This window comes from Lissotriton helveticus, chromosome 1_2 (assembly GCF_964261635.1).
Source record: "Lissotriton helveticus chromosome 1_2, aLisHel1.1, whole genome shotgun sequence".
NCBI classification, from domain to species: domain Eukaryota; kingdom Metazoa; phylum Chordata; class Amphibia; order Caudata; family Salamandridae; genus Lissotriton; species Lissotriton helveticus.
In genome coordinates, this window is record NC_136058.1 from 430,291,828 (window position 1) to 430,436,006 (window position 144,179).

Here is a 144,179-nt window from a genome sequence, read left to right on the forward strand (position 1 = left end):
GCTTCAGTGTGCTGGTTTGACTGTTGCTGCTGATAAATGTAAGTTTGCCACGAGTAAAATCGAGTATCTTGGACATACCTTGTCAGCAGAAGGTGTTAGTCCTAAGAAAATCTTGTTAGATGCTATCAAGAATGCTCCATCGCCTTCTGCCAAAGAACAATTACGTTCTTTTCTAGGGTTAGCGGAGTATTACTCCAAATTTGTGTCCCATTTTGTCTCAAAGGTCTTTTGTTTAAGATTATTAATGAAAAAAGGGGCTAATTTTTCGTGGAGTGCTGAATGCCAATCAGTCTTTGAAAATATTAAGAAGGACATCATAAATGCTGTGACACTTAAACCTTTTGATCCCAACAAAAAATCAATCATTGTAGTGGATGCGAGTGCGTATGGACTGGGTGCTGTATTCATGCAAGGAAAAGACAATTTTGAATGGGCAATAGCATTTGCGTCTCGAACTCTGAAAGGCGCTGAACCATCATATTTGGTCATAGAAAAGGAGGCGTTAGCTTGTTTTTGGGGAGTAAATTATTTCAGGAATTATGTTTGGGGCACAAATTTTGAATTAAGAACCGACCATAAACCCCTTGTGGACATATTTTCAACCAAAGGGGCAGGCAGAGCTACTCCTAGAATTGCCAAGTGGATTTACAAACTGCAGGAATATGATTTCCAAATGATGTTTGTACCCGGCATTAAGAATGTTAATGCTGATTGTTTATCTCGTCTTCCAGTCAACGATGGTGACATTGTAATGGATCAAGATGAGGATTGGTCGGTAGCTACGGTGGATGAAGCTTATAATGGTGCTATTGGTTTGGAAGAGTGGAAACAAGCTGTACAAGATGATACTTTGTTAAAACAAGTGATTTCATGGTTAGCTTCAGAGTGCAATCGTCATTCATGGAGTGATTGTGAACTATCTGAGTATAAAACTGTATGGCCAGAACTTTCTTTTGATCCAGTTGTTGGAGTAGTCAGGAGAGCAGACAAACTTATCGTACCATCAAGCTTACGCAATAGGTTGTTGGATCTTATTCATGAAGGGCATTCAGGTATGTCTGGTATGAAGAGAAGGTGTAGGTGTTATTTCTGGTGGCCTGGCATGGACAAGGATGTTGAAAGGTGTGTTAGGAATTGCATAGCTACTGAAGGTGGGGATGAAAATTCTACTGATGAGGAGGTTGTGTTTGATAGTTCAAAAATAGAGCACTTTATGTCTGATGAATATCTTGACGCGTTAAGAGCGTTAGAAGAAAATTTGGGAAGAAAAACAAGCATTGTTGTTGAAAAGCACAAGTTCTTCTCAAGAGCTCAATTAGCGGGTGAAACAGTAGAACAATATGTTGCTGCTTTAAGAAGATTGACTGCCACATGTAAATTTAGAGAGTTGCATGAAGAAATTATAAGAGATCAATTTATCAACAGAACTAACATTGCTAAAATTCAAGAGAAGTTATTAGATTTAAAATATCCTTCCCTTCAAAAGACTATTAGTGTAGCTAGAAGAGTAGAGAATAATTCTTGTTATGTCAAGGAGTTAAGTGGAGAGCACAGCAAGGATCGTAATGATGTAAGTGGGAAGGATTGTGGTGATATGTGTGCTGTGGTTAACAACACATCGAAATGTTTTGACAACAAATTCACCTCAAAGCGTGATGTTGTCAAACCTAAACCCCGAACATTCCCTATAAACAACAAAAATAGTATACCGTAAAATAAGTAGTCTTCTAACAAAACACAAAGTTTTAATAAACGTTTTTGTTTTAGGTGTGGGAATAGCAGACATGTAGCTGAAAATTCTTGGTGTCCTGCGTCAAATGACACATGTTTCAAGTGTAACAAAACTGGGCATTTTGCCAAAATGTGTAGATCTGACAATACAGGTGCATGGAAAAATTCTGTTAATTTGGTTGATCAGTTTACTTACCAAAGTAGTGATAGTGAAGTTGAGGTTATGGCGATATGTAATAGTTCGGTGAATGAAATATCTGAAGATATCTAACCATCCAAATGTGAGACTTCTATTAACAATTGCAACATGTCCTTGTGGGTAGACTCTTGTTCGCCTTCTACCATAATTGACAAGAACATGTGGGAGTTGTGTGGGAAGTGTGATCTTGTTCATCCTGGAAAAACTCCTGTGGGATACTGTGGCGTCAAATTACCAATATTTGGGTGTTTCGTTGGTGATATTTTGTTTAAAGGCAGGAGTACACAAGGAACAGTTTACGTGGTTGAAAAGGGAAGAGCTTTGTTAGGTTGGAAGGAACAAAAGAATTTGGGAATAATTCTAGATCCAAATCATCCTGACCAAGTTCTTTTAACTCAGAGTGATGCAGAATCCAAATGGCACAAGAAAATTCCTGACCAAGTTTTCTTAACTCAAAGCGATGCAGGGTCCAAATGGCATGAAACATTTCCAGAGTTATTTAGTTCCAAATTGGGATGTCTTAAAAAAATTGAACATTGCATAATCCTCAAACCCGACTGCATACCTGTAGTTCACAAAGTGCACAATGTTCCTTTGGTGTTAAGGTCACAGTTAAAGATAGAACTGCATAGGTTATGTCAATAAAACATCATTGAGCCCATAGAGGCGTCAGATTGGCGTAGTCTGGTGGTTTTGGCGCGGAAATCCAACGGAAAATTACGCATGTGCGTTGATTTAAGAGACTTGAACAAAAACATTTGTATAGACCGTTATCCTTTACCCCTGATTAACGAAATGGTAGCATCAGTTAAGGACGCAAAGTATTTTTCGTCCATAGATTTATCAAATGCATACCACCAGATAAAATTGCACCCTGAATCTCGCCATTTAACATCTTTCATAACACCAGAGGGAGCATTCCAATTTTTGAGAATGCCTTTCGGTTTGTCTTCAGCATCAGCTGTTTTTCAAAGAGTTATATGCAGAGTCCTTGAAGGCACATCCAATATGTTGGTGTTCCAAGATGACGTGCTTGTGTGGGGGAAAAGTGAAACAGACCATGATAAAGTTCTAAATGAAGTTTTGTTCAAGCTTCAGTGTGCTGGTTTGACTGTTGCTGCTGATAAATGTAAGTTTGCCACGAGTAAAATCGAGTATCTTGGACATACCTTGTCAGCAGAAGGTGTTAGTCCTAAGAAAATCTTGTTAGATGCTATCAAGAATGCTCCATCGCCTTCTGCCAAAGAACAATTACGTTCTTTTCTAGGGTTAGCGGAGTATTACTCCAAATTTGTGTCCCATTTTGTCTCAAAGGTCTTTTGTTTAAGATTATTAATGAAAAAAGGGGCTAATTTTTCGTGGAGTGCTGAATGCCAATCAGTCTTTGAAAATATTAAGAAGGACATCATAAATGCTGTGACACTTAAACCTTTTGATCCCAACAAAAAATCAATCATTGTAGTGGATGCGAGTGCGTATGGACTGGGTGCTGTATTCATGCAAGGAAAAGACAATTTTGAATGGGCAATAGCATTTGCGTCTCGAACTCTGAAAGGTGCTGAACCATCATATTCAGTCATAGAAAAGGAGGCGTTAGCTTATTTTTGGGGAGTAAATTATTTCAGGAATTATGTTTGGGGCACAAATTTTGAACTAAACCGATCATAAACCCCTTTTGGACATATTTTCAACCAAAGGGGCAGGCAGAGCTACTCCTAGAATTGCCAAGTGGATTTACAAACTGCAGGAATATGATTTCCAAATGATGTTTGTACCCGGCATTAAGAATGTTAATGCTGATTGTTTATCTCGTCTTCCAGTCAACGATGGTGACATTGTAATGGATCAAGATGAGGATTGGTCGGTAGCTACGGTGGATGAAGCTTGTAATGGTGCTATTGGTTTGGAAGAGTGGAAACAAGCTGTACAAGATGATACTGTGTTAAAACAAGTGATTTCACGGTTAGCTTCAGAGTGCAATCGTCATTCATGGAGTGATTGTGAACTATCTGAGTATAAAACTGTATGGTCAGAACTTTCTTTTGATCCAGTTGTTGGAGTAGTCAGGAGAGCAGATAAACTTATCGTACCATCAAGCTTACGCAATAGGTTGCTGGATCTTATTCATGAAGGGCATTCAGGTATGTCTGGTATGAAGAGAAGGTGTAGGTGTTATTTCTGGTGGCCTGGCATGGACAAGGATGTTGAAAGGTGTGTTAGGAATTGCATAGCGTGCACTTGTAGTGACAAATCTCACTCTTCACAGTAATCCATCATCAGTTCTATTCCATTTCCAGAAAACCGGGGCAGAAATTGGCTATGGATATTTGTGGTCCTTTTAGTGTTGGTAATATTGCTGGCAAATTTGCTATAGTTTTAATGGATTATCATAGCAAATGGCCTGAGGTGGCATTTGTCAGGGAGATTAAAGCTTCTACTATGATTAGTTTTTGCGAGGAATTGTTCCATAGGGAGGGTTTTCCTGAGATAATTACTACGGATAATGGTCCACAATTTGTAGCTGACGAATTTCAAGATTACTTACCGTCATGTGGTGTAAAACATGTTACTACTGCGGTATATTGTCCTCGGGAAAATGGTATGGTAGAAAGATTCAACGGTGTATTGAAGGAGTGCATACAGTTGGCAGTGGTAGAAGGTGTAGATTGTAAAATTGCTGTTAAGAAAATGATTTGGAGCTAGCGCAATACTCCACACTCTGCCACATTGGTGACTCCATTCAATCTCCTTAAAGGTCGTTCTGTGTGTAGCAAGGTAACTCCGGCATTGATGCTTAAAACTTCTTCCAAACCTGTTTCCAAAGAATGTCTTAATGAAAGAGTGAATGTGTACCAAGATATGTGTGTCCGTAGAGACAATAGTAAAATCAAGAAGCGCATATATGAGTTTTGTGTTGGTGATTGGGTGAAATCGTTTCGTGTTGGTTTGTCAAAGGATGGTTCTTCTAAATGGTCCCAACCAAAAAAAAGTTTGAAAGTTTTTGGAAATTGTGTGTTGTTAGATGATGGGCGCAAATGGAATTTCAACAAGTTAACTTTGTGAAATGATTTAGAACGAAACATCTGGTTAAATAAGAGTAAAGATATTACTGTGTCCAAAGATATGTGTGAAGGTGTCCATGGAAGGGTTCAACCAAGTTCTGTAGTTCCTACAAGATCACCATCAACAGCGGAAATAACTATTTCTAATTCTTCAGGTGTTAGAATGTTATCTGGACGTATTGTAGTGAAACCAGTAAGGTTAAATTACTATGTCTTACATTCTTAAATGCATCATCATGAATCTTAGTTACCCTTAGTTTTTATGAATTTAGTTTTTTTTTGTTTTTATTTGTTTTTTTGTAGAAAAGGGGATGTGTTACATCTATGTATGTTGTATTGTTATGTACCTTTAATTGTATTAGAACACTGTTGTAGGAATGGGTTAGCTCGTGATAAGAATGTTGGAGGGAGTGAAGAGAGCAGTTACTAGTGACCGCATCTCGGGGTTTTTTATCTGCAATAAACTTTATCTTAAATCATCAATAGTGTGTCAATTCCACTTTGTAAAAGTCAGAACCTCGAGTCTGTCAGGTAGACAGACATCTCAAGGACTGAAGCGATGTCTCATCCACTGTAGCTTTTATGTACTATCCACATGACTGCCACCTGACACTACTGGCTGTCTCACAGTACTACGCTGCACTGGGTCTGGCCACACTACCATCTCATAGGCACCCGTACTATTCCAGTAACTGAACTCTCCAGAGGAGCCCCTGGCTGCCTGGTTCCCTCTGAAGTACCCAAATGTCTATAGTGGACCTGGTTACACTGCCTACCACTGCCCAGTGCATGCAATAGGTACCACGACCACTTTGTATTTGTTTTAATTTTATTTTTGTCTCGGATTTGGAGCCCCTTTTAAGTTGGCATCACAGCCTGCACTAACTAAATGAAGGGAACGCTGCTGCTGAGAGCAGGGATCCCTTAGCCTGCTGGTACTCTAGGTCTGTAGCATTGTGGGCATCACAGGCTGTAGTGGTTACATTAGTAAGTGGCAGCGAGGCCTGGCACAGCACGATAGCCTGATGCCAGCACTGGCACAGTCCCATTTATTCATGTATGAGCCGCTTTCACGTGCACTTCCTTCCTATTTTGGCACCAACATTAAAGTGGCCCCATTATCGAACCATAAACCTTAACAAGCATTGGTATAGCCAATAGGTCTCGCCTTTGGGACCTTATTAAGTGTTTATCCATGCGACAGTTGATGTTGTTGCACCAAGGATATTGTGCTGCATAACTAAATACTTCTAAGTTTCCAAAGGGGAGACCTATTGGCTATGCCAATGCTTGTTATTTGTTTTCTAGTACAATATATACTATATTGTACTAGAAAACTAATAAAATTGTCAATTTAAATAAATGTGGAAAAATACTAGCTGTAGCGTCGTCTTTTGCTTGTGGCAAAAATAAATGTGGATAAATATAGAAAAAATGGCAAAAAAATAAATACCATAAAACCGGGAACCCTAACTATGATAGAGGGGACTATGTGAAGGAGTAGAATATTTTCGAGTAGTGAAATGCCCCTCCCCTGTTCCTCAGACCAGTAACACCCACTCATCTTTATGATACAATGCAAACTGTGTAAGAAATTTCTGGTTCATACTTGATATCTCTATCTTAGGAATTAGTTGTTTCAAAGATAAATTGCTTTTTTTTTGTCAGTGAATCTTTGTTGAGAGAGGATGGTGGTTACTGTAAACAAAACACCAAAGCCTGAAAGAGGCCGCTATCTTAACCTCATAGCTGCTATGGAACGTCCAGCTCCAGTGCTGGACGTTCCATTGCGCAGGTGCAGTTCGAACGTTCAGCACTTAAGGGGTTAATATTAGAACCTACAATTCAGTCTTGTTCGAGGATATAAAACCGTATCAAATATAAGGAATAAGCCACAGTCACAGGAAAATTAGAAATAAGCTGTTCCTTCAATTGTCGCTTTGACACATGACCTATGCCTCATTGTACTTGATCTGGTGTTTAAAACTCCGTGGTATTTACCTCTGTTTACTTTGCTATCTAGCACGTTGTGGATTTGAAAAACTGCAAATAAATTATTTAAAAGAATAAATAAGCTGTCCAGTTTAATTGCAAAACTGACAGAAATACTCATATATTCATTAAAATACCGATATATTCATTGAAATACAGATATACTCATTGAAATTCAGATATGTTCTTTGAAATACAGACTGTCGCTTCCAGTTGTCACCTTTCTGTAAACACTCTCAAGTCCTTTACGTCAGTGTTTGGAAGATGCTCATCTGAAGTGAAGCTATAAATACTTTTTCACAGCGGCAGCCAAGTGTGAGGCCCTATACTTGAACTGTCTGACCCTTAAAAACATTCATGTCTGTGACATCTGAAATCCCAGGTCTTTACAGGTATAAGTGCTTGGTTGTGTGAAATGTATTCACTGCTGGAGCCTGGAGGCAGCAGTTCCGTCAGCGGCCACTAGAGGGTGCTCCTCGCCTGCTGATGAAACCCACTGAGCTGCACTTTGTATGAAAGGAAGATGGGTTTCCTCTTCCGGGTCAGCGGCGGCAGGGACAGCACGAGCAGCGGTGGTGACATCACTTCCTGCCTCTCCTGGTTTGTCCAGCCTGCTGCAGAGGAGGAAGGAGCCCTGTCTGGTGGGCAGTTACCTCCATCTACAGACCCTCACAGACCCCAGATCTTCCCTTGCCCCCCCTCAGACCCCAGATCTGCCCTTGCCCCCCTCAGACCCGCCCCCCCTCAGACTCCTGATCTGCCCCCAGGAGGAGGAGAGAGCCTTGACAGGTTTCTGCTCAGGTAGGAGAGCTGCTAACTCACTTACCTGCAATTTATGAAGATCCCCCCCCGCACACTCCCCCGGCATTCATGGTGACATCAGGAGAGCTCAGCTCCTCCTGCCGATGAGCCTGAGTGAGGAGCAGAGGAGGACAGGCCTCTCCAAGGGTGCAGAGGAGGTGAGGCCTGTCCAGGGGAGCAGTGTCTCTCTTCGGGGCCTGTGCATAGCTCCATGAGGCTCCGGGCGGAGTCAGAGGTGCTGTATGGGGGAATGAACTCTGGGCTCCTCTGTCCTTAATATGAATCCTTCACCGGGAGGTCTGTCCAGGGAGCAGAGGAGGTGAGGCCCGTCCAGGAGTGCAGAGGAGGAGAGGCCTGTACAGGGAGCAGAGCAAGAGAGGCCTGTCCAGGGAGCAGAGGAAGAGAGGCCTATCCAGGGGACAGAGGAGGTGAGGCCTGTCCAGGGGGGCAGAGGAAGAGAGGCCTGTCCAGGGGACAGAGGAGGTGAGGCCTGTCCAGGGGGGCAGAGGAGGAGAGGCCTGTCCAGGGGTACAGAGGAGGTGAGGCCTGTCCATGTGTGAACAGGAGGTGATGCTTTTCTGGTGGGGGGTTGCAGAAGAGGCCTGTTCTCTGGTGTGGTGCCGTGCAGAGGAGGTGAGGCCTGTACAGAGCTGGGGGGTGCATAATAGGTGAGGCCTGTACAGGGGGGTGCAGAGGAAGTGAGGCCTGTCTAGTGGGGTACAGAGGAGGTTAGGAATGTCCTGGGGTGCGGAGGAGGTGGGGCCTGTCCTGGGAGCTGCATTGTAGGTGAGACCTGTCCAGGGGGGTGCAGTGGAGGGGAAGCCTATCCAGGGGGTTGCAGTGGAGGGGAGGTCTGTCCAGGGGTGCAGAGGAGGTGAGGCCTGTCCAGGGGTGCAGAGGAGGTGAGGCCTGTCCAGGGGTGCAGCCTAGGTGAGACCTGTTTGGGTGGTACAGAGAAGTTGAGACCTGTGGAGAAGGGGTGAGGGGCAAAGGAGGTGAGACCTGTGGAGAGGGGGGAGGGGAAGAGGAGGTGAGACCTGTCCTGTCGGGGGGAGGTTAGAAGAGGTGAAGCCTGTCCAGGGGAGGCACAAAGAAGGTGAGGCCTGTCCAGCAGGTGCAGAGGAGGGGAGGACTGTCCATGGGATGTAGAGGGGGTGAAGCCTGTTTGGAGGTAGCTGCAGAGGAGGCGAGACCTGCCGCGGGATGCAGAGGAAGCAAGGCCTGTCCAGGGGGCTCAGAGGAGGTGAGTGAGGCCTGTTTAGGGGGGTGTAGAGGAGATGAGGCCTGTCCAGGGGTGCAGAGTGGGAGAGGCCTGTTCAGGAGGCTGTAGAGGAGGTGAGGCCTGTCCTGTGTTTGGGTGGTTCAAAGGAGGTGGGGCCACTCCAGGATGGATGCAGTGGAGATTAGGCCTGTTCATCCATGCGGGGTGGTCGAGAGCTGAGTTTAAGTTTGTTAATTGTTGTCCCAAGAGATTTATGGAATGAGTGTAAGTTGCTTGTAAACTGGCCAATTGAAGAGCCACAGAGTGAAGCGCCTCAAAATATTTTATTATATAGTACAAGAGATTAATGCAGAGTTACAGACAATATTGCAAAGGCGAAGACCGGGTAAAAGAGGGCGCATCTTTTAGCGTTGCATCCAGAGGTTAGTCCACATATCCAGCAAAATGTGAGGGGCTAACATTCCGGATGAGATTTTGTTTTACGCAAAGTTCTGTAGTGAGAATGTTGTTCCTAAGCAGAAAAAAAAAATAATGAGCGCTCAGACAAAAATGTTCCATACGGGTGACGATAGTGGTTCTCACGGATTGTATTCTTGTTTTGATTCTGGGTTTGTTGCTGGTGTGAATTTGGATATGCACGGCGTTGGGGTGCAGAGTAATGATGTTCAGTATGTGCAAGGAGGAAATGTTCCTCTGGGTCAGGGCCGGACTGGGAACCCAAACCAGGCCTGACAATTTTGACAGACCAGCCCCCTGCCTCTTTTGTTGCTGAGGGGGGCGATATAGCAGCACCACAGCAAAACCAGCCCCCAGTAACAAATACGTTTCCCAGCACTGAAGAATCAGCCCCCACTCTTCCAGCCCCTCGGGGAAACACCGGAAGCCCGTTACGGCCAGTGCGGCCCTGCTCAGGGTGTAGGTTTTACTGACAGTGGCAATTTAAATACCTCAAACACAAATAGTGTGCAGAATAAGACACGCTCCTTGCGATGTTTGCTGGAACCTGGGAACTGGAACATGAATCAGATGGCACAGAATGGGATGTCACAGTCAATGGTCCCAGCCCAACTGGCCTCTGTGCCGAGCATGCAGAATCAAAGGCAGATATATTGGAACATGCCTTCAGTCCCGATGGCCCCACAGCCCAGTGCAGAATAGAATGCCAAATTCTCAACAAATTCAGGATTTCAACAAAATCCTTCAGTGATTAATAAGGATTTTCCACAACTTGCATCTACACTAGGAGTTTCTACTGGACTGAATCAGACACAATGACTGTGCCTGAGACGGGAGAAGGATTGCATGCTTGGTGCCGTCCTAGAGGTCACCCAGAGGGGCCCTTTTGTAGAAGAAGTAAATGGGAATCCAGCATCACTTTTAATCAATAAATGTGCCTCCCGTTCCACAGTCAGACTGACGGGAGCTCCCAACCCACCCCTCTTGGGAAAGGAGTCCAAGTTGTAGGCATTTCTAATAAACAACTAGTAAGCTGTCAGCAAATGTTCTCGTACAAATTGGGTCAATGATGAATGGCCAGAAACGTATACTGTGATTAAGATCCAGTTAATATGTTAGGGAATTACCTTGTAAAATGACTTGTGGCTTTTTGGGGAAGAGTCACAATTAATTATTCAGTTTGTAGGTGTGGTTTATTAAATTACATTTTGGTGTGCCATGTTTTCATGACTATTCATTGATTGCTGTCATTTTTACCTCATCGTGAACCATGTCAATAATGTGTTCTCTCTGTCTAAAAACGTAAGAACTTTTCCTTGATTCCTAACTGAGCAGATTCTATATCAGTTTGCTATTTGATATTATAAAAAAAAATTCTCATATTTTAGCACACATTTGTTGTGTGTGGTCTGTCTATTGACTTTACAGCTGGAGTTATTTCTAATTCTGGCTTTTGATATACTTTAGAGGTTACCTTTATGTGATCCTCCTGCAAATATTATGATAATTATTTCTCTGACTGAGTAACCATGTTTATGCCTTCAGTAATTATTTGAAACCTTTAATATAGCTTTGAAGCTTGTTGTAGCTCCAAAGGCAAGGGTCTTTACCAGGGAGCGGTCCTTTAATGGGCAGTATCGCCAGCGACGGCTGACTATAAGGTCATTACACTGTTTGCCCCATGAGGGCAGAATGTGTTAATTAATAAAACAACGGTGTCCCAGAGACCGAGGGGCTTGAAACACCGCCGGTACTCTGAAACCTTTGTTTCAAAGCTGTTGCTGTGAAACTTGAACAGTTAACAGCCGCATGTGAGACCACGGTGGTTAATTGTTGAACATTCACAGCAATAGCTGTTAAAGGAGGCTGAAGTCCGCCCCTGGTTCTCCCTGGGCTCGGTTGTTTTGTAAATCCAAGACGGTTATTTGTAAAATGTGATGAAGTGTGATTGTCGCCTGATGCAAAATTATTTCTTTACTTCCTTTCAAGGTATTCTGGGATGACAGGCAGTGCAACGTGGCTGCCACTCTTGGGGGAACAAAAAAAATAATTGTCAGGTAAGGATTCCTATAACTTTATGTTTCCTTTTCCTCTGTTTCTTCTTTCTCTCTTCCTTTTCTTGATCTCTGTTTTTTTAGTCTCTTTAGTTCAACTTTTGACTCTCTCTGTGCACTATTCTTGTTGTTATCAAACTTCTGATAATAATATGATGGAGCCACATTCCACTCTTGGAACATGTTGGGGGTGCAGTGCAGGCCCAGTTCCTTTTTAGGTCAGTTTTGCCCAGCAGTTCCTTAACTATATCACATTTGTCTCCTCCTCTACACCACGTGATGGTGGTTCACCCTGATTAGAGGTGCCACGCTGTTGCGTTGCTACTGCGTTTAGACAGTGACTGTGATTTTAAAATTTTATTGAATCATTGTGTGCGTTCTAATTGGGGGAATGTTTTAAAAACTATTATAATTGCTTACTTGTGTGGGGTTACTGCATACTTTCCAGGTACTCTTCTGCTTTTTAGGTCGAAGCACGACCTCTGCTTCAATGCGAAGCATTGATAGCAGAGTCTGCTTCGACAACTATTGTGATCCGTTATTGGGAATGTGGACAGGAAAGGGTGCACGAGCGCAGAGTAGCTCAGTTTTCACCTCGTGAGCGCGCACGGCGCCGTGCCCCTCCCCTGTCCACATTCCCTTGCGCAAACACTCTACACTCATGCATGCGCACATACACAGGCATACACAGGCACACACACACTGCATACACACACGCAAACACACAGGCAAGCCCACGCGCACACACACAGACACACGCACAGACACATTCGAACACACGCGCGACCCCCACCCCCACCCCCACCCCCACCACTTACCGGGCTCTTTCGGCGTGTTCAGTGTGTCATCTATGGCAGCGCTGGTACCAGGGGGCAGGACTTCACTTCCGGGGCTCCCTCCAGCACCTGGGACCCCGGGATGCGGAGAGGCCATCAGTCGGCCGGCTCCACTTCTTCCTCGGCAGCGGCGGCTGTGGCGGCGGGCGGGACTTCCTGCCGGATTGCAGGCCCCGCCCCCGTCTCAGGCAAAAGTGCCTGACTTCCGTTTTTTTTTTATTGGCTATGAGTGTTCAAACTGAAACGGACATGAGACTGGCGAAAATGCAAGGTGAGGCTGCGCAAGAGCGAGGACACGGGCGGGCTGCAGGCGCAGTTGTTTTGGCCAGTGCTTTTTTATGGAAGGGTTGCTATACTATGCTGCTCAGCGCTGGGTTGCCGACGGGCTGCTGAATTGGAACAGAATCTGAAAAGTACGTGGGTTTTCTTTGTCACCCCTTATTTCAGCCGACCGGTTAACTGAGAAACATAAACCTATCTTTAATTGACCCTGGAAATAAGAACGGTATATTTATTGTCTATGCTATTGATAACATGAAATAATTTTAGGTAAAGCCAGGTTGCTTCTAGCGTACGAATTGTTTATCCCCTGTGCTCGTTTTGCAATACGAGGGCAAAGTCGTGTAAAGCGTCTAAATGCTGTCAGATGTGGGGTTTGAAGTGACCATGGAAAGTTTAAGAGGAACTGAGTGGGAGCGGCTGACTTTCCTCTGGCTGTGGAAATTGTTGCTCTTGCTTCGATGTGCTTTGTGAGCAAAAGATGACTTTGTTAAGTTTGCTCTTCTTCTGTTTGTCTTTTTCAGGGTTGGAGACGCTTTTGACTGAAAGGGAAAACCTGGAACAGCCTCCGCCGGTGTGTGCATGGTGACGGAGAAACCTCACGTGCTAGGGGGGAAACCCCGACATCTGACCCGGGCCGCTGACTCACCAGACTGACGTCATCTGTGTACAGTCCCGCGAGGAGGCTACGCTGGGGCTTCTCGCGCGCCGCTGGGACCGGGAGATGCGGCACCATGACTTCTGTCGTACAGCAGAATGAGCTGGTTTTTGAGTTCGCCAGTAACGTGATGGAAGATGAGCACCAGGTACTGTCTGAAAAGGCATCATGATACGCACATTTTCATCGGCCTGTGTTTTTTGTGGTAATTGTAAACGGTGGTTAAAATAGAATCACAGAAGTGTAGGTACTCGCTGTTCCAGCGTACCTGTGTGTTCTTGAGAAGTGCAGGTCCTTTCCCATTAAAAGTATTGAACTCCCGCTGATAAGTGCAGGTGCTCGACCTTTCAAATTAAAAAAAGTGCGAGCACCTGCCCATTGAAAGCACCGGTCATTGAAAGCACCGGTTATACAAGATGTCTGAGACCAATATTTACACCAAATGATTGGTGCAAAGTGATAAGCCGACCCAGTGCGTTCTTTGATCAGAACACAAATTTGACGAGGCTGGTTAATCATGACCAGGCCCACTGGAATTATGTGGCAGGGGATGACAAAGCTATACTGCAGGGTTGACTAAATTATGTAACAAGAAAAGGCAAATTAAGCTGTATGATGCGGCACATAGTATAACCTCAATATGTTGTTATCTTTACAATATCTGGTCAAAATTTCACCTCATTAGTACCAGTTTGACACTCGAATACAACAATAAGCAACACAAAGGTGACTAATCAACCTCTCCAAGTGCCTTCCACTGTGCAGCATCAGATACTGCTGCGTTTTTTGTAACTTTTTTTTTTTTCAAAACCAAGTTTTTTGTAACTTTTGATCCGTTTGAGCTACAAACAATTTTTTACGTCGAAATCTTCAGATTATGCAGCAGATGATGCATTATGTTGTAAATCTATAATTATGTGGAAAATGACACAGCTGCAAATCACATAATTCCAGTGTCCTTGACCATGACAAAAGTGTGCAGTGAGGGGGAAGAGACATTCAGAGACATTCAGGCCGGTGCTTCTGTCATCCTTCATTAGGCCAAGGATGACGACTTTTGTGGAGAGATACGCTGTACCATCTTTATTATAGAGACCAGCTTAACATGCTGTCATTAGCAGTGCTTAATTTACCAAAAAAACATAAGTGGCCGGTCCAAAGTTTTGCTTGTGAGTCCCGCTTGCTCTGTCCAGTACTTGGGTTGCGGTGAACAAAGGCTGCCTGATCTTGATTCCATCTCATGCCTATTTCTTCCACTCCCTAACCTAAGCTTCCTGTCTCTTTATCTCACTTTTTCAGGTTCTTTCTCCTTCTTTCACTGTTTTACTATCTTTTATCTTTCTAATTTTATCCCTTTTTTGCCTTTGTCTCTCTTGCTCTGGATCAAATTTTGATGATGAAACATGAATCCTGTTGGCACCTGCAACCACTGGCACAAATTAAGCACTGATGGATGGAAATGGGCACACAATACGAGTAACAAATACCAGAACACTAGATCTTTTCGCAGACCTGAATTTTATTTTAGGTTGGGCCCTGGTGTTTTCTATCTCAATATTATGTGCTTTGACTCCAGTCAGGAGCACCAGGGCTGGTCAGGGGATAACACTGTATTAACTGTTCAGTTGCATTCATTAGTGCACCCTGATACTAGAGTGCAAAGCATTAAACTAAGAAGGAGCAAAAGACGAAAGTATCAGCTGTGTAGGTATAGAAAAGTGATGACAGATAGCACTTGGGTTATCCAGACTACCCACAGCCCATTCTCTTGTTCTAAAGTAGACATCCTTTAATCTCCATCTTTGGATTCACCTGCCATTCCCTGTACCCTATTATGTTTACCACAAGCCCCTATATTTTTGAATTATGTTTGCCACAGGCCTTTACATTTTGGTAATTATTTTTTACATAACCTCTTCTTGCCAGACAGTCGTTTACTACATTAACACTCTTTTTGTCAACGAATAAATTGCTTTTCGCCTTCCCCTGAGATAGTCGAATCTCACGATGCCTAGTTCTTGGAACAGAAGTCCATTGGAATATGCTCTAGTCCTGTACTTTATTTATAACACAGAAGAAGGGGAGTATCTGTCACATTACCCCTCACCTTCCAGATTATACCTATTTAAGTCTTTAAATTGTTAATCATAGACCTGCTAGAGATGCGTGGATGGCTACATAATCTGAACCTGCGAAGTACCATTTTAGGACATGATCTGAGCACAGTTTGGGGTTCATTGGTATCCTGTGAGGTTGCAGAGTTGAAGTGGCTGTAATTTACAACTTTAGCAGTGGTTATTTGTTTGGCAATGGATTTCTAACGGAATGTGTAGCTTTTGGTGGAAAAGGAGCATCACTTTTTAAGGTTGATGAATTAAAACTATGTATCACAACAGTAATAGAGTACAAAACAATAATAACGCAACAGGATATAGGACGATTGTATCGTGGTTTTTGTGTTGAGTGTACTGTTCTGTTGTTTTGCATTATATTCTGCTATTTTGCTTCGTTACTGATTTGTGTTCGCACACTGTTGTGTCAAACTGTTTTGTTTCATTGTGTTTTGTTGTATTCTGTTAGCATGTTTTGTACTGGTATGTTAAGTTGTGTTCTGCTGTTTTATATTTTTGCATTTTTGTGTTATTCCCTTGCGTTTTCTTTCGTGTTGTATTGGTTTTTGTGCATTTTATTTAGTTGTTTTACTGTACATCAATTGCATTCTGAATGTTCAAGTATACCTAAACACGGTTATCGCACAATACAGCTGCCACAAGCCTACTTTCATTACACAAAGGCAAGAGAATATGCACATCACCCACCCTACAATGTTTTTACCAGTGAAGACATTTGATAGTGCCAACCAAAAATGTTCTGTGATGCAGACTGTGGCATCTGGAAGTGGACTGCGTGAGTCTTATAGTGGAAAGGAGACACTCTGTGCCACCCGACATTAATTTTGAATTCCACGTTAATAACTCCCAAATCTCTCACAGTTTAGTGCCAGCAGTACACTCCCCCCCCCCATCTCACTGCCTAGAGTCTTTCTGTCCACAAGGCATGTTTTTGGACGTCTTCAAATTTAGCTGAACTATGATGTTATTTCGTTTCTGTGTCACATACTTATCAATTATATGTCCCTGTAGCACTTTGAAACAAGAGCAAATCACGCAACCTCAATATTTTGAGTTTTCTAAAATAGCATATCAATATTTGTTTTACTTCCTCCTGAGTATCAACCCTGTTCAAGGTTTTAGTGTAACCAAAAAGAGGCACCTTTTTTAGGTCTCGCCTGGAATAGCTTCCGAAGGAAGCGTCCAGGTTGGAGACTTATAGTTATCTGTCTCGAGGGAAGGACGGACGAGAAGGTGTACGAGCTTTCCTTCTCCTGGATTTGACTGCGTGCACGCGCTTTGGCTGTGTAAGCGTGATGTCAGTTTCGTTTTCTCGAGCGCGATCGCTTTAATTGAATTCTTTCGTTTTTGTAGACTGAATGCTTTCGTTCGTTTTTGTCAGACACTCGCTCACACACACACACCCCCTACCCCACAGTCACACACACGCACTCCAAGACACATACACACACACACACGCACGCACACACACACACATACACAGGCCGCCCCCGCACGCGCGCGCGCGCACACACATGCTTCCCCGCCCCTTCGCCCGCCCGCAGCTCAGCAACGCACTCACCGGCTTCCTCTCCTCAGCTGCAAGGCCCGGCAGCAGGACTCTTCTTCCCTCCTTCGGCACCGGGGCGCAGGGTAGGCTCCTGCCTGCTCCGGTGCTCCCAACACGGCTCCAATCGCAGCTCTTCCGTGGGAGGCGGGGTAGGCTCCCGCCCTCCTACTTCCTGTTTCCGGTTGTCGCGCCGGCCTGCCTGACTTCCTGGTCGCAGGCCGGCAGAGTGACGAGGATGTTGGATTTGCGGTATTTATTTATTTAGTTATTTATGCATTTTTATATAGCGCGGACTTTACCCGAAGGCGGTATTTATTTATTCATGTATTTATGCATTTTTATATAGCGCGGACTTTACCCGAAGGCGGTATTTATTTATTCATATATTTACGCATTTTTATATAGCGCGGACTTTACCCGAAGGCGGTATTTATTTATTCATGTATTTATGCATTTTTATATAGCGCGGACTTTACCCGAAGGCGTCGGAGGCTTCACAACAGGAACAGAAATGAAACATAATGAGAAACATTACAAAAGAACAGGTTGCAAAAACATTCGTTACTTACATAAGGTAATAGTGACAATTGTGAGCAACCAAAATACATGAGGTAGTCAAAAGTGCACAAGAGGAAATGAAAGTGACAAGTGTGCAGTTATAAGCGAAAACAGAGTATGACTAGAGGTATAGTCCTGCAATAAGTGCTAGACACTCAGGCTCAGGAACAAGCGTTACATGGGCAAGGTGGCACTTGTGCAAGTATCAAAGGTAAAGACATGTGAGAGGTAGCAGCCGTGTGTTGCAAGGGCAGAGTGGTGTGTGCATGTTACAAAAGGGCACCGAACACCAGTACATGGAAAATACTGCAAAAAGGCAGACCCTCCAATCACAGGCATACACTGGGAAGGCACTTCCATGGTCATGGAAAGTAGAAATTATCAGTAGTGGAAAGTCTTCCTCACAATAGCAAGAGGACGTGAATTACTTTTGGAGGTGTCTCTGGAGGAGGAGAACTTTGAGGTCCCTTTTGAAGAACAGGTTATGCATGGAAATGTACACACCTCGGGGTGCACAATGCTTGTCTCAGGAAGTTCCCGGTGTCTCTGGAGAGCTCCCGTGCCCTGCAGTGTTGACTGGCAGCTATAACCTCTGACGAGTGTTCAGCTTCTCTTTCAATGCTGCCGGTTGGTTTGTGTTCCTGGATGTCTGGTTTCGGATGCGATTCTAGCGCCTCGGACCCGCTTCTAGCGCTTCGGACCCTCTGTCTCTGCTCCGAAACTCAGCAGCGCTTGGTTTTGCTGACAGCTCGTGACGTCATGCAGATGACGACTGAAAAGAGACACCTTCACTCTCTGTCTCCTCCCCTGTGTCTCTCTCTCTCTCCCCTCCCTTCCCTCTCTCCCCTCTCTCTCTCTCGCTCTCTCTCTCCTCCCCTCCCTTCCCTCTCTCTCTCTCTCCTCCCCTCCCCCCAGCCCGGAATACAGTACCACTGTGATCACAAAATTCTTAAGCACCCTGCAACACTGGGGATTTACAGGAATCCAAACACCAGCGTAAAGTACTCGAACAACAATAACGTTTGTCTTATAAATGTCGCAAAAAAATGTTAATATTTCACTTCTGTTCTTGGGTTTTCGTGAAAGTACAACACATATTGCATTACAAATGCTATAGGTGTTACATTTGTGAAAGTTAAAACTATTGGCATTGTAAATGACAAAGCTATTACTTTAGCTATTACTATAGCTATTTTCACAACCAACACATAAATAAAAAAAATGTAATTCACAATACCAATGGCTCAAACTTTCCTAATGCGAGACCTATTGCATTGCAAATGCTTGTTTTTCATCTCGGGGAGGGGGGTTGTGGGGGTCTTTTGCTCCTTCCCCGGTCCACCACGGCTCGCCAATTGTATGGAGGGAAGTGAGTGTTTCACTCTTGCTGCTCTATTCCACTTCCTGTCCCAGATCGATGGGCAGCGCTCTAGTTGTTCATGACTGGCCCAGCTATTTAATCTGAATGCCGGGCCGGACGCGCAGTGAACGCACGCAGCAGGCGCGCCAAAGGCACGCCTGTCTGTGTCAAGTTTATGCCTTGTGCCAGGGACGCTGTCCTTTTTGTTGTAGACCCTGGTAAGCCCCTTGTTTACCCGAGAGGACAGCTCTTGGAGCTTCAAGGATAGAAAGATAGAAGGATGTGCACTGCAGGTCGATGAACTGTGAGCATTGGGCTATATGAGTGTGTTAACTGTAAGACAGTCATTCCATTGGGGGTAGCTAAAAAAAAACAAGGGGATACGTGTCAGCCCTACCCTTACCCATGAATCAATCCTTTTTGTGCCTACTCCTGAACGCCAGATCTCTGATTAAACATAGAGCAGAATTTAATGATTTTGTCTCCTTCCGTAGGCCTGATTAGGTATTTATTACTGAAACCTGGTCTAGAGATTGCTCAGAGCCTGACCTGGTGGAGGCCATCCCCTCAGGGTATGCTCTGTCCAGACTTGATAGGGGGGTTTGGGAGTCCTTTAAAACGACACCTTCTCGTGCTTCACTGAGGCCCTCACCACTCCCTCAGATCCTTGTCAGGCCCTATATTTCTCCTTGAAGATCCTACCCACAGATAGTTTTGTGGGAGTGGTCAGCTACCGGCCTCCCGGACCCAGAGGAATGTTTAATCAGGACTTCAGCAATCGGATTGAGCCTTATTTGGCTAGATCCAATGTCACTCTTTTGGGTGATTTTATCTTCCATTTGGAGACAACTCTGTTCTCTGAAAGGCAGGTTTTCCTGGTAGCAATGGACTCCTGTGGCCTTCCTCAGCTGGTGAGGAGCCCCTCTCATACGGCAGGACACATTCTGGACGGGATATTCTCTAACGATCCGAGGATAGAGGTGAATGATCCCGTCCCACTCTCTTGGTCTCATCATTACGCCATTCCATTTTTTCTGAGAATTGCAGAATCCCACCCAGATCCCAATTTTAAGAACAGGGTGGAGATGAAGAGAAACCGTAGCTGCATAAATAAGGAGGGTCTTCTAATTAAGCTTAGTAATTATTGCTGTCTCCCCCACCTGGATGTGAACTCAATCTATGATGATTTTTCGAACTGGCTCTTGGTGGCTATGGAGCATTATGTGGCCAGAAAATGCCCTTCGGCGCTCTGGTTCACCGAAAGGTTGAGAAACCTAAGGCAGGTATGCGCGCCGTGAGCTTATCCCAGCCGAAAGGGACCTGCATAAACTCAGATTGAAGGAATATAGGCTAGCTATTAATGAGGAAAAGGTTATCTACTATTCCAAGATGACGGAATCCATTAAATCCCAGAGGGAACTCTTCACTGTGATTAATTCCCTCCTAGCCCCCTCGGCCTCTGCCAACACCGAGGTTTCCCAGGAGCTATGTGATAAAAAGGCATGCTTTTTTATGATAAAATCAACGATATATATTCCTCCACGCGGCAATATTTTTTTGGGGGGTGTGCAGGATGCTCAGGCCACATGGGTGGGCGGGGGCTGACGTGTGAAGGCGCCGGGAGGCGATCCAATGAAGTCTTTAAGTCACATTCAATTTTTTTCGTCTTTCCCCGGAAGGCGGCGGCAAGTTCTTCGCAGTTAGGCTGTAGATTAAACCCAGAAAGCAGGTTGGGGCTGCCTGTTAGATTGCAATTTAATGAGTTCAAACAGTTTTTTAGGTCGATTCCTGGCATTGTTTAGCTATTTCCTAAAGATGTTTGCTTTTGAGCTATGTATGTGTTTGTTGTAAATGATTCTTAGAGATCTCAGGTGCTGGAGGTGTTTGAGTGGGGAGGAGAATCTCCATGACCCTTCACTCAATCTTAGATTGCATCTTTCAGCGTTGAGACTACCATTGTACCAAGGCTCGGAGTCTTCGGTGGATACTCTTTTTAGTTGGAGGGGTGCCATAGTATAGAATGTTTGTCATTGAATTAGTGTAATGATCAGTAAGGTCATGGACATCTGACATGTCTTCAGGAGGGGGTAGGATGTAATTACTGTTAGATGTGAGTTCTTTAAGGTTTATGTTTCCAGGGCTCTTTTTCCAGTGTCTGTTTTTTTTATTTGAACCTGTTTTGAGGACAGCGATTCAGTGATGAGCAAAGTGATGCAGTGATGGTCTGTCCAATCAGATGGAATGATAGATTCCAGTTGAATCGAATTAGCTTTAGAGACAATTAGATCCAAGGTCGCTCCCACGTTGTTTGTAGGACTTTCGCATATTTGGATCAAGTTTAGATCAGCTAGGAAGGTTTTTAGGCTAATCACTGATTGGTCATCGGGTCATTCCAGTAGAGGTTGAAGTCACCAAGAAAGATTTGGGCGCAGTATACACTGGAGTTGGTTGTGATGATTTCCATAATTTGCTCAATAAATGGGAGGTTATCTCCTGGAGGTGGGTGTTAACACATACAGTTTGTATCGAGGCCAATCTGTACTCAGGATATCGATGCCTAGATATTGACACGAGATGAGAGTAACATTTTGTGCTTCTTTAATAGAGAGATTATTGCCGTGAGTACAGGGGTTAACTCCACCAGGTCTGTTTCGTCTATCTAATCTGATGATGTCGTAGCTGGGCGGTACTAGAATGTCGATCATTGGTGTGAAGGAGTCATTGAGCCAAGTTTCAGTCAGGACTGCGTGTTTAGATGCCGGTCTGCAGTTGAGTAGCGTACATTTCAAGTAGGGTATGGCTACAGCGGAGGCAGCCTGAGTGATGGGAATTTACTTGAAGTTGGAATTGTTAACTGCTTTGGGATTGGGCCAAGGATCTCAATGTCGATTTGACTGAAAGAGGAGGGAGTAAATATTGTTGTCCAATAGAGTATCTTTCATCCTGATGGGTCGGGTGGAGGCGTGGGGGTAGGGAATTGTCTTCCAGATCACATGAGGAGACATTGCGATTGCTGGGATCCCATTGGATGTGAGGGGTGACTTCTGTCTAACATGATTGTTATTGGATTGCTAAAGGGAGTGTCTATTCTTACCCATCAGCCTGGTGGGACACCAACAATTAGCGAGCTCAGAGGTGAGGGATATTAGGCTTTAAACCTCAACCTTAAGTTGATGAAGCTCTTGAGAAATCTCGGTCAGTTTGGCATCATTAGTAATGTGGGAACAGGAGCTCGTGATGTGGGCCAGGAGGCCAGGTAAGACTGCTCCGGTTTATGGTGTTAGGGAGAAGCTAAGAAGGGAGAACCAGGGGAGGGGGGAATAGAGATGGAGTCATGATTGAGGAGTTGGGGTGTGGGACTCATAAACTGATCGATGAGTAGATAGGCGCCATGTTATTGGTCATGTTAGGGGGTTCCGAGATAGCAAGTGTCAGGGTTTTTCCAGAAAGGGTGTCACAGATGCATCAGTGCTGACAGCGGGGGCTCAGCACTTTCACCCATTCTTTTTAATCTTCTCATGGAGACCCTGGCAAACGCATTGAACTCGGCGAACATTCTATACCACCTATATGCGGACGACGCCCAACTGTTGTTGGTTCGCAATCTGAAAAGCGCCATGAAACCGCGTGGTATAAGCGCGCTTAATAAATGTTTTTAAATTAAATTTTTTTTAAATTCAACTGTATATTAAAATCTCCTCACCAGAAGACTTTATCTCCCTCAACGCTATTCCACAGAATACTCAAAGTTAGCTCACTGGCAACCACCTCTTGCTTAACACCAAAAAAACTGAATTCCTCCTCATCTCCCCACCCAATCACACACCCAAGATAGACTTATGGTTGAAACATCTAACTTCCTTTGACTGTGCTCTACACATCATTGACTCCGGGAAATCCCTGGGAGTCACCACAGACAAACACCTGAACATGCAGGCACAAATCACTAATGCCACCAAGGGAGCTAATCACCAGATGAGTATACGAAGGAAACGTAAACCCTTCCTCCCACAGACCGACTTAAAAATGGCAGTACAAGCCATAGTGCTACCAAGATTAGACTATGTTATGTTATGAAAAAGGGTTAACCCAAACAAAGTCAAAGGGACCTGGGTAGCAAATTGTTATATCTAAAGGGGTCCCAGACTGAAAAGAGGGGACAGAATTAGAAGGAAATAGGTGTGAATAATCAAAAGAGGTAAAAGATAAGATTGTACGATGTTTTTATTCACAAGGTACACAGCAACCATAAACTAGGTTAAGCATAACAATTTTTTCAATATTTTTTGTAGCATTTGTGTGCCCACATGCACAACGCGAAGGGAAGGGAAGTGATAGTGCTGTGAAGGGATTTCGGTGAAAAAGTGAAAAAAAGTGTACTTGTTCTTAACAAACAATTAATTTAAATTCTTTAAGTTTAGTCAAAACATTATTCCACGTGGTTCCCCATCGCGGGGCCACAAAAGACAGCAATAAGTCAAGCAAATTCCAAGACCAGGCTCCTATTGTAGCTGTATTAATCTTGCTTGGGGGTAGAAGCTGGTACGGGTGGAATGAGTAGTCTACGTTTCGACCCTGGATTGGGTAGGGAAAGTTACCCTTACAGAACGGGTCTTCCTCAGGACGGAGGGATGTGGTGGGCAGACTACCTAAAGGGAAAAGTTAAAAAGCAAAATTATACTCCGGGTCTATTGAAAAGATCCCTACATTGCCCTGCGCAGGTAAACACCCGCTTGGGTATAAAATGGAGAAATTTGACATACAAAACCAGAGTGACTAACAATCATCGGACCAGGCGTGTGTCGCCCATCGTAGATAGAACTTGGCTTGTATTTGAAGGACATCATCATTGAGTGTGTGTTATGAACCCCATCATAGAGATGCAAATATTTGTAAAGCAAATTACTAGCACACACAGGGCGCGATATGGGTATTAAGTAAGGTCAAGGATATGCCATAATTAGCAGGTCTCTAGAAATGATCACCATTAGTGCCTCGGTAAAAAACCGCATTATCTTACCTCCAGGACCCCATGATCGGGTTTGCCTGGAACTTCGTGTGAACTCGCTTTCACAATGATCTGCAAGTCAAGTACTGGGGGGAAAAAACGAATTGTAAACAATCCTCGTTCAATAAGCGGGGAAACTAGCCTATTTTAAGTTCAGGACACTTAAAGGGGGGGGAGGAGGGAGGATTTACCTATACTGTGATCGGTGTCACGACTTGAGCAGTATTGGTTACGGACGGTAGAAATTCTCTGTGCTGAAATGATGAAAACTGGGCGTCATACGGTGCCTCTGGAAATTGTCATATTATTTATTTACAGTTGTGGCAAGAGAATCGTTGGCAGAAGCCACCACGCCGCCACTTACCTACGTATAAGTCTTAAAAATAGTAACCAAACGCGGGACTGGGCAGGTTGCTCAAAGTTCATGCGGACAGCAAGAATTCCCGTACGTTAACCACCGCGCCTTGCCTGTAACTAGGAAGTGTGGTTAGGGGGCATGTCCATCGCGGTTGGAATAATAGAAATCGTCGAAAGACTACGGTTTGCTAAAGAGAAAAGGTACTTTCTCGCAGTTCTCAAGCCTGGCTATTGTCTATCAATAAAACTCTGTTTGCATCTAAAGAGTTGTTTGTAAATTATAATGTGAGCATTTTGCACTTTTTCACCGAAATCCCTTCACAGCACTATCACTTCCCTTCCCTTCGCGTTGTGCATGTGGGCACACAAATGCTACTAAAAATATTGAAAAAATTGTTATGCTTAACCTAGTTTATGGTTGCTGAGTACCTTGTGAATAAAAACATCGTACGATCTTATCTTTTACCTCTTGATTATTCACACCTATTTCCTTCTAATTCTGTCCCCTCTTTTCAGTATGGGACCCCTTTAGATATAACAAGATTAGACTATGGACGCACCACTCTATGCGGTCTCCCCAAATACTGGCCGACCCGCTGAGGGCATCGTTAAACGCTGCGGCCAAACTGGTATTAGGAACTGAAAGAAATAACTACATCTCTCCGACCTTGAAAGTTCTGAACTGGCTGCCCTACGAGGCAAGAATACACCTAAATATCGCTTGCATGACCCATAAAGCTCTGCATAGCAATACCCCCAGTTACTTCGCTCTAAAGCTAGAGCGATCGGGAGGATGCAGACAACTGCGAAGTGCGACTTCACTACTACTGAAACCACAATCCTTCCATAAAAAGTGAACTGGCTGCAGAGCATTCTCATGGATTGCACCGAAGATTTGGAACTCCCTACCACCAGTAGTACGCGGAATCTCTTCCTTTACCTCCTTCAAAAAAGAAGTAAAAGTGCTTCTAATGAACAAATTCACATCCTAAGACTTTAAATCTATTGTGACCTCTAGACACCTGTGCAATCCATATATTATTGCCTACATCTTTTGTATTGAAGGCGAATACCGAATGTATGTTTACTACTCCAACCACCTAATGTTTAATAACTGTGTATTGTGAAGCGTTCTGATTCCCTCGTGGATCATTCTCTGTTGACTACTAGTCACCCATGCTATCCATACACTACTATCGACCTCTATTGTACTGAATGGCGAATACCGAATGTATGTTTACTACCTCAACCATCTAATGTTTAATAACTGTGTATTGTAAAGCGCTCTGATAGCCTTGTGGGTTCTGTTCGCGCTATATAAAACTTTATAAAAAAATGTTCAGTGGTCAGGGGCAGAGATGAGGTGAAGGTGTTAGTATCGAGTCAGTGTATTTCAGTGGTCGCTGCTCTAGGGGGTGTGATGAGGGCTCAGGCTATTATGACGAAAAATGTTGGTTGAAACAAGCTGCAAGAGTAATGGTAAATGAATGCTGTTGGGTAATCTGATGAAGGTGGATAGGGAGGAAGGGAAGGGGGTGGAGCAATACAAGTAGTGGGGAGAGGGGAGGATACAGAACGTGGTACCCTTGGGATGACTAAAGGGCTAGGATGAGCTCTTGGGTCAGGGAGGAAACGTATTCATCACTGAGAGTTTGATGAGTGAAGAAAATTTCATCAAGTAAATCTAGGCTGCGTTCAGATGCTTGGATGAGGATAATCCCATTATTATAAAGGGAGATGGTTGCCTCTGCTCGGAAAACAATAGAGGGAGTTACCGAGAGTCTGAGATTGTGGGGGGCGTTAGTGGATGCAGTGATCCGGAGCAGAGAGCCAAAGGGCTTTCCTTCATTGTGCTGGTCTTTTAATGAAAAAAATAGGGTCACTTATAATAGCTCCTTTATTCGTGCAGACATGGGGGTAAAAATAAGGGGTTCTTTGTAAAATTTGAGAAGCCTGTGTTTGAAGTTCTTGAACACGCTTTTAGATAGTTTATGGGGTATATGATAGTGTAGGAATTTCAGCCATCTGGAACAAGTTTGGAGTCCAGTGATCTTCGAGAAAGGTAATCCATGGCTAAGGGCACCAAATTTCCAGAGTGGAAAGAGGAGAGGGACCGGAGTACTACATGCTCACGTGGGGGGAAGCTTAGGGGAGTTGAGGAGAAGAGGGTATGGTCAGATGAAGGAAGAAAGGGATGGAGCAAATCATGGGGTGGCTGGAGGAAAGTTCCATGACTCTGTTCTACAAACACAGCCCATTAAACAGTAGCACAATGACAGAAGATGTCAAGAGAGAAGAAGGTACTTTTCTGTTTTGTCCTTCCCAGCATTATATGCATGCGATTACTAGGTGGAAAACAGCAAATCCTGAAGAGAGGCCCAGCTGCAAATATAACAAGCATTTGCAATGCAATAGGTCTCGCATTATTAAAGTTTGAGCTATTGGCATTGCTAAATAATGCAACACCAATAGCTCAAACTTTAATAATGCAAGACGTATTGTGTTACAAATGCTTGTTGAATCAGGAACGAAAACTTGTGGGTCTTGCACCTGCCATACAATTAATTTAAGGTCATTACTATCCTTTATTACGTATTATAAGTAAGTGTGGATACAGCGGTCAACAGATCATATGTTGTGGTTGCCATGGTGACAGTGGGGGTCATTTACCTGATTATTTATTTTAGGAGTTTTGTAGAGCGCTGGCATGTTGCCGCGTGACTACTTCGGAGCACTTGGTTCTAGGCGAACAAAAGTGGTGCTATGATAGGCAACAGGTGGATGAGTAATATGCACAAATAATTGATAGTGATTTTAATGATAAGAGGACTCTTGGGTGGCAGGTGCCAAGGTTGGCACTCCGCAGGATCAGTGCGCCGTGATAAAGCTCCACCTCCGGATCTCCCGAACACCCTGATATGTAACCACAGGGTGTTCAAGTGATACGGTGAGGGAAAAAATCCGGGAAAGGAAAGGAAGGGGGCTGCTGGGAAAGAGAAGCTGTAAAACAAAGTGCACACAGGTTAATACAATACCTCAAACCTACTCACATTGAATTCTCGCTAAATAGAAAGATATATCACCTGCCCTGTTTATGCTTCTGAGCTTCCAGCCAGCAATGCACTCCTTACACCTTCCTTCTTTAAACAACATAAAACCACATTTAGTTTATACTGTTTATCCTAACATGATTCGAAGTATGAAACACTAAGGAACTGTACATACCCCTGGGGGATTAACCACCCTGACATAAAGCAGCCATAGTTAGTTTCAGCACTAACGTGACAACAGATCCTCTCCTTTTTGGTAAGTAATTCAAATGTCATCAAAACAACTCCCAAGATGATTCCCAAGCAAACGGTATAGATTCCCTCATCCACACCGTTGGAAAAAACAAAAGTGCAAAGAAAAGTAACAAGCCACACCAAACACGGTAGGGCGTAGTTCCAGCACTACCGCCGCCCGCTTTGGTATTTGTAATCCAAGATAGAGCTTCCAGAAGTCATGAATTCATGACGGCAATGTGGAGGAGCCCCCCCTGCATTCCGCCACTGGACGGACCACTGATCCACTTAATACCCAGCGAACTCGCTGTCTACTCCTCCCTCACGGAGACTTGCTAACAAATGCCCAAACGAAAACGAGAACAGAATAAATAGCCAAGTCCAAGAGCTAACCGCTCTTCAACAAACTCAGCAACGCCCAACCAAAGAAACGCGGGACCGTTACCGGATCGAGTTCTTCTCAGCCTGCAGCAGTTCAAGGAAACACAGCCTCCAGGAATCCAACTGGGAACGCGGCCAGCGCTCCCGCAGGTACACGGATAAAAATCAAGTACACTCGCTCCCCCGCCCGGACTCAATATATCCCGCCGCAGCAAAGGATCATGGGAGATGTAGTCCGAGGCTCGGTCATCATGGGATATGTAGTTCGGTAGGCGTGAGTCTAAATCCTGACATCAGGTGGGGTGCTTAAGAAAGGGGACGTAAAGTTCATAGTAGAAGTGCAGTGGACTGCTGCGCTGTAACAGCGGGGCACCTCAGGCCAGGATAGAGGTGCACTGGTGGAGCAGTGTATGGACTGATGCGCTGTAACAGCGAGGCGCCGGAGGCCAGGATAGAGGTGCACTGGCGTAGCAGTGTATGGACTGCTGCGCTGTAACTGCAGGGTACCACGGTCAGGCTAGAGGTGCATTTGTTGATCTTTGGGGGAGTTCTATTACATGATGGACCACAGATCCGGATGGAGCACATTTGTAGAGGTCTTTGTGTGATATTATACAGAACTGTATCGGAGGCTCTGCCACAGATCAAGTGTGCGGTGGGTGGGGGTCTAGGTACTGTCACAGCAGGAGGTTCAACATGTCATTGTTGAGGTGCATTGGTGGAGCTGAGGTGGTCTTAGTACGGTAATGGTAGGAAGTACCATAGGTCGTGAGTGCGGTGCATTTTTCTGTGGCCGGGCATAGTGCTGTGATTGCATAATGCACGGCACGTGCAGACTGAGGTGTGCTGATAGAGTTGCGTGAGGTCCTTCAGCTCCAATTACAGAAGGTGCTGCCTTACAGAGTTGACATTCTTTGGCAGGACTCTGCTCCTGAGGGGGTCTAAGTGCCAAGCTGCAGTAGCACCAGCAGTCTTCCCATATCAGATGCAGGAGGCACTACAGGTCCGGGTTGAGGTGGAGTGGCAGTGCCGAGTATTTGTCTATAAGGAGTCTCTCTATTGAAAGACAGGCGACAATGCATGTCAAGATTGATGTGCATGATCCGAGCTGTAATTGGGAGTAACTGTAAATGCAGGAGGTGCTGCAGGTCAGGATTGGGTGCATTGGCAGAGCTGTCATGTGGTGTCGGCACCCCAAAATAAATGCCGGTGGGGCCCATCTGCAACCACCAGCACAAAATAAGCACTGGTTTGAGGGGAGAGGATGTGGCCTAAGGGCTAGAGCAGAGCTGGGAAATCCAGTTTGAGTCCCGGCAGGGCCACTCAACAAGCGATTCTGGCCAAATCACTTAATCTCCCCATGCCTAACACAAAAATGAACAGACTACAACCCCCAGAATGCAACAGGTTGTCAATAAATGTATGTTAGAAATAGGGATTTCTGGTTGGCTAAGGCTTGCGCCAAAGCAAGGCAGAAACCACCACTCTAGTCAGGGCAAGGAATTCCCCCGCCAAGATAACCCCTGCTCACCCCCTTGGTAGCTTGGCACAAGCAGTCAGGCTATGTGTAAAGCGTTTGCGCGGGCACCCAGCAACAACACCCAAGGCCCACCACAAAGAAAACTCCACACAAGGTTATATATAAAAATAGCCTTTGTATAATAGCAAACACATTAGATAATAAACACACAATTTACACTGTGCCACTGGCACAGTCAGAATTTACAGGGGGTTATATGTACAGGACAGGGCCACATGGACCACTGTCAGGAATAACCACTTGGTAGAACTATCACTTTGTAGAAATAACGCTTAGAACATAGAACATATAATAACTGTAGCATCAAATAGCAACTGTAGCACACAACCAGTAATCACTGGTAAAAGGTAAGTACACACTACCCAATCCTAAACACCTTAGGCAAATATCACGCAGGGAACCATGAACTCACTAGCATAACCTATACTATGAAAAACAACCTCCTAAGCGTAAACATACATTTAGAGGTGTAGGCAACAGCATCACATAAATAACATTAGGCAAGTAATCACGTTGGCGCCTAAAAGTACACAGAACTGACCCCAGGCCAACCTGGCCTCTCAGGGGCTCACAGGCCCAGTGTCCAGAATGTCTGGGCTGGCTGCGCAGGCAGCCAAAGAAGATTGCGCAAGGGCCTAAACAGTGTAGCTGCCCACTAAGTGCTGGGCAGCTGGGGAACTGAGCCTGGCACCAGCGTGCCTCCTGGCTCTCCTGTGGGGCTCAACAACACAACAGTGCCCCAAAATCACGTGAGAGCCTTGCAGGCTCTAAGAATAAAGCAACTGGGCCCTCACGAGCCTCGTGGTCCTAGACAACAATTCAACCACACTGGGGGAGCGGCCCGCTGCCAACCGGGCCGCTCTACCCTCTAAAATGCCCCCGGGATGTAGGAACCTCTCGGGCTCGAAATACAAGTGCCCCCGCACATTGGAGCCTCTCGGGCTCTAAATCAGCAACTGCCCCCACGTTGGAGCCACGGGGCTCTGAAGTACAACAAGTGTGCCCAAGCAACGTTGGAGCCTCGGGGGCTCTAAAACAAATATGCGGCCTTGGAGCCTCGTGGGCTCGAGATGTAAAAGGCCCTCTACCTTGGAGTCCCTCTCCGGGGACTCGAAAGACAATGGCCCCCGGAGCCCTCGGGGGCTCTAATTACCACTGGGCCTCTCTCAGGCACCACGAGCCCCCTTCGGAGCTTCCCTCCCGGCCCATCGGTACTCACCGGCTGCTTCCTCTCGGTGCCGGTGCTCTTCTCGCCGGTCCTCTGCTGCGGGGCTCTCCCTCACCGGGGACTGGCTGGCAGCTGCTGCATGAGAGCTCCCGCTCCTCGGGGCTCTCTCTCCGCCCTCCTCCGTTGCACTCCGGCGCTCTCCCTCACTCTTGGGAGTTCCGGGGGACAGACGCCAGCTTCCTGTGTGTGGCGCAGGAGCGCAGGGTAGGCTCCCGCCGCTTCGTGCTTTAGTCAGAGCACTTCCGGGTCGCTGCGGCAGCCAATGGCAGCGCGGCCCTCATCTCTAGCCCCTGGGACGGCGGCGGTGATTTTCTCGGGGAAATCCGGGGTAGGCTCCCGGGTTAAAGACATGGTCCCTGGCGGGGTGGGCACCGGCTAGGGCATAAAAGCTACGGTAATGAGCGGGGTGGGCACCCGTGCCGATTTACAAAGTACGGCACATAAACGGGGTGGGCACCCGTGCTGAAGATCAGCAAACAGGGGGCATCCCCACGCCGGTGAATCCCTCGAGAACGGGGATTGCAGCTCCGGGCTGTAGTCGACAACCACATCGCTCCCCTGAAGGACAAATCAGGTGCTGCCCAGGTGCCTCAGGAAACAGTCAAAAGTCCAGCAAGAGTTCCTAGGAAGGCAGGGGGGTAAAGGCTGGGCCCAGGGGCCAGCTCACAGGGCCCTCCAGGCAGAAAGGTAGTCCCCAGTGGCGGTTCCTCCTGGCGCCCAGCAGCAGCAGGCCCCCCTCGAGATAGGATCAGGAAACAGAACACTTTACATGAGGTCACAGCCTCTTTTTATACACAGAAATCCTTTGTTGTAGCAGTGCAGGCAAGGGGCGAACCAGATGCAACTGGTTCCTGAGCACTTTGTTTTGCTCAGCCCCTCTCCCTATTCACAGGACAGGTCAGGGTCATCAGTCGCACCACAGGGGGCGGAGCCTGTATTGTGTAGGGAAAGCCCACCCCTATTCAGGTGCACTCCTCCCTCACATCAACATGCAGATCTCCCATTCACCACCGGGGCAGACCCATCCTGATTCCTGGAGCCAGGCACACCAGCCAGCTCCAGCAAATCACAAGCCAGACAGGGATTTTACCTTTACTACACAGACATGCCAACTTCTAGAAGTGGCACTTCCACACAGGCCTGTCCAGAGGGGTGCAAAGGAGGTGTGGCCTTTCCAAGGGTGCAGAGGAGGAGAGTTCTGTCCAGAGGGGTGCAGAGGAGGTGTGGCCTGTCCAGAGCGGTGCCGAGGAGGTGTGGCCTATCCGGGGGAGCAGAGGAGGTGAGGCCTGTCCAGGGATGCAGAGGGGGTGAGGCCTGTCCAGGAGTGCAGAGGAGGTGATGCTTGTCCAGGGGGCAGAGGAGGAGAGGCCTGTCCAGGGGTGCAGCGGAGGTGAGGCCTGTCCAGGGGAGGTTAGGCCTGTCATGGTGAGAAGAGGAGGTGAGCCCATCCAAGGTGTTGCAGATTAGGTGAGGCCCGTCCAGGGGTGCAGAGAAGGTGAGGCCTGTCCAGGTGTGCAGAGGAGGTGAGGCCTGTCCATGGGGTGTAGAGGAGGCAATGCTTGTCCAGGGGGGCAGAGGAGGTGAGGACTGTCCAGGGGTGCAGAGGAGGTGAGGCCTGTCCAGGGGTGCAGAGGAGGAGAGGCCTGTCAAGAGGAGGGGCAGAGGAGGTGAGGCGTGTCCAGGGGTGCAGAGGAGGCGAGGCCTGTCCTGGGGCGCAGAGGAGGCGAGGCCTGTCCAGGGCCGCAGAGGAGGTGAGGCCTGTCCAGGGGTGCAGAGGAGGCGAGGCATGTCCAGGGGTGCAGAGGAGCTGAGGCCTGTCCAGAGGAGCAGTGTCTCTCTTCGGGGCCTTTGCATAGCACCCCAAGGCTCAGGGCAGAGTCAGAGGCGCTGGATGGGGTGGAATGAACTCTGGGCTCCTCTGTCCTTAATGAGAATCCTTCACCGAGAGGCGTGTCCAGGGGTGCAGAGGAGGTGAGGCCTGTCCAGGGGTTAGAGGAGGAGAGGCCTGTCCAGGGGTGCAGAAAAGGTGAGGCCTGTCCAGGGGTTAGAGGAGGAGAGGCCTGTCCAGGGGTGCAGAGGAGGTGAGGCATGTCCAGGGGTGCAGAGGAGGTGAGGCCTGTTCTGAGGGGTGCAAAGGAGGTGAGGCCTGTCCAGGGGTGCAGAGGAGGTGAGGCCTGTCCAGAGGGGTGCAGAGGAGGTGAGGCCTGTCCTGAGGGGTGCAAAGGAGGTGAGGCCTGTCCAGGGGTGCAGAGGAGGAGAGGCCTCTCCAGGGGTGCAGAGGAGAAGAGGCTTGTCCAGGAGTGCAGAGGAGGAGAGGCCTGTCCAGAGGTGCAGAGGAGGAGAGGTCTGTTCAGGGGTACAGAGGAGGAAAGGCCTGTCCAGGGTTGCAGAGGAGGTGAGGCCTGTCCAGGGATGCAAAGGAGCTGAGGCCTGTCCAGGGGGTGCAGAGGAGGAGAGGCCTGTCCAGGGGGTAGAGGAGTTAAGGACTGTCCAGGGGTGCAGAGGAGGTGAGTCATGTCCAAGGGGGTGCAGAGGAGGAGTGGCCTGTCCAGGGATGCAGAGGAGGAGAGGCCTGTCCAGAGGGGTGCAGAGGAGGTGTGGCCTGTCCAGGGGTGCAGAGGTGGAGATGCCTGTCCAGAGGGGTGCAGTGGAGGTGTGGCCTGTCCAGGGGTGCAGAGGAGGAGAGGACTGTCCAGAGGTGTGCAGAGGAGGTGTGGCCTGTCCAGGGGTGCAGAGGAGGTTACACCTGTCCAGTGGTTAGAGTAGGAGATGCCTGTCCAGGGGTGCAGAGGAGGTGAGGCCTGTCCAGGGGTGCAGAGGAGGTGAGGCCTGTCCTGAGGGGTGCTGAGGAGATGAGGCCTGTCCAGGGGTGCAGAGAAGGTGAGGTCTGTCCAGGGGGTGCAGAGGAGGTGAGGCCTGTCCAGGGGTGCAAAGGAGGAGAGGCCTCTCCAGGGGTGCAGAGGAGGAGAGGCCTGTCCAGGGGTGCAGAGGAGGTGAGGCCTGTCCAGGGGTACAAAGGAGCTGAGACCTGTCCAGGGGGTGCAGAGGTGGAGAGGCCTGTCCAGGGGGTAGAGGAGTTAAGGACTGTCCAGGGGTGCAGAGGAGGTGAGGCCTGTCCAGAGGAGGGGCAGAGGAGGTATGGCCTGTCCAGGGGTGCAGAGGAGGAGAGGCTTGTCCAGGGGTGCAGAGGAGGAGAGGCCTCACCAGAGGGGTGCAGAGGAGGAGAGGCCTCACCAGAGGGGTGCAGAGGAGGAGAGGCCTGTCCAGGGGTGCAGAGGAGGAGAGGCTTGTCCAGGGGTGCAGAGGAGGAGAGGCCTCACCAGAGGGGTGCAGAGGAGGTGTGGCCTGTCCAGGGATGCAGAGGAGGAGATGCCTGTCCAGAGGGGTGCAGAGGAGGAGAGGCCTGTCTAGAGGGGTGCAGAGGAGGTGTGGCCTGTCCAGGGGTGCAGAGGAGGTGTGGCCTTTCCAGGAGTGCAGAGGAGGAGAGGTCTGTCCTGAGGGGTGCAGAGGAGGTGTGGCCAGTCCAGGTCTATCCGCATCCTTTCTTCCATTTACACAAACCAGACCTATAGAACCCAACAATTGTCTAAGTGCCACTGGACAATTGCAGCCTGAACTCTTATAGCTGACCTTCAGGTGGTCTACAGCCTCCTGGATGTGTGGTGCCTCTTGCACCCCACGGACAACGGATATACATATATTTCCCCAGTGCATAGCACACAATCAAGTCTGGACTGCTTCCTCATGACCCAATTCATGCTTCTTCTTGTTAAAAACGCTTCCATCCAGGTAGGTGTGCTCTCGGACCACACCCTGATTTGCTTTTTGGCTTACCTGGGCATTGTGAGGCAAGTTTGCAAGCCCTGGTGCCTCAAACTTTCCCACTTCAACAAGCCAGTGGGTAAGGAATAACTAAAATCACATGTCCGCACCTCGCTATAGCACAAAAAAGGGCTGGTGGATTCAGCTCAGACTTGTGGGTGGCAGTGAAAGCGACTGTCAGGAATGAGCTGATGAGAGATGCAATTATATTCAACAAGTATAGGGAAGCACAGCATCAAACGGAGGGGGACATACCTAGCCTCATGCTCATCTACATGGCCCAACACTGCGATGCCACTAGGTGCAGCCTCAAGAAGGTGCATCTGGAGCCTCCAAGAGCTCAATACATGCTCCAGAGCTGAATACATGCTCCAGAAATTAAGTTACCGGCATTATGAGCATTGAGAAAAGGCTTGCAGGCTTTTGGAGGTACTCTTGCGGTAAAGGGACATGGGGGATAAGTCATCACCACCGAGTCTGGGGGCCTAGTCAGTCACCCATAACAAATTGCAAATGCATTTGCTTCCTATTACCAAGTTCTCTACTCCCCCCACTACTCGCTTCCTTCCTTGTGACGGTCTATTTACCCAGCCTAACTGAGAGGGGGAGGAATTTGCTCCAAGAAGAGATCACTAATGAGGAGATAGCACAATACATCTCTAACCTCGCATACCATAAAGTCTCCGGGGAGAATGGCTTCCCGGCCAAGTTTTACAAGTGGACTAAACACATGGCAATGATTTCCCTCCACGATGCTTTCAAGGAGGCTGATCAGACGGGTTACTTTGGCCTCTTCTCCAACAACGTCTTCATTGCGGTCCTCCGCAGGCCTTTGAAAGATTCCCTACTCTGTAGCAGTTACTGCTCCATTTCCCTTCTCAATGGTGACATCAAAAGCTTGGCCATCAGACTAACAGCCCATCTTAAACAGGTTATTCTCTCCTTGGTTCATTATACACAGGGGGGGTTTGTCCCGGGTCGATCATTGAGTAACCATATGCGTAAGTTGGCTCACACAGTCATGCTGGTTACGGAACTGCAGCTTCACGGTCTCGCCCTTTCACTGGATGTCAAGAAGGCATTTGACAAAATAAAGTGGGTTACCTGTTTCCCGCACACCACATATTCGGACTCTCCTTCGGCGCAGCTCAATTGCAGTAGCCTTTTCCAGTCTACTGGGGGACACAGCAGGGGTTCCCATTGTCCTCTTGGCTGATCCTCCGGGCCGTGGATCCCCTTCTAGCAGTGCTATGCCAGTCGAAGCAGATAGTGGGTATCCCTACCTCGGGGGGCCCACAACACTAGTTATCTGTGGACGATATCTTTCTCACACTTTCTGTGCTCTTCTCCTCATTCCCTGCACTTCTGGAGACTATCAATGATTTCTCGGTCATCTCTATGCACAAGATTAATTGGGCGAAGAGCAAAGCTATACCCCTCTCAAGGGTAACCACCACTGCCACCAGTGGATGGCCTCACGTCTTAAGTACTTTGGTATCTATGTCAATAGTGGTCTGGAACGCATGGTGGCTGACAACCTAGATTCTCTCCTGGAGCGGATACCGCTTGACTTCGACAAATGAACACACTTGAACCTGTCATAGTGGGGTACTTGCAAGAGGTGAAGATGGTGACCCTCCGGAGGTTTATTTATGTGATGGGCAGGCTCCCTCTCTCGACGCCCCTTAAGATTTGCAACAGTTTGACAAGGGCATTTGGTCTTTCATCTGAGGGGCAATAAGGCCCCACCTGGACACTGTGAAATGTATTGCCCATACATCTTCCAGAAGCCTTAGTCTCGCTAATGTTGAGCATTATTGTATGCCCTTGCACCTGGCTTAACCAGTATATATACAAACTAAGGTTTGAAATCTCCCACTGTGGACCCGATAGAAAATTGTATCATGGACAGCCCAGTATGGATGTGATCCCCATATATGCCAGTCAAACCAGAGCATGGCCAGTGAACCCATGATCCAGGTGATAGGCACTGGCTCACAGACTTCTCTCGGTGGATGTTTACCTCCATGATAAGGTGCCCATCTGGTACAATAATGGCATTCACCTAGGGTCTATGCTCAATTGAGGCCTCTGGCGGAAGGCAGGATTACAGACTGTTAGACCTGTCAGCCCTAGGGTGGTCTTTCCCTATTTTTTTCGCCCTTGCCTCATTTTTTCTCACCTTCTTTTTGTTGGCCTTAGGTCTCCGGGCACCTTCCCATTGCTAAACAATGCTAAGGTGCAGGTGCTCTCCCCTACCAATATGGCTGCCACAGGCCCCTGCTACTGGAGAGTGGACTTGGTAGTAGCACCCTAGTTGCCAGGAGCTGGCAGGAACCCTTAAACATTGTTGCCATACAGCCTGCCTTCCCTGCCCATAGCTAGAGTGAGGAAGCTCCTGGAACCTTCCGGAATAGGGGAGTGGTCACCAACTGCCATCTCAGAGAGTGGTCACCTGACCTGGGACTATATTAGAAAAAGGAGGGAAACTTTCCAGTCAGTTGGGGCATCACTGACCTGGGGGACCCCACGCAGGAGACTTAGGTGGTAGGGCCTAGTCAGAAACCTATACCACTAGGGGTGACAGGGTTTAGGCGCTGCCCACCAAGCTGTGTGAGGAACACTGAACTAGCCTACTGATCTGGCCCGGTGGGAGGGGAACCCAGGGACCACCTACAATGACCTGCTGAGGAAACCTGTCAGCAGCCTTCAACTCAACCCGTCCCCTCTTAAAGTAACCAAGAATCTGCTTCCACAAAAAGGGCCCAGAACCACCAAGCGCCAAGAAGAAACCTAACTGACCATGACTACTGGGGATCAACCAGGTACTGGGCTGTGCCATCTGTGCCCCCTCTGTTTGCACCTGTGGCCCCTGCGCTATCCTGCCTTCACTGCCTACCCAGCGCTCACCTACTGTGCCCCTTTGAGAAGCGCTGAGGTCCTGAAAGCTATTGTGCCTTGAAGCGCTGTACCTGAGAAGCGCTATTACTCAGACTGCCTGTCCTGCTAGAACTGCTGTGACTGCCCCCATAGCGCGTGTCACCCAAGCGCTGGGCCCCCAGGAGAAGCGCTGCAAAGCCTTGCTAGCTCTGTGCTTTGAAGCGCTGAGGAGAAGCACTGGTGGCCCCACTCACCGCCGCGGCCCTTGCCGTCCCGCTAGAGCCTCAGGTGCCATTCGCGGCCTCTTCCGGCCCAGAAGCGCCGACCTCATCACCCCACAGTGGCCCCGGGGGCCAGGAGAGGGAAGCCAAAAATCGTAGTCAGGCCGCGATCTGAGGAGAGGGCCGCGCTAGGCTCTGAAGCCTGCCTCCACCATGTTGGACACGGCCTCGTGGCGTGGTCCGACCCCTCCCGCATGGTGGGCCCAGGACGACCTTGGCCCTCCATCAACCTACTATCAACCCCCCTGATACGAACATTCACGAACCCTCGGCGAGAGCAGCCTCCCCGGCAACCTACGGCTCTCCCCCTTCCTGGTACCCCGGCGGTCCCCGCTCAACAACGCTGCCGGACGGTCGCCCATGCCAGGCCACCATGTCCGGCCCGACGCCATCTTGAGGCCATCACGTCCCGAGCACGTGGCCGCAGCCTTCCCTGGGCCCGGCCCAGCAAGCCCCAACATCGAGGCACCAAGGTCCTCCCAGGTGGTTGATTGGCCACTTGGCGGATCCCGGAGAAGGGAAGTTTCGATGGGCCTCCAGCCGTCCCCGGACGCCTGGTAGCAATCGCCCTCCAGCCTCCCTGGGCGCTGGCTCCACCCCCCTGCTGGGTGTCTGGACACCTTCATCCCGGCCCCTCTGACCCCCAGGCGCGAGGGTCCGGACATCAAAGGACTCCAGTCCTATATCTGGGCCAGCCCCGGATTAGGGCTTCAGTTGTATCTTGGAGTCGAAGCCCTGCTGACCTCGTCGCGGCTGATCCTGATCCGAACTCTTGCACCTGGAACCTTCGAGGCCCTGCTGACGCTGTCGCGGCCTGACCGAACTGAATCACCTTCGAGGCCCTGCTGACGCTGTCGCGACCTGACCAAGCTGAACCACCTTCGAGGCCCTGCTGACGCTGTCGCGGCCTGACCAAGCTGAACCACCTTCGAGGCCCTGCTGACGCTGTCGCGGCCTGACCAAACTGAACCACCTTCGAGGCCCTGCTGACGCTGTCGCAGCCTGACCAAGCTGAACCACCTTCGAGGCCCTGCTGACGCTGTCGCGGCCTGACCCCTTGAACTATCACGCACCAGTTGGTGCCGAGACTGTCCCGCTACCCCCTATCCCCGAAACCAAGACTTACGGATCCCTCGATCCCTGCCTGCTATCCTGCCAGGAACTTGCCTTAATTACTTATATAAAGATTCTTGTGAATACTCCTCCTGTGTGGTGTCCATCTGTAAGTAGTGTGATTGCTCTGCTGTTACGATTGTAGGAGAGGAGCCTCGCCAAGGAGGCCGAGCGCCGTAGGGAGAGAAAGGTGGGTCTCGGGGCAGGCAGTCCGACATCTTCTGTCTCCCCTGGGATCGCCTTTCCAACATTGGTGGCAAGCGACGGGATCCGAGCCCGCGCAAATCGTACAGCGAGTAACACGTCACTACTAACAGAGACCCACAACCACGATGACTACTAAGGAAGCCGGAACGACCACAGAATTCCAGAAGGAACGATTAGAGGAATACACCCATAAAGAACTTAAACAATTTTGCAAAGACTTGGGTATCGCTACCACCGGACTAAACACGAAAGACGATTTCAAAGGAGCGCTGCAAGCCTGGGTAGAGACCGGAGCGGCCACCCCCCAAACGAACAATGACATTGTCCTAGAAGTACCCGTGAGTACCGTCATAGCCCCCGTAGGAGAAAGAACCGACAACAGAGAACTGGGCCTCTCCCACGAAGACGCCCGGGAGCGAGAGAGGAGTCGGCTCCATGAACTAGAGCTCGCCCGACTTCGGCTGGACGGAGAACTCCAATTAGCAGAGAAAAAAATGGCCCTGAACAACTGCGGTTAGAGGGAGATCTGGAAGAAAGGCGAAGGCAAAGGGAATTGGAAGAAAAAAAGCTCAGGTACAAACACGAGCGTGGCCTCAAAGAACTAGAGATCAAAGCCAAGATCGAAGAGGCTGGCGCCGCGGTAGCCCGTAACCCTCCAATTCCTGCCGACCCGAAGGTCCACATCCCGAAGGATATCGTCAAGGAGTACTACAAGAATGACGATATCCAGCAATGGTTCAAGGCGTACGAAGTTGCCATGACCGCGCACCGCATCCCGCGAAAAGACTGGGGTGCCGGCTTATGGGGGAGATTCGTCAGTGAAGGAAGAGACACCCTGCTAGAGCTGGCCGAGGACGTGATGTCCTCCTATGACCACATGAAGGACGCCCTGCTCGTCCGGTATGGCCTCACCCCCGAGATGTACCGGCAGAGATTCAGAGACTGCAAGAAAATCCCCGGTACAACGTGGGTCGAGTATGTGAACTTTTATAGCAGGGCCCTGGAAGGATGGATAAAAGGCAGCAAAGTGTCCACCTACGAGCAGCTGTTCGACCTCATCGTTTGGGAGCACCTCTCCAACAACTGCTTCATCGAGCTCAGACAGCATCTACTCGACAGCAAGCTGACCGAGCCCCGAAAACTCGCCGTCGAGGCTGATCGATGGGTGAGCACCCGGGTCCCCTGGACCCCGATAGGAGAAACAGGACCGAACGGCCGGGGGCACCCCCGCCAGTGAGGCGGCGGAGGAGGCCAGAACCGGAGCCGAGACTTTCCACTGGCACCGGGCCGGAGTCCACCTCGGGGGTCCCCCCAGAATAACACTTCACCGTCCCTGATCAGTAGAGGGACCCCCCCAGCACGGCCGGGGCCCCGCCCGAACATTACTTGCCACAGATGCCAGCGGCCAGGTCACTATGCCAGTGACCCCCTCTGCCCCATGAACCAGCGTCCCGGCACCACTGGGCCTCCGACCCGCCAGTTCGCTGCTGCAGCCCTGGGAGAAGGGGGAGAAGAGGACGAAGAGGTCTATGGGGAAGATCAGATAGAATATGAACCGGCCGCCATGGCCCTAGCCTGCCTGGGCCAGCGAGACATGATCCCCCAGGCCCCGCTACCGAGCAACACTCGAAAGTACTGTCAGTGGGTCCACATCAATGGACGGCGGACCGAAGCCCTCCGAGACACGGGAGCCAGTGTGACGGCCGTCCGCTGCCACCTGGTGACCCCCGAACAGATCATACCAAATGTACGATGCCCTGTGAGGGCCGCCGACAACTCCGAAACTCTATGCCAGATGGCCCGAATCCCCTTCGAGTGGGGGGGAGTGTCGGGCACCCTCAAGGTAACCGTCCGGGACGACGCCCCCGTGGACTGCCTACTTGGAAACGACCTCGAGAGCTCTCCCTGGGCCCAAGTCGAGCGGATAGAGCACCTCGGGATAATGGGACTACCAGAGTGGGTCTGCGCAACGACCCGATCTATGGCGGCCCGAGCCCCGGCGGCGACCGAGGCCGCCCCAACCGAAGAGCCGGAGTGGCCCGAGCCACCACCACCCGCAGACGGCGAAGAATCCGACTCCGAGCCCCGACCATCGGAGCCCGACCGCGGAAACAGCCCCGAGCTCAGCGACATACCCGAACTAGCCCAATGGCGCCAAGAGGGTGGTCCCACCCGAGAACAGTTCCGGCAGGAACAGAAGACCTGCCCTTCCCTCGAGGGGACCCGGCAGCAAGCCACTGCCCAAGCTACCGGGGACACCTCGGGGACCCACTGGGTCTACTGGGACCACGGCCTCCTATACAGTGAACAGAAAATTGCCGAGCTGGGGGCCAGCCGAGTGTTAGTGGTCCCCCTATGATTCAGAGACTTCCTTTTGAACCTGGCACAAGATGTGCCCCTCGCCGGGCACCTGGGGCAGGACAAAACCTACAGTCGCCTGGTGACCCACTTCTATTGGCCCAAAATGCGCAACGATGTGCACAACCACTGCCGCACCTGCCCGACATGCCAAGCCAGCGGAAAGAGCGGGGGGAAGGTGAAGGCCCCGCTCCAACCCTTTCCAGTAGTGACCACCCCCTTCGAGCGAGTGGGGATTGACATTGTGGGGCCTCTGGACCCCCAAACATCGCAGGGGCATCGCTTCATCCTTGTCCTGGTGGACCACGCCACCCGCTATCAAGAAGCCATCCCCCTCCGAACCATCACGGCTCCCGTGGTGGGCCGAGCCCTGATGGGGATCTTCTCCAGAGTGGGGTTCCCCCGAGAGGTCGTGAGCGATCGGGGCACGAACTTTATCTCAAAATATATGCGGTCCCTGTGGCAACAATGCGGGGTCACATATTAGTTCACCACCCCGTATCACCCCCAGGGGAATGGACTTGTGGAGCGGTTTAACCGAACACTCAAGGGGATGATCCAGGGCCTAGAAGAGCCACTCCGCCGCAAATGGGACGTTCTGCTGCCGTGCCTCTTGTTTGCCTATCGGGAGGTACCGCAGAAGTCTCTGGGGTTCAGCCCCTTTGAGCTCTTGTACGGGCACCCTGTTCGAGGTCCTCTCAGCCTGGTCAAGGAAGGCTGGGAAACTACAGTCCAAGACGCACCGCCGGATGTCTACCGGTACCTCCTGACCCTCCAAAACCAAACTCGGAAGTTCCGGGCCCTTGCGGAGGCCAACCTGGAGGCCAGTCAGGAGGACATGAAATGCTGGTACGACCAGAACTCCTCATCCATCGAGTTCGAGCCGGGCCAGCAGGTCTGGGTCATGTCCCCGGTCGAACCTTGTGCCCTCCAGGACAAATGGTCGGGCCCCTTCAAAGTGATCGAGCGCAAGAGCCCCGTCACCTACCTCGTGGACCTGGAGTCTCCCCGGAACCCCCTCCGGGTTCTGCACGCCAACCGGCTCAAGCCTCACTTCGCCTGCACAGAACTAAGCCTGCTGCTAGCTACCGACGATGGGACCGAAGACGACTCCGAGCCCTTGCCCGACCTCCTAACGTGCGCGGAGAAAGACGGTTCCGTCGAGGGGATCTCTCTCTTCCCCGACCTAACCCCCGCACATCGCAGAGATTGCCAAGAACTGTTGGGACAATTCACGGACCTGTTCTCCCTCACCCCCGGGGTTACCCAGTGGTGTGTCCACGATGTCGACACCGGGGACAGTCAACCAGTGCGACACCGGGCCTACCGAGTCCCCGACCGAGTTCGGGCCTGCATCCAAACAGAAGTTACCAAGATGCTGGCCCTGGGGGTGGTGGAACCCTCAGACAGTCCCTGGGCCAGCCCAGTTGTCCTGGTCCCCAAGGCCGCCGCACCTGGCAACCCGCTAGAACTCCGGTTTTGCGTCGACTACCGGGGACTGAATGCTGTTACCAGAACCGACGTACATCCCATCCCCCGGGCCGATGAACTAATCGACCGCCTGGGAGCCGCCAAGTACCTCAGTACCTTCGACCTCACAGCCGGGTATTGGCAGATCGGCCTCACCCCTGGCGCCCAGAAGCGATCAGCCTTCTCCACACCTGATGGTCACTTTCAGTTCAAGTGATGCCCTTCGGCATGAAAAACGCCCCGGCCACCTTCCAGAGACTAGTAAACAAGGTGCTGGCGGGACTGGAAGAATTCAGTGCCGCCTACCTAGACGACATTGCGGTGTACAGCCTCCACTGGGCCGAGCACCTGAAGCACATCTGGGAGTTCCTGATGGCCCTCCGACGGGCCGGACTAACTGTGAAGGCAAGCAAATGCCAGATAGGCCAAGGGTCTGTTACCTATCTGGGACACCAAGTGGGGAGCGGCCAAGTGGCTCCCCTCCGACCTAAGATTGACGCCATCGTAGCCTGGGAGCCCCAGTCACCCAGACCGCCGTCTGAGCCTTCCTGGGGCTCACTGGATATTATCGGCGCTTCATCAAAAACTATGGGAGCATTGTGGGGCCCCTCACTGAACTGACCTCGAAGAACCGGCCACAGAAAGTACAATGGACACCCGCGTGTCAGGTGGCCTTCGAGACATTGAAAACAGCCATGTGCACCGCCCCTGTGCTCCAAGCCCCTGACTACAGCCGGGAGTTCGTAGTCCAGACCGACGCCTCGGAGCACGGCATCGGGGCGGTCCTATCTCAGATTGACCCCGAGGGGGTTGACCATCCTGTGGCCTTCATCAGCCGACGGCTGCTGGCCAGAGAACAACGATGGAGCACCATCGAGAGAGAGGCCTTCGCCGTCGTGTGGGCCCTCAAGAAACTCAGGCCCTACCTCTTCGGCACCCACTTCCGGGTGCAGACCGACCACCGGCCCCTACGGTGGCTGATGCACATGCGGGGCGAAAACCCGAAGCTGTTGCGATTGTCCTTCTCCCTCCAAGGGATGGATTTCACTGTGGAGCATCGCCCTGGCAACGACCACGCCAACGCTGATGGCCTGTCCCGGTTTTTCCGCCTCGACGAAGAGAGTCCCCAGGAAGATGGATGACTCTCCCCGCCTTCAGCTGGAGGGGACGTGTGTTGGACACGGCCTCGTGGCGTGGTCCGACCCCTCCCGCATGGTGGGCCCAGGACGACCTTGGCCCTCCATCAACCTACTATCAACCCCCCTGATACGAACATTCATGAACCCTCGGCGAGAGCAGCCTCCCCGGCAACCTACGGCTCTCCCCCTTCCTGGTACCCCGGCGGTCCCCGCTCAACAACGCTGCCGGACGGTCGCCCATGCCAGGCCACCATGTCCGGCCCGACGCCATCTTGGGGCCATCACGTCCCGAGCACGTGGCCGCAGCCTTCCCTGGGCCCGGCCCAGCAAGCCCCGACATCGAGGCACCAAGGTCCTCCCAGGTGGTTGATTGGCCACTTGGCGGATCCCGGAGAAGGGAAGTTTCGATGGGCCTCCAGCCGTCCCCGGACGCCTGGTAGCAATAGCCCTCCAGCCTCCCTGGGCGCTGGCTCCACCCCCCTGCTGGGTGTCTGGACACCTTCATCCCGGCCCCTCTGACCCCCAGGCGCGAGGGTCCGGACATCAAAGGACTCCAGGCCTATATCTGGGCCAGCCCCGGATTAGGGCTTCAGTTGTATCTTGGAGTCGAAGCCCTGCTGACCTCGTCGCGGCTGATCCTGATCCGAACTCTTGCACCTGGAACCTTCGAGGCCCTGCTGACGCTGTCGCGGCCTGACCGAACTGAACCACCTTTGAGGCCCTGCTGACGCTGTCGCGGCCTGACCAAGCTGAACCACCTTCGAGGCCCTGCTGACGCTGTCGCGGCCTGACCAAGCTGAACCACCTTCGAGGCCCTGCTGACGCTGTCGCGGCCTGACCAAGCTGAACCACCTTCGAGGCCCTGCTGACGCTGTCGCGGCCTGACCAAGCTGAACCACCTTCGAGGCCCTGCTGACGCTGTCGCGGCCTTACCGAACTGAACCACCTTCGAGGCCCTGCTGACGCTGTCGCGGCCTGACCAAGCTGAACCACCTTCGAGGCCCTGCTGACGCTGTCGCGGCCTGACCCCTTGAACTATCACGCACCAGTTGGTGCCAAGACTGTCCCGCTACCCCCTATCCCCGAAACCAACTCTTGCACCTGGAACCTTCGAGGCCCTGCTGACGCTGTCGCGGCCTGACCGAACTGAACCACCTTTGAGGCCCTGCTGACGCTGTCGCGGCCTGACCAAGCTGAACCACCTTCGAGGCCCTGCTGACGCTGTCGCGGCCTGACCAAGCTGAACCACCTTCGAGGCCCTGCTGACGCTGTCGCGGCCTGACCAAGCTGAACCACCTTCGAGGCCCTGCTGACGCTGTCGCGGCCTGACCAAGCTGAACCACCTTCGAGGCCCTGCTGACGCTGTCGCGGCCTGACCGAACTGAACCACCTTCGAGGCCCTGCTGACGCTGTCGCGGCCTGACCAAGCTGAACCACCTTCGAGGCCCTGCTGACGCTGTCGCGGCCTGACCCCTTGAACTATCACGCACCAGTTGGTGCCAAGACTGTCCCGCTACCCCCTATCCCCGAAACCAAGACTTACGGATCCCTCGATCCCTGCCTGCTATCCTGCCAGGAACTTGCCTTAATTACTTATATAAAGATTCTTGTGAATACTCCTCCTGTGTGGTGTCCATCTGTAAGTAGTGTGATTGCTCTGTTGTTACGATTGTAGGAGAGGAGCCTCGCCAAGGAGGCCTCCCTACGGCGCTCGGCCTCTTCCATAGAGAAAGGTGGGTCTCGGGGCGGGCAGTCCGACATCTTCTGTCTCCCCTGGGATCGCCTTTCCAACACACCATCACTTGATGGGGGCGTCGTCCTGGATCCCGCCCCCCGTCAAACGCCGCACAGCCATTGGTCCTGGCTGGTGCACCCCCATTTGCACCCCTATTCGCCGTGAGAGCCGGGTCCTTCCTTGTCAGCCTTCCCATTGGTCCCCCACACTGCTGACATCACGACAGGCCCGGGAACCAGCAGCTTCACCATCGGAGGGCTCCGGAAGAGCCTGAGAGCCCCTCCGAGCTGTGACGCCCTCAGGGCCGGCACTACCATCAGCGCGGGGCCCGTGCTGCCTTGCTGTGCCTGCAGCCGGCTCCTCTCACCTCCTCGGCCCGCAAGGGGCCGAGGGGGCCTGAACAGACCAGGTAACCCCCAGGGAGGAGGGAGGAAGGCTACAGGAGGCCCCGAGTTCGCCCCTCCCCGAATACTGTTGTTGGGCCCCGTTGGCCCTGTGAAATCCTTCCCAAGTACTGGAACTGGGCCGGAGCCCCAAGAGACACCTTTGGGGCCTAAGTTGGTCCAAGTTAACCCCTGCTTGGGGAAAGTAGTTGGTTACAGGCGACTGTTAGACCCTACTACCAGGAGTGTGGTGATTGCCTTACATAATGCTACTCCTGAGTAAGGAAATGTTTATACCCGCCGTAAGAGGAGGTTCACGCTGATTTAAGGATGTTGCCTAGTTTTTAATGGAAATGTCTATCCTGGCCTGATGTAATGTTCATACTGCTTATTTATTGAGAAGCTGATTGCGACCTCATGCACCAGATCTGCCCCTGCTAAATGCAATATTGATGGAGGTTCCCACTAGTGAATTCCTTGCAGGGGTGATACAATATCATTTTGACAAATAAGTTATTACCGTGTATTTTCTTACAGGTGCTGACTAGGAGCAAGGCTGATGCCAGGCCTACAGTTATTTACTATTTATTATTTATCTTTTTATGGCTGTGAAATTAAAAGTATACTCTTTCAAGGAAATGTGAATTGAGTTAATGCTATCTTGATTACCTGATCGCACCGAATGGTCTATCAGCTTAATCCAGATAAAGCACATTGTTTTAATCAATCTCACAGGTGTGGTCGCAGTCATTGTGTGTATCACCTGTCTAGGTGGATGTGTGTGCTGTGTGGTCACATTACACCTAAGCTTCAGGTGCCTACCTGCTCGAGCCAAGCTACCCCCCAAGGAACTGGTGACCCCAGTTACTACATTTTTGGTGGCAGCGGTGGGATCAGGATTTGTGACTATACAGCACCCTCCAGTAGGACAGAGTGCGCCGCAATTTGAATAGACACCTATCGTGCATGCAAGCCTATTCAATTGACCCCCCACTGTCTAACCTGAGTGTGTAGAGTCCTGTTTTGATCCAATCCTGTTACCTACGTCCTACATCTTTCCCTTGATTTATCTGGGTCCCCACCTGTCAAAATGGAGTTCCAGCTAGCCAACCTGGAAGAGTACACAGTGGTGCAGCTAACGGTATTTTGTCAGGGGATGTGGGTGCCGGTTGGGCGCAGAACCGCAAAGGAGGAGCTCCGTACTGCATTGAGGGCATGGGTAATGGCCCACCCAGAGGGGAGAGGGGATGGATGGGGAACAGGAGGGGCAGGTCACACAAGAGGAGGCGGGTGCTTCAGGAGAACTAGACCTACTAAACACTGATGTGTCTGAAAATGTGTTGCCAGGAAGACGTTCCAGGGCAAGTAGTAGTGGGTCTAGAAGGAGTACGGCGTCACAGGAATATGAGGACAGAAGGGAGGAGAGGCAATTGAAGTGGGAGCTTGCCAAGCTAGAGCACGAGAGGGAGAGAGAAAGGGAAGATAAAACGTTTGCATTGGAAGAGAAGAAGCTGGCGCACGAGCTTCAGCTTAAGGAGTTGGAGCTGAGAGCCTTGCAATTGAGTGCGCCAGGAAGTCCCAATGGTGGCTGCCTACCAGGGGCTCAACACGAGCCTAGGTTTTGGTTACCCAGAGGTGATAGCGAGTTACACTCAGGGGGATGACATCGCCAAGTGGTTGGAGGCGTATGAGGTGGCCTTGACAGCCCATGGGGTGCCTGAGAGCCACTGGGGAGGTGGCTTGTATCGATACATACCCCCAATGCCAGGGACACTCTCCTGTACCTTGATAACGCGGACCAGTTCAGGTATCCCCCCATGAAGGAGGCGCTACTTAAAAAGTTTGGCCTCAACCCCGAAAGGTATCGATAGAAGACTCCTCCCTCGGGAACGACAATGGAGTACCATTGAGCGAGAAGCCTTCGCTGTGGTCTGGGCCTTGAAGAAGTTGAGGCCATACCTGTTTGGCTCTCCCTTCCTGATTCAAACCGACCACCGACCCCTTTGCTGGCTCATGCAGATGAGCGGTGTAAATCCCAAGTTGCTAAGGTGGTCCATTTCCTTACAGGGGATGGACTTTAGGGTGGAACATCGGCCCGGAGTTGACCACGCCAATGCTGACGGTCTCTCCCGCTTTTTCCGCCTTAGTGACGAGAACTCCCTAGAGGTTGGGTAGCTCTCCCCACTTTCAGCTGGGGGGGACGCATGTTAGACCTGTCAGCCGTAGGGTGGTCTTTCCCTATTTTTTTCGCCCTTGCCTCATTTTTTCCCACCTTCTTTTTGTTGGCCTTAGGTCTCCGGGCACCTTCCCATTGCTAAACAAGGCTAAGGCGCAGGTGCTCTCCCCTACCAATATGGCTGCCACAGGCCCCTGCTACTGGAGAGTGGACTTGATAGTAGCACCCTAGTTGCCAGGAGCTGGCAGGAACCGTTAAACATTGTTGCCATACCAGCCTGCCTTCCCTGCCCATAGCTAGAGTAAGGAAGCTCCTGGAACCTTCTGGAATAGGGGAGTGGTCACCAACTGCCATCTCAGAGAGTGGTCACCTGACCTTGGACTATAATAGAAAAAGGAGGGAAACGTTCCAGTCAGTTGGGGCATCACTGACCTGGGGAACCCTACGCAGGAGACTTAGGTGGTAGGGCCTAATCAGAAACCTATACCACTTGGGGTGACATGGTTTAGGCGCTGCCCACCAAGCTGTGTGAGGAACACTGAACTAGCCTACTGATCTGGACCGGTGGGAGGGGAACCCAGGGACCACCTACAATGACCTGCTGAGGAAACCTGTCAGCAGCCTTCAACTCAACCCGCCCCTTCTTCAAGTAACCAAGAATCTGCTTCCACAAAAAGGGCGCCAGAACCACCAAGCGCCAAGAAGAAACCTAACTGACCATGACTACTGGGGATCAACCAGGTACTGGGCTGTGCCATCTGTGCCCCCTCTGTTTGCACCTGTGGCCCCTGCACTATCCTGCCTTCACTGCCTACCTAGCGCTCCCCTACTGTGCCCCTTTGAGAAGCGCAGAGGTCCTGGAAGCTATTTTGCCTTGAAACGCTGTACCTGAGAAGCGCTATTACTCAGACTGCCTGTCCTGCTAGAACTGCTGTGACTGCCCCCATAGCGCGTGTCACCCAAGCGCTGGGCCCCCTTGCTAGCTCTGTGCTTTGAAGCGCTGAGGAGAAGCGCTGGTGGCCCCACTCACCGCCGCGGCCCTTGCCGCACCGCCAGAGCCTCAGGCGCCGTTCACGGCCTCTGCCGGCCCAGAAGCGCCGACCTCATCACCCCCACTGTGGCTCCGGGGGCCAGGAGAGTGCGGCCGAAAGTCTTAGTCAGGCCGCGATCTGAGGAGAGGGCCGTGCTAGGCCCTGAAGCCTGCCTCCACCATCACATGATGGGGGCGTCGTCCTGGATCCCGCCCCGTCAAATGCCGCACAGCCATTGGTCCTGGCTGGCGCACCCCCATTACTGCGCCCCTATTGGCCGTGAGAGCCGGGTCCTTCCTTGTCAGCCTTCCCATTGGTCCCCCACACCGTTGACATCACGACAGGCCCGGGAACCAGCAGCTTCACCATCGGAGGGCTCCGGAAGAGCCTGAGAGCCCCCCCAAGCTGTGACGCCTCGGGCCGGCCCTACCAACAGCGCGGAGCCTCTGCCGCCCTGCTGTGCCTGCAGCCGGCCCCTCAAACCCCGAGGCCTGCTGACATCGCCGCGAGGGGCCGAGGAGGCCTGAAGAGACCAGGTAACCCCCGGGGAGGAGGGAGGAAGTCTACAGGAGGCCCCGAGTTTGCACCTCCCCTGGGGAATACTGTTATTGGGACCCGTTGGCCCTGTGAAATCCTTCCCAAGTACTGGAACTGGGCCGGAGCCCCAAGAGTCACCTTTGGGGCCTAAGTTGGTCGAAGTTAATCCCTGGTTGGGGAAAGTAGTTGGTTACAGGCGACTGTTAGACCCTACTACCAGGAGTGTGGTGATTGCCTTACATAATGCTACTCCTGAGTAAGGAAATGTTTATACCAGCCATAAGAGGAGGTTCACGCTGATTTAAGGATGTTGCCTAGTTTTTAATGGAAATGTCTATCCTGGTCTGATGTAATGTTGATACTGCTTATTTATTGAGAAGCTGATTGCGACCTCATGCACCAGATCTGCCCCTGCTAAATGCAATATTGATGGAGGTTCCAACTAGTGAATTCCTGGCAGGGGGTGATACGATATCATTTTGACAAAGAAGTTATTACCGTGTATTTTCTTACAGGTGCTGACTAGGAGCAAGGCTTGCAGTTATTTACTATTTATTATTTATCTTTTTATGGCTGAGAAATTAAAAGTATACTCTTTCAAGGAAATGTGAATTGAGTTAATGCTACCTTGATTACCTGAACGCCCCGAATGGTCTATCAGCCGTGACCTTAATCCAGATAAAAGTACATTGTTTTAATCAATCTCACTGGTGTGGTCTCAGACATTGTGTGTGTTACCTGTCTCAGTGGATGTGTGTGCTGTGTGGTCACTTTACACCTAAGCTTCGGGTGCCTACCTGCTCGAGCCAAGCTACCCCTCAAGGAACTGGTGACCCCAGTGCCTCCACAGACTCTGGGCCACCTGGCCCTCCAAGGCAAACTTGAATCCTTTGCGATGCCCCAAGACTAATTTTGCCTCCCCAAATCAGCAGTGTCTATGTACGCAATACCTCACACCTAGACTGGGCCCCTCCACCTTGGATCATACCCACCTCTCTTGTGCTCACTATTCTGAAAGCTTGGATCAGTTTAAATGTGTAATGTCCGGTATATGTAATCTTCTGATTCACTATCTGTACTAGCAGCAAGCGGCAAGACTGATGGTGATATGGATCGGCTCCAGTTGGAGTAAAAAGAGGAGGACTGAGTGGAGCTCCTAAAGAACCTTGGCCGGAGTGCATGGTGTGTCCGGATGATATCCTACATCTTTAACATCCCGCAGGAGTTGCACTTGACACCAGCAAAACTCAAGCCAGAAGGGCTACCACTACATTCTTTTTCCTGGAAGGTGGCTACGTACACTGTGACATTGTTCATATACTCTAAGATTGCCCAGACATCTGCACCTTCTGGGCCTTGGTGGGGTCAATGTTAGGGGAGATGATAGCAGGGCCCATTCTGTTGCTGAACCCTCTGGTTCTGCTCTAGGACCTGGTGGATTCTCCCCAGCTGACCCATCATGACTACAGATGTGCTCACTACGTTGCTGACAGGAGTTTTGGCATTCTCTGCAGTTGTAGATGCATGAGGAATGGCTCATACCTATGCAGATAACCAGCTCTTATGAGAGAATCATCTACAATTTGCAAGATAAGGTTGAAACCTCTTTTCTTATCTTTTCTCCCTTCTTGAGGGTGGGTTGATGTTATGTCCCTGCCGCAGAATCAGTGTCCCACGCCTGCCATGCCTCATTTCCTCCTTCCTACTCTCTGCCACTACGTCAGTTCCGTCCAACCTAGATGATGGGAATCCTACTTCCAGGGTCCACTCTCCCTCGGGGCTCACCTAGGTTTCTCCCTCTGCACACTCTATCACCCTCTTTTTTCCCTCTCATCCTCCTCCCTTACCATCCTGTTCCCTTCCCACCCTCACCCTCATGTGGTACCCTCTCCACATCTCTTCTTCCCATTCCTCCATTCCCACTCTTTCTCCTTAACCGCTCGGTCTACTTCCCATTGTTAAACTCGTTGGAACTTGGAAGTACACATATACTGCACTGTCATTTCCCATCTTAATTCAACCCTAATCTGATAGTTTTCTTTTTTGCATTTTGCTCCCTCACAGATTTGCAGTTATCGGCTTGTGTGATTGAGCTTTTCCCAATGGACTACTTGTATTATTATTGACTATCATTTTTGTACTTTGCATTTATGAATCCTTGGATTTCCATATCAATGTTTTGCATTATTGGTTTTGCTCTTTCCTGATGATTTAATAAAAAATTACAGCATAGAGACAATGGGCCAGATGTACAAAGTATTTTCAGATTGGGCCATTTACCACAGTAAAAAAATGCTTTTTCAAATGTACAAAATGCACAATGTGATTCAGTAGCGTGGTACTGAATTGCATTTTGCATTCGCATTCCAGTTTTTGGAAGGGAATTTGTTAGGACGTCCCTTTCAAATACCATATAAGTACGGTATGTATTACTGTTTTTTGACTGAATTCCAGTTGCAAAACAGCAAAATAGTAAAACTTTACCAATAGTATAAAACTAGTGGTAAGCAATACGTAAACGCAAACGAGTCCCCAAGGAACCCATTCCCCTCTGAGAATGTTTTTTTTTTTTTTTTTTTTGTATTTGTTATAATGCATGTTTATTTCGGGTACTATTAGCTTTTTTTTAATTTTTTTTTAAAAGTATTTATTGATAACAAAGTGTAGTCACACAGCGTCACGCCGACAACCCTGAGGCTGGCCGCTATCAAACCATAGAACGACATTAGAGATGTGATATAGTCCACATCATTCAAAGAACGAACAGCAGCAGCATCCCAGGCGCATCAACAGTGAGCATATGCAACAGCAGAAAAATCAATAGTGTTTACAATTTTCTGGTAAATAGACATGCAGCAATCTGTTGGCAAGGAGAGGAAACAGATTGACTGTACAAATACGAATGCCCTAGGAGCAGAAAGCAGAACATTTCAAATCAAGCAATGACTATCCACCCTTTTCTCCCTCCACCCCCCTCCCCTTCCCTCTCCCCAAACAAGAAAAACAGTAACAGAACCTAACTCTGGTGCAGAGAAGAAAAACCACGAACGGGCATAAGGTCGGTTGTAAGGAAGGAGCAATGTCTTTGGGCGGGGCGACAAAGAGCGAACGTATCGGCATAAGCAGAAGTACCTGTAGCAAACGGGACCATGTCAGCGCAAGGGAAGGAGAGGAGCTTACTCGTGTTGGGGGGGATAAGGTACAGATTTCGGGAGAGGCAGAACAGATCCCGGACATGCACAGGCGCAAAGCTACACGCAGGACCCCATCATATCTAGAGCGCTCGCTTAAAACGCAGCCATCCCCCAGGGCGCACTGTCGCAGCGGAGTACAGCTACAGTGAAAGTGGGATCATCCCATATCATCAGATATCGCGTCTGTTATCGATTGTGTAGAGTCAGGTGAGGATGCATGCTCACGCGTCCACAGCGTGAAGGGCTCCCAGATGTCTCTAGGCCTGGAAGCGGTAGGCATCATTTCCCAGTAGCGCTCAAGCTGCGTGTTGCCGTATGTCACATCCCGAACCCATGCAGCAAATGAAGGCAGCGCTCGCCTACCCCAGGGCACCGCCACCTGCCTCTTGGCATAAAGGAGCAGTAGCGCATGTAACTTTCTGTGTGTGGGCAATGTGTCATGAACCCAACCCAGTAGCCCCAGGAGCGGGGACGGTGTGTCTGACCTATGAAGTATCTGGTTAATAGCAGTGAAGATGTCCAGCCAGTACACCTCTAATTTAGGGCAGCTCCATGCCACATGTACAAATGAGGCGTTCTCGCGGCCGCATTTCCAACACCCAGAGTCCTCCCTAAGACCCATGCGGTGTAGTGAGATCGGCGTGCGGTAGTATCTGTGCAAAAACTTAAAATGTACTAATCTTAGCCTGTAATTGGGCGATAACATTGTAAGTTGCCCGCAGCAGAATTCCCACTGTTCCTCCGTCAGGGGCTCCTCCAGGCCCGCATTCCAAGCCTGCATTGAAGTAGGCACTATGACGGGGGACTGGTCCTGCATACAGTTGTACAGTCGGGACACAAGCTTTCTGGGGGAGGGTCTCGAAAGGAGATTCTGAAGAGCCATGAGCTGCGGCGGTTCGTCGGGGAACTGGGGCCACATCGCCTTACAGGACGCCTTCAGTGAGTGGTATAGCAGTAAGTCAGAAAATGACTCTGGGTGTCCCTCCTCGCACGTTTCTTGGGCCCGAAAGGTGCCACCGGGGTAAAGGTCAGCAAATGTATGTAGTGTCTTCCCTCGAAGCTTAATGGTGCCACCACCTTCACATAAGCAGGGTAACATAGGGTTGCCTCGTAGCGGGATTGCTGGCGCATATAGTAGGGGTAGTCCGGCTCTGTTTCGCAATTCGCGCCACGTCCAGCGAAGCATTGCCACCGTGTCTACGTCCGTCGAAGGGCGAGACACCTTGCCATATATCGCTACGTTCAGAGAGGATGGGGCCGCAGCTGCCATTTCCACCGCAACATGCGGCTGGTAGGGGGTGGGAAAAGCCCAGAAGTGCAAGAACTGCGCCTGCGCACATAATGAGTATAGTTTCATGTCAGGAGCCCCCAGGCCGCCATGTCGCAGCGGGAGCGTGAGCAGCGCCCAAGACGTTCTCGCCTGGCCACCAGCCCACACAAGTGTAAGTAGTAGTAATCGCACCCTTGCATGAAAATGCGCCGTCAGTGGTATTGGAATATTGACGAATAAGTAGAGAAATTTGGGGAGGACAACCATCTTTGTCAGAGCTATCCTCGCGACCAGCGACAAGGGCAGTTTGTTCCATATCTCCACCTTACCCTCCGGCCAGTCCACTGCTCTCCCAAAGTTGAGAGACCACAGCTCCTGCAAATCACGGCTTATCCAGACCCCCAGATATTTTACAGCATCAACTTCCCAGCGCAGTGGGTAATCAGAGGGCGTCTCTCGCGTGGCATCAGTGAGTGGAAAAACTACAGACTTCGACCAGTTAATGGCTATCCCAGCCAGGCCCTCAAAACGAACAAATTCTCGCAATAGGGGGTTTAGATTTACCGAGGGATTGAGGACATACAGCGTGACATCATCAGCATACAATGATATCAGCAGGCTCCGTGAACTGAATCCTATCCCCCTTGCTGTGTGGTGCTGTCGTATCCTAGCGGCAAGGGGCTCCATCGCTATCGCAAATAACAGCGGGGATAGAGGACAGCCCTGTCTGGTCCCGCGGGATATGGCAAACGACTCCGAGATAAGCCCATTTACGCTTACCCTGGCTCTAGGTGCGACGTACAACAACTTAATCAAATGTATGAAGAGGGGACTGAACCCCATTCTGCCCAAAATCCTAAAGAGTAAGGGCCACTCTAGTGAATCAAATGCTTTGGTAGCGTCCAAAAACACAACCGCAGCCTGTGTAGAAGGATGCAAGTAGTGAAGAACGGAAAAAATTGTCCTGAGGTTATGGGACGTCGCACGGCCAGGTATAAAGCCAGATTGATCTGGGAGTGCTATCATCGGCAGCAAAGGCTGGAGCCTGTCCGCAATGATCTTAGCATATATCTTTGCATCAACATTGATTAAGGAGAGGGGTCGGTATGAGTCGAGGACCTGGCTGTCCTTATCTGGTTTGAGCAGCGTTATAATTAAAGCTTTGCGCATTGACTCGGGTAGGGAACCTAACTCTAGGGCTTCAACAAAGACTGAATGAAGTTTAGGGGCCAATTCCTCGGCGTATGCCTTATAAAAGGCCTTAGTCAGGCCGTCTGGGCCTGGGGCCTTGCTTGCAGGCATGTTTTTAATCACCTGAGCTATATCCTGGACAGTGATGGGGACATCCATATACTGGCGGTGGAAGTCATTAAACCAAACAATGGCAATGGAGTCTAAGAAGTCTTCCAGTGATTCAGGAATCGTGGACTGCCTGGAGGTGTATAAGGACTTGTAGAATGCAGCAAATGTTTCCAGCACTTCTTCCTGGCCAACAACCATCCTCCCTTCACCATTTTTGACGGAGTGTATGTAGTGAGAGTGTGTGCGAGGAGCTATCATGCGCGCCAGTGTCCTGCTCGGCCTGTCTCCTTCACCGTATCTGCGGGCCTCAGCTTGCTTCCCCAGGAAGGCAACCTCCCGTTGAGCTTCCTCATTAAAGGCGAGCAATTTGGCTTTCATCTGACCTGCCGTTTCCGGAGATGGATCTCGGCAGAATGTCAGGTCCAGCTCACGTAGCTCAGATTCAAGTTGAGTCAGAGACAGACGTATAGCTCGTAGCACCCCGGCTTGCCTAGCAATACATTGGCCGCGGATAACCGCCTTAAAAGCGTCCCACACTGTAGCTACTGTGGACGCCGACCCCTCATTTTCTTCAAAGTAGTGCACAATATCGGCTCGGATTTCCTCTGTGAAAATAGTGTCAGTGAGGGCATGGGGGGGGCAGTCGCCAAGCAAATGCTCGTTTTGGGACCCCGGGTATCCTCAATTCCGGTAGGCAGACAAAATATCGAAATTAAAATATCGATATACAATAATATCGATGTTTTAATATCGATGGTATAGTATATCGATGTGCCATAATATCGACAGACAGAATATCGAGATTAAGGTATGTATGTTAGTAATATCGAAATTTTGTTGTTTAGTGTTATGTATTTTATTTTGTTGTTTATATGTTTGCTAAATATGTTTAGAAATGTATGTTTGAAAATTAGTAATTTTGTTAACATTTTGCGTTTTAGTATTAGAGCGGGTTTTGGGTTTATAGGGGAATAGGGTGGGAAGTAATTTAATAATAATTAATTAATTAATATATGTTTGTAAATATTTGTAATTAATAATTAATTGGTAATTAATTAATATTAATTAGTTAATTAATTAATATATGTTTGTAAAAAAATTTAAATAATAATTAATTGGTAATTAATTAATATTAATTAGTTAATTAATTAATATAATTTTGTACACATTTTTAATTAATAATTAATTGGTAATTAATTAATATTAATTAGTTAATTAATTAATATAATTTTGTACATATTTTTAATTAATAATTAATTGGTAATTCATTAATATTAATTAGTTAATTACATTAATTAGAGTAATTTTTTGATATATATAATTTTTTTATTGTTAATTAATTATTTGGGAAAAATTTATATTAATTAGTAAATTAAATTAATTATAGCTAATGTGCTAATATATTTACTTTATTGTTATTGTTAATTAATAATTAATTGGTAATTAAATAATGGTAATTAATTTTGGGTAAAGGAGTATTTTTAGGGTTCAGGGTCAGTTTTCAGTTCTTGGGTAAAGGGGTATTTTTTGGGTTCAGGGTCAGTTTTCAGTTTTTGGGTAAAGGGGTATTTTTAGGGTTCAGGGTCAGTTTTCAGTTTTTGGGTAAAGGGGTATTTTTAGGGTTCAGGGTCAGTTTTCAGTTTTTGGGTAAAGGGGTATTTTTAGGGTTCAGGGTCAGTTTTCAGTTTTTGGGTAAAGGGGTATTTTTAGGGTTCAGGGTCAGTTTTCAGTTTTTGGGTAAAGGGATATTTTTAGGGTTCAGGGTCAGTTTTCAGTTTTTGGGTAAAGGGGTATTTTTAGGGTTCATGGTCAGTTTTCAGTTTTTGGGTAAAGGGGTATTTTTAGGGTTCAGGGTCAGTTTTCAGTTCTTGGGTAAAGGGGTATTTTTAGGGTTCAGGGTCAGTTTTCAGTTTTTGGGTAAAGGGGTATTTTTAGGGTTCAGGGTCAGTTTTGGGTTTTTGGGGTACAGGCGTACAGGGTAAAAATAAAATAAATTTAAATTTATTTTAAATCAATTAAATGAAATAAAAAAAAAAAAATTACATTAAATTATTAAGTTTTTAATTTATTTTAAATGTATATGTATTACTTTTAATTTTTTAATTATGTTTTAATGTTTTTATTTAATATTTGTTAAATTATATGTATTTTAAAATTATTTTTACATTATTATTAATACATTTAAAAAAACGATATTTTTAATTTCGATATTTTTGTACTACGATATAATTTTTTCGATATTTTTGTACTTACCATTATGTAGATATAATTTCGATATTTTTGATTTCGATATTTTTGTGTCGATATTTTTGTATGTAGATATTCTGTCAGACATTCCTCAATTCCAGTAGGCAGGGGGCATGGTCAGAGAGAGATCTAGCTTGTATGGACATGTCAAGCGTCCACGATGCCACGGCCGGTGATACCAGCCAGTAGTCTAGGCGGGACCAGGCTGCATGATGGCTGGTTATGCATGTACCTACAGCGTCAAGTGGATGCCTAGCCCTCCACACGTCAGATAATAACCCCTCCTCCATCACATCAAGAATTACCTGTCGAGCCCCAGCTTGTGTAGGCCTGCCTGCACCTCTTCGGTCCAAAGTATCATTTAGTGGAACATTAAAATCACCCCCTAGGACAATTTGCGAGCAATCCATCATCATGATCCGGGCCCAGACATTTCTAAAAAACTCTGGGTCATCCACATTTGGGCCATAAATGGCAGCAAGTATTAGTGGTCTGCCATGTAGAGAACCATGTACAATTACATATCTGCCCTTCCCATCCAGTACAATTTCATGCTCCTGCCAGTCTAGGCCTGTGCGAATGAGAATCGCTACACCTCTAGCATAGTTGGAATAAATCGCAGAATACACCTGAGACCATCTAGAGTTCTTCAATCTAGACGAAGGAGTGGAATTTACAAGTGTCTCCTGCAGAAAACATATGTCAACATTATGCCTAGTGAGCATGCCATGCATCAGTCTGGCTTTTTTATGATCCCCCAGACCTCTAATGTTCCAGGTCCACAACTTAACACTTCCCATGTCGCTTTACATTCAGAACATCAATATTTGGTCCGATACCCGCCCACGCCCCACCAGACGCCCCAGCCCAATTCGAGTGTAGTAAGATTGCATGTGAATCATCAATCTGACCGTATCCACTAAAGCACCAACTTAGAACAATTAACAAACAATTCAACCCCCGCGCCACCCCCCACCCTCACCAACCCCCCAATCAGGTCGTGACAAAGCCCAATGATCTAAACCCATATCGTGTCCTCAAACTAGACACTCGAACAGTGGGAGACACCCTTTGGGGCGTGGTGCTCCAGGTTTACACCCCCGTTTTCACAGGGTGGCTACATTCAAGTCAGCGTCTCCATGTCCCAAATGGTCATCATTACATAGGGCCGCAACAGGATAGCACAGCAGAATACTAGAAAAAATGTATGCCCTAACAATCCCATCAATGCAACAGGGTAGTATTTCGGATCCCACCCTCCCCACCCGGCAAGGCACACATGGTAATAGAGTGAGCGATGGGGACTAGATCAGGTAAGTAAGACTTTAGAAATGGAGTAGAGAGCTCCACAGTACAACCAAAGCTAGCATATTAGTCATTATCACTTAGGTGGTCAGAGTCATTATCTAGTCTCGGCGACTTTCGCTTCGCCCCAGGCCCACTGATGTGTTTTGCAAACTTCAATGCTGATTTGGCGTCAGTAAAAAAGTGAGAGGTGTGTTCATGAATTACCCTCAGCTTAGCTGGATACAAGAGTGCGTATTTGACGTTAGCTTGCAGCAGTATTTTCTTAGCTGGCAGGAACTCCTTTCGGGCCGCTTGGACCAGGGGGGTAAAGTCAGGGTAAAAGGAGATGTTGTTACCTTTATGTGTGATCTTACCCTTCTCCCTAGCGAGGCGCAGTATGAGGTCTCTGTCCTGAAAGTTAAGCAGTTTAGCAAGAATGGGGCGGGGCGGCGTGCCCGGCGCCGGTATCTTCCCAAGCGATCTGTGCGCTCGTTCAACCGTGAATACCTGTGAGAGGTGTGGGTCGAAGAGTTCATGGAGGAGATCCGCCACAAATACCTCCATCTTGCCAGTGTTGTCCGTCTCAGGAATTCCCGTGATGCGGATATTCGACCTACTGGAGCGCGCCTCCAAATCATCTGTCTTGGCTCGCAGGGATTCCAGTTCCCTTTCAATATTAGTAATGTGCTGTTTAGTTTGTTGTTGAAATTCGCAGCACTCGGTTTGCCTGTTCTCCAAGCAGTCCAGCCGTGTTTCATGGGCATCCACTTTGGATTTAACCGATTCCAGTTGTGAGGACATTGCATCCAGTTTAGTGTCTATGCTTTTAAGGCTTGCCCGTACTTCCATCATCAGTGCCCCAAAGTCCATGTCCGCACCAGAACCCTGCGACACCGACGCGTCCACATCTTGGTCCGCCGATTTTTGTTTGTCCGGGCGTTTGTGTTCAAAAGTAATCTTGGGCTGCCTTGCGTCATTTTTCCCCATCTTGCAGTGTTGGGAATGGCGCGTGAGATGTTACACAGTGGAGAGGGTCACGCGGTGGCACGCACAGCAAAAAGCAGGGTAACTGTAGGCTACAGGTGTTCACAGGGACGTAGTGCACCCAGCTCCGCCAAGTCGTCCAGCCTATTCACGTCCGTCCGCAGATCAGCGCGGGCAGGCAAGGGGTGACAGAGCTACAGCCCGGACCTAGGCGGGTGCTCCAAGCCTCCAAAATGGGGGTCCAGCAGAGCCCCCACGCGCAATAGTAGACTCACGGCCCTTAGCAGTGTATCTTCACGTAGGGCCCTTCACAAGGCAACCAGCAGTCACAGGATATCGGGCACCACCTCATGGAGAAGGAGCTGGTGTGATAGGCTTGGGTCTAAGCCTCAGCAGGGGGAGTAGTGTGCAGGCTTAGAGGGTTATGTCCAGAGGGAACCCCCCTTCCACCAGGCAGTTCTCAGCAAAGCAGCCACTGAGCAGCGGGATCAGGCTCAGGCCCCTGCCACCGCGCGAAGCGCCACAGTCAAACCTCCATCAAAATGGCGGGCTCGCCTCAGACTCGACCTCTCTGTCCTCTCCCGGAATCACAGCAGCAGACCGCCCAGAGTACCGGGGATACGCCTAGGGCACGTCCGCGCCGCAGCCAAGCAGCGACTCACCGGTAGTGTGCGTGTGTGTCTGGTCAGAGGCCCTGTTGTCTGCGCATCGACTTCGCCGGGGCTCCGGAGGGCCCTCCAATCACCGGCCTGTAGTCGGAAGTGCCGCCCAGCGGCGGTGTCACAGCAGCGGGTCTCTCGCGCAGTGTGGTACGTCCCAGGCACGGGAGGCTGCTACTGCGTCTGACGGCGGTCAGCATACACCAAACTCGGGTCGGGGGAGGAGGTCAGCGTCCTCTACCAGTTTGCTGCAATGGTTAAGCACATCTGGGTCCAGGAGAAGGATTATACAAGGATTTCACTGTGTAGCCGGCAGAGCTCACTCACAGAGCGGCCATTTCGCTGCCTGGTTGGCCACGCCCCCCCCGGCTGAGAATGTTAATGAAAATATAGGCAGTGTTCTCAAACCTTTCTCAGTGTTTTCAGATTTGTCCATCCATTGTGGTAATTTTGTTCTTATGGCTCTCAAATAGCAAGGTGGCTGGACTTTCACCAGTTGAAGAGGGGCGTACATGTTTGCGAAACGCCGCCTAGCTGGGTGACACTTACTCTTGGGTTCGATCTATGCTCCAAACTCTGACTAAGCCACATTCTTTGATACTCTATCTAATAAGTATGGATTCCCATGGCTAGTGGGCGTTGACTTTAACTGAGTCATAGATTCAGCCCTAGATTTCTCCCAGGAGCAACCTCAATTCTTGCGAAATTGGCTGGAACATTGGCGGTTGGTGGATGCCTGGCGACACCGCAAGTCCACAAACAAAATCTACCCATGCTTTTTAGGCTCTCATCAGCTACATGTTTGACTGGACAAGATTGTTTGTACGTCTACCTTTGCCTTATCCGTGATATGGACTGACTATAAGAGTATGACCGCCTCCAATCACAACCCGCAATTCCTACAGATGTCCTGGGACACTGACACGCCTACCATCTCCACATGGCGATTACAACCAGAGGTGACGGAGGACCCTCCTTTCCAGGAAGCCCTGAGCTCTGCAATAGCTGAATACTTCCGGAGCAATGCCTGGACAGGGTCCTCACATCTAATAGAATAGGGATGCTTGTAAAGTAGCCACCTGGGGACACTGCTTGGGCACACTATGTAGTCTTCACAGATCCATCAAAGTAGATCTCTCTCATACTGAGGACGGGCACCTCCAAGAGGAAACCCCCAGTGGTGGGTACACCTGTTGAAAATATGCCGGCTGGAGTAGCAACAAGCACAACATGAATCTTTGCTGGAAAGACTTCAGTGCTTAAATTACACTGCACACTTATCTCGTGCAGATGGTACAGCTGGCTGAGCTGGACGATTAGTGGCTTGGATCATATGCCAAGGAGGTTCCCTTGTACACCCATCATGGCGATAAACTCCTCTTTTGGCATGTTACTTAATATTCAAAAGGATAGACAGCGAGCATACACAACACTACACAGATCTCAATCATTCATCCACAACTACCCAGGCCGAGATCTGCTTGTTTCTTTATAGGCTAGAACTACTGCGCATTACCCCTAGATAATGGGTGGAACTGGATGAGCCGCTCACTCAAGAGAAAATGCTATTCACTATCCAGGCACTTACCAGATGAGTTTTATAAAACCTTTTCTGCGTTGCTTGCCCGCAGTTGAAGCTGTTATATGAGGAAGCCCTTCTAGCTGCATGCCATTCTTACATCTGGAGCTAAGTTTGCCACCTGGGATGCGGCTGGACTACACACACTAGGAGACCTGTATAGCGAGGGTGTCTTGCTGGTTAACTGCCTTGTTGCTGACTTACACAATGCTCCCACTGGCACCCCTGCGAGCTCACTGGGAGGTGGATCTCGCTCGTCCCTGTACCGAAAAGGAGTGGACAAAGATATTGGCAGGGCCTACCCACATCCCGCGGAGTGTGAAATTCTGGTTAATACAATTTTACATCATGCATAGAGCACACCTTACCATAGTCAAAACAAATCTATATTTTTATCGGATGAACGCTGCCTACCCCGAATGAGGTATAGTTGGGGCTGATCTGATCTGCTCCACATGTTATGGCACTGTGTAGCCTTACACAATTATTAGCAAGATATCTCAACCCGACTATCCTCTTGTACAGAGCGTCCAGCATTACCATTACACACTTAGGAGGTGTGTGTGCTGGGTCTATTACCTAGGGCTATAAAACATAAGATTACTTTCTGATTCCTTGAGTTCAATCAATCAATCAATTAGTGTACTTGTAAAGCATACTACTTACCCGCTAGGGTCTCGAGGTGCTGAGGGAATGGGCTGCTGCTAGTACTCAAAGAGCCGGGTCTTGAGGAGTCTTCTGAAGGGAAGCAGGTCTTGGGTCTGCCATAGGTGGGTAGGGAGGGTGTTCCAGGTCTTGGCGGCGAGGAAGGAGAAGGCTCTGCCGCAGGTGGTCGTTCGTTGGATGCGGGGGACAGTGGCGAGGGCGAGGCTGGCAGAACAGAGCTGGCCGGTGGGGATGTAGAAGCTGTGTCTGGTATTGAGGTAGGCTGGTCCGGTGTTGTGGAGTGCTTTGTGTGCGTGGGTGGTCGTGGTGATGAAGGTGTCATGGATGTCAGCGATCTTGCGGTGGAAGAAATTGGCCAGTGCATCACACATTTCTTGTGAGAGTGGGATGTCGTTGGTGTTGGCGCTGGGGTTGGAGAGTGCCTTCATAATGCTGAAGAGCTCTTTGCTGTTGTGTGTCTTGTTATCCAGTCTGGCTTTGAAGGAAGCTCTCTTGGCTAGTCTGATGAGCTGGTGGTGTCTGCGGGTGGCGTCCTTGCGGGCAGTGTGGCTGTCCGGTGTACGTTCGTGGAGTCATTTCTTCTCCAGCTTCTGGCATGCGCGTTTGGAGGTCTGGAGCTCTTCAGTAAACCAGGTGGTTTTCTTGCTGGTGCGGTTATTGCAGGGTTTCTTGAGCGGGGCGAGGGTGTTGGTACAGTGGTTGATCCACTGTCTGAGATTGCAGGCAGCAGTGTCTGGGTCGGTGTTGTCGGTGGTTGTGTTCTGGGCGAGGGTGGTGGTCAGCTTGTAGTCGGTGACTTTGCTCAAGCAGCAGTGGGGCAGCTGTTGGGTGTGGTGGTGCGTGCTGGGTTTCTTGAAGGTAAAATGGATGTAGCGATGGTCAGTCCAGTGCAGTTCGGTGGTGTGGTCGAAGGCGACGTGAATGCCCGTAGAGAAGACGGGGTCGAGCGTGTGACCGGCGGAGTGGGTGGGTGTGGTGACAAGTTGTCTGAGGCCAAGGTTGGTGAGGTTGTCTATCAGCATTGCGGAGTTGTCATTGTTGTTGTTCTCGAGGTGAAAGTTCAGGTCCCCGAGGGGGATGTAGTCTGTGGATGTGAGTACTTGGGTGCTGGCGAGGTTGGCGATGGAGTCGCTGAACTGTACCCGGGGTCTGGGGGGTCTGTAGATAAGCGTTCCTCTGAGGTGGTTTTGGGGTCTGTGTGAATCCGGAAGTGCAGGTGTTTGGCGGTGTTGAGGGTGTCGTCTGCATGTGTAGAGACCTTGAGGGTGGACTTTTGGACCATAGCTATTCCTCCTCCGATTCCGTTGGCGCGGTCCCTGCGGGTGATCTTGTAGCCGTCCGGGATGGCTATGGCGATGTCGGGCGCCGATGAGTCGCTCCACCAGGTCTCGGTCAGGAAGCAGGTCCCAGAGCTCGATGGCATGTTTGCATGCGGAACGGGTGTTGAGGAGGATGCAGCGGAGGTTGTTGGGTCCGGTCTTTGGAGGATTGGTGGCTCTGTCACAGGTGAATCTACTGGTGCGGCAGGAGAAAGGTCCGTGGGTGCGTTTCGAGGAGGCCTAGATGCAGTTGTGGTCTCGTCCGGGTTTGAGTGTGAGGAGAGTGTTGGCGTTGTAGCAGGGTCTGGCATCGTGGCCGTTGCGGGGACCAGGGGTTCTGGCACTGGGCACGGTCTAGGCGCGGACGGGTGCAGACGGGCTTGCCTATGGCATGCCTCCGGAGCGCCCACGGCCACCATTTGAGGTGGGGAGGGAGGGAGGCGCAGCTGAGAGGCGGGAGCGGGGGCAAATCAGCTGGCATGGGTGCAGGGCTGCAGGGGAGCAGCAGCGGGAGCGGCATGGTACAGAAGAAAAAAAGGGGGAGGGCGGGTGAGGGTTACGGCACAAAGGGTACAGTTACAATGCCAAAAAAACAGCAATTACAGCAATAAGTCAAATGAACACAATTAGAGAAAGCCAAGCGCAGGCGAGAGCCCAGGAGCAACCGGGCTCAGAGGGACTGGAACTCACGACAGCAGCGGTGGTGTGGAGGGAGAGGGCACGGACAGACAGGTGGGGCTGTGCGGCGTGGGGAGCGACCTGGCCAGCAGGCAGGGACAAGGGTCGCTCTCACTGCCATGCAGCGGCTGCCATTTGAGGCGGGGAGGGAGGGAGGAGCAGCTGGGAAGCAGGACCAGAGGGGCGAATCAGCTGGCGAGGAGGTGGGGCTGCAGGGGAGCAGCGGCGGGAGCAGCAGGGATTTTTACCTTTCAAGCGGCTCATATCTCGCCGGTGGAAGTCCCCAGACCCTCCCCCAGTCAAGGCCTGGGTACAATCATTCCTTTTGCGGGCGCAAGCGGATCATAAGGCACTCCACAGCGAGGATGCCCTAGGGCTGCACAAATACCCAGTAGCTCAAAACTGGGATGCAATACTGGTGGAATTCCGATTATCAATACAGGTCCCGGAGGAGGGCACACGCAATTGATGGGAGGGTTAGAGTTGACTGGATTTAGTGCCCTCCCTGTGGTTGCTGGGACATTAGGGGACTGACTTACCTCTTCATGCAGGAGGGTGGCTCTGCTCCTACATTCAGGATCATTGACACGCACCAACGCGGCTGGCTATGTTGTGTATTACTCTACTTGTGGGCTCTAGATGGTCGCATCGGTCTAAGCATGAATCAGAATCTTGCAATGTGTGCTATTTCAGAACGTTATTTTGTTGATTGCACAATATATATGTACTCTGACATGCTTACAGTGGCGGGAAGGAGGCAACTGTCTTTGATAAACCCGACTCCATGTTGACACTGTGATTTGCTGAATTCGACATATCAGGTATGCCCTTGTTGTAACTGGAAGTGGGAGAAATGTCTCTTGCTGTATTATCCCGTGAGCAGTTAATGTACTATATTACTAACAAAAAATACAATGAAAAGATAAAAATAAAAAAATCGAGGTAGAGAAAATACCGAGTGCTGGAATCTCTCACTTTTATTGCAGAAATGTGTTATACAATTGTAATAGATCTGACTACAGTTGCATGTCCGAATAATAATATCAAAAAATATTCTCAAATATAAATGTAGTGGCCTAAATATCTTTTTTAAAAATGATACTGTATTGATTGTAGATTTTCTCTTATTAGGTCTGGAGTTGCCAAGAACTTTTTGATTGTGTTAAATGTTGTAATTATTACACTTATAGGTACTTCTAGTAAGCCCTCTTCATCCATTGGTCTGCTGATGTGTCATTCACAGTTCTCTTCCACCCACAACAGCATACAGCGTGGGTAATGTATGTATACTTGTAAAGCGCACTGTTACCTCGTTATGTGGCGTCCTGGCGCTGTATACCGCTAGGGAACCCGTCCTGGCTTTCCCTGTGAGGGGGCACCCCCAGGGTGAATCCAGGCATCCCCTAGGCCGATGGGGCCGTTGTGGAGATTAAGCAAGCTATTGCCCAGAGTTGCAGAGTGGGCCCCATGGTTAGCGTAGGCACCTCGGCGAGAATTATCGAGTCCACGGACATTGAGCCCAAGACCCTGCCGCGTCGGGAATTGAACCCTGGTCCCGGGCTAGACCTCTGCTTCAGGGTCTGCCGCTTCTAACCAGTGACCCACACTTCTCTGTCATGGAGACAGCCCAGTTCTGCCATTGGCTGGCTTCACTGTGAGTGACAGAATTCTGCTCTTCACAAGGAGTACACAAGCACACAAGGAAGTAATTTTCACAGCAAATAAAGAATATGTAATAAAATATATTTATAGCAAGTTATTTCCAGCGCATGATATTCTGGCATCAAACCCTCACTACATTGTGCCCTTGCCTTTATGTCACAGCAGGGAGCCATTCTCAAAAACAATTTTTCCTGGTTAAGGTGTGGTTCTCAAAATCCGGACCCTGTTGTTCTTCCGATATCGAGGTCCAATGCCCGTGTCACAAAATCTCAACGTACCGAGACGATTTTGGTGTCTACAAACCGATAATGATTAGGACATCATTCCTATGTATTTGCGTTACAATCGAGGGTTGCCAACACCCCTAAATCACAGTTTCCGTCCCATCCCTTAAACTCCATTTTGTGAACGGCATCCATCTTGCATCTTGCCCTCATGATAAGTCAATTAAAGGTCGAGCTTGATCCAAATAGACACGTCCACCTTACGTGACTTTCCCCTGACCTGTCCCAACTGACTCCACCGTCTTCGGCCAAACCTGTTTAGGCAGCTCCTCGCCCAGTGTCCGAATGCGATAGCATCTACGCATAACATTCCACGAACCATTCACTACATACAGACCATGCTTTCTGCAAACATGCACCTGTCCACGTTCCTTGTTTATGGCCAGTTTTATGACTGGGTTGTACCTTTCTTTATTGAGTTTCATCGATATCTGAGGGGAGTTCCAGGCCTAACTGGGTAATCTATCAACGAACTGGACATCTAAAATATGGGCTTGCTTACATGACTTCGCTCTTTGTATTATTGTAGAAATATGTATATTGCCATACCATAAACTCAAGAATTCTTGCTTGAAGCCATGTATCATGTATATAAGGAGAAGGCTGGTTCTGTAAAAACGAACAGTCTCCCAAGAACCTACTCCCCGTGTGGTGTACTTCTGGGACACGTGTTACTTGGTAGCTACCAATAAACCTTGATCTTTGACTGCGACTAGAAGACTCCGTGTTTCTGTGGTCCGGAACAAGGGAGAACTCAGAGGTCTTCGGGTGTTGTCCCCTGACGCCAGCGGGTTCCTAAAAACCCGTTACCTCAGTTGGCGCCCAACTCGGGGCGATATCAAGCGGTGACGGTCCAAGCCAGATGTTCGTGAGGAGCTTCGTGTGAAAATTCCGGAGGACGGCCAGCCACTTCAGCGACCCCTGTATGTCGACGTGGTTCCGAAGGTCTTTGCTGCGAGGTTCCCCGCGTCCCGACGGCTACGAAGGACTGGTGCCCTGACTATCGCCTTGTTTTGGACCCAGTGATCCTTGGTAGAGCAAAACGATAGACGAGTCTTCTAGCGACGTCATCGATCTTCAAATACTTCAGTTAAGTATAAGTGGAGCGTCTCCCAGTCCTTAGTTTGTCCTTAGTTTTTGGTATCCTTGAGATACGACTTGATTTGGTACTTGCAAGCCCCAAAGCCGAAGGACTCGTGTATTCACGAGAAATATCGTAACAGATAAACCTTTGAAGTTTGAAGCTAGACTAGTGAGCGAAGATGCCTGGTTTTAGCAGACTTGGAAACTTGTTTTGTCTTGGTTGTAGTAAGGACTCCCAATTGGAAGATTCTTGTCCGGTTCCTCCAAATGGAACTCCAACGTATGAACTCTATGTGAAGCACGGTGTAGGTCCTATAACATATAACGAGGTATGGATAAAATACACCCGCAAGGATGGTGTTTTAAAATGGCCCCAATATGGTAGTTTCGACTCAGAAGTTTTAGATAACTTAGAGGTCAAATTGTTCAAGAAGAAAGCCCGGCCGGCGATGTTTGACTCTTTCCGCTTATGGCGCAAAGAAGCCAAACAGAAAGAAATAAGATTAGCAAAAAAAGAATAAAAGAGGTATGTCAATGGTACAAGCTGCCGTTGCATACAGGGATAACGAGGAAGAGCAGGAAAGCGAACAGATGCTTAGGAGCAAGAAACTAGCGATAGATAAATGTTACCCGATGTTGCCAAATAAGGGACAAGGTCAAAAGGAAGGATCCGAGAAAGATCCATTAATGTCCCACCTATTAAATTCTCCGCCACCCTATGCACAAAATGCCACAGCACCTCCGCAACCTTTAGTTGCACCTTTGGTAGCTGTAATACAGGCTCCTTTACAGCACCCACCGGCTACTCTTCAGCTGGCTCCTGTTTCTTTGGCGCAGCCTCCTCAAGGCTCACCGATCACGTCTATTTCTCCTACCGTTCCTTCTAAAATTTCGCCTAGCGCACCTTCTAGTCTTTCTGACACTCGTTCTACGAACATTTCTGTTTCTGCTTTGCGTGACTCTGTTCTACTACCAGTTGTTCCTCCACTTTCACCTTCCGTCTGGCATAAAATGGCCAGCATTGTTACTAACTTTCCTTCACCACTTTTTCGGTCGCCTAAAACGACCCCTAACACGGAACGAAGACAATTACGAAGCCAAATGCCTGATTATCAGGAAAGGGAGTCATTGAATAAATTAGCACGAAATTGGGCTATGGATACAGCAAGATATGATGTAGAGTATGTCATGAACGTCTTCCGTCAATGGGATGAACCAACGCAAAGATACGTCTTTGAGCAGATGTGTGTTTTCCTGTGTGAGGATTTGGAAGATAATGGTCAGAAGAGCAACCAGCAAGAGTTGTGTAGGTTACGATTTAAATTTGGGGAGGGTATGATAGTTGGTCCCGATGTTGAAAAAGCAGTTGAGATATTATTATCACATCGAAGTACGGGTGGTAATTCTGGGTCATCATCTGACAGTGGTACGTCTGGTAGGAAAAGAGCGAGACAGTACCCCATGAGAGAGGTTCCTCCGGTTTGGAGGGAAGGTGATGCAACTGCAGTTCCACCGGTTCTGCCTCATTTCCAGCGTGTATGGGTACATGTCCCCTGGAAAAGATCCGAAGTTTTAGCACTCAAGCAGACACTACCCGATCCCCGTAAAAACCCGACTGGGTATTATAAGGAGTTGTCCCAAACTGCAAGCTCATGTATAATGAATTTAGCGGATATAGACATGTTGTTTGGGAACGTTGTTCCACATCCTTTATGGAGTAAGATACGTCATACGGATCATGACCAAGAATTAGGTGACTCATGGGCGAACATTGCGACTACAGATGCTAGACAAATCGGTGGTTTCAAGCCTGAGCCGTTAATAGCTGAACTTCCTGGTAGAATTATTGCGTACATGAAGACAATAATGCCTGAAGTACGTGTAAACTGGGACAAGCTATCCGCGTGCAAGCAGAAGAAAGACGAGAATGTGTCTGACTTCTTCACGAGATTTGAGGAAACTTTCACTGACCATAGTGGTCAGGATATGGCTACAGAGGGTGGCCAAAGACTGTTTGTAGACTAATTTGTACACAATTTGCTTCCTGAACTGTGTGCTAAACTAAAAGACTCAGAAAGTGCTTGGGCTGTCTCTACGTCAGCGCAGATTCTAGCAACAGCCCAGTACTATGAAAATAGGCGTAAAGACGAGTTAGACAAGGCAGACAAAAAGACGAAAGATTTGAAAACTAAAGTTCTTCTCCAACAGGCCTATCCGCCTCGTATGGCTAGCCAGCCCAATTATCAACAGAATCAGCAGTACTCTAGAGACGCGCAAGGAAACGAGCTTTCCCGTCAGCGTCCTACGTATGGCCCGAATCAATGTGCGTATTTCAAAGAAGAGGGCCATTTTAAAGGTAATTGTCCGGCTCTTGCATGACGTTTAAACGGTGCCCAAGGTGTAAGGGGAAGAGGTGTTCAGCATGCACCTAGAGGTAGAGGCCGTGGAAATCTCACTCAAAATATAACTTCTTTTCCGCCTCAGAAATCCATGAATACCTTTGATCAACAGAGTAATTCGTCGTCCAAGTCAGCTCAGTACTATGCTGACGACTATTACACCGAACACGACAATGAGGGTAACGATCGCTAGGACAGCCATGGACAAAGAGAGGGAGTTGTTTCAGTTCCAGTAGATCAGGATGGACCTTATGTCGAGGTAATTACCTCAGGTGTGTCAGAGCCATTTCTGCTGGATACTGGTGCTACAAAAAGTTCTATTATGCACTCAAAACTTCCTGGCGCACCTTTGTCTGGCGAAATGAATGTCTCAGTAGGCTTCTCTGGCGCCCCTGTTGGAAACCCGATCTCTAGTCCTGTTTCCCTTTCTGTTGGCCCCTGTGAATTAGAAGCACCCCTCATTCTTACAACAGGTTGCGGTGAAAATTTGTTAGGATTGGATTTGCTAAAGAGGTTGTACGCGACTTTGTACTGTTCTCCCTCGGGAGTACAGCTTACTTTAGGGAAAAAATCATTTCTCCAATGTACTTGTCAAAAGAAGGTATACCAACCGAATTGTCATCACTTCCGGATATACTGTGGGCAGATGGTTCCAACGATGTAGGTCGTTTAGAGATAGCACCGTATGTCATAACTTTGAAAGCCAACGTCAGATTGCCACGTATTCCCCAATACAAAATATCTAACGAATGCGAGAAGGCATTGTTAACGATCACTTATGATTTGATCGATAAAGATGTTATCGAACAAACAACAGGAAACATTTGTAACAGTCCAGTTTTACCGGTCTTAAAACGTACTGATCTTTCACAGCCCCCTAAGTATAGGTTTGTGATTGACCTCCGAGAAGTAAATAAGGTGGTTATACCGCAGTTTCCAGTCGTCCCCGACATTACTGCTTTATTGACAATGGTTCCAGCTTCAGCAGCTTGGTTCTCGGTGATTGACCTGAAGAACGCTTTCTTCAGCGTCCCGATCGCCGAAGAGAGTAGAGACCTTTTCGGCTTCAATTTAGGAGGATGAAGCTTCCGCTTCAAATGCGCTCCTCAAGGCTACTGCGAAAGCCCATCAATATTCAGTCAGGCTCTGAAAACACAACTAGACACAATTGTACTGCCAGATGGGTCAACATTGATTCAGTACGTAGACGATCTACTGATCGCTGCAGACACTGAAGAGATTTGCAAGGAAGCTACGTTGTCGCTATTACGTCACCTATGTGACATGAAGCACAAAGTCTCCCTTTCAAAACTGCAATTTTGTCGACAAGAAGTAACCTACCTAGGTCACATCTTATCGAAGGAGGGAAGGAGACTGACACCAGAAAGAATACAGGCAATCACAGAACTAAGTGCCCCAAGGACACAGAGAGGTGTTCGAGCTTTTTTGGGCATTACATCGTACTGTAGACAATGGATACCGAATTTCTCACTACTAGCCAAACCCTTACTGTCACTACTCCGCAAAGACACGCCTAAACCTATGCCTCGGTCTAAAGATTGTCAGACGAGTTTTCACGAGTTGCGCGATGCATTGTGTTCGGCGCCTGTGTTGGGAAACCCCAACTACAGTAAGCCTTTTACATTGTATGTCCACGAAAGAGAAGGTTGTGCATTATCAGTCTTAATGCAACTCTTTGGGGACAAACAGCGCCCATGCGCGTATTTTTCGGCAACTCTGGATCCAGTGGCTAAGGCACTGCCAAGTTGTCTAAGAGCAACAGCCGCAGCAGCTGTCTGCATTCGACAGTCTGCTGGATTAGTCATGAATAACACTTTGATCGTTATGGTTCCGCATGCAGTAGACATTTTGCTAAATAGGACAAAGACACAACACCTTACTAGCGCTCGACTATCCCGTTACGAACTTACCCTGCTAGCAAGTCACATCCATATAAAGAGGTGTGATACACTCAACCCCGCTACGTTATTACCCATCCCGACAGAGACAGACAAGATTGACAAACATGACTGCTGTTTCAGGACCGAGGAAGAGACAAAAGGGAGAGTAGACTTACAAGACACTCCCCTTCCCGAATGCAACGATACTCTATGGGTTGATGGTTCATGTTTCAAGCTGCCGAATGGTGATACGACTACAGCATATGCCGTAACGACGTTACACACCATTGTAGAGACTGCACGCATTTCCCACAGTTCTGCACAAGCTGCAGAGTTGATAGCGCTTACTAGAGCATGTGTGTTGGCGAAAGGAAAGCGAGTGAATGTGTACACTGACAGCCAATACGCCTTTGGTGTGGCTCACAGTTTTGGGAGATTATGGCGTGAACGTGGGTTCCTTACGTCCCATGGTGCAAAGATACAACATGGCCAGCTAGTCAATGAGCTCCTTGAGTCACTCACCTTGCCCCTACAAGTCGCCATTGTAAAATGCAGTGCACACAAAAAGATTCAGGATGATGTTGGCCGTGGGAATGCATTTGCAGATGAGGTCGCGAAAGAAACTGCATGGAACACAATGAGTCGGATGTATGTTATGGGTCCCGCTAGATGGATTGCTGATGTGGGAATGTGTGAGGACACCATTGAAAGCGTAAAATCGATACAAGCCGAGGCCACTGAGAACAAGATGAATGAATGGAGAGAAAGCACAGGTAGATTGGATGCGAATGGTTGTTGGGTCGAATTATCGGAACACCAGCGATGGCTATTACCTAATGCATACGTACTTGCAGTGGTAACGATGGCTCACGGAATGGCACACATCAGTTCGAGAGGAATATGTAAACTATTGGCCCCAGTATGGCAGAATAGCAATATCCCAAAATGTGCAAAGAATGTGGTCGAAAAGTGTATGGTATGTTTGAAGTACAATCCCGGTAGGGGAACGCCAACTCCAGCTGGTCATTTTGCGCCTTCAACGTACCCGTTCGAGGTTTTGCAGCTCGATTTCATCCACATGGAGAGGTGCAACAATCTGAAATTCGTTCTCGTTGTTGTTTGCGCCTTTTCAAGGTGGGTGGAAGCGTACCCCCTTAAGGACAATACCGCTTTATCAACTGCCAAAGCCCTTGTCAAAGAGTTCTTCCCTAGGTTCGGTATGCCTAGAATTGTCTGGAGTGATAACGGAAGTGAGTTCGTAGGATGCGTGATGAAGAGAGTGTGTGAGTGTTTAGGGATCCACCAAAAATTCCACTCTGCAAATCACCCCCAATCAGCTGGATTAGTAGAGTGCTACAATGGCACTCTAAAACTCAAACTAGCCAAGATCCAAGCCAGTACAGGTCTTAAATGGCCTGACGCCCTGCCTCTAGCACTTTTGTCAACCAGGACGACTGTCCACTCCAGGTTAGGACTTAGCCCCCACGAGATTGTGTTTGGCCGCCCAGCCAACGTCTGGGGCGTGCCAAGACCCAAGAAACTAAGCGAGATAGAACACCCCGTACTGCTTGACTATTTGTGCGAATTGACAACTAAATTGCGTGTTTTACACCAACAGGTTCACAGTTCTTCTCCACCAGCCTCTGACGATCCAGGTCACCTCATCGAACCCGGTTCGTGGGTTTTGTTGCGGAATTTTCAGCGCACCAACAACGGACAACCGAGGTGGACCGGACCGCACCTAGTACTACTTTCAACAAGATCTGCTGTGCGAGTGGAAGGCAAGAAGAACTGGGTACATGGGACCCACTGCAAACGGGTCCCTCTACCCCTTCCATACGACCGGTGGGTCAACAAAGGACTTGCCGACTCTGAGACAGAATCCGTACCTCGCTTCATCCCTTTCAGCGATGCCCGTTTGAAAGAAACTAGTACCGAAAAGGAGAGAGATCATATTTTGCAAGGACTTGTGTCACCATCTATGCAATTGGACACTACTGAACCTGAAACGCTGTTTGAAGATCACACCGTACCTGGGAAACGACGATACAACCTGCGATCTAAACAAAAGAACTAATAAAAGTGTGATCTAATGTAATTTCCTTTTTCCCCTAAGAACTATTTTTGAATTTTCAGCTCTCTCGTCCCAAGGGAACTAGCTCATTTTTGATTTTTCGAACCGCCATCCGGTTCTGCTGCTAGGGTCACGGTTGAAGTCTGGGGAGTGCAACTGGGAAGTTCTAGGTCCACGGTTCTGATTGGTCCACGGGAGTTACCCCGGACTGAGCAGAGCGCGCTCCCTGGGAGAATCAATCAACCACCGCGGGCAGCAACTAGAGGATGGAGTTTCCAAGGGTAGAGAGACCTGTCAGGCTCACGAACTTCAGAAAACAGTTATGCACGATACTGTCCAGAAGAAGATTCCTGATACTATGTGTTTTAATGTTATGTAGCATACTTGTGTTGTTTACTAGTTATACCCTATTCGTTTTTAAAGTTACCTTTTCGAATGACACCCAGTCACCACCTCCTCCCACTATTTCTCCACATTACTTTCACCCTTTACCTGAACACGAGTATGCCCGAAGACTCGAATTTGTAAACAACTCTTTCATCCAGCTTCTACACCAACACCAGTCCATAATGAACACGTCAAACTGTTGGATATGCGGACTTATGCCACACACAACCGATAAGGGGATCCCATACTTCATTTTGCCATTTAGCTACTATGGTTTGCAGTGGGATTTCCAGACCATGTTCTTATTCGCCCTAGAACCATACCCGACCCGTTCCGCTGCGAGCGATTCCAGCAACAAGGCACTAATTGCAGGGATAAGGAACATGAGTAGGGATATCGACACATATCTGACAATGCCCAAAGATGAACTGAGTCCCTACACCCGTTGGAACGTGACCAAACATGGGGTTTACCTGGTCAAGAGCCAGGCAGCACAGAAATCTCGCCCAGTTTGGATAGTTCCCCACCGAGGTCACTTATGCTTACAGGGTATTGGTAGGAACCCCACAGCACAGTTGGGAAAGAGCGTTTGCACGGAAACATATGTATTTGCTTCCCGAACTTCCCCTATACTGTTGGCAGCCAAAGGCACCTATTTCGTTTGCCACGACCAAGCCTACACGTGGTTGCCCCCTGATTTCTCAGGTATATGTTTTATTTCATTTCTGCTGCCTCCTACCTACACGGCCCGAGCAGATTACCATCGGACAAGGACAGCTAGAGGTGTCGTGAGTAAAGACGACACAGCGGGTCAGGAATTCGCTGACTTCGCAAAGGGTTTTCTGCCATTTTGGGGGCCTATGGTGAACAGCAGGAATATTCGACAGTTAGCGAGGATAGTTGAATCCGCCGTGACTACGACGGCCGGAGCACTTGGCAATTTGACAACAGAACTTCAGTCGGATCGACTTATGACCCTTCAGAACCGAATTGCCTTAGACATCATACTCGCCGATCGTGGTGGTGTGTGTAGAGTCATCCAATCCAGTTGCTGTATTTTCATCCCTGATAACGCACCGACAGTATACCAGGCCATCTCCAAATTACACGAAATATCTGGTTCCCTTCACGTTGAGAAAGGGGATTGGTCCCTGCTCGGGTGGTTCTGGGAGCTGATCACTGCCTGGGGATGGAAAACTTTGATTTTCATTGGGATGATCTTGGCACTTCTGTTCATGTTTTGCTTGTGTATACAGTGTGCTCCTGCACTATGTGGCCTCTGTGCTACCTCGTGTGTACGGAAGCCTGTGTCGCAGGACGAGCTGAGTAACAGAATGATGCTACAGCAACATCTCCACGAATTTCTTCATACCGATTTGGACTCAGATTAGCATGAGTCATTGCCTTATATGAGGGCAAAAGGTGGGTCTGTGGTTCTCAAAATCCGGACCCTGTTGTTCTTCCGATATCGAGGTCCAATGCCCGTGTCACAAAATCTCAACGTACCGAGACGATTTTGGTGTCTACGAACCGATAATGATTAGGACATCATTCCTATGTATTTGCGTTACAATCAAGGGTTGCCAACACCCCTAAATCACAGTTTCCGTCCCATCCCTTAAACTCCATTTTGTGAACGGCATCCATCTTGCATCTTGCCCTCATGATAAGTCAATTAAAGGTCGAGCTTGATCCAAATAGACACGTCCACCTTACGTGACTTTCCCCTGACCTGTCCCAACTGACTCCACCGTCTTCGGCCAAACCTGTTTAGGCAGCTCCTCGCCCAGTGGCCGAATGCGATAGCATCTACGCATAACATTCCACGAACCATTCACTACATACAGACCATGCTTTCTGCAAACACGCACCTGTCCACGTTCCTTGTTTATGGCCAGTTTTATGACTGGGTTGTACCTTTCTTTATTGAGTTTCATCGATATCTGATGGGAGTTCCAGGCCTAACTGGGTAATCTATCAACGAACTGGACATCTAAAATATGGGCTTGCTTACATGACTTCGCTCTTTGTATTATTGTAGAAATATGTATATTGCCATACCATAAACTCAAGAATTCTTGCTTGAAGCCATGTATCATGTATATAAGGAGAAGGCTGGTTCTGTAAAAACGAACAGTCTCCCAAGAACCTACTCCCCGTGTGGTGTACTTCTGGGACACGTGTTACTTGGTAGCTACCAATAAACCTTGATCTTTGACTGCGACTAGAAGACTCCGTGTTTCTGTGGTCCGGAACAAGGGAGAACTCAGAGGTCTTCGGGTGTTGTCCCCTGACGCCAGCGGGTTCCTAAAAACCCGTTACCTCAAAGGGTCTGGATAAGTTCATATTAACTGCATCCCACAGAAGAAGCCCACAAACATGAGTAAAAGAATCAGACAAAACCTCCTCTGCATCATATGTCTGCTCATTTACAGAATGGTCTTCACAACATGGGTCCATCTATTCTACACCCGTTTCAACTAAAACCTCTCTATGAGCTCCACATTCTTGAAAATGAACAAAGAGGCCTTTCTAAAAACTTGAGCCCAGATTTGAAAACACTTTGCATCAGGCCTGCAATACTTTCTGAACACATCTCAGATGCAAAGAGTTGTGGTGGGATCTACAATCCAATGTAAATCATGGTTTGTGATGGATTGTAACACATAAGGGGCTAGGTTACAAGGGGATTGCCCCATTTTTGTACGATGCTCCAGTGGCGCAGTGCCCTTCTCCATATTTACAAAACAGCACTAAGGCACTTTACGTGTCTTAACACCACCTTGTAAATATCAGACGCTTTGGTGCAGTTTTCTGTCTCAAAGGAGCCTGCAGCGGGTGCTGCTGTGGGTGGACCCGGGCAACACCCATTGCTTTTTGACACGGCCCCAGATTTACAGGAAATAGTTAGTCTGAGGCAGCGCCACAAACGAGCGCCATTGAAAGGGTGGCGTTACAATAGCGCAACTAGGAAAAATACTTTTATCTCTCCTCGTTTTTGGCTCTTTCTTTGTGTGCTGCATTCTGCAGCACACATAGGAGGAGCACATTGCCATTACATATTGTTTATGTGTTGGAAGGTGCCCCTTCCGTCACCTAAACAATCATCCCTGTAACTAGGCACCCATGCACCATGGTGCAAGGGTGCCTGTGCTGGCAGCTCTTTCAGCGCAAGTGAATCAACAGGGGGGCGCTCTATTTTTGTAAATACGGCGCAAGCCTGCGTTCTTTTAAATGATGCAGTGCAATGCAACTGAATGCTTGCAGCTCTGCACCATTTCTCTGTGCATATTCCCCTTAGTAACTCACAGCTGCACATTGTGCTGCCTTGCGTTGACTTTGTCAAGGAGGCATCCCATGGGTGGTGCATGAGTGTTCTCATCAAAACTCATATGGGTTTTGATGCATATCTAAAACGAGATGCTGATGGATTTGGGCCAAAATCCTGCACCTCCTGTATACCTGTGATTCGCCATCCCAGCATTTGTGCTGTAGTCTACAGAAAAAGTGGGACACACCCTCAAGCATAGTCTTTTGACTGGAAGGAAGCCCATTCAGTAGAACAAGCTACACTTCACACTAAGCAGACAAAGTGACACACCTGTGTTGGTACATGGCTGCCAAAAGTGTGCCTGGGAAGGGAGAGACAGAACAGCACCACATGTTAGTAGATCTGGTGCTGTACTGATATCACTTCTATTCAGCAACGCAGCGCAGTGCAACGCAGCGCAGTGCAACGCAGCACAGTGCAATGCAGCGCAGTGCAACGCAGCGCAGGTGTGTGAATTTTATGTAAATCTGGGCATGGGTGTTTTCTTTGGAAAATCCCACGGTAGATAAACATAACAGAAGTAAAGATGGATGTTAAATGTGTAGTTTAATACCAATATTTCTGCTTCCACCTGAAGCTACTCCTCGGTAATTGACAGGTATGGGCATTGGAGCTTAGATATTAAGTAGAAGCACACATAACTGGTGTAATTGTCTCTAGTTTAATTCCTCACAAATACAGCAAAATGACATGTCATTATGGGCAAGTACATGAGAAGGATATTCAATCAATTAGCATCATTTTCTTGAAATAAATGCACCCTTACTTCCAAAATGGGTTTGAGGATGCATTTTGTTTTAAGAAAATAGCACTGGATGCTACAGGACATGAACAGCTGTCCCCAGCTGCTGCTCACTCTTAGATTATTGTTCCTGTGCTCATGCAGTAGGATTTTTGCCCCAAATGACTATTGATTACTCTTGCTTGTTTCATTACATAATTTCGCAATTTTTGCATCACAAGAGTAATGCGCAATTCCTTACATGACTCTGATTATTGCCAAGTGTAATAATACCATGCCCAGATGCTTTATTCAAGTCTTACAACTCTACTCCATCAATATAGGTGGTTTGTGTGCCCAGAGCCAATCCAAGCAATACCAAAGGGGAAGATGGACGAGCGCTTGAGCAAATCAAACACTCACCCCCAGTCAACTCATCTGGGTTTAATCCATCATCATTCTTTAGCTCACTCCTAGGCACTGGGTCAAGACTGATTTGCATATGGATGGGTTCAAACTGGAAAGGCATGGTGAGCAAAAAAACGATATATTTAGGCCCAGATCTCTGTACTGGGGTGAATGTTTGACATTGTTCTGCATTCTGTCCATCAACTGTTGTTTTTGCATTTGTCACCCCGAGTGGGACGCGTATGCTCAGACGTGAGTCCCGTGCTCTCCACGCCACTGGAATAAAGCTATCCAGGCTGATGAGGGTTGAAAGCCCGAAACCAGTCCTAGGATGCTTGATTCCGGTCCAAGGAAGACATGGCTTGGCAGTTCGGGCTGGACTATTCCCACGGGGCACAGGGTCAAGACTGATTTGCATGTGGATGGGTTCAAACTGGAATGGCATGGTGAACAAAAAAACGATGGATTTAGCCCCAGATCTCTGTACTGGGGTAAATATATGTCATTTTTCTGCATTCTGTCCATCACCTGTTTTTTTTTTGCAGAGCCTATCCAAGACAGTTCACCAGCTGCACAGCGCTGATCTCATACAAAAAACAATGCCTGTTGGTGCAGAACCATTCTGGAAGCCTGACCGCATTGCACTAGTAGTTTCCTGTTCCCACTGTTCCTTATACACAGTACACACCGACCAGGGAAGTCCACTCTGATTATTTGCTCTCTTCTGTCATTACTATGTCCATATCAGACATTATCGTCATAAACGTTATTGGTAGATGGTTAGCAGTACCCTTAGTGCCTCCTGCAGGGACAGAGCATCCTTACTGCCAGCGCCAGCAGCAGGGACAGAGCATCCTTACTGACAGCAGCAGGGACAGAGCATCCTCACTGCCAGCGCCAGCAGCAGGGACAGAGCATCCTTACTGCCAGCAGCAGGGACAGAGCATCCTTACTGCCAGCAGCAGGGACAGAGCATCCTTACTGCCAGCAGCAGGGACAGAGCATCCTCACTGCCAGCGCCAGCAGCAGGGACAGAGCATCCTTACTGCCAGCAGCAGGGACAGAGCATCCTTACTGCCAGCAGCAGGGACAGAGCATCCTTACTGCCAGCAGCAGGGACAGAGCATCCTTACTGCCAGCAGCAGGGACAGAGCATCCTTACTGCCAGCAGCAGGGACAGAGCATCCTTACTGCCAGCAGCAGGGACAGAGCATCCTTACTGCCAGCAGCAGGGACAGAGCATCCTCACTGCCAGCGCCAGCAGCAGGGACAGAGCATCCTTACTGCCAGCAGCAGGGACAGAGCATCCTCACTGCCAGCGCCAGCAGCAGGGACAGAGCATCCTTACTGCCAGCAGCAGGGACAGAGCATCCTTACTGCCAGCAGCAGGGACAGAGCATCCTTACTGCCAGCAGCAGGGACAGAGCATCCTCACTGCCAGCGCCAGCAGCAGGGACAGAGCATCCTTACTGCCAGCAGCAGGGACAGAGCATCCTTACTGCCAGCAGCAGGGACAGAGCATCCTTACTGCCAGCAGCAGGGACATGTGATCCTTAGAGCTGCTGGCAGGGACAGAACGTCTCTAGCAGTGTTTACACCACCTTCTGTTTGGATGCAGTATCAGGTGATGGCCACTATACAACTTTAAGAAGCTGAGAATGAACAAACCATCAGAACTAGAATTTCTCACCTATCTATTTTTTTCAATTTACGCCATTGTGTGGGCATCACTGTGTGTTCCGAAGGCCGTGAATGAGTAATTACCAGCTGTGACTGCACGTCACCTCTAAGTTCAAGGGTCATGTAACAAAGGGCAGTAAAAGCATGTAATCTGGAATCCAATGATCAAACAGAAGAATGGGAGGTGGCAAGAGGGGGTCCTGGGCCCGGGCAGACAATTGGCATATGACATGATGTCATCACGTGCAGACGTGCTGTCAGATGCAAGGACCATGTCTCAGTCAGGCAAGGCCTTCTTCACCCTGCTGTCTGCTCAAATGAGCCCCACGTGCCTCCATCATTGCTGGCACAAGTAACGTTAAGAAGCTACAGCAGCAGCAAATTACTTAGAACAGGAGCCTTGGGCTGAGAAGCCTGCGGCAGCACAGACAGTAGCACAATCCTTTTCACAGATGTGTGTTTTTTTGGTTTCGCCTAGCGTTGTAGCGCATGCACTGCTCACTCAGCGAGACCTAAAGTGAGAGATGAGTTTTCAGAAGGGGACTTGAAGCCCCGACCATCATTTTCATTGGTTAGCGTCAGCCTTTATGCTAAACGCTGGCTTCACATTGAAAATGATGCTTCTGGACCACTGCCCTTTCTCCCTTTTGGACAGCCCATCCGGACCGGGTCGTCTCCTTCACGGCTGTCATGAAGCACTTTCTTATCGTTACGGGGCCATCTGTTTTCACTCGGGCACATGTTTATTTTTGCATCACAACTTCACTTAAAGTGAAAGTAAAAATATGATGCAAAAATAAACAAGCAGCTGTGTGAAAACAGATGGGGAGCGCTTGTTTACTTCTGCCTTCCACGTTGTGACCTTTTTAGGTTTCGCCTCGCGATCCGCTGCGCAGCAGCGTTCGCGCAGGGCGAAAACTTTTGTTTACCAGTATGGACAAAGTCCCGCCTCTCTGTTCCATTGGCTAGCTCCATAAATGGAGGCTAGCCATTGGAACAGAGATATGTCCGTCATTGTGCGAGGCGATTCGTGGGCGTTCCGTAGAATTTTTCTCTTTTTGCCCACGTCATGCGGCGGTGGGCGTTTTTTTTTTTTTTTTCTTTGGCATCCTTCGTCACACCAGCCGGACGGCTTTCCCTGTGAGGACGCAGACCCGACCTGCTCCCTACTCCGAGCCGACTCCCGGAGGTAAGTTTTTTTTATTTCCCTACACGTTACGTACCGGCCCCACTTGTTTAGGGGGTGTAATTACCCCATCCCACCCCCCCACCCAAAAAAAAGAAAAGGCTACAAGGCGAGGCTGTATGGGGGAAGAGACCATCTGTGAGGCACATTCTGTGAGAGATACTTCAGATGCCCTGCGATGCCCGAGGGCCCCTGGGTGAGATACATTCAGTGTCTGAGGAGGAGGCATTGCAAACACTGCATATAGAGAAAGCAGTAACCATGCGTCGTGGGATAAAAACAAAATATATGATGGGTGAAATTACTAAATTAGTCTTACTCTCAGCCACGGTCGATAACTGTGACCCTCATTCCTTTCCATTGTCTGTTTGCTTACTGTGCCCCTCCCAACACATGGGTTCCACCTTGTGCACACCAGACCTGGTCCTGCTGCAGTAGAAGCAGTGCATGCTGAGCTGCCAGGACACGAACCCTGTGAAGCAAACACTAGGAGCCGCAGACCTCAGCAGCGAGTGTGAGGTGCCGGACGCGCCCCGAGGCGCGGGGAGTGTGTGAGCGTTGTGAGCGTGCATAGGTGGGTGGGGTATGCCTCGATGTGGGCTCTGGCAGATTTGCATATGGCGCGACTGCGGCCCAGAGCTGGTACAAGAGGCATTCCGGCCATCACTTCTTGTGCTGCGGGCGTGGCGGGGCCTGTGGGTCACCATCTGTACTTAAATGTGTGTCATTGCTGCTTGTCATGTGTGGGAGGGGACTGCTGCAGGCGCTATACTGGAGAGTTGCCAGAACAGGAGGAGGCGCTTTGTAGAGTCGCTTTTCCTGTAGTGCAGCTGGGGGTGGGGTCTTGACCCCTGTCTCCAGTATACAGGGCTCACGCTATTTTCAGCTGTAGCCCCTGCACCAGTATCCGTGCTTGCACTGGCCCGGAGCGCTGCACTGTGCCGTGTAAAACAGTGCCGTGACAGAAGGGCATATTCCTGATTTGTGTAATCCTCTTTAGTCCTCACCTCTGACCCCGTCACCCTGGGCGCCTTATCTCGGCCCCATAGTGTGAAGGGAAGAGCTCTCCGGAACTAACAGTCTTAACTACTGAGAACAGTGGGCAGTACTGTGTGGGTGGTTTTCTTGGTGACGTTAATAGTGTAGGTGTTATGTGCGGAGGTTGTGAGATAGGAATCAATATATGCTTTCTATAGGCGTTGCCAATTTTTTATGTGGTTTTCTGTGCTGTGTTTTGGGTCTGATATGCAGGCCAGTGTTAATTAGTGAATACGTTTTGGTGTATGTATCGCCCGTGTACTCTTGAAAAGCTTCAAAATCCTCATAAAAAGCTACCTAACTTTTAAAATGATGAATCTAACCAAATCGTTTTATCTCCAGCTTCCTCTTGTGACCTGTATGGAGAGTGCAGCATTTGGACATATGTAAATTGTGTTGTTTATTTATTTGTGTGGAGGGGTCGATGGGAATAACATTATACCGGAATTTTGGAGGAGTGTGATTCTGTTGAAGCATTCATATCGGTTCTTTGATCTTGGAGAATTGTTACTTGTATGACAATAGCAGAATGCGTAATGTATGCTCATATATTGCTCATATAATTGGATTCCATTATTATCCTTTATGTGAGACATTTTGAGAGTGCTTAAAGTTGAGTTTGGCTTGGTATCTCACTTTAAATAATTCCTACGCCTGCAGCTAGACTCACATCCTACTCTGTATATGATTGGACCATGCCAGCTTGTAAAGAAGTACAGGGAGACTGGCTGGGTATTTCATTGGATAGAGTAACATCATCTGTGTAGGCTGTCTCCATAGGATACTTTGTTTTGCTCAGGATAATAATACACGTGGCATCTTCATTGGCATTGTAAATGACAATGCCATTTATTTATCTGTTTTCAAAACCAACACATTAATAAAAATGTTGTCATTTACAATGCCAATAGCTCTAACTTTTGCAAAGGCGAAACCGTTGCATTGTAAATGCTTGTTCTGTCTTGTCTTTGCTTCCAAGAAGTTTCTAATTCATATAATGACTAGAAAGTTGCAGAAAATAGACACTGGTGGAAAATTGAAAACAAATCTCACAGGATCAGATGCAGGTTCTAGAACTCCGGAATCACAGGTGCAGGCAAGAAGCGTGTTCCTCAAACGGCTTCATTCCTGCGGCCACAGGGGGAACTTTGATAAAGCTCAGCACTTCGAAGCCTGGTTGTGCACCAGAAGATATTTTTTTCTGTGCAGCAGCAAATTACGCGTGTGCCTATTAGAAAATTTTACGCTGATCCGTCATGGCAGCTATTGGGGCTGGGAGGGTGGAGGCTGCCCCGGCCCTGCCAGTTTCACAAGCAGCCCATTGTCTGGCACCAGAGGAGGGCTTCCCCTCTCTCCTCGTGACCAGATTGGATTGAAGAGATAGCAATGCTTGCAGGCCTACAGGAATGTGTGTCATATAAGGACAGCAATGAAGCGAAGACCCTCTTACAAATGCACCTCAGTGAGCGCAAACGCTGACCATGCTGTGGATTGGCGAGTGCCCTTTTGTGAATTAGGTAAATTGAAAATCAGGGCACGCTGGTATTGTGTTTCACATTTGCACACACGCTGCATATCGTACCTGGTATATTAGAGGGGTGGGGTGTTGATAATTATCTGTGCGGGTCCAGGAGAACCATGTGACGTAAATCAGCCAAAATCAGAATGTTCTATTTGCGACGCACTGCACCTTCAGACTGCTGGTCTCGGCGATGAGATGCTGACAGGACCCCCGCCGTTGCATTGAAAAAGGGTTCTTGCATTTTTATGGGTTGTGAAATTCCTGGCTAGATTTATTTTACACAAAATGAGCGCACCTTCATGAGGGAGTGTAGCCACCTCCACACACCCACTATCCCCTTGCGATGGTGTGTATTTTGACAGAGACTCATGCATTCCCTGCCTGATGATTGCAACTCTTTAGGGTGCATGCAACTTCCCTGCGCAAGGTAGGGTTCATCGCTTTCGTGTCTCAGAGTTGAGCAGCTTGTGCAGCACGTCATGGATTTGCACATGACAGCTACACCCCTACCTTTTGGGGAAAGCCGAACTACAGATACGTCATCAGGGCTGGCACCATAATAAGGCGTCTGTAGGTAGATGGCCCATGACACCAGCACCAGAGATTCAAAGAGTACCCCAGAACGCAAAAAAAGCTTTCAAAGACAGCCTTGTTGTACGGGCTGGGGAGTACTCAAAGGATAAAATACCATTTTGCTTGGAGCTCTGATAATCCTTGCACTGAAGTTACACCTTTGGAGCTCTGATAGTCCTGACCTTGCCCTGAAGCCATACCTTTGGAGCACTGACCATAATTGCTCTGAAGCGACCATGGTGACAGTCCCAGCTGGACGAGGATTGCACAATACGGTATAGAGACGCGGCCAGTGCTCTCCGGACCATGGAGGAGTCCCCCCTCGGTCAGCGCCAGACCTGCGGACAGACAGCAATCTGATATGGATAGAACTTGGCTCGCAAGGGGAAGGATGCCGAACCTAACGTGGGAAAAGAGCGAAGAATTTTTGGAACATAGGGGCATATTACCAAGCAATAGCGATAATTATCGCTATTGCTTGGTTAGAGACAAACATTTACCGCTGAGTTGCGGCGATTTTTATCGCAGATAAACCTTGGTATTACCAAGGTTTATCGCAAATGCGATAAAAAACGGCCGCAATGCATGAATATTGATGAAAAGTCAGCGATATTCATGCATTATCGAGCTAATGCTCTTAGCCATGTTATCCACCTCCCATTGGATAACATGGCTAAGAACTGCTCAGGGCAGGTGTTAGCTTTTGGAGATATTCGCGCTTAGCGCGAATATCTCCAAAAGTTGGTAATAGGAGATAGCGATGTTAGCGACTGTTTCCAGTCGCTAACATCTTGGCACGCCCACTTTGCATGTCATTAGTGATAAATATCACTGACATGCAAAGTGGGGCCCAAGATGGTCGCTATCTCCTACTAGCTGTCGCTAACCGGTGTTAGCGACAGCTAGGTAATAGGAAGATAATTTTATCTCTGCTTTCTTGGCATTTAAAGCCAAAAAAGCGGAGATAAACCCCCTTGATAATATGCCCCATTGTTTTTGGATGACTACATAACACTAAAGTGAAGCAGCGCATCGGAATAGTTTGAGTTTTACTGGCGGCTGCCGGTCAGGCCTCTCTCTGCTCCTTGGAGCTGCTTAAGTTGTTTACAAGGAAATTGTAGAGCTCTCCCCCGGCCTGGCCAACCCCTTGAAGATAATCTGCAGATCTCATCGGTGTGTCAGGAAGAGTGCCAGCGAGAGGCGTCAGCTGGTGATGGGCTGACTTGAAGTCCTCGCTGAGTTCAGGCACTCCTACTGCCCCATGGACCAAAGAGTGATGGATGTAAATGCTGCAGCAAGCACCCTTCCACTTGCCAGCATTCCATTCCATCACCAGCATTCCATTAAATCGCTTGTAGCTTGTCTATCTTGTTACAGAATTGGATTCATGATTTGCGAACTAGCCTTGACAACACCCAAAATCAGCATTGTAGGATTATGGCCTGACAAGGCCTCGCTAGAGGTGCATTTTGAGCTAAGCTGGCCTTCAAGCTGCGACAAATCCCTACTCCTCTTTGAAGAATATATTGGTCCTTATTTGTGCGCACGGGCTGGGCTTTTCAATATTTCTGAAAACCAAAACCCACAGTGCACTTCTCCAGTGCTGCAGGGCAGGTATGATGGGAGGCCTTCAGGCCCAGCCCTTGTGTGTAGATAACTGCAGCTCAATCGGGTCATCTGCACACATGTGTATACTATTGATATGACAGCCTGGCATGAAGAGCTAGAGTTATCGATCCAATAATAATGGTTATCGACACCATTGCTTCTCATCTCGGAAGGGAGAGCACTGTCTGCGTCTCAAGAGGTACACCTAGCCTCTGACTCATCTGAGTTGTACTTGAAACAAGGCTCTGACCCACGCCCGCTGGCTCCTCCTTATGGTCTGTAAGTATATTGTAGTAATGACAAACACCTTAGGTAGGTTGAACTCCAGATTCATTCAAGCAGGAGTATACGCTCCATTGCCTCCAAGATGTCAGTCGCTCCAGTCACATGACTCAACTTTCTAAGGCAGGCTTCACAGAACGTTCTGAGGCTGTACCAAGAGGGATAAAGAGGCAGGGGCGGCTGGTGACATTTGAAAGTGGTGTGGCGTAAACTAATTAGCATATTGCACCGCAGCGAGCGAGCGCAGCGAGCGAGCCCGAACCTCCTGCATCCATACATCATTCATTCATGCATCCACCCATCCATCCATCCTGCATCCATACATCATTCATTCATGCATCCATGCATCCATCCATACATCATTCATTCATTCATCCACCCATCATGCATCCACCCATCATGCATGCATCCAGGCATCTATCCATACATCATTCATGCATCCACCCATCCATCCACCCACCCATCCTGCATCCATACATCATTCATTCATGCATCCACCCATCCATCCACCCACCCATCCAACCTGCATCCATCATTCATGCATCCATCCACCCATCATGCATGCATCCATCCATGCACCCACTCTCCCTGTTCAATTTCCTTTGCTGCGGCTCTTAGAAACTGGCCAATCACGCTCAAGCTGGGTCCCCCAACTCCACCATCTAATATATTCACATTCATTTTACCCTTACTGTAAACATCCGTGGTCTCTTTGGAGGAAAACTGACCTGACAGGAGTCTGCGAGAAACTGGCTATAAGTTTGTGATTTACATCCCCACTGATCTTTTTTCACACTGTCTACGGTTGATTAATAGCCACATTGCACACATCCGTACAGGGTGCACTCTTAACTTAAGACTACACGCTTTTCTTCTTTCAGCACTGCAGTCGGGCATCTTAACCACATGCGTGCGGCCGTTTTTCCCGCGGTATGCGGCAATTTGCGAATTACCGCGTTACATGACGAGCTCAGCTCGTCATCACCACACGGTAGGTAACGCTGATGACGAGCTGAGCTCGTCATCAGCATGGAAGGGGTTAAACAAATAAAACACATCAAAACACTTTTTCCTCCTTACTTGCGTGTGGTCACTCTTTTGCACAGCTCGTGTCAACAGGCTGTCATGTCCGCACTAATTGTTTCCATATTTCAGACAATCCTGGCGCTGCAGGGGCACAGGTTACTCTACGTACAGAGCACGCCCATTAGGAGACTGAAGGGCTCCTAATGGGCATGCGCAAAAAAGCACGAACACAAGGGCGCATCCGTGGGCACGGGTAAAAAATTCACCCTCCGTCCCCACGCATGCGCACTCGTGTTGCTGCCTGCCTGGTGACAATCATGTCAATCAACATGACGCCTCCCGACGTCATGCTGACTGGCATGCATTGTCAGTTCTCCCTCGGTGTCTCCTGCGGGCGGCTGCGGGTGGCTGCGGGCGGGGGGGCTACGCCCCCACGCCCCTATGGACGCACCGCGCCTGTAAAGAGGAGAGGGGTGAAGAGAGGCAGAGGGCAGGGGCGATTATAACATACATCTAAAGTGCCTACCTGCCCTGAACACTCCCCATACCACGTGCTTGTACCCCTGTCTTGGCTGCACCCTTTGGCCTGCAGTACAGCTCTCTCCTTCCCCATCCCCCATACGTGAACGCTGTGTCCTGGCTGAACCCCTCACACTGCATGCAATACAGCTCTCCCCTATACCCCCTGTCCTGGCTGCATCCCTTGAACTGCAGTCCAGCTCTCCCCATGACCCCTCCCCCTTGCTTGCACCCCCTGTCCTGGCTGCACCCCTCAGACTGCAGCAGAGCCCTCTCCTTCGCCCCTGCCCCCTGCTGCCACATGCCCTGTCCTCACTGCACCCGGTAGACTGCAGCACAGCTCTCCCCTCCACTAACTGCACTACAGCTCTCCCCTCCACTAACTGCAGTACAGCTCTCCCCTCCACTAACTGCAGTACAGCTCTCCCCTCCTCCCCCTGTCTTGGCTGCACCCCTTGAACTGCAGTACAGCTCCCCCTTCCACCCTTCCCCCTGCTTGCACCCCTGTCTTGGCTGTACCCCTTGCACTGCAGCACAGCCCTCCCCTCCACCACACCCCCTGCTTGAGGCCCTGTCCTGGCTGCACCCCTAGCACTGCAGTACAGCTCTCCCCTCCATTCCTGGAGCTCTTCCCTTGCCCTTGCAGGTCTCTTCCCTGCCCCCCCTTCAGACTCTCCAGCTCTCACCAAATCTCTTGGTCCAGCTATAGCTCTTAGCACAATCCAGGTCCCACAGACCTAGAAACCCTTCCCTCCCGCAGCAAAATATTCCTCTTCTATAGCGCTCCAGCACCTTTAGGTAATATCAGCGCTATGTGATTATGCATAAATAAGTAATACAGAACAAGCATGTTTCAGCCATTGGCATTGCAAATGACAATGCCTTTGAATTATGTTTTGGATTTTAAAACACAAATAATAAAATGCATTGCCATTTACAATGCCATAACTTAAACTCATGTGAATGTGAGACCTTTTGCATTGCAAATGCTTGTTTATTTGTGTTTTAAAAACCAACACATGATTCAAAGACATTGTCATTGGCAATGCCAATGGCTCAAACTTGCATAAATGCGAGACCTATTGCATTGCAAATGCTTGTTTAATGAAGCACCACAGAGTTGCTGATGGTACTTTGGACCATGCCCCCATCACCTTAATCCCCAAAGGGCACCACTGAACTCCGACTGCAAGTATCATTTTGCTACATGTGTTTTTCCCTCCCAAAGGTTAACATTGTAGAGTTTGATGCTCACGCCTCAAACCCGTTATTTGAACTATTTTAAGATTTTCTTCTATAATCGATATCTCCAAATGTACTAAAGTTATTCTGAAGATCTTAATTCATATAAAAATCTACTCTGTTTTTATAAATTTATCTCAGATATCTCATTCAGTGTGTGGACCATTTATTGAATGTGTGCGTACAACACATGCTTGGACTTCCCTCTGATAAGCCTAAGCTGCTCGACCACACTACCACAAATAGAGCACATGGGAATATTAAAGTACGTCTTGTAAACCAATAAGGGTTGTCTGGACTTTTTGCATGGTGTGCCCTTACATTGGCATTGCTGCATAAATGTCTGCTTCCTACAATGTGGGAGTTGAGATGAGGGCACCATAGATACAAAGGCTGGCACTTTACCATCGACGAGTGTGTGACTACAGAAAGTGCCCACTCACCATGACATCAAGTTAATCCATATTAGGGCTTTCCAACCGTGAATAGAAACCAAGAGTGTGACTAATGGGAAATGCCCTCTTATCACAACCATGACAACTTGTTAACCCATATTAAGGGTTTCCAGTTGTGAAAAGAAACCCAGGTATGAGAGCTCTTGCCTTGGTGACAGCATTGTTCGAGAGAGTTTAGATAGGGAATACGTAGGACACCCCTGACGAAGGACGTTTGACTCATATGGACAAGGACATTGCCAAAATATGTTGTCTAAATATACACATAAATGAGCAGAATAGAAAGCCATCGTATACCAACAACTATCCATATTATTGTTTGTTATTAATCATATTACGGTGACCCAATCAATAAAGAAGAAAACTAGATGGGATTACCCAAGACGTTTCAAGATTTGGATCCTTGTCTATATCCAAAACCATTTTATCAAGTACTCCCGACATGTGGTTGAGTCCGCCGTGGTAGTATTATCTCTACCATGACGGGGTTAAGTCAACGATGATGAAGCACGCCACCATTCTGTGGGTGAGGTCACCTTTCCATTTTTCTTGGATACCTAAAGGGTTTTAGGGAATGACACTTAATACGCAGTGTTACTCCCCATTCCCTAGCATTTATCTTTGTTCTATCAAATGTTGATGTTGGCCTTGGACAATAAAAAGGAGCCTTTCATGTCAAAGGTAGTCAAGTCACATGTTGAGAAGAAGTTCAAAGCTTCTTCAAGCAACCTGCTCCACATATGTATCTAGGTCCCCAAGATTCCCTGTTTGTGCACAAAGTGTAGAAGCCGGCCTCATCTCAAGAAACAGATAATGCTGCACCCTCTGCAGAAAGAGATCAAGCGCTTTCAAGCCACTGGCGCAAACAAGGGTGTTGGAGCAGTCACCCAGTGGCATACTGCCAATTTGGTTGGCTTTCTGTTAATGTATGTGAGGAAAGGTCGGTTTTGCATGCCCGCCACCAAAGTTTGGGACACATGCTGCTGGTTTTCTTTATTTTGAAGATGCACCTAGGCCTGCTAGCTGGAGCTCGATGCCAGTACTTGGACCCTCAAAATTGAATGTTTGATTGGCTTAAATTCAATTGCCATACCGTAACTTGCATATAAGCCCAAGTTTATCGTTTAAGCTACCCAGGGCTTGTAAGCTAAATTGTCCCTCATGGGCTGCAACACTTCACGTACCACCCTAATTCTGGCAAAGTAAAATGTGCTTCACAGCCTGCCACTGCACACTGGTAAAGTAGTTTTAAACTGCTAACACAAAATATTTAAATCAATAACAATGTGCAGACCTCGATATTTAAGTTAAATAAGTCACCCTTAGGGTAGGCTTGCCGAGCTCTAAAGCAGGTTGCTGTATATTAAAAAGTAGGACGTGTAATTTTATTAACAGTAAAAAAAAACAATTTGTCGTTTTTACTTTGGGAAGGCCAATAGACCCATTGGCAAGTACGCGGTACATGCAAACAACTCAGTCGACTCCTGAATGCGATTACTAAAGTTGGTACTCCAAGTTGATTTTGGTGCAACTTTTGAACAAAAGGAAACTTTAGAAAATTGCTACTCTGAGCCCAAGTTTAACAGTAGCTATTGGTAGATGCAGATCACACAACAGCCGTCTGTCCCAACGGGAAGCGGTGTGAACATCTACCAGGAAAGGATAAAATGGAGGCAGGCTGTTACCTCTTCTTGGTAAGAAGACTTATTTTTCTAACTTGGTGTCGGATTTCTTTTGGGTCACATTTCTTTCTTATTCATTTGTTTTGATACTTCTAACTGCTTTGCACTTGTTCCTTTGTTAAAGTCTAGCTCAGGTTTTCCAACAAGTAGCTCGTGGGCCTCTGGTAACGGCCCTGCTACCTCGAAGTAGTTCTCCTGTGTTTAGCATAGCCTACTAAATTAGAAGTTTTTGCTTGGTTGAATTATCATATGTGCACCAAACCTTTGAAGCGTGTTTTTAAGATTAATATGTATTTCGTTTCAGAACACAAGAACACAGAAGTTGTTGCAAGAAAGATTCACAGCACAGGCTCCGAGAGCGCAGTAAAGGGCTACAGCTCAGTGCCAGGACAGGGGGGCTGCTCAGCGCAGGCGCAGTGAAACTGTCTGAGTATACGCTGGGCATGCGCAGTGGGGCTGAGAGTCCTCTGTCCAGGGCAGTTCACAGGCTGCACTCCGAGCAAGGTCCAAACTCGGCGATAGGAAGTAGTGACTTCGCTCCGCACATGCGCAGCTGTGACCAGCGGTCCTGCGCGTACGCAGCCGCGAGACGCCATGTTTTGTCCGAGCCATTGTGGCTGGTGCGATGGCGTGAGCGCGCGCGTCACTCGGAGGGGAAATAACACCGGGACACACTCCTCACTGGCAGCCTGGCCCCCAGCGTGCCCACACCTCTACCCCCGGCCCTGCAGCCCCCACTGAGCGGTGCACAAGGAGAGGTGAGGCACTGTAATCCCAGTTTCCAAGCTGCATTGGTACTGTCATCTTTGCGTGTGCTGGAGACCGTGTCTGTTTTCTACGCATGCGCAGTTGCATGGCGCGTGAGCCTGACTATTCTAAGCCTAGCGGCAGTAATCCCCGTTTCTAAGGCGCGTTGGTCGCTTTGTATCTGGGACATTTCAACGGCCGCTGGGGCTGGGGGGAGGTTGGAGCTGCTGCTGCCAGCGCGCCCAGTGTGGTCATGGGACGGGCGGGGGGAGCATTGAAGTGTTGAAGAAGCTGAGTCAGTCATCGGTCACTCCTTGTACAGACCCTCCGAGTGATCATAAGAGGGTCAGTCACCGGTCACTCCTTGTACAGACCCTCCGAGGGATCATAAGAGGGTCAGTCATCGGTCACTCCTTGTACAGACCCTCCGAGGGATCATAAGAGGGTCAGTCACCGGTCACTCCTTGTACAGACCCTCCGAGGGATCATAAGAGGGTCAGTCACCGGTCACTCCTTGTACAGACCCTCCGAGGGATCATAAGAGGGTCAGTCACCGGTCACTCCTTGTACAGACCCTCCGAGGGATCATAAGAGTGGCAGTCATTTGATGGTTTTGCAGATTATGTTTTCTGAGAAAACCACAGCCCCCTGCAAGATGCCGCATTTGTCATTCACCAGCACAGCTGCCAGGGTTTCAGATTGCCATGTGTGACATTTTCTTAATTTCAGTGTAATTGTGAGTGACATTTAAACCACTATGAGTGACACTTTCTCACAAGCAAAATCAAGCAATGAAGACGAGGGAAACATACAATTATAAGAAATGACACCCATTTGAGCAACGAGAAACTCCTAAAAAGATCCTAAAATATATCTGCAAAGCACCAGAAATTGAAGGGCACAACCTAGTGCCCTTGTAGCCTGTTCGGTCAGCGGTCAAAGACTCTCCGCATCAGGCAAGCCTCAGCAGAGTGAGACTGAGGCACACATAAGTTACAGTCAGCCAGGCTCACTGCTGCTCTCACGCCTGTTAATACTGGACGAACGCTTAGTCAACAGTGGAGTCACTAAGATAGGTGGTAATTCAATTCAGTTGTATGACTTTGGCCATTGCAGAAAAGCACTTGCCTTGTTGTCAGCTGTACGTATATTATTATATCCAGGGCCGGCTTGTTTGTTTGCTGGACCCCCAATGACCACCTTTGCTGCGGATTCCCTTACTAACACCCCTTTAACAGTCCCCTCAATTCTCCATAACCACTGTAGCTCGGATGCATTTAACTAGGTTTATAGCGCCACTCATACCAGTGTGGGTGTTAGAGCACTTTACATCACACACATACACTCATTCAAAATGTGTAAATCAGTGTATAAAAATGTTACTTAAGACAGAGAACTACAAGCATCCATACTGATAGACAGTATAGTTTAGGAGGACTTGGTCTGGAGAAGCAACAAACTCATAATTCAACATCTTACTCCGTGGTTGGGGGTTCTCTTTAATAATAACTGTTTATTTTTTTATCGAAATGACCCCTTTCTGCAACATTATAATAATGAAAGACTGAGGGGGGGGTCATAGCGCCCTAATCTGTACCTTCCAGTTTATTTCCAGCTCTTTTATGACAGTTATTAGTTCCCTGTTCTAAACTGGGATTTTAACTTTTACACTTCAAGTAAAAAATGACCTCTCTAACTAAAGCACTGACCTATTTTCCATATATGCACTCCCTGATCCGCATGGATCGCGTATTTTGCAGTAGGAATATTAACCTGCTGTGCTACTTTGTAATCAGTCAAAACTTCCACTGGAGAAAATGATCGTATTCCAAGAAGAACATTAATCAGAGTTATCATGCCATTTTTATTGTTGTATGAACATTTCAGGAGGAAATGAAAGCGACAGCAGGTGCTTCTTAAACTTAAATACTCACAAACATGGTGAACACTACTTGTAGTTATCATTAAGATATTTGCTCAGAATAGACTGTAATCGTGCTCCATTGACCAAGTGCTGCCATCCACAGTTACCGTCTTAGAGCTCGAGCCTTGTAAACACTAGAGTAAAAGTCTCATACATTAATGGATATTTAGATATGGCTCTGAAGGCGCCCCGAGGGTATCTTCCAGAGGCCAAGTGACCAGAAAAGAGGAACAGAGTGCCCTCAGGAAAAAGCAGAGACTAGACAATTCAAAGCTTTATCGGACACACGAGCTGTTCTCTTGAAGCTGGTACTGTCAGATATGTGCGTTTCTAAACAGAAGTGTTCACTCCGATGATACCAGGCATGTTTAGTAAAGTAGCAATGATTACCCCACACTATCCAGGACATTTGGTAAAAAATTCTTATCACTAAATAAGACACTGCTGGCAGGCAGAGGCTCTAAATTATGGGAGCCACAACATTTGTAACTTTCAATTAACGTTCTTCAATGAATTTATGTTATGCGTCCAGGAATTACCTTCCACATATACTTACTTAATTATGCAGTGATGGCCGAGAGAGTACAGCTGCATTTTCCATGTCGGCCTCGCTTGTCTGATGCCTGACTGCCCGAGCTCGCTTGGGCCGGCTCAGTGTCAGCTGAGAGCTACAGACAGGGGTGCCAGTCCGGTTTGCATCAAGACCACGGTGCCCCCCGTGGTGTCGTCCATGGGGGTCGGACTCATGCTTAATTGCAGAACCACAGCAGTCCTTATTTCACAGCGAGCGGGCTCAGTGGAGAATTAACTGCTGCCCACCCGGTGTCTACCAATGATTGGTGGAAGTAGCTGTGACGTCAGGAAAGTGCGGAATGCGCGCGGCTGCGCGGTGATTATTTCAACAATTGAATGCATGATGTGGGTTTACCCAGGCCACCCTCTAAGTGTGTGGAGCTGCACGTGCTGCGCGGCCGGCTGCTATGCCTTATTAATAATTAAACAGGCCAGGGCTCGACCGCAGCGCTTGACAGCTGAGGACCACGAGCCCTAATATGCGTTACCTCGTATTTACCTCGTATTTCAGTGCGGTGATGCGGATCACCACACTGAAATGCGTTAGAGTCACGCCTGATTCGTGATACTTGGCAGAACTGCACCAGATACTCCTGCAGTGCAATTAGGATGATGATACTAAGATATGGGCTGTTGTTTCAAAATGTGATCTAGGGCCCATATATGTTAAAAAATATCTCTAGCATGTCAGGACCAGCATTTGATCATGGCTTCCCCACTCCCATATCCCACTGTTGTGCTCCCATATGCAAAGACTTACCTCCAATGTGCAGTAATCATATCTACAAAAACATCAGCGAACACATACAGAGGAAAAACCCTTTAAGTGCTGCTAGTCAATCATCAGTCTTAAAAAAGGCATCAGCAAACACACACCGGGGAAAAACCATACCATTGTAATGAATGAGGAAGTGGTTTTCATGACTCTTCCGCATTAAGGATTCATCAGCAAAATCACACAGGGGAAAAGCCTTTCCAGTGCAGTGAATGTGTGAAAAGCTTTAGTCAGCTATCAATCCTGCAGAGTCATCAGAGAACACACACGGGCAAAACCATACCATTGCAGTGAATGTGGAAGTAGTTTTAGTAACTGCTAAAACCTAAGGATGCATCAGAGGACACACACGGGGGAAAGCCATACAAGTGCACTGAATGCAGGAAAGGCTTTAGTCGCTCATCAGTTCTACACCACCATAAGCAAAAACACACCTTCATTGAACATACATGGAAATAATCCAAGAGATGCAGAGAATCTGGCAAGACCCTAAACAAACACATCAACAATAATACTGACCCATTTGTGGACACACACAGGAACATAAAAGTGCAGTTCGTGTGATGGAAGACTTGACTAGAAGGAAAGAAATAAAACTGAGATATTTGTGGTATTATGAAAGTGTCTATTCTCAGCAAATGTTCATTTCTCTACATGGAGGAAAAACCAAGAAGTACCAGCTTATTGGGAGACTCGCATAATGTGGAATAAAAGAAAAGAAACATTGTATCTTTTCGAGTGAAACAGACAGAAAGAAAAGCATCCAAGCACAACTGATCACGCTACTGGTTAAAGCAACACTATGAACAATACTCGGACACATGGGTATTTTCAGCGAAATTTAGGGATTACTGATAAAAACCCGTTAACCCATAAACCCAAAACAAATGTACTCCCATGGAATGCTCATCCAAAAGTCAAAAGTAGTTCCTAATAGTGAACAGTGTAGTATACACGTCATCCACTCAGCAGGATGGTAAAGAGGCTTTACTCCAGGGGAGTGACACGCACAAGAAGAGCCAACACAGGCTGACGCACAACATGCAAAATAGGCAAGCTACTGACAACATTTATCAAACAATATCCTAGGATAAAAGCTAGATATGAGCATAGTTTTTGTTCTCTACACTAAACAATACAAACAACCACTTACTTAGTACATGCCGTTCACTCGTGTCTCTCTTTAATGAAGAGTGCTGTTACCACCAAATTTCCTGATACTCATTGTACGAAACATAGATGGAAGAAAGGCTGAGTCAGTCATACCTAGCTGACTCTGGTGTTCTGCCAGTTTATATTTCTATAAACCCTACCATGGGAAGGCAAGAATAACACTATTACGCTATAAACTCTAAAGTAGAAAATCACTTGTGGGAGGGAGGCAGCAACTTGAGTCAGTCACACGTAATAAAAGAGGCACATATTTCCCCTATTGGAATTTATATCATAAGACAAACATATATGTTCAAAATCTGACTCAATGCAGATGAATACAAAAGATATTTGAAAACTGTAGACTGTATGAAGTGCTTTTTTAGTGTCATCACTGCCAGACGTTCATGGGCATGTGGGATTATTTAGAAATCGTTTTGGTGTAATAGTGGAGGAAGAAGGTGTTAGACAGATGCTGATAACATAACATATAACAAATCGAAATTGATCAGCGTGTGGGGGCCATCGGTATATGTATTACACTGACAGCTGGACTACCTGATCAGGATTTTTGTTTTTTGTCCTCATCTTGCCAACTCTCTTGCTAGGGTTGATCTTACCCCACAAATGTCCGGGAGGGGACGGAGTACATCTCTGCAGAAGAATACTGCTGGTTCCACTTCCAACTCCTTTACGAAAAGGGGACCACAACACAGGAGAGGCCAGGACCCACATCATGTTTGGCTTAATCATTGGACCCACTGATGTTTTCTCTCCAATTTACCAACATTGTCCAGATCATATCCGGACTCCTTGGATCACAGGCCATATCAGACTGGCTCGTATAGATGAGAATTTTGAGGCACTCAGAAAAAGAAGGGGGACTTTCAGACTTCCAAAGCCTACATATCTCCCGCCTCGCTACCAAAACCGCATCGAAAATAAACTTGGGAACAGCAGAATGTATTCGCACATCTTCCTCTTGGTTGAGTCCAAAGAAAACAAGACGAGGGCTTACCTTAATCTGTTTACCTATTACTTCCCCAAGAAAATCACACACCGAGGTCCAGTAATAAGCGATCTTCGGATACAACATAAACATGCAGATCATCTGCTGATGGAAACATACACCTTGGGAAGTTGTAGATATTACCTGTGACCTTTGATAGCTTCGCTGGGGACCAATAAACTCTATGGGTGGAAAACAGATGATTACGTTTAAGCGAGGCGGGTTTTACCAGAGTCCAGCGACATTTGCTTCAAATGTCCATCCCCAAGCTCCTTTGCACATAAATTTGAGATTTCAATCTCGATCTTTTCATCCGCCTCCATCAAAGTCCAATACCAGAATGAGACTTCCTTTTCCCATCGGTCGACTCTCATGACCTTATCGAACTTAGAGTGGTAGAGTGAGGGCGGTATAGTGGTAGAGTGAGGGCGGTAAAGGGGTAGAGTGAGGGCGGTAGAGTGAGGGCGGTAGAGTGGTAGAGTGAGGGCAGTAGAGTGGTAAAGTGAAGGCAGTACAGTGAGGGCGGTAGAGTGGTAGAGAGGGCGGTAGAGTGAGGGCGGTAGAGTGGTAGAGTGAGGGCGGTAGACTGAGGGCGGTAGAGTCGTAGAGTGAGGGCGGTAGCGTGAGGACGGTAGAGTGGTAGAGGGAGCGCTGTAGAGTGAGAGCGGTAGAGTGAGGGCGGTAGAGTGGTAGATTGAGGGCGGTAGAGTAGTAGAGTGAGGGCGATAGAGTGGTAGAGAGGGCGGTAGAGTGAGGGCAGTAGAGTGAGGGTAGTAGAGTGGTAGAGTGAGGGCTGTAGAGTGAGGGCGGTAGAGTGGTAGGGGGAGGGCGGTAGAGTGAAGGCAGTAGAGTGGTAGAGAGGGCGGTAGAGTGAGGGCAGTAGAGTGAGGGTAGTAGAGTGGTAGAGTGAGGGCTGTAGAGTGAGGGCGGTAGAGTGGTAGGGGGAGGGCGGTAGAGTGAAAGCAGTAGAGTGGTAGAGTGAGGGCGGTAGAGTGAGTGTGGTAGAGTGAGGGCGGTAGAGTGAGGGTGGTAGAGTGGTAGAATGAGGGCGGTAGAGTGAGGGTGTGAGGGCGGTAGAGTGAGGGCGGTAGAGTGGTAGAGTGAGGACGGTAGAGTGGTAGAGTGAGGGCAGTAGCTTGAGGGCGGTAGAGTTGTAGAGTGAGGGCAAGATAATGGTGGAGTGAGGGCGGTAGCGTGGTAGAGTGGTGAGGGTGTGTGTGTGAGGGTGTGTGTGAGGGTGAGGGTGTGTGTGAGGGTGAGGGGGTGTGTGAAGGTGTGTGTGAGGGTGAGTGGGTGTGGTGGTGTGAGGGAGTGGGGGTGTGAGGGTGAGGGTGTGTGAGGGTGAGGATGTGGGTGAACGGGCACTCTCAGCGGAGCAGAAGGCAAGAAAAACTAGCGCAATCAGGGGAGCAGAAGGCAAGAAGAAGGAGTATTACAGGAAATCACAATGATTGATTGTCTCTGTTATGTTCTTCTTTCCCACAGGGTCCTCCTCTTCAGTCCCTTAGGTGAGCCTCGGCCGCCGTTGTCCCTCGGACAGAAGGAAAAGACTCAGGTAAGTGTTTTTGCTTTATGGTTTAGTCAAGGGAGGATGTGAGGGATAAATAATAACTATGCATCAATGTGAAGGGAGGGGGTAGAGCACAGCTTTCCAAACTTTTCTTGTTGGTGACTCACCCATTTGTGAAAAGAATTTCAGGGACACGGTAACGCGAGAAAGCGCAGCGAGCGAGCTCGAACTACCTATGGTGGGTTCGGGCCCCACACACACACACCCCACCCCACACACACACCCCTCACACACACCACCCCACAGACACACCACCCCACAGACACACCACCCCACACCCCCCCACACAAACCCCCCACACACAGCCCCACTCACCCAACACCAACCCCACACACACACACCCCACACACCCCCTCCTGGTAGGAACGGTGTAGCTGTGGGGTCCCCAGGGACGCGTTATGTTAATTTTATTCTTATTAAGGAATCACATCTGAGAGGTCATGCAATACATGGGATGGCATTGTTCTCTCTGAGTGAGAGTGAAGACAGAAGACTTCTATCATCTGGTGAGTTGCCCTCCTGTTCATTGGCTCTTGTCCAGATCCTGGCCCTGGTTTAACAATTCAAGATTAATGTTCAGTAGTGGCAGTCACAATATAAGGACAGTGAGCAAGACCTGCTGTAGAGTTTTCGCTGTCCTAGGAAATATACGTGCGCTGATTGCAGTGTCCGATTTATTAAAAATTGCACACAGAGTACCCCTTAGAAGGGTCCCGTAAAATCTACCACCCCTTAGTGTGGTTACCGCCTGAGCCAGCCTGCTACCACCAGAGTGCATTCTGTCCTCATGGGGTAGAGTGCCTGTGCACTTCGAGGTCAATACCAATGCCTTTCCTGGGTGGAGGTGCTCACACCTCCCCCTGGTCAGGAAGAGCCATCTGTGGCAAGGATTTTCAAAGGCCTTGCCGCCTTTGTAATGCGTCCCCAGCCTCTCCTGTTAGAGGGAGCAAGCGATCTTCCTGTCCTCACCCCCTTTTAGGCGCAAGGACAGGTGGGAAACCTTAGATACAACAGGAGGTGCAACCCCCGCTCCCTCTGTTAACTCCATCCCTCAGGTGCTGGAGGCGAGGTGAAGTACACTTTGTAGTGCCCACCATCTTGAAGATGATGGGACTTATCCAATCAGGGCTAGGACTATGTCCCCTTCCCACAGGAGGTGGGCATGATAAGAGGGTGTAGACACCCCATGAGAGGGGCCCATTAGCCTCTACCTGTCACTCCCTTGTAACACCCTTAAATCAAGATTTTAGGTGGCATCCCCAGACCCTGAATTTCAGTTCTTGGCGACCTAAGGGCACTGCAGCCTTCTCTGCTGGTGAGGATCTGTAGAGAACTATTTTCTTGGTCCCAGTCCTACTGGCCTGTCTGCATCCCTGGATGATCCAGAACCAAAAGTCAAGTCGTCTTGCAGCCCAGCGACCTCCAGAACCTTGGGAGGACTACCTGCCTTCGATAAAGGGCAATTTAGTTTTATGTAGTGGGATTTGGCCAGGGAGTGTCAAGACAAGCCAAGCTATGTTACTCACTCTATATTTGCAGACTTTGTGTTTTTGGTCTAATCACTCTCACTAATGTGCACCGTATTTTCGTTGTCAACACCATCGATTGAGCACTTGTTCAATAAAAAGAGATTTACAAAGTACCTGTGTCTTGGCAAGATAAGCAGTATGCTGGTCATTTATTCAATCGAGTCTGTTGTTGAGCTCTGAGTTCAAGCTGCCCTTTAATGTAAACAGGGTAATTGATTTGGCAGTATCAGTATCTGTAGTTAAATTAGACAAAAATGAGTTCTGACACCCTGAATGGCCTCAACCCAATCGCCATCGCCAAGCGTGCCTAGATCCCTCTCCCACACAGCTCTCCGCGGCCCCAAGGCATCCAGAGAATTGTAGATCAACTTCCTATAGATGGTTGAGATTGCTTTTTCGGTCAGGAGATCAATTAGTAGCTGGTCCTCCAGTAGGGATGCATCAGGCAACTGCCCCCCTTCCCGGATGTGACTTTGCAGAGCGTGGCCACCTGCAAATGCCAGAACTGTTTGTAGTCACCTAATTTATACTTTTGTTCTAGCATCGTGAAGGACACAAGCGCCTGGCCCCCCACACATCGCCCGGCCGCTCTAATCTAATCAATCCCCATTTTGTGAAGCCCTGCAATACTCCAACTGCACTTAAGAGATCACCATAATACAGTGGAGTAATTTCAGTCAGCTTATCTTCCCAGCCTAAATACCTGGTAGCCTCTTTCCACACCTTTACCAATGTTTGGGTATGAGTAGGCAGGGTGCACTCATACTTTCTTCGATACAGCACCAGGGTGGGGTAACCTCTCTTGTCCATGGCCAAACTATCTACCCGGTAAGCAGGATCCTTACGGTCCGCAAAAACCTAGTTGTTGAGTGCCACCAGCTGCATGGCCCAGTAATACTTGTGAATGCTCCGGACCGCCAGTCCACCTTAATAAACTCCCCTCTGCAACTTACTCAGCGTGACGTGCCACCATCCCACAACAGGAGCCGAAGTTCTCAGACTATCTTTTGAAAAAAAATGTCTGGTGGGATCTTAAAGGACATTTTTTGCACAATGTACAGGAGACCCTGGATGGTCATCACTTTAAATAGGGCCACCCAGCCCAGTAAGGAGAGCGGGAGCACCCGCAAGTGTGGGGCATCCCAGCGAAGACTGTCTAATTTCGGGAGTATGTTCCTGCCTGTGCTCTCTTGTAATGAACACAACCAAATATTTAAAGCTATGTAGTGCCACCCTAACTGTGCACCTAGAGTGCAGCCGCAGGGTCCCTGCCACCAGCAGGAATATTAAGGACTTCTTCCAGTTGATATTATATCCTGATCAACAGGAATATCCCATATGAGAGGTCCTGGTGAACCCAAACATGTGTGAAGAGCATAGGAGACAAGGAACATCCCTGTCGGACGGCAAAGATTGGTAGACTGTATTATTGACGCCCATGCGTGCTAGAGGGGCCACATACAAGAGCGTAACAGCAGCGCCACTGGTTCAGCAAAGGAATCCCCTATTGCATATGGTACTCCATTAAGGTGTCGGAGATTTAAGCGCGTTCGCTGGTGTGGCATAAAGCCCGGTTGATCAGGATGAACCACTCTTGCAATTACTGTCCACAGGCAGATCGCCAGGGCGTTCGCAAGGACCTTAGTCTCAATATTAAGCGGGCAGATAGGCCTATAAGACCCAAACTCAGTTGCTGGTTCGTCCTTTTTAGGGCTCGGGCCTACCGTCCCACTGTGTCAGCAGTGGGCGTGGCCCAAGAGCCCTTTTCTCAGGGCTTCCGAAAACGTACCTAACGAATTCCAGGCTGCTTGTGGTTTTTTGTGCTTATTTTTGCTACGTGCATTGCTATTGGCCTTCGTGTGCGTGTGCTTTAGAAACAGAACACGCAATAGGCCATAGGCGGTCGAGTAGCTCCGCCTATGGCCTATTGGTGTCTGTTACGCGCACCAGAAGGCCATATATCTTCAATTATCTATTCAATCACGGCGGAGATAATTCAAGACATATGGTTGCAGTGGCGCTCGCGCCTGCACCACTCGCCGGCGGTTTACGGTTATGTTTCTTCCTTTTTTTTGCGGCTTCTGTTTTTTGTTGCGAGTTGCTCTCGTATCTGGCATACTAATATCTGTTATGAGATCGAGTAGGCAGGGGTGCTGAGAGATAGCCTCGTATATTATATTTAAATTATATTTAAAACTTTTAATTGAGAGACTGGATACATTTCATACCCATGATTTATGTCAGCAAATGGGGCCGCTTAGCTGTCTATGAACTGAATAACAAGAGCACTTGGAGCCGGCGCTTGCTTTCCAGCTGGAGTTGGCAAACTGCAAAAATTCCAAGTATGTATTTAGAGCACGGAGCTCTCCCTGTCAGCCTCTTCTCTGTGTCTACGCTGGGCTTCGGCAGGGTCAGTCTGCTCCCAGGGCATGGTTCTTGCGACACAGAGGAGCGCTGGGCTGGGGCAGGGTCAGTCAGCTTCTAGGGCATGGTTCTTGCAGACACAGAGGGGTGCTGGGCTGGGCAGGGTCAGAGAGTGTTGAGTGCAGAGAGTGTTGAGTGCAGAGAGTGTTGAGGGCAGAGAGAGTGTTGAGGGCAGAGAGTGCTGAGTGCAGAGAGTGTTGAGGGCAGAGAGTGTTGAGGGCAGAGAGTGTTGAGGGCAGAGAGTGTTGAGGGCAGAGAGTGTTGAGGGCAGAGAGTGTTGAGGGCAGAGAGTGTTGAGGGCAGAATGTGTTGAGGGCAGAGAGTGTTGAGGGCAGAGAGTGTTAAGGGCAGAGAGTGTTGAGGGCAGCATGTTGAGGGCAGCGTGTTGAGGGCGCACAGAGTGTGTGTGAGTGCAGAGTGTTGAGGGCAGAGTGTTGAGGGCGTGCAGAGGGCAGAGTGTTAAGGGCAGCGTGTTGAGGGCAGCGCGTTGAGTGCAGCGTGTTGAAGGCGTGCAGCGTGTTGAAGGCGTGCAGCGTGTTGAGGGCAGCGTGTTGAAGGCGTGCAGAGTGTTGAGGGCAGCGTGTTGAGGGCAGCGTGTTGAGGGCAGAGTGTTGAGGGCAGCGTGTTGAGGGCGTGCAGAGTGTGTGTGAGGGCAGAGTGTTGAGGGCAGAGTGTTGAGGGCAGAGTGTTGAGGGCAGAGTGTTGAGGGCAGAGTGTTGAGGGCAGAGTGTTGAGGGCAGAGTGTTGAGGGCAGAGTGTTGAGGGCAGAGTGTTGAGGGCAGAGTGTTGAGGGCAGCGTGTTGAGGGCAGCGTGTTGAGGGCAGCGTGTTGAGGGCAGTGTGTTGAGGGCAGCGTGTTGAAGGCGTGCAGAGTGTTGAGGGCAGCGTGTTGAAGGCGTGCAGAGTGTTGAGGGCAGAGTGTTGAGGGCAGAGTGTTGAGGGCAGCGTGTTGAGGGCAGCATGTTGAGGGCAGCGTGTTGAGGGCAGCATGTTGAGGGCAGCGTGTTAAGGGCAGTGTGTTGAGGGCAGCGTGTTGAGGGCGTGCAGAATGTGTGTGAGTGCAGAGTGTTGAGGACGTGCAGAGTGTTGAGGGCATTGTTGAGGATGTGCAGAGGGCAGAGTGTTGAGGGCGTGCAGAGGGCAGCGTGTGGAGGGCAGCATGTTGAGGGCAGCGTGTTGAGGGCAGCGTGTTGAGGGCAGCATGTTGAGGACAGCGTGTTGAAGGCGTGCAGAGTGTTGAGGGCAGCGTGTTGAGGGCAGCGTGTATAGGGCAGCGTGTTGAGGGCAGCGTGTTGAGGGCAGAGTGTGAGTGAGTATGGCAGAGTGTGAGTGAGTGCGGCAGAGTGTCAGTGAGTGCTGCAGAGTGTCAGTGAGAGTGAGTGCAGAGTGAGAGTGAGTGCAGAGTGAGAGTGCAGAGTGAGAGTGCAGAGTGAGAGTGAGAGTGCCTAGTGAGAGTGCCTAGTGAGAGTGCCTAGTGAGAGTGCCTAGTGAGAGTGCAGAGTGAGAGTGCAGAGTGAGAGTGAGAACAGAGTGCGAGTAGAGTGAGTGCAGAGTGAGAGTGCAGAGTGAGAGTGAGTGCAGAGTGAGTGCAGAGTGTGAGTGAGTGCAGAATGAGTGCAGAGTGTGAGTGAGTGCAGAATAACTGCAGAGTGTGAGTGAGTGCAGAATAACTGCAGAGTGAGTGCAGAATGACTGCAGAGTAAGAGTGAGTGCGCAGGAAAAGACCACACACATAAGACCACACACATAAGACCACTCACATAAGACCACTCACATAAGACCACAAACATAAGACCACACACATAAGACCACACACATAAGACCACCACACACACCACCACACACTCACCACCACACACACCACCACACACTCACCACCACACACTCACCACCACACACGCAACCACACACACACACCACCAGCCGTCACTGCACACTTTCACCGGGCACAAACACCATCAGCTGTCAGTGCAGGCTTCCACCAGGCACACAACACCAGACATCAGTGCACGCTTCCACCAAGCACACACACCTCCAGCCGGCAGTGCACGCTTCCACCAAGCACACACACCACCAGCCATCAGTGCACAATTTCTACAGGCACACACACCACCAGGCATCAGTGCACACATCAATTGTTAACGCATCCACAATTAACTATTGTAGCAATCGCAGTATGGTGCACTTTACTTTTAAACATATTCATCTAAAGCGCAGCATGCCACCATTGCTACAATTCCAATCCAACCCACATAATTCCACTACACACCACGTGCATACACTCCATAACACATGGCTAAAAGACTTTGCCATTTACAATGCCATTAGCTCTAACTCAAATAAATCCGAGACCTATTGCATTTCTAATGGTTGTTGGGATGACCACCACCTCAGACGTTCTTTGGTGCTCCGGGATACACCCTTATTTTCAGGCAGTCTGACACCTACTCTGGAGGTACTCCCTGATATTATCCATCATGCTTTTATATAATTCTAACGGGAGCTCATCAGGCCCCGTCGCTTGCCCTACTTGCAAGGTTCCTATTGTCTTATTGATTTAGTCTACTGTCAGGTCTTGGTCTAGTGCGTCTCGGTCCTCATTTGTAAACATTGGCAGGGTCAGGTCTTTCAGGAAGTCTCTCCCAGTATTTCCATCCCCTTGTTGTCTGTGTCCTCAAGGATCCAGTTCCTTCCTTTGTCTTGTCTCTCTAACCATGTAAGTAACTCATTGGCTTTATCACCGACATCATAGAGACAATGCTGGGTAGCCAGCGCATGAGTGCACGCTATTTTCCATTAGTGCTCTTAATGTATGCTGCTTCAGTTGATGGTGTAATGGGAGAGAAACTGATTCCCCACTTGCCAAGCGAACCTCCAGGAAAGCACATTCCTTGTCCTGAGCCTCCCACTTCAATTTACGTTCCTTCGACATTCTCCCAATCAAGGCTTGTGTCTGGCCGCGAATCACTGCCTTAATTTCACCCTATAGCATGCAAGCTGATTCAACAGGCCGCCCATTCTCCTTAAAATAGAATTCTGCTCTATCTCGCATACGAGCTTTGAACGTCTTGTCTTTTAAATATCACGGATCAATCCTTGGGGGTAGGATGAAGTCCACGACCGGACCATCGAGTTGCACCTCCACCAGCGAATGGTCTGAGATTCCCCCTGCTATGTGCGTAGCATCTCTAAAATCAACTTTATGGACAGTCTGGGTGAAAGGATGGTGCAGGCATGCCAGACTACCATGTGCTGCAGATAGGTGCGTCCGGTTCTGATACCCTCTTCCCCTCTAGGGGAAGAGGAGAAGTGTGGCTCACCGATTAGAGCGGCAGACCTTGAGGCAGAGGTCTGGCCTGGGACCAGGGTTCAATTCCCGACGCGGCAGGGTCTTGGGCTCAATGTCCACGGACTCGATAATTCTCGCCTAGGTGCCTACTCTAATCATGGGTCCCACTCTGCAACTCTGGGCAATAGCTTGCTTAATCTCCACAACAGACCCGAAAGCGCTAGGATGCCTGGCCTCACCGTGGAGGTGCCCAGTAAGGGGGCATCTCACAGGGAAAGCCAGGAAGGGTTCCACAGCGGTATACAGCGCCAAGATACCTTTCAGGTGATAGTGCGCTTTACAAGTATACCCAAATTTACATTTACATTTAGGAGTATCATGAATATAGTATAGGTGCAGTTCTGTCACTCCAGTCACTCCAGTCACCCCAATGCGTATATGCTCTGTCATAAGCGTTTTATCCTTCCACAGGATGAGTCAGTCTTGTCTGGGTCTCTTTCCTGCTTCCCGGCACTTGAATTGCACGCCCGAACACTCGAGAGAGCAGTGACCCACCAGCAGGCTTTTGTGGAGAGCTTTTGTCCTGGATGTAGGGCTGCGTACAGTAGGGCATCCACTCTGTCTTTTCTTTGCATTTGCCTGAAGATCAGCAGTCCCAAGGTAGCCGTCACACTTGGCCTGTCGGTAAGTGCAGCCCCTCTGGAGGCCCGACCGTCAGCAATTAAGCCCACACTGTGGTCGGCTGGACCACAGGCGTAAGCTCAGACAGGGTGTTCGACACTGGAGTAGTTGTAGTCCTTCATGGGCCTCTGACACAGAGTAGTCAGAAATTCAGCAGCTAAAAGCCCAACACAGGCTCTCCAGGAAGCCAGTAGATTCAGACCCTGTTGTGTTAGGAATTTGGCAAATGCAACCTTGAACGGGCAGTTGGCAGCACACAATCGTCCAACTGGGCCTCAACAATCACGTTGTCGTAGAGTTTTATTTTCTGCCTTGAACTGTTGGGAGAGTCTTGGCGGGGGGAGGAGGGGGTCCCTCAGACTAGCTGGTCCTGCTGGATGGCTTTCCGGCCCGCCCTACAAATAACGAGGATGTGTCGGACCTTGCTTCTTCCAGGGCAGCCTTGTCCTCCTGCTGGATAGTCAAACTCCCTTCCCTTTCCTACCAGACAGGCAGGCTTCTAGGCAGACTTCCAGGCTCTTCAGGACAGGTACAAAGCTGCTCCATTAAGTAATTCAGCCTGCAGGTGATGTCCCTTCAACTTAGATAGACTGTCAGGCTGACACCATCCCTGGTGGCACAGCAGGCACCTGGGTACTTTGTAGAGCACATTATTCCTAGGTAACAGAGGACTTGGAACTAGGGTATAAAAGAGGGATAGATGGTCCCACTTGTATACACAACTGGCAGGCAGGAGATGCAGTTTACTCTGTCGCACTCTCACATTGCTTTTATGCTACGCACACCAACACCCTAAACACGCACATGATGTTAGTGCAAAGTCTGGGCACAGGCAGAGAAATGGAGCATTACATAGGTGTGTCATCTATTCCAGGTGTAGCAGTTCTGAATAAACCCAGGGCATTTTCTTTTGACCGGAAGCTTCTCCCTTCTCCTGGATGAGCAGTTTATTGTGTAGATGCAGGCTTGGATAGCTAAATTTGTTCGTATTAATCGGGGTAGTACTGATCCCGAGTATGTTTGGGATGCATTCAAGGCTGCTTTTAGGGGAGAAACCCTTAGTTATGGTTTGTATAATCAGAAGCAACAGGTGTTAAAGGAACATGAGCTATATCAGGGTCTGGTCAGAGCTGAAGAGGCTCTAGTTCAGGGTATACATATGGGTAGGGACATTGGGGCATTAGGAGTAGAAGTGTCAAAGATCAAGGTGAAAATAAATCTCCAATGGAGCCAAGAGGCTGCTAAAAAATATGTAGTAAGACAGCGACTTAACTATGAATATGGGGAGGCTAGCGGTAGGTGCTTGGCGCAAAAATTAAGGATGAAGGACGCAGCTGAGAGAATCAATTACATTTTGGATAGTAATGGCCAGCGTGTTGAGAATGAGAATGGTATACTGGAGGTGTTCAGAAGTTTTTATGAAGCATTATACACGGATGATCAATATGATGTCCAGAAAGTCAAGAAATTTGTATCTCAACAGTGTGAGCAAGATATTGGGGAGGAGGACGTAACGAGATTAGAAGCTCCTATTACAATGCTGGAACTCGAAGAAGCTATTAAGGAACTTGCAATTAGTAAGGCTGCGGGCCCTGATAAATTACCATTGGAGGTATATAAAGCTTTCTTCGAGTTTATAAAAGATGATATGTTATTAATATTTAAAAGAGCACAAGGTGGATTGGCACCGAAATCACGGGGCGAAGCCAGTATTAGTGTGTTTAGAAAAAAGGTAAACCAGCGTAGCTTCCAGCATCGTATCGCCCCATATCTCTTTTAAACGCGGATGGCAAAATGTATTAAAAAATGTTGGCCACTCGGCTTGCCACCGTAATATCGCCACTTGTGTCTATTAGACAACATGGCTTTATCCCTAAGCGTGGCACTACAAATCATGTTAGTAGAGTTATTGCATTATTAGATAACGCCAACGCTACTGGGGACCCGCTGAGCCTTATTTTGTTAGATGCCGAGAAGGCGTTTGACCGAGTGTCTTGGTGTTTTTTATGGGAAGTAATGCGGCAGCGGGGTTTTGGGCAGCAATATATAGTAGCAATACAAACGCTATACTGCCAACCTGTCGCTAAGATCTGTACCCTGGGCCTCGAGTCAAAAGCAGTGGTAATAAAATGGGGTACTAGACAGGGCTACCCCTGCTCCCCATTATTATTTGCCCTATATATAGAGCCTTTTTTGAAAATGCTTGACCATAGCCCACAAATACAGCCTGTTATTGTTCAGCAGCAACAATATCGGGTTCTGGCTTACGCAGACGATGTTGCGGTGCTTTCTGTTAAACCTGCAGCAGCAATACAGGCAGTAGAACATCTCGCTGCAGAATATGGGTCTGTCTCGGGATATAAATTAAACACCGCCAAAATGCAAATCTTGTGCCATAATGTTAGAGGTTTTAATGACCCAAGGGTCTCACAGGAAGTAACATATCTAGGAGTGCTATTAAGGACGTCGGCACCAGCATTAGTTGGCGCTAATTGTTGGAAGCTTTTACAAGGGGTGTGTAGACAGCTTGATCGGTGTGAATGCTTGCATCTGTCATTAGTTGGCAGGTGCAATATGCTGAAAATGATGATCCTGCCAAAAATACTGTATTTTTTTAGATGTGTTCCACTTGAAGTCTCACGCACTCATTTGACACAATTACAGTCATTATGTATGAACTTTATATGGGCACGAGGGAAGGCCCGCAGAGCTGCACGGTTTATGGTGTTACCTAGAGCGGTTGGGGGGTGGTCTGTACCGGACTTTACACTCTACTACTAAGCATGCATGCTCCAACATATGAATATACTCTTTACTGGAATAGGGCCAAGTGTGGCTGCTGAATCTCCTGCTATATATCATATGTTGCTGGGGTCAGATGCAAAAAACTGTTTGTTCATTCACCTAGACTGGAGCTATTATAAGCGCACAAGATTCAAGACTGTATTAGCAGCTTGGAAGGTTTGGAAAGCCATTAAGAAAATGTTCATGATAGAGAAAGTCTCCTGGTATACCCCATTAACTGTTGTTACTTGCTTTCCGAGTGTATTTTGGGATAGGACAGTGCAGAACTGGCAGAGTAAGGGTATAAAAATAGTGGGGGGTTTGTATACGGAAGGGGGTCTGAAATCATTTAATCAGATCATGGAACAATACCATATACCCGGGCAGATTTTTTAAAATATTTACAAATTAGGAACTATCTCCTCACTGCCCGGTGGAATATTCAGACTAATTCTCTTATTGAAGCTAGCCGAAAAGCAGTAAGAATAGGGGGGTTATATAGTTGTATGTTAGAAACAAGATCCAATGATTTGGAAGAACATAATCGTAAGTGGGAAAGCAGGTTAGGATGTTCTGATATTAGTTTGGAGACCTCCATTGAATTAGCTAGTCGATTATTTATGACTGCTAACCTGTCTGCCCAACATTATAAAACTATTTTTTATTTATATATGACACCTCATAAGATTGCCAAATGGGGTGGTGGACAGGAGGGGAAATGCTTTCGCTGTGATAACCCTGATGTAGATGTGTTGCATATCTTCTGTACGTGTCCACTATTAAAAGAATTATTAGAGCATGTTGATACATTTCTAACTGCTATTTTGGAAACACCTATTGATTTGTCGCCTACGCAGCTTTTGTTGGGTGTAGAGATGGGGGTAAATGCTGATAGTGTACCAAGGAATGCTATATATTTGAATTTTTTAGCAAAAGCAGTATTAAGGCTATGTATAGCTTCAAGCTGATAACAAAGGGATCCCCCATAGTTTGAGGCTTGGAGGGCTAGGTTCTAGGCTAAATTTAATTTAGAGTATAGTTTGTATGCATTAAAAGGTAGGCGTAAGCGAAAGCTGGGCGTACAAATTTGGGGTCCTGTTTTATCTTATTTGGATTTTTGAATGGCAATTTTTTTTTGTTGTGTTTAATTCTATGTACTAAAGTTGGGCATACCAGAAGAAGTCGATCTGCTATGGAACTGTCCCAGTTAAATGTATATGCTTAAATGTGGTGTGATGGTTAAGACGCATGTACTCACTATACTTTAATTTGTTTGTACTCTTGTGAGTTGAATACTCATGTATTGCTAATAAAAAACAAAAAACAAAAAAAATAAACATAGGTGTGTCAGCAGGACGCCACTCCACTGACCATGATGCAAAGATCTCATCAGGCTATTGATCCTTACAACAGGGTGCATTGCCACCACCGCTCAAGCTGTTAAACCCATGATAGTCCTCTGGCTTAAATAAGGGAACACTTGGTGTGACCCTCCAGGTCACAGGACCGGTCCAAGACCGCTCATAGTCCCTTGTTAGAAGTTGCACAGTGCTGGAGTGGCAGAAAAATCTCATGTTATTGTTTTTTTAAAACTTTGTGGTATATTTACCCCAGCAACATGCAGTCACAAGTTTGACGCCATGGACAGGGGAGTTGCCACGAGGAACAGATTCTTCTGCCTGTCAAACCACATGCCATTCACTATTTCATAGTGTTTTTCTGCTTTTATTTACCACTTGTTTTAAGCAGGTGGTAGATAAATGCATGTGGTTGGTTGGGCGATGGGTGAAGCAGGGGAGGGGAGGGTAAAGAAATGTCTAACAAAGGGAAGAATTGTGTGTTTCTCCCAGTTTGTATAAAAACAGCATAAGTCTTGGCTGCTTCTGCTGCACCCAGAGTCTTGTGCGTCTTTTCAGTCTTATTTTCCTGTCTGGAAACAAATGGTGTCCTGTTTTTTTGCACCCGGTACATCCAGGTGCAGAAAAACCTAACAACTGATAATCAGGTGGAATAAAATGAGCACATGAAAGTACTCCTTAATTTCATTGCCCTTGATTCATACTCTGGACATAGTTGAGGGATATGTGTAGGCATAGTCCTCGCAGCACACAATAGATTTGTGTGCGGCAGAGACCAGAACTCAAACGTCAGGATACCAGATACAAGTAGGTGGTAACTCAGGGCAGGGGAAACGCCTGTTGTCCATGGAGGGGAAATTACCCGTCCCAGAAATCTACATTAAAAATTAATTAATAGTATCCTTTTTTAAATATCTGTTTGGTGCCAGTGCATATGACTTTAATTTCTGCCTTTGGGATTCAATGTTACAAGTCCATAGGGTGCATGTATCCTTTGTGAGCTTAATAAAATGTTGAAAATTCTATAAATCCTCACTCCTACATCCAATTACTCTCAGGCTACAATTCTACACTCTGCTCTGTATGAAAACCAGCTCAACATTTTCAAAATTCTGCAACTCTGCATTGATTTGGCTTGTAAATTATATTTTGGGACATTTTCATGTATTAACTATTTAATTTTAATACTATAGGTGATTGAAATTACTGACGAAGAAAGCAAGATTTAGCACCAGGCAACTGAAGTCTGTGCCATAAGAAGGATTATTTTGAAAAACTGAAGGACATCCAGCATTCTATGTTTAAACAATTTCCAAAATCTAAGTGTGTTGAGGAAGTGGGAGCTTAGGAAAGTACTATACTGTAAGTGAAGTCTCTAATTTAGCATTTCATTAACCCAGAGCAAAGCCATATCTGTGTACAGAATAACCTTCATCTAAAACATCATGTAATTCTAGAGAGGAAGCACACACTGCATAAAAAGAAAGTTATAACAAAAGGTTGCTTCTGCAGACCATCAAAGAAAAGACGCTGAGAGAAGACTCCGAAGCTGACACGTTAACAACCGAAAGATTGGAAAATCACCTTTGTTCAACAACTGTTTTTAACCAGTTACACAAGTTTGAGACTATCTGACTCTGGGTAGAAAACCACGACCCACTCTGCTCACTCTTGCAAAAACCTTAAAAATTCACCACTTTATTGTGTTCATAACCATCTCAGATTGTTTATTTTTTATTGTGTACTGTTCTGTAATTCTATGTAAATCGCCTCAACAGTATCTGCTGTGAATGAGTGATATGTAAAACTGTTAAATATAAAAATGGATTAAATGAGCACAGTTGCGCTATAGGTAATGTAAATAAATCCTCGTCTTCAGAACTACAAACCTTAACCTTACACCAAACATAGAAAGGGTAAAAGGAACTGATGTTCTGAGACTCGTGATCCACAATAGTACTGTGCACGTTCTAACGCCCTCAGTTACTGCCATTACGTCAGTGCAAAAAGGTACTTATCAGTTTAATTAATAAATATCAGACTAACACCTTATCACTGCATTGCTAAGAACCTATACAAATAGATTTGAGAAAATCTTCAGTCACAAAATAAGTTGCTGCCGGATAGGCTATAACCTAAAGACTATTATCTGCTAGAAATATTTCGACAGGTGTTACAGGGCTGCTTCCAGACATAGTTTGCTCAATTCAAGTGTTAAAAAGAGTACACACAATTTCTTTTAGAGATAAATGCTGAACATTATCTAAACAAGCCTAACTCTAAAATCGGGTTCACTCTTACTGTGGCATATAAGCAAGAGAAAACTAAACGTAGAGATATTAACTCTAGGAATACACCTTATAAAAACACGGACTGTGAGAACAAATTCAGTGTTCAAAACCGCCTCAATCAAGGCAAAATAACCTAAGTCGGGGGAAAAAGTTACATGTGCCAAAAAAGATACAGCCATAAATCTTATCTCACTGAATTTGACACAATGCACACTGGGGGAAACCACTCTCAGTGCAAAGTATGCCAAAAAAGTTTCAGGCATAAATCTTATCTCACTGTGCATATGAGAATCCACACTGGAGAAAAACCTTATCAGTGCTCTGAATGCCAGAAAAGGTTTAGTGTCAAAGCGAGTCTATATCTACATGCATTAACCCACTCTGGGGAAAAACCTTACCAGTGCGCTGAATGCCCGAAAAGTTTCGCCCGTAAATCGAAACTCGCTGAACATATGAGAATCCACTCTGGAGAAAAACCTTATCAGTGCGCTGAATGCCAGAAATGTTTCAGTGACAGAAGAGGACTTACTATACATACAAGGACCCACACTGGGGAAAAACCTTACCAGTGCTCTGAATGCCAGAAATGTTTCAGTGACAAAAGAAGACTTACTGAACATACAAGGACCCACACTGGGGAAAAACCTTACCAGTGCTCTGAATGCCAGGAAAGGTTTTGTAACAAACAAAGCCTTTCTCAACATGCAGTAACCCATTCTGTGGAACAACCTTATCAGTGCTCTGAATGCCCGAAAGTTTTCAGTGTAAAACGTATTCTTACACAGCATACAAAGATCCACAATGGGGCAAAACGTTATCAGTGCTCTGAATGCCACAAATGTTTCAGTGAAAAAAAGAGTCTCACTCGGCATACAAGAACCCACACTGGGGAAAAACCTTATCAGTGCTCTGAATGCCAGAAATGTTTCAATGACAAAAACAGTCTCACTCATCATATAAGAACCCACACTGGGGAAAAACCTTATCAGTGCTCTGAATGCCAGAAATGTTTCAATGACAAAAACAGTCTCACTCATCATATAAGAACCCACACTGGGGAGAAACCTTATCAGTGCTCTGAATGCCAGAAATGTTTCAGTGTAAAAAGTAGACTCACACGGCACATACGAATCCACACTGGGGAAAAACCTTATCAGTGCTCTGAATGCCAGAAATGTTTCAGTGTAAAAAGTAGACTCACACGGCACATAAGAATCCACACTGGGGAAAAACCTTATCAGTGCTCTGAATGCCAGAAATGTTTCAGTTTAAAAAGTAGACTCACACAGCATACAAAGATCCACACTGGGGAAAAACCTTATCAGTGCTCTGAATGCCAGAAATGTTTCACTGACAAAAGAACTCTTTCTCAACATACAATAACCCACACTGGGGAAAAACCTTATCCATGCTCTGAATGTCAGAAATGTTTCAGAGACAAACTCAGTCTCACTCAGCATATAAGAACCCACACTGGGGAAAACCCTTATCAGTGCTCTAAATGCCCAAAAGATTTCAAACTTAAATCACTTCTAACTGCACATGTGAGAGTCCACACTGGCGAAAAACCTTATCAGTGCTCTGAATGCCCAAAAGATTTCACACTTAAATCACTTCTAACTGGGCATGTGAGATTCCACACTGGGGAAAAACCTTATCAGTGCACTGAATGTGACAAATGTTTTAGGGTAAAAAGCAATCTCACTCAGCATATAAGAACCCACACTGGGGAAAAACCTTATCAGTGCTCTGAATGCCAAAAATGTTTCGGGCAAAAAAACAATCTCATTAATCATATAAGAACCCACACTGGGGAAAAACCATATCAGTGCTCTGAATGCCAAAAATATTTCTGCCAAAAAAACAGTCTCATTAATCATATAAGAACCCACACTGGGGAAAAACCATATAGGTGCTCGAATGCCAGATATGTTTCAGTAAAAAAGGCAGTCTCACTTACCATATAAGAACCCACACTGGGGAAATACCTTATCAGTGCTCCAAATGCCAAAAATGTTTCAGCCTTAAATGTAATCTCACTAAACATATGAGAATCCATACTGGAGAAGACAATTATCAGTGCTCTAATTGTCAGAAAAGATTCAGAGGTAGAGATAATTTCAAGCGCAATAAGAAAACACACCATCAAAATATTTTAGTGCCAGAAAAGCATCAGTTTTAAACACAATCTCCCTCTACATGAGCAGACGCACACAGGGGAAAAACATTACCAATGCTGTGAATGCCAGAAATTCCTATCTGATAGGCACAGCCTCACTAATCATAAGCGATTCTCCATACTGATGAAAAACTTTATGAGTGTTCTGAATGCCAGAAGAGCTGCAGAGAAAAACGCTATCTCACCATGAGAAACTCCACACTGGAGAAAATCCTTATGCCAAAAAAGCTAGTATCTGAAAGACAGAATCTGAAAGAAACACGTTAGTGTTAGATTCCTTACCTTAGAATTACCCCCAGGCGTCAGACTGGATACGGAAAGTTTTTCGTCAGCAGTACCCCTGCGCGTCGGTAGGCGTCGTCTGCAGCTCCGTGTCCGTCGTCGGTGTCGTGATCGCCGGAATGATGTCGCTGGAGTACTTAGACGCCGCCCTCGTGCGCTGACGTCAGTTCTTCTTTTTTCCGCGCCAGCTAGCGCAGATCCGGGAAGAGCACGTACCTTTAGTAATTTTTTTACTAACTTTTTGGACATTTTTGTCTATCTTTGTCGAGTCGACTCGACTCCTGGTGCCAGTAGGGATGCCCGGTTTCAAGCTGTGTGACGCCTATCACCGACTGATGTCTGTTACCGACCCCCTCCGCCGGTGTTCCTACTGTTTGGGGGCGACTGCCGGGCCTTGACGTCGAAGGCTAGGCGGGAGCGTTCCCGTAAGCTCCTCGAGCTCCGGCAGTCGACTCTGTGCCGCTTGAGGTCCCAGTCGGGGAGGAAGTCGAGGAACTGGTCGCGGAGCCGCAGTCATCACCGATCATCCGGATCCAAGTCCTCGCACTCAGGTAAGCCGAGGCATGTCAAAAAGAAGCAGTGAGGACTCCCCTCGCCACTCACGTGGCTCAGGAGTCGCATCCTGTCCCACACCCTCTGGTCCCTGGACTGAATGCGACTCCGGGCGATATTAGAGACTTCCTCGTAGCCAAGAGGACTCTCTTCCCGCCGTCGACACCTGCCGGCTGGGCTTCGGGCCCGCGGGTCCGACTGGGAGTCCTAACTTGCTGGCGGCTTCGGCCCCGGTGCCGTCAGCAACTTCGGTCTCGGCGTGCAGGACCCCGTGGGATCCAGGCCTGGATCCCGGTCGACGCCAGTTGACCTTATGACTCCTCCGCTGGTGCTGACCCCGGCGCCATCCTCGGACAACACCGTCTCTGGTTTTAGCCCCAGTCCCGGTTCGGCGTCGGAGCAGTGCCGTCCCCGATGTCGATGGGTGAGCCCTTCACCTATGACCCGGCTCTGTCATTTATGCAAGTGTGGCTCACTGGTTAGAGGAGGCAGACCCTGAAGCAGAGGTCAGACCCGGGACCAGGGTTCAATTCCCGACGCGGCAGGGTCTTGAGCCCAAATGTCCACGGACTCGACAATTCTCGCTTCGGTGCCTACTCGAATCACGGGTTCACACTCTGCAACTCTGGGCAATAGCTTGCTTAATCTCCACTACGGCCTCCCAGCGGCGGGATGCCTGGCTTTCACCTTGGGGATGCCCAGTAGGGATTATCTCACAGGGAAAAGCCAGGACGGGTTCCCAAAGCAAGCGCCTTGAGACCTATCGGTGATAAGGCGCTATATAAGAACCTTTGACATTTGACATGCCTGTTAATCAGGACACGGATCAAGGGGAGGACTGGGAGGGGTCTGAGGACCCTCTGGCACAGCAGTGCCAGTTAAGTCAGGACTGGGATGATGAGCTGGGGGATGCCAGTGGTCTAGCCACTTCGCCTGACACTGGTTTTCTCTCTCCTCCCTCCGTGACTACGGAGGAGGGGGCTACTTATGCTGTGGTGTTGCGCAGGGCGGCCAAGGCCCTAGCCCTTGAGCTCCCTGCAGCAGCGTGAGGACTAACTTCCTCACCGAGGTGCTTCAACCGCCAGTCGTATATATATGGGGGGGTTTACCCAAAAATAGTCACTGGGACCTGGGTTGAATGAGTACTGAGAGAAAGGGGTCCCAGTGTAGAAGCAACAATGATTTTACCATTTCACACAAAAAAAATTCAAAAACAACAAATGAATCCCCATTGTTTTAATTCACAATGAGGATGGGTATAACGAATATACAAAGTATCGTAGGTTGTACAGTGCCCAAGGGGGGAAGGAGGAAGTGATTGAGTGAGGATGGTGTGGTACGGGAGTTGTGACAGTAAAATGAACCTGAGTAACAAAATTACATTTGTATGTAAATTCAAATACAAAAATAGGACCAATGGTTCAATGCAGCAGTATATACATGTCATACTCCAGAAGTGCAATTAATGTCAAATTAGGTATGGAGTTGACAAATATCGGGACAGTTGTCGACGTTTCGACCCACATGCCTGTTAATCAGGACACGGATCAAGGGGAGGACTGGGAGGGGTCTGAGGACCCTCTGGCACAGCAGTGCCAGTTAAGTCAGGACTGGGATGATGAGCTGGGGGATGCCAGTGGTCTAGCCACTTCGCCTGACACTGGTTTTCTCTCTCCTCCCTCCGTGACTACGGAGGAGGGGGCTACTTATGCTGTGGTGTTGCGCAGGGCGGCCAAGGCCCTAGCCCTTGAGCTCCCTGCAGCAGCGTGAGGACTAACTTCCTCACCGAGGTGCTTCAACCGCCAGTCGTATATATATGGGGGGGTTTACCCAAAAATAGTCACTGGGACCTGGGTTGAATGAGTACTGAGAGAAAGGGGTCCCAGTGTAGAAGCAACAATGATTTTACCATTTCACACAAAAAAAATTCAAAAACAACAAATGAATCCCCATTGTTTTAATTCACAATGAGGATGGGTATAACGAATATACAAAGTATCGTAGGTTGTACAGTGCCCAAGGGGGGAAGGAGGAAGTGATTGAGTGAGGATGGTGTGGTACGGGAGTTGTGACAGTAAAATGAACCTGAGTAACAAAATTACATTTGTATGTAAATTCAAATACAAAAATAGGACCAATGGTTCAATGCAGCAGTATATACATGTCATACTCCAGAAGTGCAATTAATGTCAAATTAGGTATGGAGTTGACAAATATCGGGACAGTTGTCGACGTTTCGACCCTCAATGTAACGCAGGGATTAGTGCAGCCCTTGCAGCAGGGTCTTCATCAGGACATGGAACTGGGCGGGCAACCTAATGAATATATATAAGTTCTATTAATAGTTCAGGCCCCAGTCCCTTTCTTTAATTATCAAAACTACGGCTACCAGCAACATCAATATAACCCTTTTTTAGGACAACGCCAAGCACCATGGCGTCCATCCCGTGGCAGAGGCAACAACTGGCGAGGTGGCCAGCAACGCGGCCAACAGAATACGAACAATTGGGACGGAGGACGAGGCCAGGCCCCGAAGCAAGTGCACTTTCAACCGGAACAGCATGGGGAGAGGGTAACCCGCAACAAAACCTACCGATGGTAGACACTCCTGAGATCCTGAGCCCCGTTATCAACATATCTCAACACAACTTGAACGAGGATGAAATCAAAGTTCTAAACAAAGGGTTATCATATGTACCGACCCACAGACCTGATAACTTTACAATACGAACTGAACTCTTCAAGTTCTTTCGAAAAATACGGCTGAAATATTTTTTTCGCAATTCTGATGCACGGTCCAACCCTTCATTGACAGGATTACGAACACCATCTACCTTTGTACCGCACGCCAGTGCCATGTCACACAAAATACTGGCCTATGAGACCGTTGTTTGGAGAGATGTACAACAAATTCTGGATACAAAATCATTCACAAAGTACAACATCAGTAAAACTGAAAAGTTGGCCCTGCAATCACTCGCCCGCAACAACGATGTGGTGATTAAGCCAGCGGATAAAGGTGGCGCAATTGTGATCCAAGACATGTCCGACTACGAGTCCGATATCTTGCGCCAATTAAACGATGGGACCAGTTACCAACTACTAAGATCGGATCCATCAAAAGCCACCGCCATCTAAATTCAGCAGCTGACGCAAGCTGGCCTGGACCAGGGTTTTCTGTCCGAACACGAATTTTTATATCTTAATCAAAAACATCCACGACTGGCAACCATTTATACTATACCCAAAATACACAAAAGCATGGACCACCCCCCGGGACGCCCCATAGTCTCTGGCTGAGGGTCCATACTGGAACCACTTGGGAAGTATATCGATTTCTTCATTAAACCTCTCGCAGAGTCTACTCAATCATACCTGCGTGACACCATGCACACTATAAACATTGTCGAGAATCGATCCTTCGACCCACAGTGTCAAGTACTAGCTACATGCGATGTGGTATCGCTCTACACCTGCATCCCTCAACAGGAAGCTTTAGCTGTGATAACCAGGTGTCTAAACCAACGACCTGCTCCAGTGCAAGTTCCAACAGAGTTCATTGTAGCTCTTCTGACGATTGCAATGACAAAAAACCTTTTTATATTTAAAAATCAATTCTATCTTCAGATCTCTGGCGTAGCGATGGGGGCTCCCTTCGCCCCAGACGTGGCAATTCTATACATGGCGGCATTTAAAGATGATACTGTACTAAACAACTCCAATCCATTCAGAGACCAACTCAGTCTCTGGATGCGATATATTGACGACATACTGTTAATCTGGAGTGGCGACACTGAGGTATTATCATCGTTCTTCATATGGTTGAATCAACAATCACCCCATCTCAAATTCACAAGCCAATCGGACAACAAAACTATCAATTTTCTGGACATTACCATCTACGAGGAGTCTGGAACCTTATTCACCACACTCTATCGCAAACCTGCTGAGAGGAATTCACTGTTACAATATACCAGCCATCATCCTCGCGCACTCCGTGACAACTTGCCATTCGGACAGTTCCTCCGTATCCGGAGGAACTGTTCCAACAAAGATCACTATTTCAAGGAATCTCAGGACCTTGCGAACCGTCTTCAAGAACGGGGCTATCCTAGACGGCTAGTCAAGAAGTCAAGGAAACGTGCCTGGTTTTATCTAAGAGATGAACTACTCACTCCAAAAGACAGGACTTAGGAACAAAATAACAGGATTGTGTGTGTGACAACGTTTTCGACTAAAAGCAATCAAATCAAACGCATTGTAAACCAACATTGGCAATTGATATCCGACGATGTCAATCAAATGGCTACACCATTACATGCTTTCAAAAAAGCCAAAAGTGTGAAGGATTATGTAGTGCGGTCCTTTCTACCAAGTCCTGATGACCCCACCATTACCTCATTATGGAATCTTCCACCAGTTGTTGGCCACTTCAGGTGTGGCCACTGCAAGGCCTGTGACACCACCATACCAACAAAGGAATTCGTACATCTCCAACACAGAATCAAACTCAAATTCCACAGCAATTGCAATACATCTAACATCATCTATGCGATAGTATGTCCATGCAAATTGATTTATATTGGCCAAACCCAACAAAAGGCTAAAGTAAGAATTCTCCAACATATGAGCAGGATCAGATGTGAGGTCCAAGGCGCCCCACTTGTAGACCATTTCAAACTCGCGGCACACCCCCCAGATAGTCTCCGGTGGGTGGTACTAGAAAAGGCAGTTTTGGGAACACGAGGTGGTAACATTGCTAGTATTCTAAATGTACCCGAAGTAAAGTGGATGCTTCTTTTTAATTCTATCCATAATGGACTCAACGAACAGGATATCTCTTTTTCCCAGTTAGCAATATTACCCTAATATGTTCCTATGTAACTGACTACCCTGGGGTGGTAGCATAATCCTGAACTGATCTGACTCAGAACTGGCCTATACCCTCATGTGAGAGGTACGCCAAAAATAGCTAAAATCGGTTAGAATTAGTTAGATCCTTAAAGATGCTCCTCTTTGATTGGTTGTTACGCACTGCAATGGCTTCACCAATGTGTCTGGGGAATTCTATATCTAATCCTTTGTGCAATTATTGTCTGTGGTTTTTCTATGTCTGATTAATCATCATTTCATCATGTCAATGACCTTTTCGGCTATTATAGAGCACTTCAAACGAACTCCATTAATTGCCGCTAAAGTGTTATAATCGTACTAAACGCGCAGTCTTTTTTTAATGTCTATTCATGACCCATAGTCACGTGACACCGTTCCCTAGGTTACTAACCTAACCAGGAAGCTCGTCTTGCGATTGCAGACGCAGACACGAGCGGGAGTACATGCCCGATTAAGTCGGCGTTCGGTGAGTTCCATCCGCCCTGCCACTCCAACTTTTGAGATCGTGATCTCCGATGAGATCCTCCATTCACGATCATTTTTTAACTTATTGCCTCACAGATACCACGGAGTGATCCCCTTCAGACCACCTCTGGACTTATTGCCGAGCTACCGCATTAGGTAAGCGCCCTTTTCTCCACACGTCTCCGGTGTCGAGTCACTCCCACGGGACGGTGCTCGGTGAGCCTCATCCGCCCTGCCACTGCAGTCTTTGAGATCGTGATCCCCGATGAGATCCTCTATTCACGATCATTTTTAAACTTATTGCTTCACAGATACTACGGAGTGATCCCCTTAAGACCACCTCTGGACTTTTTGCCGAGCTACCGCATTACGTAGGTAAGCGCATGTTTCTCCACACGTCTCTGGTGGCGGATCACTCCAACAAGACGTTGCTCTGTAAAGTCTAACTCAATGTCTTGTTCCAGATACGGCCAAATCCACCGCCCGCGGGCCGGTCTCGACCTCCACCGCTCTCTCAATTTCACAAAGTGAGTACACAACGCTTGTGTATATGATGACCGGTAATCCATTTTGAGCCTCTGAAAAGAATAACAGTATGTTTATTCTGCTGCTCTCAGAACCTTCGGTTCCCACAATTCTAATTTAATTTGTCTCCCACCCTTAGTAATGAATATGACCCACGGCGACGAAAGCCCCTCACAGGAAGAGCAATAATCATAACGGTATGCTCTTTGTTGATGTGTGCTTTTTGTTACAACTCACAATTAAGTTGTGTCCCACGATTATTTTGAACTATTAATAGAACTTATATATATATTAGTTAGGTTGCCCGCCCAGTTCCATGTCCTGATGAAGACCCTGCTGCAAGGGCTGCACTAATCCCTGCGTTACATTGAGGGTCGAAACGTCGACAACTGTCCCGATATTTGTCAACTCCATACCTAATTTGACATTATTTGCACTTCTGGAGTATGACATGTATATACTGCTGCATTGAACCATTGGTCCTATTTTTGTATTTGAATTAACATACAAATGTAATTTTGTTACTCAGGTTGATTTTACTGTCACAACTCCCGTACCACACCATCCTCACTCAATTACTACCTCCTTCCCCCCTTGGGCACTGTACAACCTACGATACTTTGTATATTCGTTATACCCATGCTCATTGTGAATTAAAACAATGTGGATTCATTTGTTGTTTTTGATTTTTTTTTTGAGTGAAATGATAAAATCATTGTTGCTTCCACACTGGGACCCCTTTCTCTCAGTACTCAACCGCCAGTCAGCTCTACGAAGCCTCTGCTGCCGTTTACTGAGGCCCTCACTGACTTTCTGATGGGCACTTGGTCCAAGCCCTCCACAGTTCTCCCTGTGGATCAGTACGTGGACCGACGCCAACGCCCGGCTTCGGGCGACCCCTGCTTTCTGTCCACCCACTCCACCCCCGAGAGTCTGGTTATCCAGGCCTCCACGTCCCAGACCGCATTCCCGACCGCTCTGCCATATCAGGAATCCAAAAGGCTAGATCAGTTTGGCAAGAAACTGTTCTTCTCGGTCAGCCTAGGATTGCGGTCCATTAACACTTCATGCCTTTTGGGCTGTTACACCCACTCTCTGTGGGATACGGTGGCGGACGTGCTGCCCCAGTGTCCGGCGGAGGCCCAGACACGGCTCGCCCAGGCTGTCGCTGACGGCCGAGACGCAGCACGGTATTCCATCCGATGTGGACTTGACACCACGGACTCGCTGGGCAGAGCAAATTCAACGACTGTGGCGATTATTCGTCACGCCTGGCTGAGGTCCGCCAGTTTTTCAGGGGATGTCCAGAACACACTCATGGACATGCCCTTTGATGGCCGTCTCCTCTTTGGCGACAAAGCAGATAGCGAGCTTGAGCGCTTTAAGGACTTCAGGGCTATGGCCAAGTCCTTGGGCCTGTCGGGCCAGCGCCAGCAAACTTCTGCTTTTCGTCTCTTTCGTGGCCACGGAAGGAGCACCCCCACACGTTTGTACAGCCTCAACACGGTCGCGGACGTGCTGCCCGCCGTGGCGGAGCAGGGGGTCAGAGAGCCGGTCAGTCCACATCAGCTCCCGCAGCTTCTGCCTCAAAGCCTTCCTAGTCCGAGCTTTCAGGCTCATTCCACGCCAGTCGGAGGCGGGGTTTGCCATCACGTACTCCACTGGCGTTCCATCACTTCGGACAGGTGGGTGCTGCAAATCATCTGAAGGGGCTACTCCCTCCCCTTTGAGGCGACCCCTCCAGCCATGCCACCACAGTACCATGTCGGGGGATCACTTGCAACTTCTGCGAGAGGAAGTTACGGCCCTCTTGGCCAAGGGGGCCATCGAGCGCGTTCCTGGTCCAGAAGTAGGACGTGGTTGTTATTCCCACTACTTTCTGGTTCCAAAGAAGGGCAAAGGGGGCCTGTGCTCTATCTTGGACCTCAGGAGCGTCAACGGCTCCCTCCTGAAGGAGAAGTTCAAGATGCTGACTTTAGCTCAGGTTCTGGCTGCCGTAGACCCTGGAGACTGGATGGTAGCGTTGGACTTGCAGGACACCTATTTCCATATTCATGTCCTGCTGGCCCACCGGCGTTACATGCGGTTCATGGTAGGCCACGAGCACTTTCAGTTTACCGTGCTCCCCTTCGGCCTTACCAGTGCCCCCCGGGTATTCACTAAAGTGATGGCAGTGGTTGCAGCTCATCTGCGCAGATTAGGGGTTCCAGTCTTCCCCTATCTCGACCACTGGTTGTTGAAGGCGGGCTCGCCCCAGACAGTCATCTTCCACCTCCAGAGTACGGCCGGTCTCCTGCACTCGCTGAGGTTCTCCATCAACGTGCCGAAGTCACACCTGAGTCCCTCTCAGAAGATCCTCTTCATCGGAGCGGTTCTACACTCTGCGCAGTTTTGGGTGTATCCCCCCGAGCAGCGGGTTTGGGATATTCAGGCTCTGTTTCCAATCTTTCAGCCTTTATCCAGAGTTTCGGTCAGAATGACCCTGCGGCTCCTGGGGCTGATGGCCTCCTGCATCCTGCTGGTACATCACGCCAGGTGGCGGATGCGGGCTCTCCAGTGGGACCTGAAGTTCCAATGGGCACAGCATCAAGGCAACCTGACTGACCACGTTCTGATCTCGAAGGGCACTGTGAGACAGCTGCAGTGGTGGCTCATGGACCGCGATTGGGCCAGTGGCAGATCCCTCTCCCTTCCCCAACCGGAGCACACAGTGGTGACGGGTACGTCCCTCCTGGGATGGGGTGGCCACATGGGACAGGCGGAGATCCGAGGCCTCTGGTCTCCGGCTCCATATCAACCTTCTGGAGCTGCGGGCGATCAGACTTGCACTGAAGGCATTCCTTCCCTCTGTCCGGAGAAGTGTAGTGCAGGTGTTCACGGACAACACCACCGCCATGTGGTACTGCAACAAACAAGGCGGGGTGGGGTTGTGGACCCTATATCAGGAGGCTCTGCACCTCTGTACATGGCTGGAATATCAGGGCATCACCCTGGTGGTTCAACACCTGGCAGGTTCGCCGAACACCAGGGCGGACGAACTCAGCCGCCGGTGCATGATCGATCACGAATGGCGTCTGTACTCGGACGTGGCGCAAGGTCTCTTTCAGCAGTGGGGAGAGCCTTGGTTAGATCTATTCGCCACCGAAGAGAATGCGCAATGTCTTCAGTTCTGCGCGTTGGAATTTGCAAGGTGGCACTCGCTCGGCGACGCTTTTCGTCGCGAGTGGAGTTGCAGTCTGTTGTACGCCTTTCTGCCTATCCCACTTCTGCCCAGAGTGCTGAAGAAGATCAGGCGCGACCGGGCCCAAGTCATCCTTGTGGCTTCGGATTGGGCACAAAGATACTGGTATCTCGAGCTACTCAGAATTTGAATCGATTCCCAGATTCAACTGCCTCTTCAGGAGGACCTTCTGTCGCAGCAGCAGGGAACGTCCTCCACCCGAACCTGTCCAGCCTCCACCTCCATGCGTGGAGATTGAGCAGCGACAGTTGAGGCCATTTGACTTGCCTCCTGAAGTCTGTGATGCTGTTCTGCCAGACAGGCTTCCCCCCACAAAAACGGTATATGCCTGCAGGTGGAACACATTTGTGGCATGATGCACAGCAAAGGCTGTGGATAATCTCTCTGCCCCTCTTTCAGAGGTTTTCCTCTTTCTTCTTTCTGTCGCCCAGCAGGGCTCTGTCCTGGGCACTATCAAGGGCTATCTTTCGGCCATTTCAGCCTTCTTGTGGCTTCCTGGTCAGCCTTCTATTTTCAAGTTCCTTGTTGTAAATAGATTCTTGAAAGGCATCACGCACATGTTTCCTCCTGTTCCTTTCGTGATGCCTCAGTGGGACTTGAATCTGGTTATTACCCTTTTGATGTGCGCTCCCTTTGAGCCACTTCATAATTGCCCTCTCCGTCTTCTGACCCTAAAAACTGCTTTCCTGGTTGCCATCACCTCGGCCAGAAGAGTGAGTGAGCTCCAGGCTCTTAGCCTGCTTTCCTCTCTGTCCATCCGCACAAAGTTGTTCTGAGGACTCGTCCTTCTTTTCTACCCAAGGTGGTTACTGCCTTTGCTCAAGCCTGAGATTGTGCGAGTTATGTATCATTGGTGAACTGTAGCTGCTCTCACATCTGTGGTCTTTCTATCACACCAAACAGACCGGTTCCCTTCCTGTAGTTAGTAAGGTTACTGCCTTTCACATCGGACAGACCATTACCATGCCCACCATCTTTCCGCCTCCACATCCCTCGAAAGAGGAAGAGAGGCTCCACCGTCTGGACCTAAAACGTGCGCTCTCCTTTTACCTGAACCACACACAACAGTTCCAGGTGGACGACCAACTCTTTGTTGGCTAGGTGGGAGCTAAGAAGGGACAGGCAGTGCACAAGTGTACGATCTCTCGTGGGTCGTTTTGTGCATCAAGATCTCTTATTCCTTGGCTAAAAAGGAACCTCTTGTGGGGCTGCGCGCCCATTCCACTCAGGCTACAGCGGCTACTACTGCTTTGAGACGGGGAGTCCCTTGCAGGACATTTGTCAGGCAGCTACGTGGGCCTCGCTGCACACGTTTGCCAAGCATTACTGCCTGGAGAGCCACGGCCGGAGAGACTTCTTCTTTGGCCGTTCTGTTCTCCAGGACTTCCTGGTGTGATTTTGGTTCGCAGACCCACCACCGGGGTTGGTATTGCTGGGGTATCTATTCTAAGGTAAGGAATCTAACACTAACGTGTTTCTTTCAGATGCACAATTTACTTACCATCGGTAACGATATATCTGTAAGAAACATTAGTTAGTGTTAGATTCCTTACCACCCCACCCATCCTCCCCGTTTCTGCGAACTGATATCTAGGGTTCAGGAATTTCCCTGTCAGGTCCCTAGTTTCATGGTACCATGGTCGGTTTCTTGCATGGCTCTGCGTTCCTGGCGCGGAAAGCTATGTACAGAACTGACGTCAGCGAGAGTGGCGTCTAAGTACTCCAGTGACGTCATTTCAGTGATCTCGATGACGGACGCGGAGCCGCAGACGACGCCTACCGACACGCAGGGGTACTGCTCACGAAAGTCAAATTCCACCAAGCAGTTCCAGCGCCTGTTCGTCGTACCAAACAACTGCAGCCAATGAATCCTGGGCTGGCTGTCAAACAAGTTCAAGTGTGACTCCTGATGAGACCATCGCCATTGACTGTCTTGTCTGTGAGAAGCTGCTCCAGCCCTCCTGTGATGGTGGGCCGGAAGACCTTCACCGCCAAGTGAAATGCTCGCAACTCCAACAGCTTGATTTGGAGTTGGGTATCTGCCGCTGACGAGGGTTCCCTAATCTCTGTCTCCCATATGGCCTTCCCATCCCATTCCAGAAGAGATACATGCGTCCCTGTGCCAGAAGTAGGTCGTGGTTGCTATTCCCACTACTTCTTGGTACCCAAGAAGGACCCAGGCCTGCGTCCTATCTTAGACCTCAGGGACATCAACCGGTTTCTCCGGAAGGAGAAGTTCAAGATGTTAACCTTGGCTCAGGTCTTGTCTGCCATCGACCCTGGAGATTTGATGGTAGCGTTGGACTTGCAGGATGCTTACTTTCACATCTGCATCTTGCCTGCCCACTGGCGCTACCTACGGTTCATGGTAGGCCACAAGCTTTTTCAGTTTACCACGCTCCCCTTTGGCCTTACCATCACCCCTAGGGTGTTCACGAAAGTGATGGCGGTGGTCGCAGCTCATGTGCGCAGATCAGGGGTTCCAGTCTTCCCCTATCTCGATGAATGGCTGTTGAAGGCAGGCTCGCCCAGGCTGTCGTCTCCCACCTCCAGACTTCAGCGGACTTCCTGCATTTGCTGGGGTTCACAGTTAACATGCAGAAGTCGCACCTGATTCCCTCCCATAAGTCCTTTGAATCAGAGCGGTTCTGGCACAGCGCAGTTTTGGGTCTATCCTCCGGAGCAGCGAGTCCAGGATATTCAGACTATGATACCGAAGTTTCAGCATCCATCCCGGTTTTCTGTGAGAATGACCCTGAGGCTGCTGGACCTCATGGCCTCCTGCATCCTGCTGGTGGATCATGCCAGATGGCATATACGGGCTCTGCAATGGGACCTGAAGTTCCAGTGGGCGCAGCACCAGGGGAATCTTTCCGATGACGTTCAGATCTCGGAGGGGACTGCAAGTCAGTTGCAGTGAAGGCTCACGAACCAGGATTGGGTAAACGGCAGATCCCTCTCCCTTCCTCAACCTGAGTTCACAGTAGTGACGTATGCTTCACTCCTGGGATGGTGCGGCCATATGAGAGAGGCGGAGATCAGAGACCTCTGGTCTCCGGCGGAGTCCAGGCACCACATCAACCTTCTGGAGCTCTGGGCGATTCATCTTGCACTGAAGGCATTCCTTCCTTCTGTTAAAGGAAGAGTTGTGCAGGTGTTCACGTACAACACCACCGCCATGTGGTACTGCAACAAACAGGACAGGGTGGGGTTGTGGACCCTATGTCAAGAAGCTGTTCGCCTTTGGATATGGCTGGAACATCAGGCCATATCTCTGGTGGTTCAACAACTAGCAGGTTCACTGAACGCCAGGATGGACAAACTAAGTGCCTCATGGATCACAAATGGCATCTTCACTTGAAGGTGGTGCAAAGTCTCTTTCAGAAGTCACTTTTTGGCACTTTTTTGAGAGAAATAAAATAGTTCGCAGATTTTTTTTAAATCGACCGAATTAAAAAAAAAATGCTCTTGTTGGATGGCTTTGGACATAAGGCCGCATAAACAAAAGGAATTTTTCAAATATCTGTTTTTCTCACTTTTTTATTGCTGTCTGAAATTTCTGACTTGACTTTTTGCATCATTGGTGATGCATGTGTTTAACATTGAGCTTTAGAAAAATGAAAAAAAATTGACTTTGGGGATTGTTTACTAGGGCAAGTGATACATCAAATTAAGACTCATATTAAACTGAACCTCAAGCTGAAAAAAAAAACAAAATAGCATTTACGATCACTTTTTATAGGCGACTTTAACAATTGTTTTTTTAGCTATATTAAAAAACAAGGTAACGCCGTAAATTTTAGAAAAGAGATTTTTTCAAAGTAAAACATAGGTGTGACCTGCCTTCACATTAGGCTTCATAAACAAAAGAAAAAACATCTCTATGTGTTATATTCACTTTTTAATAACACATTTTCGTTTTAGGCACAAGCAAAAAGCAGCATTGGTGATGCATGTGTTTTTCAATGGGGTTTTTTAAAGTCTACCAAAATACAGTTTACCAATACATTTTCATTATTTTCTCTTTGGTATCTCATTATGCACATGTTAATAAACAGGTTCATGCATTATTAGCTAAATAGCATAAAAACACACTGAATTATTAACACTATAAAGTGTAGATGTCTTAGCTACATACTGTGATTGAAATTAGGTCAGTACCTCATATGGTTCAAGATTTATAGTGCACCACATACTATGTAATATATCCTATCCATTTCAATGGGTGACCAGATGGCCGCAAATTAAAAATCGCCTCGTATGGATTCAAATTGCTTTGTATGCACCTTGTGTGTGAGCCACATGAATATAAAATGGCACACTGTAGTAGGCTATGTTATAGAATGTGTTGCAGTTGGAAATCAAGCTCTATCTAATATGGATCTTGACTGATGACATAACATACGTGACACATTTTGCAAAAGCTGGAGGAATTTTTTTAAAAATATGTGTTTAATCGCTGAAAGATTCACACCACTTTGAAGCTTTCCACATGCATGAAAATGAACACAGGACAGTGGCATCATGTTAGCTTAATGCTGCACTTCCAATTATGGATCCAGATTGTATGGTTTTAGAAGTATGGGACAAAATGTAAGGCATACTTTTTCGTACATGCGACGGTATTGAAAAACGTCATACATTCAACCTCAAATTTTGACAACTTTACAATACGCCACACACATAATAATTCACATGGGTAAGATGCACATCACTAGGAACAAAGTGCTGTTTAAATTATGTCTCTATAATGTACAGACTATGAATTATAGCCAAAAGTATAAAGTGTTCTACAACACACATGAAAGTGAAAAATAAAAACTTACCTGAAGGTTACACTTGATTTGTACCTTGTCCCTATAAGCCACAACCATGAGAGTTACCACTATGAATTGTAAATGTCTTAGCTACATACTGCAATTGAAATTAAGTCAGTACATCATATGCTTCAAGAAATAGAGTGCACTACATCCTCTGTAGTATATCCTATCCATTTCAAAGGGTGACCAGATGGCCGCAAATTAAAAATTCCCTCGTATGGATTCAAATTGCTTTGTATGACTGTTTTCAGGTCCCTGTAGCCACCAGGACCCCATAATATATCTCAGATGATATAACAAGAGTGGCTAGGGCTCATTTCCAGCCTCCAGGTACATGTCTGACTCCTATTTGTGACATTTCGAGGTGTTTGGGATCAAATTCATTTTTCCCAATATAGGGCATAGAGCTCAGAGTCACATCACATTGAGCTCAGAGTCACATCAAATTTCTAGTTCTGGACCTAAGGACCCCTTAGTATACCTCAGATGACATACCAGGAGTGTCTAAGACCCATTTCTGGCCTCCAGGGATGACTTTTTGAAGTTTTGGGGTTTAAGGGGGCATAGTCACTTCTTCCATCCAGGCTACGTTGCTCAAAATCGGGTACGATGTCAGGTTCTTCCCTTGGCTGGAAGCTGAAAAAAAAACTTCCGATAATAGCAAAGGTAGATAGATCAAATGAAAGCATCAGATCTGAGCTTTCTAACAAGTATATTTAGGTCATGGGTACTCACAAAGTGACTGTGATATCCATTCTGAGCTATTTGGAAAATTAGCAAATCTTGTCAAAAAATTTTTTTTTGACGATTTTTGCTAATTTTCGGTATCAACCCTCATGACTGTTTTCGGGTCCCTGTAGCCACCAGGACCCCATAATATATCTCAGATGATATAACAAGAGTGGCTAGGGCTCATTTCCAGCCTCCAGGTACAGTAGTGTGGCTCACTGGTTAGCGGTGGCAGATCCGAGAGCAGAAGTCGGCCCGGGACCAGGGTTCGATTCCCGACGCGGCAGGGTCGTGGACCAGGGTCAACGGACTCGATAATTCTCGCTTCGGTGCTTACTCTAATCAGGGATCACACTCGGCAACTCTGGGCATTAGCTTGCCTAATCTCCACAATGGCCCCACCAATTCCGGGGATGCCTGGCTCCACCTTGGGGACTCCCAGCAGGGACCATCCCACAGGGAAAGCCAGGACGGGTTCCCCAGAGTTATACAGCGCCGGGACGCCCCGTTGCTGGGGCAGCTGTGCGCTTTACAAGTAAACTACATTTACATGTCTGACTCCTATTTGTGTCATTTCGAGGTGTTTGGGGTCAAACTCATTTTTTCCATTATAGGCCATATAGCTCAGAGTCACATCACATTGAGCTCAGAGTCACATCAAATTTCTAGTTCTGGACCTAAGGACCCCTTAGTATACCTCAGATGACATACCAGGAGTGTCTAAGACCCATTTCTGGTCTCCAGGGATGACTTTTTGAAGTTTTGGGGTTTAAGGGGGCAAAGTCACTTCTTCCATCCAGCCTAAGGTGCTCAAAATCGGGTACAATGTCAGGTTTTTCCCATGGCTGGAAGCTGAAAAAAAACCTTCAGATAATAGCAAAGGTAGATAGATCAAATGAAAGCATCAGATCTGAGCTTTCTAACAAGTATATTTAGGTCCTGGGTACTCACAAAGTGACTGTGATATCCATTCTGAGCTATTTGGAAAATTAGCAAATCTTGTCAAAAAAACTTTTTTTGACGATTTTTGCTAATTTTCGGTATCAACCCTCATGACTGTTTTCAGGTCCCTGTTGCCACCAGGACCCCATAATATATCTCAGATTATATAACAAGAGTGGCTAGGGCTCATTTCCAGCCTCCAGGTACATGTCTGACTCCTATTTGTGACATTTTGAGGTGTTTGGTGTCAAATTCATTTTTTTCCATTATAGCTCCTAGATATCAGAGTCACATCAGATTTCTAGTTCTGGACCCAAGAAGACCATAGTATACCTCAGATGACATACCAAGAGTGTCTAAGACCCATTTCTGGCCTCCAGGGGTGACTTTTTGAAGTTTTTGGGTTTAAGGGGGCAAAGTGACTTTTTCCACCCAGCCCAATGTTCTCAAAATCGGGTACGATATCAGGTGTTTCCCTTGGCTGGTAGCGGAAAAAAAACTTTATATAATATCAAAGTTATATATATCACATGAAAGCATCAGAGCTGACCTTTCTAACAAGTGTATTCATATCTTGCGCACTCAAACAGTGTCTCTGATATCCATTCTGAGCTATTTGGAAAATTAGCAAATCTTGTCAAAAAAAAATGTTTGGACGATTTTTGCTAATTTTCAGTATCAACCCACCTGACTGTTTTTGGGTCCCTGTGGCCACCAGGACCCTATATTATATCTCAGGTGATATAGCAAGAGTGTCTAGGGCTCATTTCCAGCCTCCAGGTACATGTCTGAGTCCTATTTCAGACATTTTGAGGTGTTTGGTGTCAAATTCATTTTTTCCATTATAGGCCCTAGATATCAGAGTCACATCACATTTCTAGTTCTGGACCCAAGAACACCATAGTATACCTCAGATGACATACCAAGAGTGTTCAAGACCCATTTCTAGCCTCGAGGGGTGACTTTTTGAAGTTTTTGGGTTTAAGGGGGCAAAGTCACTTTTTCCACCCGAGGTCGTGGAACTCGGAGCTGGGTAAAAGTTTAGCTTGAGTGCCCTCCCCATGGAGGTCAAAAATGTTATTGCATCAAAATCATTTAAAAACTATATAGGTGTAATTTTAGTGCCCTGAATGCTATATGGCTGCATTTGCACCGTTCTAGGTATTTACAAAATGAATTTCTAACACTTTTGAAGTCTCCATGAAGTGAAAAATGACTAAGTCCAAAAACTTCACTGGTGCATCAAAGTGGTCAAAAAAGGTCAACATTGGGTTAAAATTAACAAAACATAGTCCAATAGCAATAGCAATAGTGGTCCAATAGCAGGCTAAAGACATAATGAATGACACAGAATGAACAGTTTTAGTAAACACTTTGAAAATTCGATTTTCAATTTCAGGGGGACAAGGTCATGGAAGTCATGGAACTCCGAGCTGGGTAAAAGTTCAGCTTAAGGGCCCTCCCCATGGAGGTCAAAAATTTTATTACATCAAAATCTTTTAAAAACTATATAGGTGTAATTGCAGTGTCCTGAATGCTATGTAACTGCATTTGCACTGTTCTGTGTGCCTCCAAAATGAATTTCTAACACTTTTGAAGTCTCCATGAAGTGAAAAATGACGAAGTACAAAGACATCATTGGTGCATGAAAGTGTTTAAAAACGGTCAAAAATGCATAAAAATGAAAAAAACAAAGTGCTACACTGGCCCAATAGCAAGCTAAACACACAATGAATGACCCAGAATGAATATATTTACAAATTACTTGGAAAATGCTATTTTAAATTTCAGGGGGACGAGGTCACAGAAGTCATGGAACTCCGAGCGGGGTAAAAGTTCAAACTTTCCACCCCTCATGGAGGTCAAAATTTTTAATTCATCAAAATCATTTAAAAACTATATAGGTGTGATTGGAGTGTCCTGATTGCTATATAGGTGCATTTGCACTGTCCTGTGTGCCTCCAAAGTGACTTTCTAACACTTTTGAAGTCTCCATGAAGCAAAAAGTGACTAAGTCCAAAGACCATTTGGAACATCAAAGTGTTCAAAAACGGTCAAAAATGCATAAAAACGAAAAAAAACAAGTGCTACAGTGGCCCAATAGCATGCTGAACACACAATGAATGACACAGAATGAATAGTTGTACACATTACTTTGAAAATGCAATTTTAAATTTCAGGGGGACAAGGTCACGAAAGTCATGGAACTCCGAGCGGGGTAAAAGTTCAACCTTTCCCCCCTTATGGAGGTCAAAATTTTAATACATCAAAATCATTTAAAAACTATATAGGTGTGATGGCAGTGTCTTGGATACATCCCACATGAATTTTAAACACATTAGGAGCATCTCTGATCAAAATAACCATAAAAATCCCAAAGCTGCATCAGTGCTTCAAAGTGCTCCAAAACGGTCAAAAATGGACGAAAATGAAAAATATTCTCCATATCTGAGTTTTTATAACATTCCTTAGATAATGTATATCTTGAATTAGTTTTAAATCCTTTTATTAAAAAGTTTCTTTTCTATGCTGCACTGGTGCAACGCCTCAAGTCTGAGAAGCTGCACAGTGCAGCCGAAGCAGCACTGGTGCAGCCGAAGCAGCACTGGTGCAACAAGAGTCAAGCCTGACCTTTGACCAATCCGAGAAAAAAAAATGCGTTTTTTTCCCTGGGCCCCTCCCCCAAACGAAAACACATTGACCTGAAGCCTAAGTGTATTCTGAGTCATAAAAAGTTTATTAGATGAAAAAATATTGTACGGGCACTTTTTTGCACAAAAAGTCACTTTTTGGCACTTTTTTGAGAGAAATAAAATAGTTCGCAGATTTTTTTTAAATCGACCGAATTAAAAAAAAAATGCTCTTGTTGGATGGCTTTGGACATAAGGCCGCATAAACAAAAGGAATTTTTCAAATATCTGTTTTTCTCACTTTTTTATTGCTGTTTGAAATTTATGACTTGACTTTTTGCATCATTGGTGATGCATGTGTTTAACATTGAGCTTTGGAAAAATGAAAAAAAATAGACTTTGGGGATTGTTTACTAGGGCAAGTGATACATCAAATTAAGACTCATGAAGGTATGAAAGAAGTAGCCGAATGGATGAAACAGAGCCGCTTAAAACTCAACTCAGACAAAACGGAGGTGCTCATCCTTGGATCCTCCCCCTCAGCTTGGGACGACTCCTGGTGGCCTTCCGCTTTGGGATCAGCGCCCACACCCACAGACCATGCACGTAACCTTGGCTTCATCCTAGACTCCTCTCTCTCAATGTCCAGACAAGTCAACGCTGTATCGTCCTCCTGCTTCAACGTCCTTCGCATTCTCAAAAAGATCTTCCGCTGGATCCCCCTCGAAACAAGAAAGACTGTCACCCATGCACTGGTCACAAGTCGACTGGACTATGGCAACACACTCTACGCCGGAATTACAACAAAACTGCAGAAAAAGCTCCAGCGCATTCAAAACGCATCAGCGAGACTCATATTAGACATCCCACGCCAAGAACACATCACCGGTCACTTAAAAAACCTCCACTGGCTTCCCGTCAACAAAAGAATCACCTTCCGCCTTCTTACCCACGCACACAAGGCCCTTTATAATCTAGGACCCGAATGCCTCAACACCCGACTGTCCTTCTACTATCCCACCCGCCAACTAAGATCATTCAATCAAGCCCTCGCCGCAGTCCCGCGCATCCGAAAAACCACCATGGGTGGCAGATCCTTCTCCTTCCTAGCTGCCAAGACCTGGAACTCACTCCCCACCCACCTCCGCCTTACTCAGAATCACACCTCCTTCAGAAAAGAACTGAAAACTTGGCTATTCGATAAACAGTGATCCCCTCCCCCTAGCGCCCTGAGACCCTCTGGGTGAGTAGTGCGCTTTATAAATGCCTGAACTTGAACTTGAACTTATTAAACTGAACCTCAAGCTGAAAAAAAAAACAAAATAGCATTTACGATCACTTTTTATAAGCGACTTTAACAATTGTTTTTTTAGCTATATTAAAAAACAAGGTAACGCCGTAAATTTTAGAAAAGAGATTTTTTCAAAGTAAAACATAGGTGTGACCTGCCTTCACATTAGGCTTCATAAACAAAAGAAAAAACATCTCTATGTGTTATATTCACTTTTTAATAACACATTTTCGTTTTAGGCACAAGCAAAAAGCAGCATTGGTGATGCATGTGTTTTTCAATGGGGTTTTTTAAAGTCTACCAAAATACGGTTTACCAATACATTTTCATTATTTTCTCTTTGGTATCTCATTATGCACATGTTAATAAACAGGTTCATGCATTATTAGCTAAATAGCATAAAAACACACTGAATTATTAACAATAATCTTCGAGATTTGGGTGACCAGATGGCCGGAAATCGAAAATCGCCTCGTATGGATTCAACTTCCATTTCGTGCACTTTCTATGTGGGCCACATGCATAAGAATTGGTACAATAATGCATACGAATCTTAGCTAGAATCTGCAATTGAAATTAAGTCTTTAACTTATATGCTTCAAGAATTATAGGGCACATTCTGCTATGTATAATATCCTATCCATTTCAATGGGACGACCAGATGGCCGCAAATTGAAAATCGCGTCGTATGGATTCATATTGCGTTGTATGTACCTTACGTGTAAGCCACATGCATTTAAAACGACACAATGTAGTAGGGTATGCTATAGAATGTGTTGCAGTTGGAAATCAAGCTCTATCTAGTATGGATCATGACTGATGACACAATATACGTGACTCATTTTGCAAAAAATGGAGGCAAATTTTATAAAACATGCGTTTAATCACTGAATGATTCTCACCACTTCTAAGCATGGCACAGGCATGACAATGACCATAGGGCAGTGGCATGATGGTAACTGTATGCTGCACTCAGAATTATGGATCCAGATTGTATGGTTTTAGAATTATGGGCCACAACGTAAGGCATATTTTTTCACACATGTGACGTTATTGAAAAACATCATACATTCAACTTCACATTTTGTAGCCAAAAGCATAAAGTGTTCTTCAACACACATGAAAGTGAAAAATAAAAACTTTTCCTGAAGATTACACTTGATTTGTACCTTGTCCCTATAAGCCACAAATATGAGAGTTACCACTATAAAGTGTAGATGTCTTAGCTATATACTGTGATTGAAATTAGGTCAGTACCTCATATGGTTCAAGATTTATAGTGCACCACATACTATGTAATATATCCTATCCACTTCAATGGGTGACCAGATGGCCGCAAATTAAAAATCGCCTCGTATGGATTCAAATTGCTTTGTATGCACTGTGAGAAGTTGGCCTGGTAGGGGATGTTTCCAATTCTGGAACCACCTACTACCTGACCAAACAATCCCTTATGGTGTCTGGTTGTAAGTCAACCTTATTAGACAAGCTATCCTAGGGGTAGCATGGACTAAGCAGCCTAAAGGCTTAACTTAAGAGGTCGTGTTAAGCGAGCTGTTTTACCACATACAATCCTGTAATACCAAATGAAAGGACACCACACAAGTATATATTATAAAAATATATGTGTTTATTACTAAAAACAATCCCCAGTATTCTTTATGAATAAAGGGGCACAAGCGTTAAATCAAAAGCACTGTTTAAACATACAAAGTTGCACAATTATGGATGAGGGCAGAGGGCCACTCGAACCATATACTAAACAAGTGGTATAAGAGAGGCCACTCGAACAGTGGTTAGGCCTAGGGCCTAGGGAATCGCTGGGAGCAGTCAGGACAAGCAATGCTGAAGTCGGGAATGGCCCTCGGGATTCGGGAGATGTGCGGAAAGCGCACGCACGCACCAATGTTAACCAATGGTGCGTAAAAGTTGTAAAGTTAAAGGACACTTCCGCTGAACCTAGAGGAACAAAACTTAACACACAGACCCTAGAGGTGTGCACCAGTGTGGGAACACCGGCGGAGCAAAGTTACCTCACCCACAGGAAGTGGGTGCACAGGGTCGAAGTGGCGTCGGGTTTTGACTCGCAGGCTCTTGGTGCTTGAAGCTGAAAGGGCTGCAGGCGGGTTAAAGATGAAGTGTCCGGTGGAGTCCAAGGGTGGACTCAAGTTGTAGAGTACCTGAAAGCAGAGGGGACAGAGTCTGGGTCACTCAGCAGTGACCAGGGTGGAACCAGGACGGAACCAGGCAATGTCGGGCGCAATCAGGTGGTCGTCGAGGAGCTTCTCTCCGCTGTCACGTGGGCTCTGGGGCATCTGCGATGTCCAGGAGCAGGTCACGATCTGTCCCACGCAGGCTCTCACCGTCGGTGCAGTCGGCTTCCGGTTTGGAGCAAACAAGCCTTGGTAAGAGCAATCCACGCGGGATCGGAAGATTGCTTCTCACTCGGACCAGGAAGGTCAGAGTCGGGGCTCCTTTTCAGGGGAGCTGGTGTGGATCTGGAGCAACCAGAATCACAAGTCTTCGTAGGTAGTTCGTCGGCACAGGGACCACAAGCCAGCTGGCAAGTGACCGGGCCAACGCGTTGAGCCAAATAGTGCCAAAGGGCCCCACGCAGCACTCGTCGAGTGTGGAGGGCTGAACTTCGGCTCAGGAGTAGCTCAGCGTGGGGGCTTCTCAAACCCCGGTGCACAGCTTCGAGGGTCACTCGTGGGCTGCACGGTCAGCGTCTCGTGGTCAATTCAAGATGGCGTGCCCCACGCTTCCGGTCGCCTCCACGGGTCTCAGCTTTGCAGGGACTGTGGATCGGGCTGTTAGAAGCTGGGCAGGCTTGATCTCGTCGATCTCAGTCGCTCGAGTTCCGGCGGGAACTGCAACTAAGTAGACGTCGAGGGCTGGATGGTGCCTGCCGCTGCAGGGTGGTCACTCCTTGACCACAAGGGAGATTCTTCGGGCTTCCAAGTTGAAATGGGAGTCCAAGGGTCCAGAGTTTCGTTTCTAATGTTTCTTCCAGGAAATCTGATGTGCATTGGCACTGCTCCCACTCTTATTCGAATCTGGTGGGCGTGATTACCTGCTAGGTCCCCTCCTATGGGTGGGACCCAGGAAATGGGTGGATACACCCCCTTCCTTTGATCCAGGCTGCCCTGGCACGAGGGCTGGAGTGCCCCAGAACCGGTTTGGCCGGATTATGCAAGGGGCAGCCTTGTGCGCCCCAAGCAGTGTCTGGTTTCTTTCAAACCTCCCTGCTACAATACACTATCTCCTGTCTGGAGGGCGGTGACACCCTCCTGTGACAGGAAACCCTTTGTCCAGGACCCATTTGGTTGAGTTTCAGTCAACTGCAGGGGTCCAGACATTTGTCTGTGGCAGAGGCATCCATTTTGTGGATCTTAAGGTCTTTGGAGAAATTAACCGCATTAAAGCAAAGTAACATGTCTTACCCCTCTAGAGGGGTGGAATGCCATCCCCGTCGCCAGAACTGGCGAGGGGATGGTATTCCAAATCGTATGACACCTTACACGACATGTTTTGATAAAGCCAAACCAAAGTTGCTAAATAACCGCGAGGATTATAAGGCACTTAAGAGTATATGGTATGGCATTATCCTGAAACAGCTTAGGGATTTGTTCCCGACAGCTGCAGACAGGCTCAGCTCATGCTAGAGCTCCATCTCACATAAAACCAGGCACTCAGCCTCCAGGATTGATGAGGCCTTCTATAGGAGTGGCTCACAGGTTTACATGTGTCCAGATATAGGTTTAGACATAGGTATACTATATCTAAGCAAGGGGTGTGTACACCACCTTACCCCAGCTGAGTGATCAGCCAGTTGTGTCAATTTAAGAACCAGCCAGGGGTGGCAAAAGATATGCTGCAGCCCCTGGTAGGCCTTAGTGGCTCCTGTGCCCTGTGCACCTATAGTGCATTCTACAGGGGCTGACAAGGAGTCCATTTCCAATTGGTATGTACCTAGGGTACATGGAATCCATTTGACAGAGAGAGCAGATGGCCTGGGGCCCTGATTAGCAGGGAACCAGGTCAACTAAGTCAAAAAACCAGCTAAACACAGGCAAAAAAATCTGGGGTAACCATAGTCAGGTAGCCACCTTCCTACATAACCCCCCCCCAAACGAAAGGAGATAAGGCTATCCTTGGCCAGGTAAGCCTATATTGCCTGAGTGGCCATATAAGGAAGTACCTGCACTAGCATGGGTAGCCCCTGTCTCATGGTCCACTAAGCAGTCCCTCACCCTTTGGGTATTAGAGGGTCTCCACCATAGGGAATCACTACCTTGGGTGTGTTTATGCAAAGTTAAAGGCTGGTTTGGATATGGAGTATTGAAGCGAGGCTCTACTAATTTAGGGCTTAGCTTCCTCCAATTATCTTCCACCATGTGTGCCTTTCTCTCTTTAACTGAGTTGCACTGTGCTCTCAGGGTCAACCTCTGGCTACCTAAAGCTGGAGGCTGGGTCCCTCTGTTTGGCTTGCTGGAGGGACAGTTCAGGTGTGGGCCCCTTGGGTCCCAGGTTTGGCTGTGCCCAACAGAATCCATCTGTGGGAGGTCCCTAACTGTTTTTAAGGGGGCTCCCTCAGGAGTTTTTAAAGTTTTCACCTTACTAGGGCTACTAGTTTTGGTGCACCTAATCTTTTGATGGGGGTGCTTTATTTGACAGGGGGCCCTCTGGGCCTCACTGTCCTTCTTGTCCTCTGCAGCCCTGGGCTGGCTAAGGCAAGGTAGAGAGGGGCAGGTTACCTGCTCCAGACTGGGTCCCACCTGAGAAGGGTCCACTGACATCAGAGGTTCTGTCAGGCTAGGCCCAACCACCTCTGGGGCAGTTCCTTCATCAGGGGTAAGATCAGTTCCCTGAGGAGGCTGATCCTGTCCTAAAGTCTGGTGAGGGGGAGATTTCTCTTCCTCCTCCATGCTCTCAGTTTGTGTGGAGTTATCCATCATTTCAGGTTTCAGAACACACGTGTCAGTTTGAGTTTGGGCTGTGGCCATCACAGCCCCACCAACCTTTTCAGGAGGAGACTCAGTTTGGGTTTCTGCTGTTATCATAACAGCTTTGCTATTCTGTTCAGGAAGAGCTTTTGCTAAAGATGGGGCAGAGAGTTTCTCAGCCCTACCAACCTTTTCAGGAAGGACATCTTGAATTGGGGCTGTAGCCATTACAGCCCCACTAACCTTTCCATTGGAATTCACCATTCTAGAATGGGTTTCCTGTTCAACCTCAGCCCAGGCTGAGATCTCCAAATCATTACCAAGTAGGCAGTCTACAGGCAAGTTTGGTGACACTGCCACCCTCTTTGGGCCAATGACACCTCCCCAGCTGAGACTTACTACTGCCATGGGATGATTTGTTTGGATTCCATCAATGTTTGTAACCTGGTATGTGGCACCAGGTAAAAGTTGCTTAGAGGGGACTATGCCATCAGCCACCATGGTGATGCTAGCCCCTGTGTCTCTAAAAGCCTCAACTTTCAAACCATTGATGATGGGTTCTTGTCTATACTTGCTCAAAGTATTTGGGCAAGCAGAGAAGTTGGCAAACCCCATGCCAGTTTCATAAACAAGATCATTGGGTGATGGGGACCTGGATAGGCCAGGGTCCACCTGAGCTCCAACAGTAAACCCACCCAGATTCCTGGGTGTGCTTCCACTTCCTGGGGGATTACTTCTGACAGTAACAGGAGGTGTGGAAGCTGGCTTTGGAGGTATATTTTCTTTATTGTTATTCTTGGGACAACAGTTGTCTGTTTTGTAATGCCCCACCTGTTTACAGGCATAACAATAAGGCTTTTTCTCAGTTGAAGAAGTGTCTTGGGACCCACCCCCATCCTTGGAGTTTTGGGGCCCTGGGGAAGTCTTTTCTTTACTTTTATCCCCACCCTTATCTTGAGGCTTGGTAGACTCCTTCTTCTGGTTACTGTCCTGATTCTTAGGCCTAATCCTGGTTCTGACCCATTTGTCTGCCTTCTTTCCCAATTCTTGGGGAGAGGTCAGATCAGAGTCTACCAGGTGCTGGTGTAAGAGCTGGTTCTGACAATTACTTAGGATCTGCTCCCTCATAATCAAATTATACAATCCTGTAAAGTCATGTACTTTGCTGCCATGTAGCCAACCCTCCAGAGCCTTAGTTGCACAATCAACAAAATCAGTCCAGTCCTGAGTCTGTGTCTTCTGGGTGTCTCTGAACTTCAACCTGTACTGTTCAGTGGTTAAGCCAAACCCATCTATTAGGACACTCTTCAGGACTTTGTAATTGTTTGCATCCTCATGTCTGACAGTGAGGAGCTTATCTCTCCCTTTCTCTGAAAAGGAGTACCATAAGATTGCTGCCCACTGTTCCTCAGGAACCTGCTGTACCATGCAGGCTCTCTCAAGAGCAGTTATCCACTTGTGGATGTCATCCCCTTCCTTGTAGGGGGGCACAATCTTTGTCAGGTTTCTACTATCATAGGACCTGGGTTTCTCTTTAGGAATATTGCTGCCACCAGTGGCATCTAAGCCACACAATTTTTGCTCTCTTGCCAAGGCAAGTTTAGCTTGAGCCAAGGCTACCTCCTCCCTCTCTATCTGGAGTTTGACAGCCCTCATTCTGGCCCTATGCTCTAGCTTTTGAGAAGCACTCATGCCTCTCTGTGATTCTCTGGAGGCACTAGAAACATGAGAGTCCCCTGAGGGAGATCTCACTCTTCTGTTGCCTGGGAGAATAACATGTTGGGTTCTGGGGAGGTGCTGGCCCTCTCCATTCCCCAGTAGGTCCAAGTTGGCCTGGCTAAGCCTGGCAACTGGAACCTGGCTACCCTGATCCTGAACTTCTAAGTCCTCAACATCTGAGTCCTCATCTAAGTCATCATCATCCTCCTCCTCCGGAGGGGGATCAGTTTCAGGGGGGTTCCCTCCATTTCCTGTGTCTAGGGAAGCTGCCTTTGCCTTCTCTAAGTCATCCTGTTCTAGGATTTCTACCAGGATTTGGCAGGTGGGGCTTCTGCCCCTTTTTAACCCTCTTGCTTTGCACAAGGCAATCAAGTCTCTACGGGTTAACTTGTCATATCCAAAAGTTGCCTGGGTAGGGTCAACTGTCACAGGAGTAGACCCTGAGGCTTTTCCTGTGTCAGACATGGTTACTAGTGAGGTGTAAGTGGTGCACTTACCTACACTAAGTGTTTTCCTACTGTACCTTGCTAGTGAGTTGTAGTCAGGGTGTGCTAATCCCTTCAACCTACAACTACTAAGTTCAGTAGAACTTAATATGCTAAGCTTTTGATTTATATGTACCTAGAGGTACTTGATGTGATCTTTCAATTTGATATAAAGATTGCAATGGTAAAACAACAGCAAGCTCAAATCCGCACCGCTGCTCACCAATGTGAGAAGTTGGCCTGGTAGGGGATGTTTCCAATTCTGGAACCACCTACTACCTGACCAAACAATCCCTTATGGTGTCTGG

The 144,179-nt window shown here is 48.0% G+C and overlaps 1 protein-coding gene across 4 annotated transcripts; it reads left to right on the forward strand.

Moving 5' to 3' along the window:
• The first annotated feature begins 7,677 nt into the window (after positions 1-7,677).
• Positions 7,678-116,575, forward strand: LOC144807639 (uncharacterized). 4 transcript variants are annotated; one of them, XM_078673261.1, is made up of 5 exons: positions 7,678-7,785; positions 11,453-11,520; positions 13,157-13,438; positions 99,733-99,802; positions 113,075-116,575. In XM_078673261.1, exon 5 carries the CDS (start codon positions 114,328-114,330, stop codon positions 116,137-116,139), a length of 1,812 nt encoding a protein of 603 aa, XP_078529387.1. In that variant the 5' UTR covers positions 7,678-7,785; positions 11,453-11,520; positions 13,157-13,438; positions 99,733-99,802; positions 113,075-114,327; the 3' UTR covers positions 116,140-116,575. The 4 variants fall into 4 exon arrangements, with proteins under 4 accessions (XP_078529387.1, XP_078529388.1, XP_078529386.1 ...); XM_078673262.1 differs by lacking the exon at positions 7,678-7,785 and adding an exon at positions 8,018-8,104; XM_078673260.1 differs by lacking the exon at positions 7,678-7,785 and adding an exon at positions 8,073-8,213.
• The last annotated feature ends 27,604 nt before the right edge of the window (positions 116,576-144,179 follow it).

Excerpts from the sequence above, each read along its gene's own strand:
- LOC144807639 (XM_078673261.1), top strand. The coding sequence starts at position 114,328 with ATGTGCCAAAAAAGATACAGCCATAAATCTTATCTCACTGAATTTGAC.